Source organism: Melopsittacus undulatus, chromosome 12 (genome assembly GCF_012275295.1).
Source record: "Melopsittacus undulatus isolate bMelUnd1 chromosome 12, bMelUnd1.mat.Z, whole genome shotgun sequence".
NCBI classification, from domain to species: Eukaryota; Metazoa; Chordata; class Aves; order Psittaciformes; family Psittaculidae; genus Melopsittacus; species Melopsittacus undulatus.
The window spans coordinates 16,879,634-17,021,671 of record NC_047538.1 but is presented as its reverse complement, the minus strand read 5'-3'; the positions used below and the strand labels follow the sequence as shown (position 1 = coordinate 17,021,671).

The window sequence follows — 142,038 nt, the reverse complement described above, 5'->3', positions numbered from 1 at the left end:
CTCCTCCCACCCAGCCATAACCCCATTAAATGCAGGCGCTCGGCTGTATCCCTGTTCACAGAAACCTGGGTTCTTGCAGAAAGTTCACAGAACACTTACATGCAAAAAACATCACTTTCCCAAGGCCTTATAAATGGTGGCATTAACTACAGAAAAGGGAGCAAAACAAAGGCTAAGAGGGGTTCGTTTACCATTATGGCCTGATCCGTGCTGGCAGCGGGGAGCCACTGACAGCAGTGCTGCCATGCCACCTCCCCAGCAATGCTCCATTGGTTGCAGAAACTGCCCAAAAGAGATGAAAATAATATTATTTTTAAAATCCATATTAAAAAAAAACCCAAAAAATAAAAAAGGGTGAACCTGAGGCTTTAACCAGGAAAAAAAAAAAGCCAGAAAATAATACATAACACAAAGTGCTGCTGTGAGTAATTGCTGACAGGCATTGAGGTTCAATGGCCTGGGCATCTGCCTGGGACATAGGGGGCATGTTGTGCTGCCCACAGTGTGACCTCCAGCCCCTGCCTCCTCCTCCCTGTTTCCCCTTTGCCATTTCTCTTGCTGACATGGAGAGATCAATCTGGGGGAAGGACGGGCTCTGCCTGTCTGTGTGTAGCCTCTGTGCACCCCTGCAGGACAGCAGCCTCAAAAGCAAAGATGCTATTGCTCACAGAGGGCTATTATTTGTACTATTGCTAGAAGAATGTTAATTTTAGTGCTGCTAGATTAAGCAATGACATAAATATGTGATGGGCAATCTATGTGAAAGCTTGAATTTGCATTAACTTTGGGATTTAGATGTTGATTTCTGTGTTTATTCTACCAAGAGCAAGATTAACTCACTTTAATAGCTTGATAGCTGAAATTGGCCTAATCATGCTTTCAAAGTTACATCCCTTTGAGGAAGAGGCTGTGTCCTACCTCTGTGGCTGCTGCTGTGGTTTTGCTTGGGGACAGCTGTCTGCTGAAGTGGGTTAATTGCACAACAGTGGCAGATCTGCTTGTGCTGAGATGTCTGTGTCCTTGCTATGGAAGAAAATGAAGGATCATGTTTACACTGGTGGCTGTAGGATGTAGAAAAAAAGGAAACTAAACCACCAAACCCAAACGAAACAAAGATAGTTTCTTATCACAGCTAGTCAGGTCTCAGCATCTACCTTGCTTAAAGCTGTTTGAAAGCTCTCTGTGCTACCTTTGCATTCCCAGGCTAGATGTACCCCAAAACATCTTTAAAAGGCAGCCTGGAGCTACAGAAAGCTGCAGGTGTCTGGAAGAATCAAATTGTTTTGTTCCCTGTGTTGAAGAGAGAATAACACTTATTTACTGATATTTTTATAGCTCTCTTGTGCTCATTGCTATTTGAGCACAGCAGCATCCTTCATTTCCCAAGCAAACCAGGAAGAATTGGCAGGTTGGTCAGGAGGAACAAGGATTCACCTTGCTCTTTATGAAAAAGAAACTCATCGCCTGCATTTCTGAAGCTTGTTACATACTTGAGGCAAAACCCTAAGCAGTGTGGCCAGCAGAACCTGATGCCTTGCCTTAGTCCCTTCAGGAACATACATGTTCTGTTGTCTTCTACCTTTCTGGCAGGTTTTGTTTGCCTTTCTCCATAACAGTGTCGGTTGTAGCATCACTGCTCTGAGTGCTTGAGCCCCAGGGTGCTGCAGGGATGGCCATGTGTGGCTCCCTGTCCTGTGGGAAGGCATTTGGCTCTTTCTGGGGTATTGCCCAGCTTTGTGAGCGTTGGTAATCGATGTGTCAGCAAACTGTGGGCTTTTTCTGTACTCCAACCAGTACCTGTAGAGTCCACAGCTGCAGGATGATGCCAGTTACCTTTCTGCACAAGGTTCAGCAGGAGATTAAATTGTTCTTGTACTATTTAGAGCAGGAGACAGCAGGCCTGGAAGGCTGGCTTCCATGTTGTTAACAAATGGTACTTGATATATATCTATCTCTCTATCTATCCATATATATATGGCCAAAGAGAATGGCCACCCACTCAGCATGCCAGGGCATGTCTCTGCCTCTGATGAAGAGCCGTCCTGGTGCCGCAAAGAGAGCAGTTCTGCTCGTGATGTGATTCAGATGGTCACTTTGACATTTTCAATCAAATGTGTTGACAGAGCTTGTGCCGTGAAGCTGAAGAAGTCAAAATATATGAGTCCTGAGGAAAAAAAAAGGCAAAACAAACCTGGTGTGAGTAAGTGTATCCAATTTACCAGATGGATTTCAGCTCTGCTATGCAGGATGGGTTGTTCCAAGAGTTTCTCTGCATTTCATATTCTGCTTATGTAGGAGTGTTAGACCTTTCCATTTAATGAGTTTGATCGGTACCAAAACCTGGTCTGCGTTGTTCCTGCTAGAATAGGTCTCGGGAAGGAGCCAGGGGATGAATTTCTGCATAAATTCAGTGTCTGCTCATAATGGAGCCATCTGCCTCATCCTGCCGTCCCACCAACACCCCCAGACCTCACAGACATACTTTTAGCTCAGATTCAACGAGATTAAAAAGTCTTCCTTTACTGCTTATGCCATAGGGGTTACTGTGCAAGGCAAAACAAGCCAGGGAAGTGTGGCTGAGGGCTGAGACCAGCAGTAGCTGGGGTGGCTGGATGGGATCCTTCTACCTGGGTCTCAGCATGGGGTATGTGACTGGGAAGCTGAAACACTTTAATCTCAGTATTTGTCTGTGCTGCAAATAGATCTAATAGGTATATAAAGTCTGGCTGTTCACACATAGAAAGGTGAAGAATGTCTCCAGCTGTGTGGGGCTGTATCAACACCACAGAGAGGCCACAGAAGATTGGGGATATTTTCCCATTAAAGCCTTTTCAAAGATGTAGGTTTTATGATCCTTTTATCTCATCATTTGCCACCCAGTGGGGGAGAGATGATCTTTGTGCATAACTGTGCCTGTTGCCAGCCATGCTTGGAAGGCGATGTGCAGAGATACAGGCTGGAGGGTGATGGGGAGAGTGGGCTCCTTTATCACAAACCTGGAGTGGCTTTTGATGTGTAAAATCACAGGCACTGGCTTTAATTTGCACATCCCACATTGCTGCGATCAGGACCTGCTGCTGTAATTAAGATCAGGGTTGGATCTGAGGTGCTGCACACAGCAGTGGTCGTGCAGGTGGTCATGGTATTGAGAAGAGGCTTATTCCTGCCTAATGGCTTCAGGGTGCTGCTGCCCCCCACCCATCCAGACCCACATGAACAGGAGTTTGAGGTCTTTAGGCTGGTGAGAAGATGGCAGCAGAGGGACCCTGTGGCCATGGGCACCTGGCATTGAGCCACCCAGCAGAAAGTTGGTGTTGGGGTGACTGGTAGGTGCCCCGGGGATGCTGGTGCTGCTGGGTACCAGCCTCTGGGAGGGGTTATTTGCAGCAGTGTAGGGGTACATCAGGACAGTCCATTCTTCAGCACATGGCTGCCTGGTCCCCTTTCCTTTCAAAAAGACATGAGTCACAGCAACACTTTGTACCCATGCTCTTCAAGGGAACATTAAAAGCCACCCAAATACTATTTATTGTCTGCAGCCTGTACATAAAGCATCTCCTCTGACTGAATGGCTGCTGCAGCTGGTGCCATCAGTCACAGCAGGCACCTTCTTGCTGCTCCTGGTCCAGAGCTGGGAACAAGGACTCCTGATTAGGTATTTACTTGTCCATGAGTGACACTGAACCAAGCCTGGCTCCCCCTCCCAGGCCTTGGTTTTGGGTGACACTGTTAGAATGAGGAGCCCCTTTCCCTGGTTCTTCCCTGAAGCTGCCTGGCTTCAACCCTGTTTACGGGAGCCTGGAAATGATCTTGAGCACCTGAAATGCCTGCGCTTAATGCATCATAGCAGGGTTAGGGTTGCAGCTCCCTTGCTGCAGCCTGCCAGATCCTGTGCTGGCTGCACACAGCTTCCCTCTCCCTCAGGTACACAGTCCTGAGCTGCCCTAAGCACAGCAGTGTCTGGAAAACTGGGAGATATGGGCAAAATGGAAGATTCTCAAAATGGACAAGTTGTTGGTAGTACTTCATCCAGGGACACCCAGGCTCGGTTTGGTTTGGATGTGACTGGCCAAGCCAGTGAAATACTCCAAAGCCAATGGGACCTTCTGAGGATGTTTCCATCACATTATGAGGAGTGGTGGGCAGATGGAAGTTCTCATTGCTGCAAGTGGGATGTGGGGTTTGGATCTTGTTTTCCTCCAGCAGCAGCATGTGGGCTCGAAGGGAGCACTGAGTAGCTCCCCTGTGGAGCTGCAGTCCTGGCAGGGGAGGGAAGAGCTGTGTTACAAACAGCAGCCTCTCTCCTAGCAAGGAAGCAGAAAACCTCTGCTCCTCCAATATCCCATCAGTGTGTGCTTACCCGGGATGAATCTGTGTGCCTGGAAGCAGCTGGCAGGGGGTGAGCAAGGGCGAACAACACTGGTAGCACATGCACAAACCGCAGCCTGTACCCACGTTTCTGTCGGATGAAGCATTGCAAAAACTCTGCTCTCAGCCTGTTCTTCCATGTGGCAGAGCCGTGGGTGCCAGCAGTGGACCCAGTGTTCCTGGGGAGGAGCAGTGGGTGGTTTGCAGGGGGGATGTCAGCTGTGCACAGCTGGAGGGATGCATGGATCCTTGGCAGGAGGAGGGCTTGGGACATGCATCCTTGGCTCTCGCTCTTGTGTGGGAGCTAGTTATTGCTGTTTGCTCAGTTGTGGTGGTTTGATACATACACAAGTGATACTGCATTAATTCTGTACAGCTTGGCATGCCTGAGGAGATCACAGTGTGTATAGCTGTGCAGACTTCGTATTATTTAAACAAGCATTGGGGCAGGGGGAGTGCTGGTAAAAACCAGTTCTGTGCTCACCTCCTTTGCCAAACTCAGGTACTATATAATTTGGATCCCGCTGGGGAGGAGCACAATCTGTGGTTTCATTTGGTTTCTGCTTTGTCCTGGTTGTTTTCTGCAGAGCCGCTTTGGTCCCAGGTCGGGATTGACACCAGCTCTCAGTGAAAGCAGAGTCATCCTGGTAGCCACAGGAAAAAGCCCTGGACTAGTCAGAGCAGGTTAAATTATTCATTCCAGTTAGCTTGTTTGAATAATTCAAGGGGTTTTGTCATGCTTTGCCAATTGCCCAACACTTTGTGGTGATGCAGGCTTCTTTTTATTGTAATCTGCTGCTGTTCAGTGGGTAACTCCTTGCGGTTTGTACAGCCTGTGGGGTGCTCCTGAAGTACTTCTGCAGAGTTCCCAGTGTTTGCACCTGAGGGCTGGTCCCCTGACAATTGCGATATTATTGCTTCCCTTGGTTTAATAGCCTGGCTTGTGAACAGAAGCCTTCTTTTTTCGCTGTTTGACAGTTGCCCGCAGCATCAATAATTGTTCAAGACACTTGTACAGCTAATAGAAAGCGCCTGTCAACAAGAAAAGCTCATTGTAATACTGCTGTTTTGAAGAGACTGGGGGAAGCAGCAAAGCCAAACAGGTTGCAAATATGTTGTTCCTGCAGTCACATAGATCCAGGGACAGGAGACAATAAGTGGGGCTTAATTTTCTCCCAAATGGATGCTCTATTTCACACCCCAGGACAGCTTCTGATATATGGGCTTCTTAACATCACAGTACTTTAATTGCTAAAAACTAAATGGGAAGATGCAGCTAAGACCTACTCTAAAAGCTGCTGAGGTAAAGACGGGGACTGTGGGGGTTGTTTGCAGCCCTTGGACCAGTCCCAGCAGAGAGCATGGTGATAACAGCATTTGAATTCCCAGTTCACAGAGGACTGAAGAATTTCTGCAGTCTCTTGAAAGGGATGTTGGGCCACACTGTGAGCATATTGAAACAGGCAGACTGTGTCCTGATGTTATCCTGAAAACCAGCCCTACCTAGCTGGAGGGAAGCGTGGTGCTACAAGGGGGTGGAAGGAAGCCACTGATCTCTGAGCTAATGAGTGGAGGGGAGATGTGCAGCTGAGCTGATTTATTAAGGTAAAATGTTGTTGGCTGCTGTAAACAGGCAAACAGTTAAGCCATGTTGAAGCTTCAACTCTGCAGCCAGGGGTGGAGGCTGAGAGTTGTGAGTGAGGACATGGACTGGCCAAGGCAAACTGTGGTGTTAGGGGTTGTGCTGCAGGTCTGGAGTCCATCCTAGAGAAGACACTGTCCTAATAAAAGATCCAATATTAGGAGTTAGCAAGAGATTTGTTTTGATGTATAGCAGTCTGTTCAGTTATCTATCAGATGTGGTTTGTTTAATGACTGAAACCAAAAGAGTAGGAGCTCATCTCCATGAGTCTGGGAGAGAATATAGATTAACACTATTGTGTTCTCAACGTGTCATTGACTTCCACTATGTACATGAGCAAACGTGCTGTTTGGGTCCAATGAGATGGACAGGCTCATTAAGCAAAACCAGCACCTCTAAAGTCACCACCTAGGAGAGCCTTGCTGCGTAATCTCACTTCGGTAAAGAGCAATTTGTACTTCTTTTGAGAGAAGTCATCATTTTCTTGCTCATCTTGGTCCCGATCCAGCTGGAAGATGGGAGTGTTTGGAAGTTCTCTGCATCGTCTGCTTGGGTGATGTCAACAGCCCCACATTGGGTACTTCAGAGCCTCAAGGAAATGTCCAAACATCTGTGTGCTGGATGAACCAAATCCCTGGAGATCCCATCTCACAGAGCCTCCCCTCTGCATGTGGAGCAGGAGACTCAGATCCCATGGTGGAGAGGTGTTGTGGAGCCTCCTGATGTGGGATTCCCCTTCTGCAAGGGGCACAGCAGCTGCCCTCCCTGCCTGCGCTCCTGCTGTATGGATGAGGAGAGGTGGAGCAGTGCTGGGAGAGGAGGGTCAAGGCACAGTCTGTTCCCTCCATCCATCTCCAGCAGATGTTTCCTGAGGAGCACTGTCCAGCTGGCTCTGCTCGTGGCAGCCCCCTTCAGTGTTGGACTCCAATGAATCCTTGTGTGAAACTATCCAAGAATTCATTGACATTCCCATGTCCTGTGCCCAGAAATCCCTGAATTCACACAGTTTTAACTTTGATTTTTCCTCATAGAGAGGATGTGATTTCAGGGATGAGGCAACCTCTCGCTGTGATTTATTGCACTGTGTTGAGCAGGAAAATCTCTTTGGCTACGTGTGGACAGCAGCCGGGTACACAGGGAGGAGATCTCTGGGCTCACAAATGCTGTCAGTACTGTATCTGGTAACATTTAATTTAACCCTGTCACCTGATCTGGCATTAGATTTGGTCCAGTTGTACCTGCGGGCATGCTCGGAGTGATGCTACTGGGGAAGGTGGGTGCCAGTGGGATTTGCTACCTGGCTCTGGGTGCTTCTGGAGCTGGTGTGTAGGAGAAATGCCTGTGCTGGGGCTTTGTGTGAGCTGTGAAAGCTGAAGATCATCATTTGCAGCTGCTTCAGGAGTGGTGGATGGCAGGTCTCATGGATGCCAAGTGCTCCATCTCTCATGCTGGAGCTGGGCTTTTTCTTCTACCTGCTTAGCCACTGTCTGTCCTACCTGGACTCGTCTGTCAAGGCCATATCCTGGTTCATCCTGTGTAAACAGAACTGGAGTGAGCCTTTGAATTAATCCAACAGCCACCACCCTCCATGAAGCAGATGAAGATGGGCATAGCCTGGGTACCAGCAGCACAGATGGTCTAAAGTAGATTTTAAAGCACATCCAAACTCAGCTGCTGGTATTTATGTGCCGTATGTTGCAATGGTAATTACTTACTGTGCTTCTCAATGGGATAGAGTATTGGGGTGGTTTAGAACCCCCATGGGGATGTTACCTTACTGTGCTTCTCAATGGGATAGAGTATTGGGGTGGCTTAGAATCCCCATGGGGATGTTACCTTACTGTGCTTCTCAATGGGATAGAGTATTGGGGTGGTTTAGAATCCCCATGGTGATGTTACCAGCCTCTGGGCCGACCAGAGGACAAGAACTCATCATATCTTTATTTTTAGTGCAAGCAATGGCACTTTTCTTTGTAGTAGGCAGGGGTGGGGATATGCAGGGAGAGCCAAAGACCCAAGGTGCTGTTGTGCACAGGGTCTGACTGGTGGCATCCATCACCAGGATGCAGTGCTGCCAGGTGGGAGCCTCTATACAAAGGAGCAGGTTGATTTTCATAAACCATGCCAAGCAATGGGTTACAATGGGTTAGAGCTATTTTTACAGCAAGATAAAAGAATGCTAATTTGATCATTTACCTAACTTCCCATTACAGTTCAACAGACTATTATACACCAGGACTTTCTTCTTTTTCCTTCCTAAATAAGTCAGTGATGACAAAGGATACTTCACTACAACAGGCAGCATTATGCAAAACTAGGGCTGATTTGAAAAGAAAACCTATTCCCATTGAAACTCCTTTTTGATGGTCATGTGGAGTTTCAATTACACACAATTTTGTTTGCATCATTCATCTCCTTTGAGTGGAAATTTTTAGGATGTGCTGAGAAACATCCAGTGATTGAAGGCCTCCCTAAAGCCCTCTTCTATTAAATCTCCACCAAGAAAAACACACATTTATGTTGAAAATGCAGGATAAACTGTACCTTGTTTATGTGTTTTGTCACTTTTTCTTACCCTGGAAAGAAACCTAAACCAGCTATAACAAACATTGTTCTGCGCTGCACTGTTCTGCCTGCCTTCTATGGGTGGGAATTCTTTGATCTTCAGTTCAAAGAGGTTGAAAAGGCTGTTTCTGTGGTCTGCAGAGAATTCCTTTCTGATTCTACAACATCTCTTGATTAACTCTGTGTTTCTGGGGAAGCTCTTGGTACCCTTCCAACCGAGAGATGCTTAGACCTTGTGTAACATCTACCACAGAGGGCTTGAAGTTTGCTTCCAAATCACCTTGCCTGGTGGAGGACATCATCCCCCAGCACCCAGGAGAGTGGTAATGTGAGCAGAGCACTACAAACAAGCGTTCCAGGCTAGAGGAAAGACCTGGTCATGCCTGACAAGACCTGCAGGCAGCCAAATTGACATTCAGTTGCTGGCTGGAAAGAGAGCTGTGCTGGAGCAGAGGTGCTCTCTCCACTGGATCCTTAATGATCCAGATGTCCCAGGTCCAATGTCACCAAATGGTTTGATCTGTCCCTTGCCAAGGGACCTGTTGTCTTCAGGACTTGTAGGTTGTGGCCTTTTGTAACGCCGCCGTTGTTAACCTAATTGAACATCTAAAGCAAGGAGGAGGGAGAGCAAATCATTAGCAGCTGCATTAACTTCTACCCTGGATTCTGTGCACAGCATTCACTGGAATTAAATAGCTGTTTGGATTCAAGCGACTCCTCCGGCGCGGGCTAATGAAACCAGTCCTGCAGTTCAGCGGTGGCATCCACCAAAACCCTGGTTGTAATCCAGACTGCAGTTTGTTCTGCTAATGAATTAATCAGCTGATTCCGTGCGAGCAATAGCTCATTAGAGAGGTGCGTGGCAACCTTCGGAAGGGAATTATTGGCTTTGTGTGGCCTGGAGGCCTTTACAATGCCCTCGGAGCATCGCAGCGCCATATGTGTTGCTGTAATTAACGGACGTTGTTCCTGAGGTCGTTTGATCTCGGGGAAAATGAGTGTAAAAATGTTAATACCGTAAACCTTTGAAAACTTAGGAGTAAAAGTCGAAGAGCCAAAAGCAATTTCTCCTTCATGGAGGTGCTGGTGGTGGTGCCTTCTCTTATTTATTTTGTAGGCTTCCAGCCTGTTTTTAGTGGTATCTGCAGAGATAAAGTGAAGTGTAATTTGGAAATTAGTTCTGCATGTTTGAGTTGTGGCTTTATTTTAGCAATCTGGGTCATTAATTTTGTTGAATAGTTTGCTTGGATTTTCTTCCCCAGTGTGTGCAAAGCACGACTGCACCCAGGGTGTAAAGGGACTTCCAGCAGGAAAAGGAGTTTGCAAAGGTCTTTCCCTGGCGGGTGACCTTACAAAAACAAAGTCTGCTCCTCTGTGGTTATCTGGGATGGACGGCAGGGTGCTGGGATGGTTTGTGCTCCTGCTGCAGCCAGGAACATTAGGCACAGTGGGGAGAGACCTCACTGGAGCTGCTCTGTTGGAAAGCCAAGGGCCACATTCAGGTCAGGGTTTGAGTTTAGCTTCTCAGCTGTGACAAGACTCCTTTCATATGAATAAAAGCAACTTGCAGCTTGATTAATGAGCAAAGGTGCAGTTTGATGAAGCTTTTCAAGGGATGTTAATGAAATTGATATTTGAGTAAAAAAATGCTTCTGCTCAAGTTTTGAACTGCCTTGAAAATGTGGGAATTTACATATTACCAGCATCATCTCCATGCACACCCAAAGAGTCTCTGGAGGACTGTTGCAGGACACTGCAAGTGCAGCTCCTTGCTGCAAAGAGGTGTCTGGAGCAGCACCAGTAGCTGTGGCATGGAGCAGGGAGAGGTGCCCATGGGTGTCACCCCCAGCAGTCCTTAGGCAGGGTGTTGTGGGTGCTGCTTGCACCCCTGTCAGCAGGAACAGGAATTCAAATACAGCATCAGTGAGATGGGAAAGGAGCCAGTCTGGGATGCTGGTGCAGAGCTTGGGGGGCCAGAACAGGGATCTGCAGAGGAGCCAGCAACTGGGAGTAAGGCTCTGCTTTTCTCTCTGCTTGGCAATGTACTGGGTAAACTGGGAATAGCAATCTACACCCCTGACCAAAGGGAGTGCTACAAACTGCAGGATTAAGGCTGTATTTTCCCTCTGTATGTTTATGCAACATTGAGGGTTAAAAAAAAGAAGAAGACTGTTTTTAGTGGCTAAACTTTAAAAGCATGGTCATTATAATGCTACAAGAGCAGGCAGAAGCATGGAACTGGCTTGGGTCAAGTTTTTCTGCTTATCCTGATTTCTGTTTTGCCGTTTATCCTGTTTATCCTCCCCTTGTTATCCTGAACTAGTTTGTCTTCCTGTAAACACCAGCCTATGGCTCTTAAAAAGAAATCCTCAGGAAGAAAACTTGCTGACTGAGCCTGTTTCTCGCCTGTGGCAGTTGAATAAGCCCATCAGCTTATATAATATTAATATTTGTAAAAGCAAACCTGCAGAGCTCATAAATCTCTCCCTAAAAGAGGGACAATACCTAGATCTATTTTAAAGTGAAGCAGATAAGTAGGTTCTAGGACAAAAGGGTATTGATACAAAGGAAGCGGATTGATGAAAGAAATAAAATTGCCATTTTAATCTGAAAATTGGCTCTGCATAAGTGATACCAGAGGCTTCACTGCTGCTGCAGCCAGCGTTTTACTCTGGGCCATCACTTTGCTCTGGAAAGCCCCAGTCCCTGGCTGCTGCCACAGCAGTGTTGCTCCCTGGTATTCCATACAAGTGGGTTAAGGAGTTTAAGTAAGTCCAGCACTGAAGCAGGGTTTGTTCGCAGATGAGAGGACTCCATTGCTATTTTTCCTCACTTTGTGCCTTCTCCCAAAGAGAAAAAAGTGAAAGAAATTCTGCAGTTTGGATTCTGGGAACCATTTTTTAAGGCAAGAAGTAGGCTTTTCCCCGTTACACTGTGCCACAACATTATAGGAACCCAGACAAGAAAAAAACCAATACAGCTCATTTTTTGTCAACCAAGTGAGCAATCTGTCTCCAGGCACAGGCATTGAGTGGCTCTGTGGAGGAGCGATGCTGCTGCATCACTGTTAACATAGTTCCTTATCAAAGGAGAACTGCTTGGAAGCAGTTGCTTTAAGACCTCCTTTATTGGGTACCACCCGCGGTGGGATGGGAGCACTCAGCAGTGTGAGGGCTCTTGCTGGCAGCTGTGTTTATGTGATGCAGAGGAGGGGAGGTGCAGATGGATGGGTGTCTTTGCATGCTTTTGCCAGGCAGTGCAGTTCTTCCTTCTTTCTTCCTTGTTTTTGTCCTGACCCTGAGCACAGTGGGAACCTTTCATTCTGTGTTGCTCAGTAGCGGACCTGGATCAGAGGATTCCTCATGGGCTTTGCTCAGTCCCTGAAACTTTCCCCAGGTCCATCTTTCCTAACTCCCAGCACTAGAGAAGTCCATGGTGTGGGTCCACTTTTGGTGATGGCAGTGAAGCACATTGGCTGGGTCCAGCCTAGGAGGCCCCCACAGTCGGGGTTAAGCAAAGCAGGAGGTAGGCTGCTCTAAAGAGTTCACAGTGAGCAGGACAGGTAGATGGGAGACCAGGAAATACCACTACAAGTATTTTATAGATGAGAAATCGGTGGCCAGAGGCACAATGAGGTGATTCCCACAAAAACTGGGCTGTGATCCCCTGAGCCCCAGACCGAGGTACATACCCTGGCCCATAGCATGAGTCATGTAATGCAGCCTTGCTCTTTCCCAGCTCATCTTGGAGCTGGAAGATGGTCAGGTCATTGGCTCAATCTGAATTTTGTGATGAAGCATTTTTTTTCCTTTTAAAATAGGGAGCTGCTGAAGCTGAATCTCCTCCTGGGATTAGGTCAATTCATTTAGCACAGCATATTTTTAGGGAAAACTTTTTATCGTGCCAACTCAGGCAAGAAATATGTTCAAAGAATTTTAGCATTCGGCTCCAATCACTATTTCATTTAAACATTTTAAGCTAATGAGAGTTGGCAAAAAAAAAGCTTTTTTTTCATTAAAAAAAGAAGCGGCAATAAGAAGGGAATGAGTTGAAGTTATCTCAGTGGAAAATGTTTTCCTATTTTCCATTTCTGGAAGTTTATAGGTTTAGCTTTTGTCCTAATTAAGGGCAAGAATATATCTGAAGAGCTTTCACAGGGCACACAGGTTAGTAGCCAGACAGTTCCTGCTGCTTTTCCTCATCTCCAAATCCAGCTGCATTTTCCCTAATGAAATTTTCTGCCACAGCAAAGGTGGAATGTGAAAGTTCAATATTATGGATCAGCTTTGCTTACAAGAAGAGAGGAAACTGTCCAGAACCTGTATATGGGAAAAGAGATGAATGAGACTGATACCACAGAGGTCTATAAAACTATGGAGAACCTGGGCAAGGCATGACAATGATGGTCCAGATGAAAAATCACCTGCAGGAAAATCAGGGCTTGCAAGGGAGATCAGGTGAAGGATTTGTGCTGTCTGGCTTTTTGTCCCATCTAGCTCTGGGGTGCCCACTTGTGTCTGTCCTTTTTCTGCCCCTTTGGGTTAAGAATGAGAGATGAGGAGCAGGACTTTGCTGGACCTCAGCCTTTTGCTGTCACCTCCTTCTCCAGGAGAGCCTGGGCAAAGCTCAGTTGTGTTTGTCTCCAGCGCAACAGCATCTCTGTTGTTGTTAGAGGATAAATGACACTGTGTCCGTGTCTCCATGGCCAGGGAAGAAACCAAATTGAACTCCACCATCCCCAGCAGCCGATGGGCCAGCTGCTGAGCTCCGTGCCACAGCTGGTTTCTCACAGACAATCAGGGGTGAATTGTACCTCTAAATCCTGCCACAAATGTTTTTGCTATGAAAAGGGACAAATAGGAGCACGGAGAAGGGGAAAGAGTGCTTGGCCTGTCCTTCAGCCTTATGTTAAGGGAAGGTTGCAACAATACTAACATGCTCCTAGCAAGTTGGTGGTTGATGTTGTTGTGTTAAGCAATGAGAAACGGCCTCAATGATAAAACTGCTTTTTCTGGCTGTAGTAGCACACCATCCCACTAAAATAAGGCAACTATGAAGGAGGGTGAGGAGCAAAGTGAATTGCTGGTGAGAAACCTGGCACAGGAGAACAGGCTCCCCAATGGGGAACCACACCAAGCGTGGGGAGATCTGCCATAAAGCTCTGTCAGTGTGAAATTATTCCATTTGGCTTTCCAGACTGGGGCTGGGGATGCTGTGGCACTCAGGGGACTCCAAGCTGTGAGACATTCAACCTCTAGCGATAAGCAGGCACTGACTTGTGGCACTAATCTGACTACAACATATCTGTGGTGTATTGACCATGGTGCAAGTCCAGATCATTATCACTCCTCAAGAGGCTCAGGAGATCAATGCTTCCTTGATGCAGATAAACAAACCAGAGGGCAGGTGTTTGTGGCTTTCCCTGCATGAGGTATTACTATTCTTTGCTGATCCTTCCACTGAGGTAGGGGAGGGGAGTGAGGAGGAAGGTGAGAAAGGATTTAGAAAGATGATTTGCCAGACATTGTAAAAGTGGGTGTAAGAAGGAGAGTTTTGGAGCATTTTCTTCATCAGTTTTAAGCTGAGGGCCATCCATCACCAGGAATGACTTTCGGCATTGGCCAGATCTGAGGGGAAGGTTGTTGCAGGGTTTTCTCATGCTCCCTGTCCCCATATTCCTTTCCTGCTGTGGTGGAAGGGGGATGGCACCCCTGGGAAACCATTGGCTCTTGTTGGGGCTGTGTTTAGGTTCCTGGAAGCTGAGACTTTGCAGCTGCAATGCTTGTTGCCAGGGAACTGGTGGGAAGGGACCAAGCCGATGTCCCACTGCACATGGTGGCCTCCAAGGAAGCAGCTTGGTGTGTTGTGTCTCCATGGTGTTTTTCTCCAGAGGGCTGGGCTCAATTTTGTGTCAATGCTGAGGTCATCTGCCTCTGGTTTTGGATGGCTGCGTGCCTCAGATAGGGGTCGGAGACTCAGTGATTGGGTTTGTTCCCAATCAAAGCCCCAGTGTTGTGAAGGTCAAGGTAGAACAAGCCACCCTCACAGAATCGTTTTAGGTTGGAAAAGACCTGTAACATCATCAAGTCCAGCTGCCAACCTCAAGCCATCAGGGGGCATGGAGGGGTCTTGGAGTGCAGGGATGTCCCTAACCCTGTGTCCCAGCTTGTCTCCACTGAGTGAAGGGAGCCTTTGCTGCCAAGCTCTTTGCATCCTTCATGCACTGCATCCCCAGAGCTCATCCACCCCAGCCATGTGTGGATTAGAAAGCAGCCGGAGGTCACAGCAGTTCAATTAATGCCACAGCAGGATGAAAGCATTGCTGCACATTGGCTGAAGGGACCTGTAGAGCAGGCACAGCCCTCATGCCAGCATGGGAACATGAGGGGATTTGCAGAGGGTCATGGAGGTGTTCCCTGTGCTGAGAGGGTTCCCTCCTCTCAGCCATTATGGGACCTTACTGTGGTGCCTGTGGGGCACAGCAGTTTTCCTGCTCTCACTGCAATCGGTCTCCAGTCAGATCTGCCCATGTGCAGAGAAGGATCAAAGGCTCCTGTGTGACCCGAGGGTTGGGGCTGCGCTGCCATCAGAGGTGGTCTGCAGCTGTGTGGGGAAACTGGATGCCACCCTTGGAACGCACACGTGAGGGTCACCAGATCCCAGGATTGATGTGAACAGATCTGCCCACTCGTTAGCATGGACCACGCAATTCCATGTGGAAGCTGGGTATAAACATATAAACGGGAAAAGTACTTCCAATCAGAACAGACAGGAGCATCTTTCCCTGTGTCTGTATCCCCTTCCCTTCCTTTTCTCACACCCATTCTCTTTGTTTCACAGGACTGGCTGACAAAATTTGGGTATCTGCCCCCTCCGGATCCAGTCACAGGACGGCTGCAGACGCAGGAGGAGCTCACCAAGGCCATCACTGCCATGCAGAGGTTCGGGGGGCTCGAGGCGACAGGGATCCTAGGTCAGTGGCTCATGGTCCTTCCTCTCTTTGATGCAGAGGGATGCAGGGACAGCTCCTTGCAAGTCTGGACAAGGAGACTTGGCACTGAGTTGTGGAGTAGCATCATCTCCAGGAGAAGCTCGCACGGGTGTAACATACAGCCCGGTTTGCAACTGTAAGAGTAATTACATGGCTCAGGTGCTTTGTTGCCTTGTGCTTTCAGGAACCTGAGGCAAGCAATTATTTCACCAGACCCATACACCCTGGGGATCCTGTTGTGCTTTAAATAGCTCTTGGTGTGTTGAAAGATAACAAAGGCAGAGAAACTAAGGCTGATAGGGTGTCCTGTTCAAAGCCTTCGCTGCAGCATCAAATTAAATTCAACAGAAATCCCGATTAAGCCTCCCAATTTGTATATATAGATATTCTGGTTTCTTTGCTGCTGAGGCACAGCGCAGGGGAGGGAGGAAGGTGCTGTTGCATCACCCCAGCACTGCTCACTCCTGCCCATGATATGCAGAGCCATGAAGTGCCTGCGGAGCTGGCAGAGGTCTCCTTGGTTCCCTGGGCACCCCCCATCTCCTATGGCCAGATAAGAGCCCATCCCCAGCTCCACCAGCCAGCAGGGACAAGGCAAGGAGTGCTTCTGCCTGATGTGATGGCTGGGAGGGAGCAGTCCAAGGCCAGGATCAAGCAACACAAGTTCCCCAGCTGGCTGAGGTCACTCCTGTCAATGTCCTCATTGATGGGAGGAGAAAGCCAGCATTATCCCGGCTGTCAGAAGGGTGCCTGTTTGCTCTCCTCGCTTCCCTGACACATGGCTGTGACCCCTTGCTGGGGGCCAGCTTGCTTCCGCTGCTTGGAACAGGATTAAGGGGAAGTTCCTATTAGAGAGGCTGCTGTCCATCTATCCATCCATCCCATCACCCCACCAGCCCTCCACTGGTCCCCTGGAGCAGCTGCCACTTCAGATAGTGTCTGCATCCCATCAATGGGGCTTTCCCTCTGCTCTTAACTGAGCATGTGAAGTTATTTCTCTTCCACCTTATCACAAGCTGCAGCAGGCCCAGGAGCAAGGATGGCTTTACAGATGCATTTACATTTTCAGTTTTGGAAGGGGTGTTTGGAAGAGGCCTGAGGGGCTACCCTGGGCAGGTCATGGATATGGTTTGTGTCTGAAAACAGTGTTAAAGGGGTAAAGCCAGTGCAGAGTATGGGTGAATGCAACAACTCGTCTGTTTCAGCAGTTGGGAATAGGGGCTTTAAGCTTTCATTCAGTTATAAAAATAAGCAAGAAGGCATATGAGCTCCTAGATGAATAGAGACAGGTTATCTACATGTGGATGTGTCTCTGCTTTGCCAGAGGACTAATGGGAAATTCAGCAAGAGAAGACAAACCAGAGTAATTTAAGAAGTATTTTCTTAACTATAATCCAATCTGGCCATGGGTGGTTTCCACAGCAGTTTCTGAGATCTATCAAACAAGAGAGAACTTGCTGTGTTTTCTCCTGGGATCACTAGCTGTCCATTGACACCAATGGCAGGGCTAGTGCTGAACCCCCAGCCATGGGTGTCACCTCCTGGCAGCCCCAGTTGGTGGGTGTATGAAGGAATGGGCTTTCAGCAGGAATTGCTGCTGGTGGTGGGTGCACAGTGGCACGGAGGGGGCTCAGTGCCCCATGGTGTCACCACAAGTGGTGCTGGTGCCAGTGCTGTGCCCCAGCAGGCTCTTGGGCACTGCCTTTTGCTCTGCTGCTGAATCCTTAGCACTTCACTTCCCATCTCCCTATAGGACATAATAACACACGATTCCTCTGAGTTTATGGGTTTTTCCTCACCCCAGACGAAGCCACGCTGGAGCTGATGAAGACCCCTCGCTGCTCTCTGCCCGACCTCGCCACCACTGAGACCAGGAGGAAGCGATTTGTGCAGGCTGTCACCAAGTGGAGCAAAAGGAACTTGTCTTGGAGGTAGGAATTCAGCTTCCCCCACTGAAATCTTGCAGCAAAGGGCTGATTCCTCACAGACCTGGGCTAAAGGTGGCTTTGTGATGAGTTTCAAGGTGATGTGTTAAAACATGTGCTCCCAGGACCCCATGGACTATTTAGCTGACTCTTTTCCTGCTGATCCCAGCCTTGGGATGACTCAGATCCACTTGACTGCTGGCTGGGAATGGTGCAGCTTTGGCTCGTGGGTTAGCTAGAAGGTTTTTGCTGCACTGCAATGGTTTGAGCATCGTTTCTCTTGAGCTCATTGGGACTTTGCAGTTTCTCAAGCAGCTGCCACAGACTTGGCTCAGCACAGATGGAGGAGCATTTGCTGGGTAATAGAGTCACTTTCTTCTAGTCCTTGCCATGCCTGAGTATATTTGCCTTGACATCAGGGAGCAGTGCATATGGGTCGCTCTGAACTTGTGCTGTGCAGAAGTTCTGGTCCAGCTTCCAGCTTCACATTACAGGTCAGGGCTGTCAAACAAGCTGACCCCTGTCCCATCCAGACCTGTGCTTTTTGGGACTCATTTCTCTTCCCTCTAAGCCCATGTGCTGCAGGGATTGGATTGTTCCTCCAAGAAAGATTGTCCCAGCATAAGGTGCTCGTACTATCCTGGAAACACATGTGGATGCTATAGAGATATCTCCTTAGTAATAACAAGCTTCTCTGATCCTGACGTAGTCCCTAGAGCGAGTCTACCTCCCACTGCAGTAACAAATCTCATCTTGGCTGTGGCTGTCGACACATGTTGAACCGTGGCCTTACGAGGGATTTGGTCCATGTTCCAGCACTTCCCTCTGAGACCTTATTTTCCTAAAATGCAAGCATAATTCAGCTTCAGTAAGAAACAACTTTGGCTTCAGCTTCTTGTACTGCTGTTCCCCTCTTGAGCAGCCCCATCTTGATGGGTAAGAGGAATAAACTTTGTATTCCAGAGGAGAAAATCCCTTTGGGTGAGACAAATCCTGGCAGTGTCCTCAATCCTAGGCTGGAGCAAAGCATGGAAGGGAAACGGGGACAGACTGTCCTGATGGACAACAACTTCGCTGCAGCAGAGATGGCCATAAAAAGGGGGTTAGGTCTGAGACAGTTTTATATGTGACATAAAAAAATCCATCTCCTGACAAACTCATTTCTGCTTTTTATTCTTTGATCCTTTCCAAGATCTTGGCTTTTGTTCAGCAAAGGGCTGTATTTTATAACTGGAGGTTGTATAAGCCAACAGAAAGCTATAGCATTACAGAGACTCCAACATAGTATTTATTTACACCCAACACTTGAGATTAAAATAGCCTTTTTGTAAGCGCTGTGAAAATCCACCAATAGAGACATTGTTTTACCTTTTACACATTGGTGAAACATTTTAAGAAAAGCAAACCAAACCATGCATTTAGAAATTAAAGAGAAACCTGAACAATTGCAAAGGCTGGAATAAACATGCAAGCAAAGCTGAGCTGTACCGAAGGATGGTCTCAGGATAGGCATCCACACTGATGGAGAAGGCAGTGTTTAGCAATATAGGCATAGAGGTTGCTCAGGTTTCTTCTTCCCCTTGAGTACAGCCAACCTGTGGGGCTGGATCCTCAGGGAGCAAACCAGTACAGGCTGCATCCTGCACAGCCTGCAGTACAGCATCCTGGTACAGCATCAGACACACATGGCCTCCTGTGCCTCATCTCCACGGGAACTTTCCAGGATATTACAGCATATAAATCTTCTTTTCACGGGATTTTATTATTGTGTTTTCAGCGTTGTATGTAGGTACTCAAGCCCTTGGTAGGCTGACGAGGGAGCAGTGGGATGGAGTTGGGATGCGGGAGGAGTGTGCTGCGGATGCCCTCTGCTGGCATCAGCGCCCGGAGCTGCCCGCAGTGAGTTCCTCCTCACGTTTGCAGCCTGGTTTTCCTTCCGCTCATTTTCCTTTACTGCCTCTGGTTGTGCCCCACGGGAGGGGAGATCACAGCCCGCATCTCCTCCCAGGTGCTCACCATCTCCTTGCAGCCATGGGGAATGCAGCGTCAGGGCCGTGCCCCCTCTGCATGGTTCAGACTCCCTGGGGCAGGGGGAAACGCTGAAGCTTTCTACATTCCCCATTTCCTTTCTTGCTGAAATCTCAGCCTGGTGCCCAACAGAGCTGGCTTTCATCCACCTTTAGTTAAGGACAAGTCCTGGTGCTACTTCATCAAAGCTGCTGTCTTTGGAAGTGCAATGCTCAGAGCACGGGGTGCCAGAGCTGGAGCAAACACAGGCAGCAGGGGGGCAGTGGTGTCTGTCAGTCACTGCCCACCATGGCTGTGAGCATCCTGAGCCCACCCGCACTGGAGGTGTGCCACTGCCTGAGCCAACATGTGGATTTGCTGAGGTGTGGAGGGGTGGCAGGTACCACTGGGTAAAGGTGTGCAGCCAGGATAACCCCTGTACCATGCTTCAGCAGCACCCCTGGAGCAGTCACTCCTCTCACAAACTGAGAAGCTGGCTGCAAAGTCTGATTTCACCCACCTCTTCTGTGCAGGATGGATTACTCCTGTATTGGTGCCCATACCTGGGATGCAGGGAGCTGCCTGGCACTACGTACATGTAAAGGACAGGACAAGGATTGTCTCCCCACAATATTCAGTATTGTGCAAAGTGCTGGGACAGGGGTGATGGAGGGTGCAAACATCCCCTCTGCTTTCCTTTTGTGGCACTGGGGTAGCACCAGGGCAGGACTGCTGTGCCATGGATGGCTCTGGGCAGCTGGGAAAGCAACTTTGGCAAGGCAACGAGCATCCACGTTTTCAACTGTCCCCTCTTCTCTCCCCAGCCCAGATCAATCTGGGTTTATCAGGGAATCCTGCTGTGTTTGGTAGTTATTACCATTTATTTTATATGTCTGTGGTTTCAGGGCTGCAGAAGATGAAGGAGTGCCTTCATTAACCACAATCGATTTCTCATACATCTAACCTCATACTAACACTCTTCCACTTCTCGCTTTGGGAGGACAAAACCTAAAAAGGAACCCAGAAATCAAAATAAGCATTGCTGTGGGTGCCCCTCAGTAGTGAACAGGGACAGGTCAGCCCTCTCTGGCCTCTGCTTATTAACCAGCTTGGACCCAAATGCTCTTTGGGATGGGACAAGCAAAGGATGGGACTCAGGGGGGATGTGAAGGGCTGGCAGCTTTCATTGTCTGCCTGGCAGTGCTGCTGCCTGGGTGAGCTCTAAAAGCAGAGCAGAGATGCTCTCCTTGCATCTATTTGTGTCACTTACATCCGTGTACTGCTCAGCTGTGTCAAGCAGCGTGGCTGATGTTGCTTCACGCAGCTCCATCTGTGATGGGGACAGATGTTCCTCAGGGTGTCCCAGCGTGTGGCTTTGCAGAGGAATGTGGCTGATCCCACAGTGCAGAGCAGTGTTGGTGGATGGAGGGAGCTGAGCAGCCCAGTCCTCATCAGCTTCCCGGTGGCTTCACAGGGACCATCTGGAGGAGAGAGCTTTCCCTTCAATTACTCGCATCAGGCTTTTGCCTAGGATTGGAGCTCTGTAAGAGTCTCAGGAGGGATTGACATCCAAGAAGGAGTGCTGCTCTCTGTTGGGTACCTAAGCGCAATTTACTACAAATAATAATAATAATCAAGGTAGGAAGAAGCTTATTTAGTCCCATCTGCATCTGCATGACGTTAGAAACATGCCTCCTTCAGTGGAACTGGGTAAGGCAACGGTGACAAACATCCTATCAGCATAATAGTCGTCTCCTAATCTCATTGAAAACAATTAGCAGAGTTCCAGCAATCAAATCAGATGCTGAACTGAAAAACCCTGATGGGATTTTCTTGACAAATAACAGTGGTAATGAATAAAGGATGGGGGGTTTTCACTTACACCTGCAGCATGTTAACAGAATGTGGGACAGCTCAGAGGTGCAGGACCTTTTGAAAGAAGCAAAATAAGTATTGATGCTGTTTCTGCCTTCATCTAACATTTCTAGAGTCGGGGCTTGGGAAGAATGTTAATAATGTTTGTCTCCGTAGACAGGGCTTTTCATCCACCATCCTTTCATAAGGGGGATCAGATTTCTTATCCTCATTCTACAGCTGGAAAGAGAGGTAAAAGAAAGGAAAAGAAAGGAGAGGAAAAAGGAACTGCTAATGTTTCTGAATCTGAGTCTGTGCCCTAGGCACCAAGATCTTTGAGACAGATCAGCCCCTGGACTAAATATGCTGTGTTTTATATGTATAATGTTTGTTCAGTAGAAATTAAAGCAGTGAAGGGTTTACATAATCCAGATGAGTGCTGTGGAAGATGAAGATGCACAGTTCAAGAATATTTGGAAACCAGGTGGATGGGGGTTTTTTTGTACTGTAGAGGTTTACACCAGCAACAGGCTCTTCTAGATAGTAAAAATTACCTGAAAAATGTCTTTTCTGATCGCGTGCTCATACTGTTTGTATCTGTTTGTGCTGTCTTCATTAGAAACATGTTTTGTTTGAAGCCCTACAGTTATCTACTGAACTAATTTAGTTTAGTAATAAGGTCTTTATTTGCCCAGAATAGTTTAGGAGTAGCAAAGCCATAGATGAGTGATTTCTGTTCACCTGGCTGTGTGTGTTTGCCTGGTTCTCCTTTCTTATTCTCAGTCTCTAGGATGGGGTTCCCAAGCTCCTTGGAGGAACTGTTAGTGAGGTGTTTGCTTGTTCTCATGAATCCCTGTTTGCTGTGTCCTGGATTTAACCCTCACTACTTTTGCCCAGGTCAGGAGGTGGTACCACTTTGGGCTGTGTGTCTCTGAGGGAATGGGGTATATGCAAATCTCTGTGAAAGGAAGAGCATCCGACCTCAGTCAGTGAGTGGTTTCTACTCTGATCCATGTTCCCAAATCACTGCTCACAGGAAGAGCTTGAGTGACGTGATATCCCTTTCTGACACCTGTAATTACCTCTAGTCAGGTCATTACTTCACATTGGTGCTGGGGAGTGGCGTAATACTGAGCGATGCTCTCCCAGCTGCATTATGCAGGAGGGCAAGCGAGGTGATCATAATTGTTGCTTCAGCCTTTAAAAATCAGTCAAGCCATGAATATTTCATGATCTCTTTGGTTGGCGTGCTGGTACACAAGAAATAAAATATCTGTTATTACTGGGGCAGGGCTGGTCAGGAATTTTCCAGCAGAATTGGTTTTTGTCAATAATTACTCAGTCAACAGTGCATTTTCCTGGATTGTGTTTATTTTAGTCAAAATTGTCACTGAAAGACTATCTAAGCATATTCTTTCAGAAGCCAAGGTGCCTTGTTTGCATCTTTGTCTTTTCATCTCTGTTAAACCAACAATATTAGGAATTCTTTCTCAAGGCTTGGTTGTATGGGAAATGCTGACATTCTTTCACTCCAGCTCAGACCAAAAGGGAGGTTTGAATCCTTCAGCTGCAGGGCAAGCACCAGCACACAGCTCATCCTACTTGGCTTCTCTGCCAGGGCAAGGCAGAGCTGGGGACCAGGGGATGCAGTCCTGCTGCAGGGGGACTATGAAAGCCCTGTGATGTGTGCAGCAATGTTGTAAGCCCATCAAATGCTTTTTATACCAAGAAGCAAAGAGCTTCTCAACTGCAGTGCTCCATCAGATAGGCTGTTTCCTGCAGGCAATAGGCTGGAGGCATTTGGAATGAGATTGCCACCAAATGAATCCTTTTCTCTTCCTCTTTGTTATGGATTGCAGGCTCGGGCATTGCTGGCGTTTACTGTCTTCAAGGTATATTTTATACCTCCAGCAGACATGCTGAGAAATATACAGAGGCAGCAAATCCTTACTGGATTTCTGTGTGCATGTAATAAGAACGGGCAATGACCTGCTGCTTGTTGCAGGAAAACTCACGGTCTGTGTGTGTTGCAAAGGCTTCAGAAGTCAGCAATCTTTGCATATTTGGGTTGCACTTGGAATGAGTAAGTGGTGAGCAAACAATTGTAAATAGGTCTGAAAGGGAGCTTGGGAAAAAAGTGGGCAAGTTCTGGAAAGGGATTAATGGTGTTGGCATTTCCCAGGCTGGGCAAGGGTTGTATTCCTGGGTGTTAACAGCAGTTAAGTGTGGCTCTGAGGCTGACTGAGAGCTGGTACAGCAGGGTCGGGAGGTACTGAGATTCAAGCCCTGGTTGTGTTTCACATGTGGGGAACAAGACTGGCTCGGTACTTCCAGAGGACCCAAACTCAGCCTCTGAAATCCTCATAGCTCTGGAACCAGTGTGATTCAGAGACTTAAAGATGCATCTGTAAAGGGTGTGAGGGCACTTTGGAGGAGTGCTAAGAGCTCTGGAAGCCTCACTGATGCTCTGTGAAGCACCAGCTGCCTGCAGAGCCCTTCCAGGTGCTCCTCAGAGATGTTTCATGTTTCTGACCCATCCTCTTTTTTACCCTCCCTATTTCAGAGTTCGCACCTTCCCAAAAGAGTCCCAGCTGGGCCATGACACTGTCCGAGCCCTGATGTACTATGCCCTGAAGGTCTGGAGTGACATTACCCCGCTCAACTTCCATGAAGTGGCCGGTAACAACGCTGACATCCAGATAGACTTCTCCAAGGCAGATCACAATGATGGCTATCCCTTTGACGGGCCTGGCGGGACAGTGGCACACGCTTTCTTCCCCGGAGACCATCACACAGCAGGAGACACCCATTTTGATGATGATGAGTATTGGACCTTCCGATCATCAGGTAGGGCAGGGTGGGATTGCTGCAGACAAACACAAGGGCTCCCAGTTTCCTCCTTCTGCTCCGGTGCTTAGAGTGGTGTGGCCTCTGCTGTGCCTACACCCTCAGCTTGGGGATTCCAGCACCTTCTCCCGGTTTCTCCTCAGTGAAATGAGAGGGAAACCAGCCCTGCTAGTGAAATAACAACAGTTACCATGGAGGGAGCACCTTCTGTGTTCCTGAAAGCCTCAATTATATCTCCGTGTTTCTCCCTATCACACAGTCAGTTGCAGAACTCCTCAGTCCCCATTTCTTATGGGACCTGGACAATTAAAGGTTGGACAGTTAAGGGCTGTTGGAGTTCTTGGAAGGAGACTGCGTTCTCTGATTTTAGTGTCTTTTGGGTGGCTTTACTGCCACGTATCCTGGTTTCCTATTTTCAAAGCATATTTGTAAGCTGACCTGCCTGGAAAGGGCTCTGTGGTCTGCAGGGAAAAAGCTCCCTGTGATCACTAGTTTTTTGTGCCATCTCATGTCCATGACCTGACATCAGGGTGGTTACAAGCTAGTTTTATTCCTTTTTCTCCTTTTATTCCATCTCATACGGCTGGAGCAAAGCTTTAATAAGCAGAGTGAGTTCAGAAGCAAGAGCTCCTCAGCTGTGTGAGCCATCTGTGGGGATCAGGTCCCCAACCTTTGTGTCAGGCGCGTTTTGACACAATAGATCCTCTGCAGTCACCAGCTGCTAATTTTCTTGTCATGCCACCTCCTCCGCCAGCCTCCCCATGGGCTGCTGCTGCCTCAGCTCAATGATTTCATTTAGACCTAATTGTTGTATTTCCTGAAGGCAGAGAACACCTTCCTCCCTGCTCCTCTCAGCCCTGCTGAGTGCTCGTGGGCAGGAGCGTCAGCCAGATGTGCTGGAGGAGATCTGAGGTTAAGGCTAAAGGTCTGGGCAGGCTGATGCTTGGCTCACGCCACTGCGTCTGTTTATGGGGAAGGCAAAAAGCAGCAGCTCTGCTCTGCAGGCACCCAGGGGGAGGCAGGGGCTGAGGTCTGGGAGCTCACAGGGGTGGATGCGTTATGTGATGAAGTAAGGAGCAGTGCTCCTGCTGTAGCAGAGGATCTCATGGAGGAGCCAGCTTAGGGCCAGAGGAGCCCCCCAAGCACCACAGGGGGATGAGGCTGACAGCAAGAAAGTTGCCCTCTATTTTGAAGGTCTTGGAGCTACCCAAGCTTCATCTTTTATTTATTTTGTTCTCCCTAGTGATTCCGAAATAACAACTTGTAGGTGATATAAAAATATCCCCGAGGTTGTCACTTTGGCATTAAAATGTCAGAAAGCATATGTCTTGTTCTCCCCTAGTGCCGGGGAAACCAGCACAGGTTATAAAATCCTGGCTGTTTACGGACATGTAAATAATAGTCATTAAGGAAAAAGCAGAATTCAGCAAAAATAACCCCCTTCAACACCCCAAACCCAATGGGGAGTGGTAAGGACAGTGCAGGATCAGCCATGCCTGCTCCTGTGTGATGTCTCCTTTGGTCCTGACCATGGCTCAGGGAACATGAGGCTCCCCTGAGCTCTGCAGAGACCTTTCCAACCTCCCTGCCTGTTTATTACAATACTTGCAACCACAGTCTTTGTAAGAGCTGTACTTAAAATCACTGCTGCCCTCTGGTATTGCTCTGCAGGGCATTGCTGTGCAGTAAGGAGCAGCAATTGGATGGATGCTGGCTCAGCTGGGTGGTGGGAATGCACTGAGCAGGATGAATCCCATACAGCTCCTGGAAGCAGTTCTTCCTGTGCTTTAACAGCATTGGTGTAGGTTTGGAAGTGGACATTAACCCCTGATCTGAGTGTCTGAGAGTACAGGATGGGTCTGCGCGTGCAGTGTGAGGCACTAGGGACTGGATTGCAAATAAGAAAATTTGGTGGAAAAGAACAAAAAGCCCAGACTGAGAGGGAAAAAGTCATCATGGGAGGTATCAATGTCCAGTAAATTCCCCTGATGCCCAGTGTGGTGTGTGAGCATCAAAGCGTTTGCCTAAGGGAGCAGACCCTGGAGCTGCAGCCTCAGCAGCACATGGTGTGGAAGGGGAGAAGGGGCAAGTCCTCCAAAACCAAGCTGGTTGTGGTCACCTTCCCCTCCTGCCATGTCCTGTCGGGACAGCAGAGGTGAGCAGGGTTGGTATGTGCCGAACAGCTCTGTGTGTGCAGCAGGAAGGTGTTTGCTGTGGATTTGGCTGGCATTGTGAGGCAGGGAAAGCCCGGCAGAGCACCCTGGGCACTGCTGGGCACTCACTGCTTACTTGGCACATTATCACGGGCTTTGAAGAGCTTCTGGCTACCGGCTGCAGCAATGTAGCTTTGTGGGGATCACGAAGACTGTGCTGGCAGTGCTGCAGGGTGAGATACAGGAGGAGGCTGCTGGCCCAGCCCCGGCAGTGCAGGTTGATGGGGATGATGGATGGTTGTGTTGAGATCCCTGTCTCAGATGTTGGTCCAGCTTTTTCTCAGGTGCCATCAGTGACCTGGGAATAGGAGGGGTGATCCCCTTATGTGTGTGGGGCTGAGGACACACTGTGGGCTGATGTCTGCCTTGCTTTCTGTTTTCATATGATACTCTTCAGTCCCCTTTTTCCAACTGGAGAAATATGCCTTTTCCAAACTTCACCTATCTAAAGCTTTTCTTTCCAGTTTATCCAACATCTACTTACACTTTCTCTTACAGCCCACCCAAAAACCCCAAATACAACCAGCATGTGGTGACTTTTATATCAATTTTGTCTTTATTTCCAGATGATCATGGGATGGATCTGTTTGCTGTAGCTGTCCACGAGTTTGGCCATGCCATTGGTTTGACTCACATCTCTGCCATAGAGTCTATCATGAGACCCTACTACCAAGGCCCAGTGGGGGATCCTCTCAAGTATGACCTACCTTATGAGGACAAAGTCCGAATCTGGCAACTTTATGGTAAATTTGTGTCCCTCACCTGGCAATGGCCCATTTCTGCCATGGGGCACAGTGCAAGAGCTGTTTTCTGGGGTGAGTGGAGCTGGTGTGAGGACGGTGTTCCCCACTACTTCTTCTTTGTCTTTACGCATAGGAGTCAGGGAATCTGTGTCCCCCACAGCCAAGCCTGATGTAAGCAAAACTGATGACCACCCTGTCCTGCCAGAGCTGCCAGAGAACCGCTCCACTGTCCCGTAAGTCAAGTTTGTCTCTTTCCCGCAGAGGACGTGTAGCAGTGAAGCTCCATTTAGTGAAGCCTGCTCACTATGGCTCCACTATTTCCCTCTGGACCTCTTGCCGCCTGGAAAATACATGCACAGAGTGCCCCTTCTTATCCCCTCCATACACTATTGCTTTTTCCAAGCAGTATGTGGCCAGGCAGCCCACAGCTGGAGGGTTAACAGCGAGAACAAGTGACAGTTGCTGTTTATCTCTTAAGTAATTCTTATCATTCAAGGCATGTCCAGAAATTCTGTAGCATCTTGCAGTGCTCTGCATTTCCCTGAGACTCAACGTTTTACTCGTGTTAATGGAAATCTGCCCTCATCACCCTCAGGTAAACTCCTCCTTGCTGAAACTTTAATCAATTCCTCTGCAGTACTCCGGATTGTGCAAGCATAACTTACTAAATCTCTCCACGGTGAGCAACTCCCGAAGGTACCTGTCGGGGTGAATATTGGAACAAGTGGACCGATAGCCTGCCTCCAACGCAGGTTTGCCCTGAGCGCCATCAAGCAACCAGCGTGCCCTCATTAAGGGATGTTCTAGATCTACTTCATTAATAAACGCTGGAGTTACCATATTGTTTTACTATCAGGGCAGCAGGACAGTAAAGAGAAGAAGGGTCACTGAGCAAAAAGGCAGGAGTTCATGGCCACACATATGTCTGCCAGGTACCAGGAGTGGCCCAAGTGAGAGCAGCAGAGGTAGAGCAGGTCACCTTGACCTCCTGGTCTGCCCCATCTGGGCTGAGACCTTCAGGAAGTCATTTAATCTCTCTGTGTCTCAATGACCCATCTGCAAAGAGGGGATCACAGCACTGAAGCATGAACACCCAGATTAGCCCTAAAGTAATTGAACCAAGAACAATTCAATCTTGAAAAAGTATCCCTGTGCTGCAGTTGCTTTTCTCACCTCAGCACCTTTTTCATCCCATTTTGCCCAGCTTGGTGTGATGCCCACAGTACAGAGGTGCTGAGAACCTGCTCGTGGTGGCGGTGTCCCAGCTGCCAAGGGTTCAAGAAAGGCTATGAGGGCCCTACAGGACCCTTTTCCTTGAACATGCTGAATGCTGTTAGCTGTCTTTCTTCCTGGGTAGCTTCTAATGGAGCTTGTCCACAAGGCTCTGTGTGGCCTTGTTTTGACCTAGAAACATGAGAGCATTTCTCCCTGCTGCTGTAGGAGACTGTCATCTCACATCACTAACAGGAGGAGCAGGAAACTTGTTTGTGCCAACAGCTTCTTCCTGCCCAGTGTGTGACTGGGAGGGTGGATGGAGTTCACCTCCGTGTCTGTTGCTTTGTGGCTGAAAAGGGCTGTGAAGCTGGTGCTGGCAGCCCAGCACAACTCTGCTATCAGCAAATTAGATTTATGACCCCCTGTCACTCACAGCAGCTTTTCCGTGCGTGTTCCCAGCATCCTCTCCTTGTCCTCCATCAATCATCGTTTCTTACACAGGCTTTGTGGCTTCATCAGACCTTCATACTCTGTGCCTTCCACACCCACCTTGTTAAAACCAGCTCAGTACCTTGCAACTTGCCAGGTAGCATTCACTGGGTATCCCATGGCACCATCACTCCTCTGTGTCCCTCTGTTTTGCCTCAGCTGCTTTCTGCTTTGTAGCTCTGTCACCCCTCATTGGCATTTCAGACACTGGAGCAGCAATGTCCCCAGCCACTAGAGCAAGATGCTGCTTGGCTCTTATCCACTGTGTGTCCTGCTGCCCAGTGCAGCCAGCCAAGCCATGCTGTGCCACCAGGGAGCAGGAAGCCAGCTCAGCCCTCACCAGTCCCTCTAGCTGGTAGATGTAGAATGTGTCCATGCTTGACTCCCACTGATGGTCTCTGGAGGCTCAAGAAGTGTCTGCCACAAAGCTGTCTTCAGGCTGAGGGTTGCCCAAGCTTGCCTTGGCAACCCCTGTGCACATGACTGGGTTTGGCCATGAGCAATGACAGATGGATGCAGCCTGTAGTCTGCTGCCTGGGAGATGCCCATGGGATGGGGGGCATCAGGGAGGAGGCAGACTTTCACCACCCATCTGGACCATGCTCACCTGGGCATCTCTCCACAGGATCAGGAGGGATGTGCCCAACAGATGCAACACTCACTTCGATGCGGTGGCACAGATCCGGGGAGAGGCTTTCTTCTTCAAAGGTAAGCACACGCTGTGGTCTTTGCCCATGTCACCCTGCGGTGGCATTGCTGTGGTGGCACACACTGCAGAGACAGCATCAGGCAGGCTGGGGTGGGTGATAAGGATGAGCTGGCTCAGGGTATGCAGTCTGTGGGGTCAGCAGCCCCAGGGAAGTGTCTCACATACCACCGATTGCTTCTGGCTCAAATCAAAGGGCTTAGACCTTTAATCTGCCCACTGAGGCTGAGGACAGGTGATAAGGAAATGTTAATGTAAATGCAAATCAATGCAAATCCTGCCTCTGGTGCAGGAGGAAACCACTCGGCTCATGCCCTGTCCGTCACAGCACAGCAGAGGCTTATGGCTAGGGACATGCAATGGTGTTGCTGGGGGACCATCAGAGATCACAGCTAAATGGGCACTGTGAGGAGGAGAAGGGATGTGGTAGAGGTATCCAAAAGACTGAGCAGTAAATGGAGCATTTCTTCTATCCAAAAAGGAGAAGGGTAGGGAAACTTAAACACAATTTATTTTAAAGTTATATAAATGGATGCTCTTTACCCCAGACCATAATTAACCTGTGGGATCTGTGGCCAAGAGCAATTCAGTGGCACAAGCAGGTAGGGCTCTGGCAGGTGGTTAGGAAGAAGGGACTATTGGGAACACTGGCCTGGCCAAGTCACTGCAGTGTGGTGCCCACAAGGGATGTATGTCCTGACACCAGGGCAGGTGTGTGTCCATGTATCATGTCCTGGGGTTTAATGCTTCCCTCTGAACTGGCTGCTAACAGCCCAGCATGTGCCATGCCACACTCTGATCCGTCATACTGCACTGCACAAGTGAAGAACTATAATCTGATGTATGCACTTTCAAAGTCAAAATCTGGATAGAACCAAGGATGAGCAGAGCAGCAACAGCCCTTCACTGCTTTTTTCCATGGATACCTTCAGCCTTCCTTCCTCCCACACTTCACCTTCACTAGTGCTGCTTGCTGAGCATCACCCAAAGACAACATGCATGTGACTGCAGAGCCTTCTGGTTCCGTGTCAGCAAACACTTGTGTGTCCCTGGGGTGCCCGGCTGTTGACAAGGATCCCATCGGTGTCCATGGAGGCTGGCGCTTATTTTGCCATCTTTCCAAAATGGAAAAATGCCCACTAGGCACTTCTTTCCATCCCTGGGCACTGTTTGACAACCCCAAAGCCATCCAGCAGGGAAGCAGAAGCATCTTCTCCAAGGATCAAGAGCAGTGTCCAGGCACATATGACCCATCTGGGTATCACACTGCGAGTCTCATGCTGCAGGCAAGAACAGCAAAAGGGCTCTGGAGAACTCCGTGTCTGTTCCCTTGGGGGAGCATAATAGGGAGGCTGTTTCCCTGTGGCATTTGCTTAGATGCCAGCTCCAAAAAGCCACAGTGAAGAAGGGAAAATAAGAGACAAGAACTGGTGTTTGGGATAAATGGCTGTCTCTGTTTCAGAGGGGGAAAAAACAGATGAGAAGTAGAGAGAAATCCATCTCAGTGTCTATTTTTGGATATATTTATTATGGGCCAAAATGCAAATGCAAAGAGCACAGTGTCAGTGGGTGCCAGCTGCACGACTGCATCCGGAGTCCAGCATCCTCCCTCAGAGCCCCCATCGCTGCCACCAGACCAGCCAGGGCACCAAGGAGCAGGAATGTTGCCTTTGGGGCAGGATTTTAATGCCCCCCTCCAGTGAAGAACTCCCTCCACCAATGGACATCTTGTTTTGAGCTGGTCTGGATGGTTCTCTAGCTGGAGAGCAGCATCTCCCATCACACAAGCACTGGGACCAGAGCTCCCCAGGGCTCGCAGGCTTGTATTGAAGGAACAGTGGGTTGGAAATGCTGCTTGTTTTGATTTAGGTGCCGTGCTACAGGCTCCTGAAGATTTTAATACAACTTTGTCCTCTGCGTGTGTCTGCACAGTGTGTGCAGCAGTCTTGCCAGAGGCAGCCAAAGTCTAGAGAGCATCATATGCAGCTGGGATCAAAATGACCTGGTATTAAAGCAAGCAATTGCTTCATCCCTTCATCCGTATAAAATGAGACGCTTGGGACTGCAGGACTTCACAACTGGCTTTCATCCTGCTCCGTTTTCCAGCTCAGACAGTGGCTTTAAATCAAGTTTTTGAAACAAGCATGGGGTGGGGATTATTTTTTTGTGTGTTATTATTATACTTCTGCATGCTAATGGCAGCAGTTCCCCATGGCTCTGGCTTTGGCTGATCGTCCAGCACTCTGGCAAGCAGCTTGGCTGTGACACAGGCAGACTGGGGCTGTTGCATTCTGAATTCCGTGCTAGTTGCTTTATTTCTTTGCTGATAGCTTGTCAGAAAACCCAACCAGACCAACCGCCAGCCCAAACTGTGCCTGACTTTGAGGGTAGATTTAAAGCTTGCTTGCTGCAGCTGCATACCCGCTGAGCCCACTGCTTGCAAATGGTTGTAATGTCAAGAGCACTGAGGCTCCTAAGTTCAGTGGTTGCTAAAGGAGGAATTATGTTGAGCTGTATTTCTTGTTAAAAAGTGAAGATCTGTCTTTGGTGCCTCGCTACTTAGAGATGCAGAGATCATTTTTATTTAAGTACATGTGTTTCCATCAATATACAATGACCACCACATTTGAATCCTTTTTTCTTTTACGTTCTTCAAAAGAATCTGTAATTACAGCAATTCCTACCACATGTGAATGTATTATTCATTGGTGTGCTTTGGTCAGAGCAAATACGCACACTGGAGCAGAAGAACAAGACTATGATCTAAATCCCTATAATTAGAATAAAAGCTGCCTCTCTGCAGATGTTGAAGTGTTAAAGTTTTTCGCCTCCTGCATTATTAGGCTAAAATCCAATTTCCATCATATTTTAAAAGATGGTGTCACAAACTGCCGGCTCTGGAGGAAGGGCTGAGTGTCACGAATACAAATCTGAAGAGGCATCTTGGGTTTCTGTTGCTTATCCCCCCATGGGAATCCATGTAAATAACATGCAGTAATTTCTAACAGGCACTAACGAATGTGAGACAAGGTTGAGGGCTGCCTTTTGGACATCTTGCTCCAGCTCAGATCTCACTGTGGAGCTGTACAGGGAGAATGAAGCACAAGGGGTGCTGCACAAACTGAGGCAGTGAATCCCACAGGCACTGCAGAGAGCTGGGGTTTGGGTTGCCCCTAAAAATCCATAAGACCCCTCAGGAAATCCCACATAAGGCTCCTTCAACAGGAATAAGTTTGGTATCCTTCCCACAGAGACCCAGGCTGTTTCTTTTTCCCTTACCCGGAATATTCCAGAAATACCCCACCCCAAACTGTTTTCAGGCTGGGATAATGGTGCTGCAGGTGCTGGAAGTGTGTCTGCTTACACCACCAGTACATTCAGCCCTGTAGGAGCATCCTACTTACCCTACACCTGTAGATGGTACCAAACTCCTCAACTGTGCCTCCTTCCCCAACTCAACCCCTTCCAGTTTTATTACTGTAGCTTCCTCCTCCTCTATTTTCTTTCTCCCTTTCTCCATTAAAGAAAAACCCTCTGATATTTCCATGTTTTACCATAACCTCATACACCTCTCTAAACGTGTAAGCAGGGAGGGAGGGGATGAAAGGCTCCTCTCACCTTGCTCCGGTTCAACAGTGCAGCTTCACACCACAAGCAGCAGGATAACCGCTCCAGTGCAATGTCCAGAGGATTATTTTGATCCCCCAAAGGGGATTTCTTCTAGTGGTTGCCAGAAATAGAAAGCAGGAGCAGCTGCTGCCGAAAGCAGGATGTGCCTCTAATTCATAGCTCCCATCTCACATGCTTTGCTTTCGGCTGCTGCCACATGCCCAGCGCTCATCCCTGCCGGTGACAGTGGGTTATGGTTTGGTTCAGTAATGTCCAGTCTGTCCCTCCAGGCAAGTACTTCTGGAGACTGACTCGCAATAAGCACTTGGTCTCCCTCCAGCCGGCTCAGATCCACCGTTTCTGGAGGGGCCTGCCTCTCAACCTGGACAGCCTGGACGCGGTCTATGAGAGAACCAGCGACCACAAGATCGTCTTCTTCAAAGGTGAGAACAAACAGAGGTAGCACGTGTGTCTCCTCAGTGTAGAGCCCAGTGCCAAGGCACCTTTTGACTTCTCCTGAAGGCAGGAGACACCAGCAGCAGCCATAGAGCATTTCCCAGGGCAGGTTCGACACCTGTTGTGTATGAGCAAGGCCAGGAGAAGCCAGCTCATAGGGAGGACAGGCAAAAAGTAGCAGTCATGTTCCCTAGAAAATGAGGGAAATGTCATTGAAGACAAAGTTCAGCCACACCTAACTGAACTCTCAGCTTTCCAAGAATGGAATAAAAGCAGGAATCAGCCATGCACACATTCCACGGGCTTTAAGTTCCTTCTTTGGCCTCTTCTCTCTTTAGTATTTGCTGCCAAGAAGAGAAGCGGCAGCGGAGGGGACAAAAAAGAAACCTGAAGAGATTGGGTTTGCTGATTATATTTGTTACTTTTTCTTTCCCTTAAAATAAGTGGCATAATCCTCTCATGTTATCCACAACTAACAAGTTTCTTTCTGAAGAGCCAGAGAAAAGAGATTAGCCTTTGGTTCCTATGCAAATGTCCAAGTCCCCCACAAGCCATCTGCCCATGCTGGTTCAATGTTACCCATGTGCTGAATATCACTCAAGCCCCCAGCTCTTGTTTTGGACAGGTTGTGCATGTGAAGAGCTAAACACATCCCAGTGCTCCATGCTCCCCATCTGGAAACTGCTTTTGTCCCTTACTGTGGTGCTCCAAGCATGATGCAATTATTGGTTGCAGAAATGCTGAACCCAGGGCTTCTAAAAGCAATAATTTGGTTTCGATTCCTGCAGCAACGCTAAAGGAATGGCTAATCCTGTGCGTGGCTCTGTGCTCACAGAAGTGTTTCTAAGCCAAGCCAAAGCCCTTCCATGCACTGAGCATCACAGAGCAGCGCCAAGTGCTGCATCTTCCCAAGGGACAGCATGCAACAGGCTCTGCTGCACGTTTCCAGCTGCCTCGGGCAGCACGCCCTGCTCTGCCTTTCCATTAATCCAGAGGGAATGGGGCCAGCTGGAGCCTGGCAGCCCTTGCGCCTGGCACTAGACCCTCCTAGCCTGGTCTGTGGACCATAGCAGCACTCACTCACTTCCCTTCTCTCCATGCTAGGGACAGACAGACCTCAGCAGCTCGTGTCCAGGGGCTGCTTGTGAGGCCAGATTACAGCTGTGCCACAGCTGGAGGCTTGCAAGGCACAGCGCTGCATGTGTGTGTGACCATGCATAGGTTTATCTGCCTAGCCTTCAAGATTAAACTCAAGCTTTTATTTCGAGCTATAAAATACTGTCTCACCCACTCTCTCCAGTGCTGTTTCATTTGTCTCCAGACACAAACCAAAGCACACAAATTACCCTGGCCTCTAAGGTCCTGCTGCTGATACATGGGCATGTATTTAAGTGCCTCTTCAGATCTCCTAGAAAATCAAGAGAGGAAAAAACCTGATCTTTAAAATAGGCTGTGTAATACCTAAAAGTCTCCTAAAGAGACACTGTACAAACAGAAGGACTGCCCCAGTGGTTAGAGGATTATGTAGGAACTAAGAGATCTGGGTTCACTTTCTTGTTCTGCCACAGAGCAGAGGCCAGTCATGCTGTGCTTCATTTTCATCAGGGGGAAAATAACCCATATTGACAGTTCTCTCCTGCCTAGGGTAGGGCTGATGTGGGGTGTCTGTGTAGGACACCTAAAGAGCAATGAGCTGCTCAGATGGGATTTGTTGGCCCCTGTGTATCTTCCTTACATCCCTTAAAACCCATAGGTTCTTCAGCCTGGCTGGCTCTAAAAAGAGTGGTGATTTCTCTTCCAAAGCAGGACTACACTTTGCTTCTCAGGAGTCAAATAGTAGGCAGAAAGCACCCACTTTGCCTACTAAAGATGCATGTAACTTCCTGTTTCTTGCAGCTGGATATCAGGCAGGGACAGAAAACCAAATGCCACCACCTGCAGCCATTCAGGAGTGAAGGGGGGCTATGCCTGACACAAAAAAGGCAACTATTTCAAAGATCTAGATTCTGCACCATCCGCATCCTTAAACGCCAAGAGCCCAGTCCTGAGGATTGTCACGGCAACAGATAATGAAACATCAGCTTGTCTGTGGGGTTATGATGGTTTCAGCTGCGAAAGTGATTTTGCTCTGTGCTTCTTTCCTTTAACAGGAGACAGATACTGGGTCTTCAAAGACAATAACGTGGAGGAAGGTTACCCACGGCCCATCTCGGACTTTGGCCTGCCCCTGGGAGGAATTGACGCTGCTTTCTCCTGGGCCCACAATGACAAGACTTATTTCTTTAAGGACAATCTTTACTGGCGTTATGATGACCACGAGCGGAGGATGGATCCTGGGTACCCTTCAGAGACCATGCCGTGGAAGGGAATACCAAGCCCTTTAGATGATGCCATGAGGTGGTCAGATGGTGAGTCCATATGCTGGTCCAGAAAACAAGAAATAAACTGTCAGTGCTTCATTTGCGCCTGAGCTATAGCCCCTTCTGACACAAACTGCTAAGCCCCAGATGGGATCCTGGTGTCTGAAAGCTGAAGGGGAGGTAGGCTTCCAGCCAGAGCTCCCGGCATGCTCACTGAAAAGACTTTGTAATTTCAAGCAGACAACAGAAATATCTTGGGGGCCTAATAAATTGATTTCATTAAAAGAACACAGTTGGTGTTGTTTTGCAGCGGTTTTTATCCTAATATGTGCTGATTTTCCCCTCACTGAATTCATTGTCATTGGATTTTTAGCGAGACATATGAGGATGTGAACAGAAAGTATTTTTAAGGGAGATCTTTTCCCCAGAGTTACAACTTATTTTGCAGGGATGAGATTTCTCAGTGGTTTCTCCCCTTAAAAAGACCATAAGTGGTCCCTGATGGCCACTGAGAGATATGTGTGGTGTGTGCAGCTGTGGCTTTACTAGAGCTTTTACCCTGCATACCCTCATACCAGGGAGATGTAAGTGCTCTAGGACCCACCACAGAAGAGGCAACATCTCACCCATTTGTCTGGTGGCTCCTGGCTCATGTGAGAGGTCCTGGCTGAGCACAGCATCATCTTTTTGAGCATCCCACCAGCAGCCACTGTGCTCTGCAGCAAGCGAGGGTATTGGCAACAAACAGTAGTATTGCATATGCCCCTCGTACAGGGCTCAGCTCCAGTGGGAGTGCTCCTCTGGGAAAGTACCCATCACTCTCACCTTGCCTTTTGGTCTCTTTGCAGGTGCAAGTTACTTCTTCAGGGGCAAGGAGTACTGGAAAGTACTGGACAGTGACCTGGAGGCGCAGGCTGGTTACCCGCAGTCCATCGCCAGAGACTGGCTGGTGTGCAGTGACATGCAGTCCGACGCACCCGAAGCTGCTGGGAGCACGAGGACTGGGGCACGCTCCAAGCCGGGGCAGCACGATGAGAGCCGCTCCGAGAACGGCTACGAGGTGTGCTCCTGCACCTCGGCATCCCCATCCCTCCGTGTGTGCCCTGTGCTCAGACTGGCAGCCAGCCTCCTGCTGAGCAGCGTGTGGACAGCAACGCTGCTGCATCCAGCCCTATGACAGCTCATCCTGCACAGACAACACCATGGTGCTCCAGGGAGGGGAGGATGATATGATCCCATGATGATAACTGTTGCAAGCAAAAAAACATTCCTAGGAACTTGCCAATGAAGGGTTTGAATTCTCCATGAGAAATGGACAGTGGCTTTTTGTTTTGTTTTGGGGTTTTTTTCTTCTTAATTTTAGTTTAAAGGTCTAATAACAGATTTTGAGTTCTGCACCTTCTTATTCCCCATCCAGTTGAAGATGAGAGCAGCCTAACATTGAATTTAGAAATGCTGCATAGAGATGTGTTGCAAAGGAGAGAGGGGAGAGCTATTGTGATTGAATGGGAACAGAGGAGATGCTGCTGAGACAGATGGCAACATCCTGGAGGAAAGGCAGCAAGTCCATAGGTGAGAGGTGGTAGTTATGCATCCTATTGGATGTACTAGCTAGAAAGAAACTTTGACTCCACTAAGATTAACTGCAAGGTGATAATTTAATGTCAAACCCTTTGTGGTCACTGATGTCTCGGTAACCTGCATCAGTTTCTATGGGTCAGAAACACCTTTGCCTTTCAGAAGGCTCTGCAGCTTATCTTTGCACCTGAGTCATTTGAATCTAGCAGTTTCTCTAATAAACCTTGGCTGCCTACAGAGATCTCCCAGTCCTCTGCCAGACCAAGCCTGCCACCTGCAGTAAGTGCTGACTACTGAGGCTGCTCCCCAGCCTCGCCTCTGTGCAAGGAGCAACCTTGTGCAGCCCAATGAGATGCAATTACACCCATCACCCCTGCCTAATCCACACACATGAACTCCTGCTCTTGGAGCTCCTGTTTCAGGCTGGTTTATGATTTGGGAGGGATCAAGATGTATTGCATTCATTTGTGACTCTGTCCACCTGGCTGTCCTGTGGAGGATGGGCTGGAGCAGGAAGGGATGCTGAATAGTCAGCATCAAGCTCTTCTTGATGCCTCTGCCAGGAGTTTGGAGCCACAGAAGCAAGGTCAAGCACTGCATTAGGATGTTCCTGGTGGGTTTTTTTTCCTAATCCATTTTCTGCAGTACATTTTGGGCATCTGAGAGTCCTTGAAAACAGTGAGAGAGAACCTGTGCTAGGAACTGCATGTGATTGAGATGTCAGGAAGGCCAGGGTCCTCCAGGCTGGTGTTGTCAAGGAGCTGAAGGAGACAAATGAACAGCACCAGCTGGGACATGCTGTTCCCTGTGCTGCATCTATAAAGCACCCACAGAGATGCCTCTTGCTGCCTCTGCCAGGGCCAGCTCTTTGGAGAGACCCATCAGGAGGCAGGAAGCCACATGCAGTGAGTGTCACTGTGGGACCCAAGGCTGTTCCACTGGCCCTGGTGCCAGCCAGGGCTTTTGCCTTGGGGCCAGAGCCCTCCATGGCACAGCAGGAAAGGCAGAAGTGCCTCCTGATAGAGAACAGGGGTCACCTTGAGTTCTCCTCTCTGCTGTCTGCAGTTTTAAATAGTCTCAGTCATTCACAGGGTGCTGCTGTTTTCAGGTCGATGTGCTACAGGGTGATGTTGTGGGGCATGAGTCAACGGAAACATCCCATTAAACCATTAAATATCCTTTAAAAAGAATACAGACCAGAAACCCTCACACATAGCAGCTCTCTCTGCTGAGTGAAGCTGCTTCTGGTATTTCCACTGAATTGGTCTTGCTCTGCCCAAAGCCCCATTCCACCTCTTGCCATTGTGGGAAATGGGATTTTCCTTCAGTTCACATCACTTGTCTTCCTCTCCCTTCTCAAGTCAAGAGGACACAGCTTTTAGTCCTTGCTGGGGTGACACTGCACAAATGTCAGCATATTACAGATTCCCCTTGGGAATGAAGCCAGGTAGGAGCACAGCATCTCGGGGAAGACAGCCTCTCCCTTTTTTTTTCCCCTCTTTTTTTGGTCTTAGTTGACAAAAGAACTACCCAGAAGTTGCACCCGAAGGATCAGAGGATGCAGGGATGTGGTTAGCACTGCTTCCACATCTTTCCAGCCCAACCAAGGAGCTTGCTGTGACAAGGACCAGTGGCCCTGCAGTTAGGCTGATGTGGTCACAGTGGTGCTGGGTTCTGCACTAATGGGATGTCAAGTTATATTCAGTTTATCTAACAGGGGGGACTGATTTATAAATAAAGCCTGCGGAAAGGCTTTCAATACACTCTTTACTTCAAATTATGCATTTGAATGATCAGAAATAGATCAAGAATCAGGGCTCTGCTGTTGCTGGACAACCTTTAGGGAGAATGGAAGAACACTACAGTCTCCTCATGGCACATGGCTTGTTCATCCATTCCCCCAGCTGCTGGTGAAACCATCCTGCAGTTGCCATCAGCTCTGGATGCAACCACAGGAGGATCGAGCTTCCCCAGGATGGAAATAGGATCTGGAGCATTTCCTGTCAAGGTCACTGCTTCAATGCAGGGCTGAGGGGATTGGCTGGGCTGGGACATCAGGAGCAGATATCTACGGCACAAAGACACCACTATAGCAGGCATACTGGTGCTCTGGGTGCTGCATCATCTCCCATAGGGACACAGCAGTTCCCTGTGGGTAAAGCAGTGTGGATCCACTAACGAAAGGGTTTTGTGCTTTGCAACCCAAAACAGAAGGAACCCTGTGCCCAGAATTTAATGGGACTCTGTGGCACCCAAGGGGAGGATGCAAATGACACCCCTACAGTACCTCTGTAGCCACCTCTCCATGGTGTATTCAGACATTCCCCGGCCAGCTCCTACCCCATTTGCAGATCGCTCATAGGGTGGAGGCAATAGGTGCAAATCACAGCCTGCACCTGCTGCCTGGGGCGCTCTCTCGGTTTCCCCTGAAGCCAGCCCCACCGCCTGTTCCTGTGGGTCTGGGCACGATGGGCACTGTCTCTGGGGTGGCCCAGGTGTGGCTGCACCGCTCCGGGGCTGCAGAGCTCTCTCCGGCGGCTGTTGCAGCGCGGGCATCCCCAGCGCGACCGCAGGAGGACAGCAGAGACAGCGCCGGCACCGCTGCAGGGGCACAGGCGCACTCGTAGCGGCTGAAGATACGGATGCAACACAGATGAGGTCTCTGGTGCTGGTGCTCCGCTGCCGGGCTCCATGGCAGCGTCCCTGTGCCTGGATTCCTCCGGTCCTGCCCACCTCCCCCTCCGAGGTAATGACCTGAGCATCACGTTGCTTATTGCTCAGTCTGGATACTTTCTGATCATTTAAATGCTCAGAGAATTTTGTGAGGTCATTTCAGAGTGGAAATGCTTCTCGTATGTAACAGGAGGGGTGGCCATCTGAGCACAGGGGTATTTAAAGCTGAAAACCTGAGTTTATGGCAGCCATGCTTGCTGGGGCAGGCCCCAGGGTGCCAGTCAAGGTGTTTCCTGGCTCTGACTGTCCCCATCCCCAGGCTCAGCCTGCACCCGAGGCCTTTTCTAGTTTGCTACCATGAGGAAAAGCAGAAGGAAAATAAAAAAGAGCAGTTTTCAAAGGACAAAGCCACAGCAATGTCTGGATTTATTAATATCAATAACAAGTCATCTCAGACAAGACCTGGGATCAACCTGAGAAGCACAATAAGGTTATTGAGAAGAGACCCATCTTCACTCACTGTTTCAAATAATACAACAGCCGTTTGTGCTGTAAAAGGTCCCTGCCTCCTATAGCCCCTTTATAGCTGAGAAGACTTAGCCCTTACTCCAGAAGGCTTTTCTAAAATGGGATTTCCTGCTTTGTAAGGAATGCCCTTTACCTTCTCAACCCCCGTTAATCAGAGAATATCCTTGCACATCTGTGGGCCAGGAAAGCAGCTGGAGGGGATCAGCCCCATAGCTCAGGTGAAGTGGCTCTGGATGGTGCCCTATATCAGCACAAGGGTAGGGGCTCCTAAGCTTTTCTTGCCTTGCTGTAGCTCTTGCAGATGGAGCTGTCTTGCTTCTCAGATGGCAATCTGGGAGAGGACACATACCGGAGCTGCCTCCAGTTCTGCCACAGGGCTTTTTCCATACCCTCTGCCAGGTGGGTGTCATGTTTGAACTAGGGCTAAGCCTGGTGCTGCTGTAAGCAGCAGAAGCAATCCCAAGGAATGTTTTGTCCTGGGGAAGGGGGCTTGTCCTGGCTCTCCATGTCCCAGGAATTCCTGGTAAGCTCAGTGCTGGGGATTGCTTACTTGCTTTTGAAATTTCCAGATGGGGTGAGTTGCCTGGCTCTGTGGGGCTACAACAGGCTGGCGAGGGATGCTGGACAGCCAAAATAATCTGAATAGCTGAGTAATAGTCTATAAGAAGACCAGTTTGGGCTAAGAATAGAAGAGGGTATTAAAATTGGATGGTATGCAAAGGATTTCTGTAGGCATGTGCTAGGCCTGTATGTGGGGAAGCAGAGGGGCTGTCTCTGGATCATGATGCAAGTGATTACTGACCTTGTGGCACTAGTAAGATTGCTGTAAGAGCTGCCTGAGCAGAGCCCTGTCCTTCACTTGGATTTCTGTCCCCTTGTTTAAAAGGAATGAATCCCAGACCTCTGGAACAGTGTGATCCTGCATGCACCAGGTTGCTGCCTTTGGTGGGCTTACCTTCAATGGTATGGAAGGATCTGGGGTTTGTGTTTTGTTTGGGTTTCTTAAGGGCTTTGAGCTTGACTGTACACCCAAAGCAGTGAATAAAGTGAGACCCAGGCCTGGCTTTTGCTTTGAGCATTTGTGGCTTGTCAGGGGAAGAGCTGCACCAACAACAGGGTCACTTTGTTGTGGTGAGGACAAGGCTTCACAAGCTTCCCAAGGAAATGCATCAAGATTTATGGGTTGTGCTGCTTGGGTTCTGGCAACTCATCTTTGGGCTTCATGTGAGGAAATGCACATCCTAGGGAGAGGCCTTCTCACCCCACATCTGACAATGGACCCAGCCAATGTGTTGTGCAGCTGGAAACAGGGAGCAAGAGGATTCTCTTGCTCTAGATCAGACATTTGGCCTGTTCTCCTCTGTCAGGACAAGAAGAGGGTTTTGGGGGAAGCACAGGTGATGACTGTGGAAGCCTGTTTGTATTAAATCCCTTCACTAAATATCAAAGGGTTTATATGCCCTATTTTGCTTCCCAAATCATTGGTACTATAGGTAGAGCCAAATTGAGGGTTGGAACTAAGGTCCTTTCCAACCCTAACTATTCTATGATTCTAAATACTCCCTGTGGAGTAGGGCAGGGAGCTTGATGGTTACAGGGCAACTAAGTGACAGTGTCTCCTTCCTCTTCCCAGCCTGGGAAATTGATGGTTCTTCTGGATCTAATGCTAGGTTTGTCTGGGGAATAGAAAATTATGGTGTCGGGTGGTCTTCATGTACCAATTATCCATCATCATTGTAAAGCACCATGGCCATTTCCCATCCACAACTCCTCTGCTCCTGGGGACTCACCCTGCTACTCCGTATTTACTTGGATGTCAGCTACACACTGCGTGCATCTGCTCCTGGGTGTCAGCAAGGAGGCAGCACTGTGGGATGGGTTTCCTTGTTTCCAAAGTTGCCAGGTAAAGGAGTAACTGTGCCAGTGAGGGCTTGTTGTGATGGAACTCCTGCCTTGAAGCCCTGCCTCTGAACAGAGCTCGCAGGGAGGGGGTTCATACAAGCCATGGTAACTGTTTGCCCCATTTAACTGCATTGGTGTGCTTGAATTTATGTGGAATATCACTGCTAATGCTTAGCTCTGGTTTTTAACTGCTCTAATTTCCTGAGCATGCAGAAGCAAAGGGATCAGTGTTTTACAGCAATCACCTGCTTTCACCCTCCCTTTTTCTGCTGCTGGGTTCATCCTCCTGTTTTCCTCATGAAGTTCTCCTTCCTTATTGCAAGAATGAGCAGGTCTGGCTGATTGATGATCTGGAATTGATGGTCTCTTAGGAAAGAAGATCCTGGAGCTCTGCAGGCGTCAGGGGTTAGGGAACTTCTCATGTCTCTGTATAATGGATGACCACCACTCATTAAAGCATAGCATGACCTCAGCCAAGGGCCAGGAGGATCAGAAATACCACATCATACTCGGTGAATCTCTGATAGCCTGACCTAGGGATATGAAAGTAGGAGAAAGCGGGACTCGAGTGACCTGGGAACGTATGTGGAAGGGAGATTTGCTTGATGGAGTTTAACAACTGTCTGGGGTGCTGCTGCTTTAAAACATCTGTTCAAATGTGTCTGCTGGGCAGCAGCAGAGCTCCCAGGCTGCAATGAATATGTATGTAGAAGGCTACGTAAAGGAGTGGAGCAATTTGGCAGCTTGCAGCAGGTCTTCTCTAGAAACAGGACGTGGATCCTATCCTAGTCTCATAAAAAGCACAATGCTTTGTGTAGGCTGCTGAATCTTCTACTGAAAGAGAGGGAGCTGACTCATCAGGAATGCAATTCCTTCATCTGTTGGCTCTGGAAGGCTTTCATTATCATGTACAAACAAGTGAGATCAGAAACCCCCTAAGTAAAAGCTATGCTCAGGTGAGTAGAGCTTTGCACGGCCAATGCTAATCCTACTGTGCAAAGCGCACACCAAGCACTTGAACCTCTTGCATTTATAGGAATGAAGTCATGTCCCTACTGGCCTCCATCTCCTTCAGGGGTACCAAAGGGCCCTACCTCTCAAAGCTCTCCTCCCTGTGAGCCTGCCAGGGAGCAAGTCTGTGGCTGCCCTAGGGAGCCAGTCTCTAAATAGTTCCATTCTGGCAGCATGAGGTAGTGGAGCCCGATTGTTATTCTTAACCCTTGGGTCAAGTAAGGTAGCAGTGACGCAATGGAAGAACTTCACTCTGCATGCTGTCACAGCAGCTCTAAAGTATCATCAATCAACTGCCCCACTGTGATCTGCACTGGGACTTGTGTCGTTCTGTTTGCTGTGAAGAGGGATGGCCCCAGTGCCCCTCTTGCACTGGCATAAGCTGTTTCCCATTAGCAACATGAAAAGCTTTTCTCTATGCTGTCAAAGGCAATCTGTTTGTTTACTGTTGTCCACCCTGCTGGGAGCCAGTGCAGGCTTCCTTGCCTCCCACGCTGCCATAATGTCAGGGCTTTGTGCTTCACCCTGTTCTACCAGTCCCTTTGGCATGGACAGGATGAGGTGACTACAGCTGCATGAGCCAGCACCTCTACAGGTCCTGGGCAAAGCCATTCAGGGATAATGCCTCTCCTTCCAGGAGCATCTGAAGACTGACACAGGCTGATTCAGCAAGTGCTTGCAGGAGATGTTGATCCCTTAGTAATTCCTGTCTCCTTGGGTCCCAACAGGAGGCTGCCAAGTGATATAGGCTTGACAAATATCTGAAGGGGCTGCTTTACAAGCTCCTAGGAAGTACCCCTCTCTGCTGTGCTTCCATGATGCTGTGCTCTAATGCTATTGTGAGCCTTGCAAATGCATCTTAGGTGTTGAGGTTTAATTCAACTTTGCCTCCTACTTCTGTGTTGCTAAGGGTGAGCAAACAAATACCAACAGACTCCACCAGAAGGCATAGCTGTGGGACTGCCTGCCTGTCCTTGTAATGTACATGTGTTTATGTGCGTGTTATCTCCAGCTCTGTTTGGACACTGCAGGTGTGCCCAGTGGAGCTCCTGGGGCTGCAGATAGCAGAGAGAAAGTGCAGGATTGTTCTCTGCTGGTGTCAGGGCTCTCACCTCACCTGAACCCTGCTTCTGAAGCACATTGGCTTAGACGGGTGTGAAGAGCTCTGAATACTAAGAAACAATTCAAATGTCTATCAGTGGATATCCATCACAGCAGCAATCTTTTGAAGGTCAATATTTTGTGCTACTGTTTCTGGTGCTGCAGAAGAGCAGCTTGTGCTGTTGCTGTGTTGGGCTGAGCCCATGTTCATGGGCAGAGCAGCAAAGACCATTTTGCCATTGGATTCTCCTTCACTTCTTTTCTCTTGAAACCATGAGCTCAGAGCAGTTGTTTACTTTAATAAGCAACAATAGCTTGAATGCAGTGTTCAGCAAACCATGATGAATTAGGGCAGGGTGAACAGAAGGAGAAATATTAGGAGTCAATTGTAATCTTGCCTTTCATATTGACTCCAGGTTATGTCACTAGGGACTTGTATTCTCCACTGGAGACAAGCAACCCCTATTGAGTGCTAGTGAAGTCCAGCAGCAGGAGGGAGAGTGGAGCAGCATCCAGCTGGGAAGACAGTGCCGTTGCTGGTGCTCCTTGTCCCCTGTGTGAGTGCAGGTTGCTGGTCACTGACCTGTGTGGTGGGTGTTTGACTCAGTGGCTGTCTTCTGAACCCTTTGCTCAGTGCTCTCAAGCTTCCCTCCTTGGGCTGGCAGCCAGGGAATCAGGGTTATCAACAGACAGGTTGTTTGTTTTTCCATAGGCTGTTTAACTTGCACCAGTGCTATCAGTGAAACCAGGTCTGTTCATGGCCTCTTGGTCTGCAGGTGGAGGCCTCTGATCTCCTGCTCCTGTGTTTTTTGAAGATGGGGAAACATCTTGCATGAGTTTCCAGCACCAACACAAGGCAACCACACTGAACTACTTGTAAAGACAAACTAGCCCTACAGCAGTGGTGCTGTGTACTGGGACTCATAGCAGATGTAAACAGGAGAGCAGGATGGACAACAGCTCTGTGGTTATGCAGCTGGGACCACTGAGCTTTCCCCTGGTCCTGCCCTTGCTTGGAAAGAAGGACAGGAAAATAATACTGATTTTAAGGGTGGTATTTGTTTGGTTAATTCTTTGCTCTGGTGGGATGAGACCAGGCTGGAGCAGCCTTGAGGAAGGTCTAGGTTTGGACCACATGGACTTGTGCTCAGATCTGGAGTCTTTTGGTGGCTGATTCAGTTTTCCCTATGCCCCCACAGACAGAGGTTTTACCCAGTGGAGTTTCTGCCTTGTGCTGCTCTTCATGATCAACAACCATCCTTGATCTATACCCTGACAGGGCTCCAGGAACCAACTTGTCCTGTCTTGATAAAACTACCTGTGCTGCTGCTCCAGCACTATGAATGTGGGCACAGTCCTGGGAACAGCATCTGCCTCTGCTGTATGCTGGCTCTGGCGCATACCCAGCTCTTTCTCTATTGCTTCTCCCATCCTAGCAAAAACAAATGCAATCTGCTCATGTGTATGGTGCAAGAGCCCTGCCAGGAACAAAAAGAAGTTCAAATATTTGTGTTGGGTTGTTAATCTTTCCATTCAGGCGATAAATGACAGGCTTCAGCAGAGCCTTTTGGTGCAGAGTCTGAGATTTCCACGGTACTGGCACCAGCTTCACATCTGCACCAAGGTGAAACACCTATGATTAACATTTAGGTTTTAACTTGGGGAGTAATGGCTGAAGGCAATTGAAATATGGCCTTAAAAAACAGGCTTTTCCTGTGTCTACTGAGAAGTGTCTGTTTTTTGATGCATCTTCACACAGAACAGCATTTCCACTATGTACTCTGGAGTAGTGCTGCTGATTTCTGTCCTAGTGCCCAGGATGCAAGCTGTCAGACTGCATGCAAACGTTTCAGAGCTGCTTTTCTTTGGAAGATCCCAAGCTCAAAGCCATGTTGAGGCCTGAATTTCTCCTGGATTGGAGCTCTTACTTCCATTTGGCTCAGCTGATCAATGAGCCAAAGATGCTTGCTAATAAAATCATGAATTTCAAATCTCTACTTTTCAGTATCTGGGAAGCTGCTGTGCTTCAGCCCTCAGTAAACCCAGAATGGTGGGACAGCCTCAGGTACAAGCTAGCTCAGCCCACAAGCTGGTTTGGTGCCACTTTTAGGTGTCACAAAATTTGGGGGATAAAGACAGGAAAGACGTAATCCATCCTTGTGGAATTTCACATGGCAACATGTCAGATCAGCAGCAAAGCATTGCAGGGAGTGCAACCATCCAACTACAGCTACACAGAAATGTAGCTTAAACTCTGCTTTAACACAGAAGGACAATGGAAGCAGCTGTTAGGGTAGTGCCTGAATTTCTCTGTCATACTGAAATAGATGTTGCACAAGGTACTCATGAGTTGAATGTCTGCAGTTCAAAACAATCCCAAGGAAGCCCTTGCTGTTCTCTACTGTGGGGTTTGCCTGGCTCTGTGCAGCTCTATTCAGGAGTAGGTATTGTGGATGCTTCTGCCCTGAGCACCTCACCTCGCTCAGTTTGGAGGGATAGGTATGATGTACTGGTGGCATTTTGGCTGCAAAATGAACTGGGAATGTCTTTGGGGTGTTTCTGGTAGGATACACAAGCAGGTTTTTGCCAGTTCTTGTAAAAGATGCTGTAATCTGTGGCAAGGCTTGATCTCTAACCAGATGGTGTTTCTTTTCCTTTTTTTCTCCCCACCCCCTTTGGTGTCTTTTGCTGTATTACTTTGGATGTCCCACCATTCCCAGACAGCCACAGGGCTGCCAGCCTTCCCTAGCATCAGTCTGGGCTAGATAGCTACCTGTGCTTGACACATTCTGATTGCCTTCTCGAATTAATTTGGTATTTTCCACTAATCCCACCACGAGTTTCCTGGCTCAGGAATTTCTTATCAGGAATTCATTAGCCCTGAAACTTCAAGGACTGACACTGTAGGCTTAAATACTGTCTATAATTACCTTCTCTTTGTGCTGTACTGTGGAAGATGTCTCCAGCACTTCACTTTACACAGTAAGCAATGAAGTTATTTCTAGTTCAGGTAACTGAAAAGATATCTAATATCCCAAGAGCTTCAGCAAAATAATAATGGCAGAGATGAGGCTTTTTCTGGCTTCCTTTTTTTGACCTATATATTATATACAACAGAGACAAGAAGCACTGTTTGAGTTTGCTTCAGTTGCTGTCCACGTTTCCAAAAAGAATCCATTCTGGCTGTCTCTTTAAGCTCCCTCCTTCTTACTTAGGTAATTTCTGAGATCATGTAAGAGCTGAGGTTTTCTGAGTAGCTTGCTTTTCTAAGTGCTCTATCCTAATTTGTTTCTAGACCCAGCCTGACACTTAACAGATGTGCCTATTAGGGCTGTAATAAAAGCATGTATTAAAATGTAGGTATCTCAGGCAGAGAGTAGAAGGTGGGGAGACTACTGCATAGGACAGATTAAAAATGCTTAAATCAATTTATTAGCATAGCCTGACCTTAATGTCCACTGACTGACACCTTTAAGGAGTGGATAGCAAAGGGCTAACTCCTTTATTGCCCTTTGTTCTTTAGCACTGGCAGTGGATAAAAGCCAAAGACACAAGGAGATAAATGTATTTCCTTTTTCAGGATAAATATAGGTTTAAAACAAACCCTTTGCAGCAGCTATGTATGCATCATTGTCTACTTAAAAACAATTGATAACAGTTCTTGCAATCAGCACATGGAGTACTGCTGGAAACTTTCTGGAAAACATACACACAGCAAACCTGTTAGTGAGGTGCCTGGTAAGAGGCATTGCACTTCAATGAAGATAATGGGTAAACAGTGAAGAGGCTTTGGTTTCTTGGATAACAGAAGGAGGAAAAAAAGCAGGTATTATGTAAGTCAGCAGCATATAAGCCAGTCATTTTGTGTAGTTACAGAATAGATTTAATGCTGGCTTTAATCATAGTACGTTATGAACATGGAACATCTTAATTACCTATGTTCTCCTGAAATTTTTCATCTGTTCTCTCCTGCTAGAAGTAATCAGGCAGGTATTCTGGCAGCCTTGTAGTCTATCAGCCCAGTGGTTCTTCATTCCCTCTTGCAACCTCTCCTGCTCCACTGGGGAGCCATTTGTATTGAAATAGCCAAACATTGGCAAGTCTAATCTTAAAAGCTAAAGAGTTGGCAGGAGCTTAGCTAAAGAAAAGCACTGAATGGCCAGCCTAAATCCAGAATGTGGTATGCATTTCAGGACCTGCCAGCAGAGATCTTAGATAACTCTCTGCTGCTGCAATGCATAGTGATGCCTTTACATGGCTGATGCCGTGCTGATAGCCAGGGATGGGCAGGATGTTTCCTATGGGATGCAGACAGCGTGTGCCTCCTCTGCATCATAAGGAAACTGGCTAAACAATTATAAGGATGACACTGGATTCATTGTGTTACAACAGTTCCTCTATGATTCAGATAAGAGCACACTTATGTTAAAATGGTATAATTTGCTCCAGGGCCTGTCTGTGCATGGTCTTTCTAACTGAAGCCAACCATGAAGAATTTCTCTGATCAAATTAAGCAGGTCAGTTTGATATGGGTGGGTCTGTGGGTGGCAGCTGCCATCCTCAGTGACAGTGCTGACTTGAAGTGCCTGGTAATGTTTGTGGTTTGATTTGTTTCTGTATATTTTCTTTTTAGTCTTGTTTCTGGTACATTTCTCTTTGTACGTATTTCTTTAAATGCTGTTGGGGCATCCTGCTTAGATATGGGGACCCTGCTTCTGAAGCTCACTGTAAGAAACACTAAATCTTCCATCTACGAAGACCTAATCCTCCCAGTTCTCAATCTCATGCAATGTTCAGAATGAATATGCACACATGAGAGAAAATGAGTGTGCATCTTGCTATGGCTATTCTTCCTACTCATGTACAAGGGCTCTTTCTGTGTCAGAGTCACAGGGATGGCTCTTCTGTGCCTTACATGACAGTTTGTACCTATACAGGTATTGGCAGATTTCTTTTTATCATGGCCTTACTTCAGTGTCGCATGACCCATTAAACTGATGCCACAGTGATTACACATGTCTTTAGAGCTGATTCTCTTCCTAAGCATGGTGGCTGGCATTAGCCAGCTCCTCCATTGGCACAAGTCAGTACAATTGGAATTGTTTCATCTGGCTGAGGCTCTAGGCTTCTATACAAATGCCACATTGAGAATGAGAAACTATGAAGTGCTTGGATTTTTTCATGCAAGATGCTGTGTTAGTTTAGAAGATTAAGACTGTTGACAGAAAAATCTGATTCTTAGTGTAAACCCTGAGATCTGAAAGAAGTCATGCCAAGCAAATCCTCATCTTATAAACTACAGGATAATGCCATTAGAAAATAAACAAGTTCTCTGCCATTTAAACTGTTCTTCTGCCTACTTTTGATCTTTATGATATATAGCTTCTGAAGGAGAAAAGCTCTAATTTATCAGTGTTGTTGGAATGATACAGTATGTTGTTTAAACCAAGCTAACTGTGATGTTTTAAACGCAAAAGCTGTCGTATTGCTTTCTAGACTTAGGCCTGTAATATTGTCTATACATGAGAATTCTAACAGGCCATTAGAACCCCAGACAGGGTAAGGGTCAGGCTGAGACTGAATGCCAAATCAAAAATACCTTCTATCCCTTGTAAGTCTCTCAGTGGCCAAGCTTTCCACTGGCAATCCCTTTGTATTCCTCTGGTACTTATACCTGTTTTACCAGCAGCATCCCAGGCCTATCTATAGATATACTGCAATTGATCACTGGCCCCTGTGATTCCACTCATCCTATTTTACAGAGAGAATAGAGATTAGAGAGGTTTGTCTGCACTACTTAGTTTATCAGCATGACTATCCTGTTGCTGCAGAGGTGCCCAGAGCTTCCCAGGAAATTAATTGCAAAGCAGGGAGCATGAATGCACCCAGGCCTCTGGGGGTGTATGATCAGGCTCCCCTTCTATGCTCTGTCCACGGGGTTAGACTATTCTTGTTAGTGTTAAGTAAGTGCATAGCAGCTTGGCAGAAGGGGAGACAGTTAACCTTGTGTTACTGTATTTTATCTTGTGGTTCATTAATGGCTATAATCTGGTTTCTATGCATTTGAGATTTTGTTTATTCACACTAGAATGGAAGGGAGCTGCATTTAAATATGTTAGTATTAATGGTGTGTTTCATGTGGTCATGCTTTCTGTAATTGATTATATTAATGTTGATATTCAAGCCTTGAAGCTGCAAAAAGTGTCCCATCCTAATTACACAACCTCAGCTGAGGTCCCTTGGTAATAAGTGAGTGGATAAAACTCTTCCTTACGCTTCCCAAGAGTCAGAGGATGTTGGTATCCTGCTTATTATGCCATGTTAATTTTAAAAGGCTTTTATCAAGCAGCAACCCAATAGCTTTTCTTTCCTCTGGGTTTTGTTAGGTTAATCCATGAGTCATGGAATATTTGACTACAATATCATGAGTCATGGGAAAGTTCCGTAGCCCTCATAATTCTGGATGATCTTGCTGCCCAGTACTGCCAGATCAAATGTCTTCTCAATGCATGGACATACATCATGAATGCATCCTGCAGCATTTTAGGGTGTCAATAAGAACAAAATCCTTTAGTGGGAAATGTTAGAGTTAACCTGCCTTATTAGCAGAGCAACTCTCGCAGCGTGTACCTAAGCCCTTGGGAGAGCATTAGCTATTGACAGAGAATTCCTAAATCAGGATTGGTCTTTTTCTTCTTGCTTTCATTCAGATATTAGTTTTTATTAGTTGATTGTACCTTTTGACACATGCAAATGACAAGTGCTGAGAAGTGCATTCCTGATCTTTAACTGGATGCAGCCATTACTGCATTAGTCAACAACAAAATCAGAAATAGTACAGAAATAATTATGAGAAATCAGGTCTACAAAGACCTTGCTATTTACACATGAGGGAGAAGAAGAGACCACAATCTAGGGGACTGAAGTACCTAAATACCACTCAGAAAAGCATCTCTGCTTTGTCAAACAGGAGCCCAACAGCTAGAGACCTTCAGTCCCAGCCAAGTGCTTCACCTGAACTGTATTTCTGGGCAATGCTATGTGAGTTCATTGTCCAGAAATCTCAAATGTGCAAAAAAGAGAGAAATGAAAAAACTCAGCTTAAAAATAACTCTTATTTCATTATTTCCTTGCTGTTGCATCTTCCTCTTTGCAGTGGGGCAATAATTGCTGGGGTACAAATATCAGTGGGTCTTGCACCTTGGCAGATCAGCACTGTATTGTGGTGGTGGTTCTTCCCATGTTTTAGAAAGCACTAAATACCAAAACTGATGCAATGCTGAAAACTTTTTTCCCTTGTCACTCATTGCTTCAGGCTCCTGTGCTGCAGAATCGTCCCTCTGGTTTCCTAGAAATGAACAAGGACAAGGGATCATTGCTTTGGTGTGTTGCAGCGTGGGTACAGATCCCAGCTGCTCCCTGCGGCTCACAGCAGTGACCAGGCTCACTGCAGGGTGCACCTGTGCTGCCAAATCTTACGTTTCTGTGAGGCAGCTTGTCCTTGTCGGCTGGCTGATAACAGGTCCAGAGGAAGAACCTGAGGGTTTTGCCCCCGCAAAGTGATCTTTGTGTTTGTGTGAGTGGGACCAGGATGATAACTTCCAAGGCCTGAGGTAGGAGTAACTGCTCATCCTGGGCTTTTAGGGGGAGGAAATCTCAACCCTTGCCCAAAACTGGAACACTGAAAACACACCATGGAAAGAGGGATGACATAGGTTGCTTGTCCAAGGCCACAGTCTGACCTTGTCTGTCTCATTCCAGATGTTTACCCAACCTGCCCCAGAAAGGCTCCAGCAGTGACAGTGCTCTGCTGCACTTGCAGCCTGCTCCCCTCCTGAACCCATCAATGGGGGACAAATATCTCCTCATTGCTGCTGAAGCTCATTATGTCTTGTCCTATCTCCTGTGGATATCCCTCGCTGTTAGAGCTGTTATTTACACATGGCTGTAAATAAAGCAAACTATCATCTCTGCACTGGCTTTACAAGGGATGAGTAAGGCTCTGACTGGACTAATGCCTACTTGAAATGGTATATGCTACTGGCCTCTTGAAAACACAGACACCTCCAAGCCAGTTAGTCATAAAGAGGAAAGTTTCATTAACAGTCCCTTCACAAAGTGAAGCTGTAAGCTTGCTGGAAGCAGTCAACCATCCCAAGTGAGTTGGTTCCAGGCATGGGGTGCTCCTGGCTGTGCTTCCCCTCCCCAGGGGCAGCAATGTTGATGCACTAAGCCCCAGAAAGAGCTCTGATGCAAAGAAAATGCCTGGGAATCTCATTTTTAAGCTGCTGCAGGTCTTGGACTTCCTAGGTTCCTGACAGAGGAAGAAGTATTTGTTCCTATAAGCCTGCACCCTGCTGTGGCTCTTTGCTGTAATAGAGCAGCGAAAGGGTGTTAAACCTGCTCTCAGACTGGGCAGGTTTTGAAGCAGGAAGAACAAGGAAGCCTCTGATTCATAACAGGATAGATACAGGTTTCTCTGGGAAGTCACTGCTGGTTTCTACTATTTTAGCTTTCATAGGTGATTTTTGTCTTAATGCTGCTTTTGGGAAGGACAAAGACACCTGAGGTGATAAATGTGACTTCACTGTCCACTGGGACTGCTTTGGAATGACTTCTAGAGCTGAGAGGCTCTTTTGGACCAGGATTTTCAGCTGCCTCCTGGAGGAGATGGTCCTTAAACCAGGTTTCCGTTTTATGAGTCATGCCCCCTCTTCACCCCCTGTTGGCCCTACCCTATCTGGAGAGAAGCCCAGGCTGAAGGCTGAGCAACCTTCTTCTGGCCTCCCAAATACATGACTCTATAGATGTGAAAGATAAGTGATGTGACTCCTACTCTTCCTCCTGCTGTGAGGTGAGTGGTTATTTTTAACACAGAGGTCATCAAAGCAAGGGTTAGTGCTGAACCATGTTAGAGCTGCTGCAGTAGATCCTGTTGACTTGATTCTTGGCTTCACCAAGACTGACACGAGTGGCTCCATGGATGGACTGATGTGTGTGTGCAGATGTGGAGGGAGGTTGAGGGTGGCGAGTGTGGGTCTGTTCTCATCCAGGACAGAGATGACAGCTTGTAAGGAGCTGCATGATAATACCTGCTGATTTATGGACAAGCACTGCTCGTTCTGGCAAGAAATAGCTTCCAATTAGCCTGAAAACAGACTGCTATGGGTGGAGATTTGCAGACACTCTTATTTATTGGCAAGCCTCGCTGTAATATAATCAGCTGCTTGATAGGCAGGTTAGGTAATGGTCCTCAATGTGAGCACTTTCAGATTTGAACACTGAGTACAGCCTTTAGTGCCCAGATCCCTCTGCTAGTAGCTGAAATGCATTCGATATTAAAATGCAAGGGGAACCTAGGAAGCCCCCTTCCAGAGCACCTTGCTGAGTATGTTGAAATGCTGCCTTCAATAATTCATAGAATCTGTTCAGTGAGCTGGTGTAAATGTGTGGGGAGGGGAGGATTTAAATATCTCAGACCTGGCCTGCCAGGATAATTCAGTGGCTAGTTAAATCTCTCAACAGCATTAATCAATAAAAGGCCCACAGAGTGTATAAATCAGAATTTAATATGACAGGGCTATGGCAGTGCATGGGAAGCGATTCTGCCTCTCCTGTGTGATGCTAAATGCCATACTGCTCCAGCAACTGGTATTTGAATAACCTCATTGCTCTAGTTGTTCAAACACCCAGTCCTTCCAGCTGTGTCATCCCACATTTAGATGTCACCTAAATGTCTTTGATCCAGCTCCGTATGCAACAAAGAGAACAGTTGGCTGTGAAAGGTTGTAAACTCTGCCATTTAATTGAGTGTCTCTAGTTTCACTGATCAAGAGCTGATGTCGCGAGTGGAGTATCACTCTCTTTCTCAGATAAATGTATTTTAACAGTTGGAATGCTGTTTCTGCAGATCCCTGGTGGGGTATGCACAAATACTCTTGACATAACTTACACTTGTTCAGCTTCTCCAGGAATGCAACACAACATGGCTGTGTTTAAAACTCACTTATCCTGGTATGACTTTAGTGCAATTCTTCTGTAATCTGTGTCTTACCCTTACTGTAACGAGCCAGAGTCTAGCCTACTAACAGACATCTGAAACGGGCACTATTAAAAGATGTAATTTTAATTTTCCATTAAATTCAGCCTTCAGCTTGCTTTCTATTCATTAATGTTAGGCTAATATTTACTTTTACCATTTACAGATATTTGTAGACCTTCCACATATTTCTCCCACTGAACTGATTTTCAGCCAAGCACTGCATATTCAGTTCCTTCACTCCTTCCTCATGAATCTGGCAAAAATTCCAGCATTCAGGTTAGTGTTGGCTCTGCCCAGATACTGGCGATTATGCTCAGCTATTAGGGTGTTTGTGGAAAGCGGATGTGTAACTGCCTTAACACGTCTGAATTTGAATCAGATTTAGAATCCACATGAAAACAGTGTCTGCTTTTCATCCAGGTGTGCTCTGAAACGAAGCCATACCTGATCTTCCCTCCTGTGCTACTCTGGCCATCTTTTTTTGACAATGAAATACCCAGAATAAGTTTCAAGCATCAATTTATGTGAAGAAAATGAATTGCCCAGCAGCAGCACTACTTATGACTCCATACCTATCACTGCACTACAGTTCTTGTTAAAGCTTACCTTCCAGCTTATGCATTCATTTCTTGCAAAGAGAAGATGTGTGGCCAATTATATGGCTCAGCCTATGTGCAGTAACTTGTTCAGTCACATCTTGCTCATGTGCCCAAGTCTCTTAGTTCGGCATTTCCCTTCCTCCAGAAACACTGACTTGTTTTCCTGGCCCTTAGTCTGTGAGGCAAATGCTGTTATATAAAGATTACACAGCAGGGCCCTGGAGATTCCCTCTGCATTAAGCAGAACTTTGATTTCAAAATAGAGATGCATGGCAAGGGAAAGAACATGTTGTGACTTTTATCTGGCCAAGGGCTCCCCCACACCTTGTAGATGTAAGTGGTTCAGCTTCATGGGTGGCCACTCTGAGGCTTTTGATCTCTCATTGGATGGTGTGGGGAGCATTGCGATGGAGTTCTGAACTAGAAACGTGAAAACATTAGCATCTTGGGAAACACAGCAGTCTGGCCCACAGAGGATGCTTGTAATAAATAAATAGAACAGTCTAGAAAGGCATCAAGAAAATGTCACATCTGACTGACATCAGTTCTTTGGGACATGAGAACACAGGTCTTTACTACATAGGAGCAAATGTAAAATGTCACCTGTCACAGAAAACATAGTCATATGGATATTTCTTGCTCTTTGGGTGTATCAGGAGGGGACTAAAGTCTCACATAAGTGTCCTCAGAAGTTCTGATAACTACAGCTATGTATGCACAGCAGCAAGCAGCTGAGTATGCACCAGTCCTCCCCTCTGTAGTACCCACTCAGCTTCCAAGTTAGGCTTTGCAGTCCAAAACTAAGTGTCTGTCGTTCCAAGTTACTGGTAAAAGAGTCAGCTCACTTAAAGCCAGTGTAGTTGTACCTACATGAGCTTTAGTTGTACCCTGAGCTACAGGTTAGGTATGTACACAATTTACTCGATAGGTTGGCCTATGATGAGAAATAAAAGATGGAAAACTTTTTTTTCTGTCTTTATAATCAATCTTTATTCTGACTTTGTTCTTGTATAATTCCCTCATGCTTCTGTAGCTTTATTCCACAGCACAGAGGTGGTGTCAAAGATCATTATATCATACCTCTGCAGCCCAGAGGTAAGGATGGCACTCTTAGAATCCTGTAGGTAGAAACAGCCATGCTTATGACTACTGATTAAAACATGGTATTGGAAAAGAGTATCATCTGAGCCATCAGGATATCAGTTGTCTGTTGCTTTCCTTCCTGTGTGAATTAGAAAAATGAATAAAGTTGCATTAAGTTAAAAGAAGAATTTCAAGAAAGTATTCAAGGGTTTCCCACAGTTGGGCGTACGATTACATCTTTCTCCACCCATCATAAATCACAGCAGTAGAACTTCCCCCACTCCTGTTTTGCATTAGTGAATTGAACTGTATACTCTGTCCCCTCAAAGATTAATGCCTCCATCTGAGGAAGTAGTTGGATACGTGCTGGTGGTAGTACTTTCCTCATTAGTGAATGGGAGGCTGTGGGAGGAGAACAGAATTTGCATGTGTTGGATGTTGGCCTAAATGTACTCACTGAATTCTGGACATCAGGGAAGAATTGATAGAGCATAAGCATTTAATTAGCAAACCACAGAAGAAAATTGAGGAATTCTACTTTTAATTAAAAAGCTTTTCAACCCTCTTTTGTTCCCAAACAAATGTTTTGCTAATACCATGTGTCTGCAGAGCACACTCCAAATGCCTCAAAACTGCATCTGCTGTCAAGGGGAATTACATTTTATTAGTGGTCCTAGGGTAAGTTTTTATATCTCTGTAGAAGTTTTAAATCTTCTCACTAGTTCTACAAACTTAGTTCAAAGCCTCATGTGAGAGCATGGCATACAGTGAAACTTGGTCCTGATTCTTGTAGAGTCCTGAGTACCTTCACCATTCTTATGCTATTTTGAAGTTCCACATACTCACTAGAAAGCTACCCAGTGAGTCTGCTTAAAAACAAACCCTGCTTGCTTAGAATAAAAATAACACGTCAAGAGAACGAAGGGGAGGCTGACTTTGCCACCTGTCTCTGTATAATCTAGCTGCATGCAGAAAGCTACCTTAGAACCCACATTCAATCAAAACCAATTTGAGATAAATGCTTTTTTCCCACAACCAACAGCACATGAAGGAACAAATAAGCACATGGAGTACAGAACAAAGAACATTAATCACTGTGATATTGTGGTATCTAAGTGAACGGCAGTTGTAACTTCCTCCTTTGCCCAGAACTAAGGCTTGTGTTTTGCTGTGCTAGGAAAGTAAAGGCAGAAACACCTGTGGTCACTAGAGGTTTTACTGCAGCCCTTACAAGAGTACACTTGCTAACCATGGTTCTCTGGCTGTTTTCCAGTGAGTACAGGGGATGTTGCCTGCCTAGAAATCATCTAAAAACCTTCAGAACATTTTCTTCACTTCCTGCCTTTAACTTTTGCAATTGCTGTTACCTGCATCAGAGACAGCAGCTTTTAACTACTGGCAAATAAATTCCTGTGTCTGTCATTTGGCAGGTAGCTTGATATTTTGGGTTTTGGCAAGTTTGATGTTTGCCATTTTTACCAGTTTCTGTGTTAATTTTTAATTAACCCTTTGTGATCATTGATGCAAGCCTGAAACTGTTGACCTCTTGGATGGCAGAGGCCTAGAAATGAGGAAGACAACAAGTACTTAAGTATATTGTATTTAAGAAAAAGTAACTTTTAATTTCATTTCTGCTGAAATCACAAAGGTACTTTAGCCTTGCTTTGGTTTAAAGGCTACTTCAGCAGATGCTGATATCAAGTTCCCATTGAAGAATAGCCTTATTGCTTTCACAGTTCCCACCAAGTATTTAATAACTGCTAGAATCTGAGATGCAAATTACTACCAGTCAGGCTCTGCTACTTTAATATTGGTGCCTGGTATATGCTGTCATCTTTCCACCAGCATCTTAAGTGCAGGATGATATCTGAACATGAGTTATCTAGCAACCAAGGGCAACAGACCACAAGTCAGGTGCTGCATCAGTCAGCCACTGCTTTTGTTTATGAAACAAGGCTGTGAGATGCTGCTTGGTCCTAGTTTTTGGTGAGAGCAGGGGTTCGTGCAGACACTCAGCATCATGATACTGAGAACCCTCTGTGCTGGGTGTCTGTAGCCACCAGCACTGTTAAGAGCAGCATGTGCTTGGTATACACATCAATATGTAGGTGTTGATATGGTGTGACTGTAAAAAGCAAACTTGAGTGTGAGCAAAGGCGATGTGTGCTGGGTTATGATGTTCTGCTCTGGAGACTTTGATAAGGGTGCAGATGATCTGGGCTGAGTGTACATGTGGCCAAGATACCACCATGGCTGGCAGGAGTGGGTTTGGGTAGCATGAAGCAGGTGTGAGGTTCCTGCAGTGGAGTGGATGCCCTGCAGGCCTATACCCCCAGGGCAGAGCTGCGGGTTACTGCCCAGCAACAGGCTGAGGATGGCCGAAACTCACTGCCAGGCTGGGAAAGGTTTCTCATCACAACACAGCTTTCACATTGAGCTCCAGCACTGGGTGTCTATACCGGTTTCTCAGAGGAGAGCTCAATGGAGGTACCCAATCGCCTCTTATGCATGCTGGAGGCCGGGTTTGTTCCATCACAGGAGCCATGGTCCCTGGCACTGCAGGGTGTGGAGAAGGGCCATATGGGGAGGCAAAGTGATGCTGCGGGTGGTGGGCCCCATCACTGCTCCTGTGGTGAACATTCACCCAAACGGACCCATTCCTTTAGCTGTTGGGAGCAATCCCAAAGGCGCAGGTGGCAGAACTCTCCCCTCCTCACACCCCATTCCCATCGGCTGGCACCGCGATGGGCACGCGGGGCCGTGCGCCCGCTGACTCAGGGCCGGCGGCGCCTTTAAATGTGCCGGGCTCGGCTCCCCCCCACCTCCAGCGGCGGCCGCCACCTCCCCCCTCACCGCGCCTGCGCCGCGGCCGCCGCTCGCTCTGCGCTGTCCTGCGCTCCGCTCCGCGCTCACGGAGCTCTGTCCGGGCCGCACCGGGGGCTGAAGCCCGGGCGTGCGGTGGGACCCCCGCGGTACCCCCCGGCCTCGTTGTGTACGGGGGTCGCGAAGCGGCCCTTAAGGTGGACTCGGGTTTAAGGTGGACCGCTCCCGTAAGGTGGACTAGGAGTTAAGGTGGATCGCGCTTAAGGTGGACTCTCGTCGAAGCCGCGCCTGCCAGGCGGGGAGGGCCGGGGCTCGGCATGGGGAGCCCCGCCTGAAGCGGCTGCCGGAGGAGCAGCGCCGGGCTGTGCTGAGGAGGAGATGGGGAAGGCCCGCTGCTGAGCAGCCAACTTCTGCCCGGCCTCTGACAATGACCAGCTCCAGGCCGTTCTGCGGGAAGAGGCAGCCGATGGACGAGGGCGAGGTGGGGAAGAGGAGCCCGGCCGGCATTGAGCGCTAGGGGGGCTGATAGGATAGAGGCTCCCCCCATCAGCCGGCCTCCGGCCCTGGCTGCGCTTTGTGGGGGGGCGGTGGGGAGGGTGCCCCGTTGTGTTTGGACTGGGAGAGGTTTAGTTTGCTTTAAAGGCAGCTCCTTCACCGCCGCCATCCTCCTCCTCCTCGTCCCTTTGCAGCTCTGAAGCCGTCCTGGCCGCAGCCTCCCCGCCGGCTCCGGGGACCCCCGGCGCAGCGCCATGGAGACGGTGGGAAAGTTTGAGTTCAGCAGGAAGGACCTGATCGGGCACGGAGCCTTCGCCGTCGTTTTCAAAGGCAGGCACAAAGAGGTGAACAATCCCTTCTTGTTCTTTTTACCTTTCCTTTTCATTAGGAGGTTTGGGCCGAGCTGGACACCACGTCCCGGTCACCCCGTCCCCGCTGGGCTGCGGTGGCTATTCTTAGCCTGGGTATCAGCCCCGAGCTCTGGGGCAGCGCTGGCGATGGGAGACATGTTTATTGTCGTTTATTGTTGTTATCTCTGGAGCTTCTTTGGGCGGCAGGCGTGTGTCCCACCGGGACCCGGGCAGGTGCCTTCACCTTGCGGTGGGAAGGTATCCACAGAGACCTCCTCCTCCCCAAAAGCGGCCCTTACATTGAAACCAGGCTAAAAAGACCTCCCCCCCCCACCACCCGCTGTCTATAAAGCGTTCAGAGGGCTCTTGCTTTGTTGCTTTGTGTGTATGTGGGAAGTTTTGTCCTTCTTCACTTAATTTTTCCAAGACGAGGGGAAACGGCTTACTGGTAAATAAACTAAAGCCAATCCGGCAGTGGATTTTCCATCATTAGGGCTTGGGATAAGCCATGGCTCCCACAGTGCATTTATTTCTAGTGATTAAATAAGAGGATAATCGTTGTATAAAGCAGTATCAAAACCCCCAAACCTTGGGCTTTTCTCCTTGGGCTGACAAGCATAATTCAGGAAAGGGCAAGTCTGAACAAGTGAGGGATAGGCATTGGGATATAAAGTGAGAGGCCTTTACCAGTGCTGTGAGACACTTCTTTCAGTAATATTTGTAACCTTTTAAGAGGCGGCTTATCCTAATGTAAATTTCACCATTAATTTACATTTATCTTTGAATTACATATGAACTCTTTCAGAAACCTGAGCTGGAAGTAGCTGTGAAATGCATTAACAAGAAGAACCTTGCAAAATCTCAAACTCTGCTGGGCAAGGAGATAAAAATACTAAAGGTAAAGGGAGACTGTCTTGTTTTCTTCAGTCTTTGTTCTGTATGCCCTTTGTTGCTCCTGGCTTATGGTCTTTGTTTTACTTCTAGGAACTGAAACATGAAAACATCGTTGCCTTGTACGACTTCCAGGTAAATACATTCAATTATGTCAAAGCATTCTGAACTGGGGAGGGGCTGAATGGAGTTTGTGGAATTTCAGTTTTTAGGAGATGTTTTTCAATCAAACGTGTATTCTGGGGAAAAAAGCCTTCTTACAAGTTAAGGAAAGATACAAATACTGCCGAGCAGATCACATATTAATTGTTGCCTGGACCACAGAACTCTTACTGTGGGGAGTTGCAGTTGGGAGTTGAGGTGGGAGCTCCTGCTCCCAGGATGTTGAAATGCAGTGTGGGGTGAACATGACTGTGTTGGAAGCTCATAAGTTCTATGTTAGAAATAGAAGTTACAGTAGTTATTCTTGGCATGCCTACCTTTTATTTTGTTTCTCTGGTCTGGATACACTCCCTAAGAAAATTTCTTAGGTAATATGAAATAGTGTGAGCATGACTTTGTAGCATATGATTGTCTTCAGTTCCAGAGGATTTTAATTTGCATTTTTCTGTTGTCCTTGTGGCAATCAGTAAGTGTTAAAAATTGCATCAGACATTTTTAGATTATTGTGGTTTCCCACAGTTGCTTTTTCCTTCAAAGTCAGCTCTCAAGATCTAATCTAAGGGGCTCAAACTGATCCGCTCTGAAACCCAAGTTATCCAAAGGCTTTACTTTTTCTCCTTGAATTTTTAGTTAGAAAATCCTGCTGGGTCATGGGGCAACTTTTGTTTGATATTTGGGATGCTTTTTAAAAAGCACTGCAGGATCACAAAGCCTGAAATGGTTTCTTCCTGGCCCTGGATGGAGGGGTTGGCATGCGGGATGCGGTACAGCCTGTGCCACCCTAAGATCTGATGTCAGTGAGTGAGGGCTGCGTGACTGCTGGTCCGCCTGTATCTGGGGTGGCTTATCTAGCGCTGCTTGCCCTGTCCCGGGTATCACGTGTCCTGCAGGCTGCCGTGTTTGTTGACATTCCTTCTTCTCCCATGGATTGGCTCCGGTGGCTTCCGCGTCAGCCCAGACACGAGTCTCCCAGCCGGTTGGTACGGCCTGTTTGCAATGCCTTCTGGGTGCTGTAGTCTGCCTGTCACCCCGTGCTGCGGCCCCCCAGGGCTGTGTCACCCACCGTGCCCCCTTCTGCCAGAGCAGGGGGTTATGGCAAGGTGCTGCAGGGAGCCAGCCCTTGGGAAGGGTTTAGTGCCTGCCATGGTTTTGGTGAGAGGTGGATGCCGGTGATTTCAGGCTGCTCGGTGAGGGAGGAAAGGCTGCTGGGAATGGGATTGGCTCTTGGAAATATCCTTTGAATAAGAGGTCAGCTGTGCATTGTGTCTGAAACACCCTTTAGAGCTGGTCTTGCAGAGCAGGGACTGCCTTTGGCCTCAAGTGCAGCTCAGAGCTGGGGAAGTGCCCTTAAGGCACAGGCCACTTGGGGCATTAGATCTCATGGGGTGTCTTTATTGTCCTCTATACCTTCTAAATTTACTTAATAACTTTGCAGTTGAGGGAGTAAGTGGCTGCTCCTGTGCTTCCTCTATAGTTTGCATTTGTATGAAGCATTATGCTGCTGGATTTGTTTATTGCACATCTTTCAAAACCTTTGTTCGTGTTCTGTTCCTCTCCCTGCTTCAAGTAAGGACTGGGTAGGAAGCAGCTTAAAGACATTTCCTGCAAAAGCAGTGATTTCATCACTGCAGCGATGCATTTTTCTCTTTATGTGATGGCAAATGAGCTTTAGTTGAATTAGCTGTATTAGCAGTGTAGCCTGGTGCGATACGAGCAAGAAGCTACCATGAGACAGGAACTTGAGAATGGTCCTGGGCTGAGGCCTGCCCAGGTATATATTTGGTTACCAGCTTTGTCAGAGTTCTTATATGACCTGGGTAATTTGATTTATTGGACAAAATGAGATGACTTAGGTAGGGTTGGATGTTATGTAGTGCTGCCTGGGTGTGGAGTCTCCTGTGGTGTGAGGTGATCGGTCATCAGACACAGCCTGATGCAGCCTACCCACATAGGCTCTGTGTGTATGTGTCCGAGTGCTTGGCATTGCTCTGAGTCTGCCTAGGAGTTGTATGACTGAGTTATCTGCGGAGGTACAAGTGCAGTGCTGTGGAAGGTTGGCTTCTGCCCATCTTTCCTTACTTTGTGGAAAAGACTACTTGTTACTCATCTTGTTCCTCTGATACAAGATCAGTTGCTTCATTCAAAACTGCATATATATTTACCCTCAAAAATGTGATGGCTGCAGCTAACTGAGCCCTTGCTTTCTAGAACTCAAGAGTTTATTCTTGTAATACAACATCAAAGAGCAAAAAGGAAAAAACATTTCCTGTGAATCTTAATGTTGCCCTGTAGCTTTGTCTGTTGCGTTTTGTGTTGTCCCTTCCTCTGCACTGCCTGTCAACAGCGACTTTAACTTTTACTCACATGTTCCCTACACACAAGGAAATGGTTGCCAAAACCACAGGCTGTAAGCAAGTGATTACACCCAATGATGCTTTCGTTTGCATTTTCCTGGTTAAAAGCTAATGCTAACCAGGCCTCAAACAACTCAAGATTTTTAGATGTAATGATGGATTTGCCCCAGACAGACACTTGCAATGCTGAAACCTAATACTGACAGCAGCTCGCACCCTGTCACACTTATTTTATCCCTCAAATCCAGGAAGATTCCTGTGTTCCTTCTCATTTTATAGATCTTTCTGATACTTGTTCATAAATAATGACAAAATAAGCTTCCTAGGAATAAATGATACTGGTGAATGTTTAATGAATAAAAGTGCAGTGTCTGGACTTTTATAGATCCCCTTACTGGAGTCCTAAGAGCAGCATCATTACATGAGAATGGCTCACAAAATGAAATATGCATATTCCCATTATTATATGCTCAAGTATTAATGAGAGGTACTGTGAATAGTCTAGGAGCCCCTGCTCAAAAAGAGGATAAATCATATTGTATTGCATTTTTAGAAGTACTGTCTGTTTAGTGTCTGTATGGAGTTGTGGTATGGGCATTTCCTAGTCACAGGGGATATTTGGCATAAGGTAAAAATTGTATTCCACCATACAGAGAGTACATTAATTGTTACTGAGCAATCCCTGACTCCTCAGCTGGTTTGGGGTCTCCAGAATGCAGCAGTCTAGAGGGACATCTGCATACCAGAAGTCTTTACTTTGGAGACAGATAAATAATTCATGTTCCTTAAGGTGGAAATTAATGACAACAAGGGTACAAGTGATGGCTTCTGCTGGATAAGCACTTGGTCTGGAAATGAAGTTTCTTGGAAAACTGATTTCTGAAACCCTGAGGATCAGCTCAGCTCTTCACACTTGTTGACACCAAAAGCTTAGCAGCGTGTGGGCTGCTGTGTGGGACTTGCTTTGGTTTCTTTTGTAACTTGGGCTATTGAATCTGTGATCAGAGGCCACTTGATTAGCTAAGGGGATTCAGTGGTAGTAGGAAGGGAGCTCTTAAACTTGTCAGATCCTGGGAGCACTGTGCACTACACAGTTTCTGCCAGCATTAGAAGTGGGTTTGTAAATTAATGTAGCTAAGATCTTTGGAACAATCCCAGAATCCCAAGGGTTGGAAGGGACCTCGAAAGATCATCTAGTCCAACCCCCCTGCAAGAGCAGAGTAACCCAGAGTACATCACACAGGAACTTGTCCAGGCGGGCCTTGAATATCTCCAACCTAGGAGACTCCACAACCTCCCCTGGGCAACCTGTTTCAGTGCTCTGTCACTCTTACAGTAAAGGAGTTCTTCCTGATGTTAACGTGGAACCTCCTATGCTCCAGTTTACACCCATTGCCCCTTGTCCTACCACTGGATATCACTGAAAAAAGCCTAGCTCCATCATCCTGACACCCACCCTTTACATATTTATAAAACAATGGGAGGTTCTGGGTATGTTTTCTTCCCTGTGCCAGTTGCCTCAGGAAGGTTGGTTGAATATGTGACAACCACAGCTCTCACATGCGGCTGTGTTGGTGCTAGAGCAGAAAATCTGCTATTCCTGGACATAAATAACACTTTGAGTATTAGAAAGCAGTTTCCTGCATGAAGTGGGAAGAAGGATTATTTCACTGGCATGTTTTCTCCTCTTGTGTGCTGTGATCTGAGCTTGCTTCTTAAAGCAGTCTAGCTGTAAGCGTGGTTGTGTGGGCATCAGGTGTTTTGGGGTTTGTTTGGTTTGTTGAGGCTTTTTTCCCCCCAGTTTCTGCACAGGTAGGATGGACTGATTGTGGAAGCACACAGGGCACTGTGCTGCTAAGTTTCTGGCTCATCCTGCCTTACCTGAGGGTCTGCTTTCCATTATTTTTTGTCAGGCAGGCTGATTGTACTCATCAGCTCAGGCTGAGCTGCCAGTAATGCTTAACTCGTGCAGTACAGACTCATCAGCAATACTTCTGCTGGGGTGACTGTATTGCCTGGAGCTCCTGGAGACAGAGAACAGGGAGTCCTCGCAGTGCAGATTTTCTTGTGCACATGGATTAAGGCATGGGTGGCAGAATAAATACTTCTCAGTTTAATGATCAGTCACCCTGGGCTGGTCTTGACAGCCAGGTAACAGCAGCCTTGTTCTGTTGTTGCTGTATAGAAAGTCCTTGTGAGCAATAGGACCATGGTTGTTGGGCTGTGATGTTCTGTTGTGCTCTCTGCACCATCACCCTTTTCCGACACAGAGCCTTTAGCTGCTAATCCACATGTTGTGTACGTGCCTTCTGCTGTCCCCCGGGACCTCTGGAGCTCCATCTACAGCAGTGTCCTCTGGTGTGCCCTCCAGCACTGCTCGCTTCTGCTGCAGCACTTTGCTGATGAGCGTGATGTCGGATGAATCAGTGCTGCAGTGTCACCTCCCAGCCTCGCTACCTCTCATGCCACCTAATGCAGGATCTTCTGCTCCTCGGGCACTGCTGTTCAGGTGCCCTGTCTTGGGAGCACTACTGACACTTGGAATGACTAAGGAGGCACTCTGTGTCTGGGAGTTCACACTCCTGAGGTCAGGCTGCCTGCCTGGTTAAATCCTGTTTTAATTCCATCCCCGAGCGAAGCTGGCGAGCTGCCTGGTGAGTGGGTGTAAAGTGCAGGCTTCTCTCAACTGCCAAGCAATCCTCTTTCTGTTTGCACTGTGGACAAGAATGGGGTGTCTGCTATGCTGCTCCGTCAGCATCCTCGCATCTGTTGAAGGGAATCACTGTTACTGAAGATTTGATCTGGTTTAATTTAGAAGTAAAAGGGGAAAAGGACAAAAAACCCCAATCAGCCTCTGCCTGTAGTTTTGTAGAACAAGGCTTGAATGTTCAGTGGACCAAAATGGCTATGTTAATGCAGAAGAGAGAATGTTATAGTCTTGAACTTGTGTTTAATGTTGGCTTCACTAGCAGAGTACCCCACTGTGCAGGTCACAGAAACATCTAGCAAATGCTGACCACTAAATATAGACGTCAGAGGAGTCATGGGCTTTTTTTAGAGGGAGTTGTCTTGTTGCATTTCTGAAATTATGATCACGGTTCTACTCATCCTGTGTGTAAAGCACATACCTGTGTTCCTCTCACATGATTAAGGTGTCATGGAAGAGCTGGCGGCGTGGAAGTTAATAGCCTCTGAAGCGCCTGAGGAAGGTAGCATTACTCAGACTGTAATGACAGAGTAAGGAATGTTTCCCAGGAGTAATCAGAAACTGGTAGGCTGTTGTGCTTGCAGTTTGACAGCGACGTTCTGGTAACGGCTGAGGTGCTATTTGTGCTGCTCTTCTTGAAGCTCCATCACTGTTTCCATGAGTGAAATTTCCACAGTCTAAATCCTTGTGATGATTTGAATGCTTTTGGTTGGAGTGTGCAGAGCAAGGAGGTGGAGATGTGCAAAATGGATGGAAGAGGTGTTTCCTCATTGGTGGCTGGGTGGGATTGAATTCAGATTGAGAATCAGTGTTTGGATCTTTCAGGTATTTATAGGTCCAAACCAAAGCCCAAATGAAAGATTTTATTTTGTGGCTGGACTGGACTTGCCCCTAAACTGTGGAATTGCAGTAAAATCGTGCTTCAAAAGCTCATCTTAATGCTCAATCATGTGTGGAGAATTGAGGATACAGTTCACTTTGTGTCTGTCTTTATTCCATTCCCTTTCCTCCCTTCCCACTTGTTGATACCAACTGAAAAGCTTTTGCACAACAGGCAGACTAGCAAACAGCAGACTTGAGGTGGTGGTGGTAGGGATCTGGACTGGATGGCTCTGGTTTGCTTTGGGCAAACTCCTAAAGAAGCTCTGGTCCTCTGAAGCTTGTCCTCCATGAGGTAAACTGCATTTATCAGATGTCAGGCAAGGAGATACAGTGGGAAATGAGATGCTAAGCACAGGGGTGGTCAGCAGAGATGGTCTTCAGTCTGCAAAGTCAGGGAGAGGGTTTTGGTTTGCTTTGTTTCAAAATAAATCCATTCTTGTTTTGCTTGTTGGTTGGATGGGGTGGGTTTTTTCTGTTTGTGTTTTTTTTTCCTGTTACTCATGTTCATGTAGCAGCAGTAAATGGCAAGCTTGATGGAAAGTGAATGAGTGATGTGGTCTTCCAAGGGAACGTTTCTTAGGTACAGACATAAACATACTTTGCTTAAGAGAAGCCATCTTAATTGTCTTCAGATGTTAAGGTTCTTCTCTCAGAAATGTAATAAATGTCCACAGCAGGATCCAGGGAAAAGCTCCACCAACAAATAGCTATAGAACCTCTTTTGTGCTCAGTGTGTAGCAGAGGGGTGCTTTAGCTGTGTGTTGTTTCCTGCTTTATGATGTGCAAGCCTTAACATAAAGAGATGCCCTCAAAATGCAAAGTGAGACTCTCAAAGCTGCATTTGTTTATTGAGCAAGGTTATTTCAAGGGGGACTGATAGAAATGAATCAAATTCTGCATCACTGGTTGCTTAGGGCAGTCATGTTCTGTCTGGCTGCAGGAGCACCTGGCTTGTCTCCTAGCATCAGAATAACAGGAGGAATTAGGTCAGCTGAGCTGGCACACTAGAAATCAACCAGACAGCATGGTTCCCGTGGGGGGAATGAAAGATGCTGGATTCTGAGTCACTGGAGAACCTATTTAGCAAAGGGTCTTACATCCCTGGGAAGGGAAAGCCTCCCAGCTGGCCTGGTACGTACTGGTAACCCAGACTGTGAGAGCTGCTGCGATGGGAAACCCCATGGACCGCAGCAGAGGGTGAGGTGGTGTCAGCAGGGCTGAGACACAGCTCCCTGGGGCTGCTGAGTGGGTTTGGAGCACATGGGCTGTGTCTGCTGCTCAGTGCCACCGTGCGCATGGCACTTGGGCTGCTCTCTCGCTGGAGGCTTCTTCATTTGCAGTGTTTTGGTGTTTAGTTGGCATTTGTAGCCAGTGTGCTAAAGATGTTTAAAACATCCTCTGTTAAACCCGAGAGGGTTATAACTGCTGCAGATTCAAGCCCAGGTTCTGGCTTTCCATTCTTAAATTAAGACAATTTTTGTTTGAAAGAAAACCCATCCCATGCTTTTTTTTTCTTTAAACTCCGTGTGATAACACCCTTGTGGGGTGTGTGTGTTTTCATAAATGTGGTACATGAAGTATGAAATAAATGGATGTAAGAGAAGACTTGCAGAAGCCAGTCAGTCATGGAGCTGCCATAGAAAACCCTGAGGAGGCTGTGCTTCTGATGTCAAAGAGTTGATTAAAAACACTTACTGAAGGGTATCAGATTGTGTTTGGGATACACTGTTTAAAAACCCAGGCTGTTCCCAACTTTACTGGTAGCACTGCATTAATCTAACTTCCAGACTGAGTCAGTTTGCTTGTATTTGCACCTGTCTCAGTGAGTGTGTGATGAAAACTGAAGCATTCACTCTTGTAGCCTGCCTTACTGTCCACATCACCCCACAGCACTCCCCCTGCTCTTTGGGCAGGCTTGTAAAATGCAATGTTATGGCATGCAAGGATTTAATTCCAGTACATGTGAATGAGCTTAAGGTAATGGGGAATTCAAGCTGAAATGTTAACTTTATGATATGGCTCTGATGCAGAAAGGAAACGAGGAATAAATACAGAAAAACTAATTGGATTCTGAATATTTTATAGCTGTTTTTAGGATTCTGAAGTTTCCCCCTGGATGGGATTAACACAGTGCATTGCCATTTGCAAAAAAGAGCTTGCTGTTGTTTAAAGAAGCTGCTAGCTCTTACTCTGCCTGTTGGCAAAGGGTTTACTGCTTCTTTCCACTCCATGTCAGAAAGTCCAGCCTTTTCAGGGTTGTGCTGCTTTTCTCCTCCGTAGTCTTACCCTGGCTGGGCTGCTGCACACAAGTGACCCATGCTGTGTGCTGTCCAGTAGTGCCTCTCCATGAGCTGGCAGCTGGGGCACACACTGGTGTAGGTGGTGCAGCACTACCCCCAGATGAGCATGGCTGCTGTAAGTGATTGCTTTCCAGCGTCCCAGCAGCGTAAGTCTTCAGTTTGCTCTGATGTGTGTTTTTGGTGTTGCCTTGCAGCTCTGTGACCTGTGAAACCTGCCAGTTTGTCTCATTATGACATTAATCCTATACTTTGGTTTCTGTGGTTAGGCTGGGGTGCAGCTCTCGGCTTTGACTTGCTGTGTGTGTTACTGTGCAGAGGCACAGTCTGGCTCTGATGGAGAGTCATGTTTTCCTGTCTGAGCTCTCTGCAGGTGCTGTAGCCATCAGCCATCCAGCAAGAGCACTGAACCTCAGGGCTTTGATCGAGGCCTGCAGTGAACTTGGGTGAAGCCAGCAGAAGAATGCCCTGTCAACAGGGCTGTAGGTAGGGGAGGAGAGAGCCACAGAACTGCAGCTGGTCTGAAGGAACCTGCAGAAGTCTCACGTCCAGTGGAAGGGATTGTGATGCTCCTTCAGGTCACTTGAAGATTGAGCTGCCTTACCAGCTGTCCTGCCATTTTCCTGTGGTGGTTGTTAGCTACCTGGCAAGCATTAGCTCCATGGACATGACATTGTCTTGTTTGTTTTTTCATGTCAGACAGTCAGACTTTAGGACAGTTGCCAGGGGGACAGGAAATACTTTCCCTCCCTTCCTGAAGCCTGTATAGAACCAGAGGATAGCTTTCCTGCTGTTTTTAATCTCTGAAGTACAACCTGTCCTAAACCAGCTCATCTGTTTTGTAAGCAGAGAATACCGTAGTGCATGGAATGAGGTATCAGTGGTCCTTGGAATCGTTGTTACTCTGGTCCTACAGAAGTCTGCCTGCTGTGAGGCTGGCCATAAACCATTTCTATGCTACAGGACCTCCCTTCTGCTTGCCCTATGCTTCTGCACTGCTGCTCTGCATCCTGGAGCAAGCTGACAGGTCTGTAAGAAGCAGGGTGCAGTCAAGAGCCAATGCCTAAACCTGTGGGTCTGTGGGTCTTGCTTCTTATGCTTATTCCCTGGGATCTACATGAGGAAATTCTTCTGGGAAGTCAAATATCTTTTGACTGTGGTAATAATGCTTTCCAGTCAGTAGCAGTAGGTTTTGTTGCTGGACCTGGATTATCCAGAATAGACAAAGATATAGAGTAGATATTAGGAAGAAGTTCTGAATTAGATAAGGGGGTTGGAACTAGATGATCTTTAAGGCCTCTTCCAACCTGAACAATTCTATGATTCAGTTATGGGCTTTGTTGCTTGCATATCGTCCCCTGGACCATACTTACGTGTGACTGCTACCTTAGACTGAGATTTGTCACTTCAGTGTAGCCTGTACACAAGAGGAAAGGTACTGCTGGTTCCTTATAATGTGCTAACTTTCTTGGTGTAGGACCTCACTGGCTGCATGTCTCGAATCCCAGAAATCTATCCTAAAATGTACTTTTGTCTGGCTGTGAAGCTGTGTCTGGGTTTGAGAAACATTTGTGGTATTGTATGTCTGTGCAGAGGAGATTATACTCAGTGGATGAGTAGTTTCCCTTTTCTCCTTCCTTCATCTGAGTTAATTTTTGTCTCTTGAATTGGAAACTTGCTTGAAATATTCGCAAGTTCTTTATTGGTAAAATGCAGAGAAGTGAAGAGAACAACCAGGACCAGAGAACAGAGAAACACAGTCTGCTCCAAGACATGTTTTTCTTTTTGTGTGATGTCAAAAGGCATGTGAATATCTTTTAGCTCTTTTCTTCAGATCCGTTTTCCAAAGGGTGAGCATTGGTAGGAGCTCCTGCAATTCAGATTGATGTTACTATTGTCTTTTATCTTGCTTCCCTTCAAGTAGTTGCGTCAAGAGCCAATCCTTGACGGTTTTCCTTTCACTCTTCAGAGGTTAGCCAGCTCAAGCCAAGCTGTGAGCCACAATGAAATAATACCAAGAGGTTCTACTGTTTGGAAAGTTTCTTCCTCCTCTTGAGAAGGGTAGGTTCTGTTTCTCAGGCCTTAGATAGAGGCTTTCCAGGTGCCATTGGCCTAGGGATTGGTTTCTATAAAGCAAAACTGTGGTTGTTACAGCCCTGTTCATGATTCCAGTGTGCCTGTCAGAAGAGTGATGATTAGAGACCACAGGCCAAAAGGGCTCTGACTCCATGAGATCCTACTGGCAAAACAGGCGGATGTGATGTGCTGCTGCAGCAAGTAGGGGAAGTAGCATTAAAAAAAGCCAAACCAAAACAGAGTGGAAAAGCTTAGCTTTCAGTTGGTGTCAAGGTTATCTTCCACTGTCAGACCCTCAGCTTTGCTTCTGTTGTGTTGTACAATTAATGAGTTCGAGCCCTGTTCAGAGATCTGTGTGTGGCAATTATCTGCGCTTGGCAGCTGCTCCGGGTGCTGTTTGAAAGCCGGTGTTGAGCAACACGTGGTAGATATCTTCTGAGAGGCACAAAACAGGGACCTTTGCCATCAGAGGGAGGCTAACAAATGGGCAGTGGTACTCTGTTCTTCAGGAGAGTAACAAAACCAGTTTTGGTCACTTGAATCCATACAGATCCTCTCCCGAAGGCAGTAGGACCCTTGTCAGCCAGATGGTGCTCAGCACATGGGCATAGCAGTGGAGCTGCGTTTGTCTTCAAAGTGTTCCTCCTTCATCCATCCAGTCTTCCTAGAAAAGAGGACTTGTATGAGGTGGAAGTCATCCTTTGCTGGTTTTACCCCAGTGTCTATTACAGCACTCATCCCACACAGATTGGTGAGCGCACAGCACTGCTCAGACAGTTTTGGAGTGCTGTGTAATTAAACTTCAACTTCTTTTCCTTCCTGAGCACCTTTCTAAACTTGGTGTCAGGCTATGGGCTGGGATCAAGAGCAGAGGAGGGTTTCTCAAAGGAAGTTTCCTCTCTCAGACTCTTCAGGCTGTGGTAGGACGATGACTAACTGTGGGTACACCCAGACATTTCCCTTTGGACACACCTAAGCACACACTTTCCAAGAAGAGGATCATGCCACCTTCCAGTAGGGGTGGAGAGACAATTTAAAGGGCGACAGGACTGCTGGATATTGATATCCATAATGCCATCCCTCCTAGTGTCCTAGTGGGGAATTTTAGCGTAGTGCTGTCCTGGGGTGATTTATGCTGTACTGCTATATGGATTCCCTTCATTTCTTTGTCCTCCATCAGCAGATGTGTGTTATTTGTAGACAGTAGAGGCCGTCGCCTATTTTTACACTCAATTAAATTGTAACTTCATCGCTGGGGCCTCTGCTGCAAGAACTACAAGTCAGGCAGTGAGCCAGACTGATTAATTATCAGCTTAATCTCTTTGGCTGCGGCCTTTTGCTGCTGTTGTGGAGCATGGTCAGGGTACTGCTGCACTTTGTGATGAGAGCAGAACTCAGGGGGTTGCCTCTGTGCTGTCCGAGCTTGTTTAGTGACAGGATTAGCTTTGGCTGCATGGAATGGCACATGTGAATAAGAGGTCCAAGGTAAATTATCTGTAGCACTTATTGGACCTGAGCCTCTACAGAAATACAGCAAACTGTAACATTATTCTTGTTGCTGATGTGGAAATAAGAGGGTTTGACATTTTGGTTCTGTTCACAAAAAGTGGTAGTCTGCAGAATTTAGCTTGCAGTATTTTTCCCTTGTTTTGTTAATGAACAAATCGTAAATACTGTGAAAGGATAAAAAAGGGAAAGAAGTGGTTTCTGCTGCTGAATCAGCTTGGGAGAAGTCCATTTGAGAAACCAGAAATCTCTTTAGACAGTTGTATCTGTTGAAACCGCAGTAAGCTACTGGCTTTTTCCAAACAAGAGCTTGTTTCCAGGGCCCTTCCTGAAATAAATGTTTAGTTTCATTGGCAAAATTCCCGTAAATCCTTCTGGTAAGTGGGTCTTGAAATGCTGAAGTTGCAAATGTGGAAGTTGTCACCCGTGCTATGGGTGTCTGCAAGCTGACGATACACTTGCTTCGTGTTCCTGTGCTGCAGCGGGTGTGTGTGCAGCAGGATGGAGTGCTTCCTAGTGAGGCTGGAGTGTTCAGAGTGGGCTGTTGCCAGTGCATGGTTGGTGGAACCACCTGCTTCTGCCCTAGAAGCCTTTCAGCCATTGCCCTCTTATCTCTTCGACCTGTGTTGGTGGGATAAACCCACCAACCACCAAGGTCACTTTGTTGCTGGGGAAATGGAGCAGAGCATCTCCCTTGCCTATGCAGGTCCTTATTTAACCCCAGTCACTGTACACACTGGCTGCCAGAAATCAATTGCTTGCTTGATGCTTGTTTGCAGAGTGTTTAAATAACATACAGTGGAAAAACAACCTGCCTGTACACTGTACATTAGCTATTGGCTAATAACTATTACAAATATCTTCTGGACTTGCCTTGTGTAAGCTAAACTTCCCCTTCATTTTCTATATAGGTAATGATACATCAAGCTTCTGCAAACCCTGCTGGCACAATGCGTATTAAATGTGTAGAGTTACTGAGCTACAATTATCACAGCATGTTTAGGCAAGAAAAATGTTGCTGTGGCAGTCATGAACTCTGTGAGGGCTGCAAAGCCACTTCAGACACTTCCTCCATGCCCAGCAGTTGCCCTGTAGTGAGCTCCGTGGCCTGCAGCCCCACAGTCATTCCCTGAGCCCAGCACATCTGATGTGTCCTTGTGTCTTTGGGTACATCTGCGCCTGGACTTCCTGGAGAAGTGAAAAGGTCTGGGTGTCTTCCATAGACCTTGGCTTACTGCTGTTCTTGCAGAGGACAGCAGGAGCTGGTGGGCTTTGAACTCTGCTCACAGTGTTCCCCCAGTGCTTCAACATGTGCAAAGCTTGTGAGGGTGCCTGGGGTTTTCTTGTGCTGCTTCCCTACCGCAGTCTGGCTTCCTACTTGATCTGAAGTGTGTGTGAAAGCAGATGACTTATCCATGTGCTGCTTTTGAATGCAGAGGTCGGTAAACAAACGCCTTCTTCAAGTAACACAGAAAAACGGCTGTTTATGGCAAGCAAGGGGGCTTCCAAAAAGATCAGCTGGGCTTGGTGAGAAAAGCAGTAAGAGCTGGGGATGGCCAGCCCTGGGGTCTGATGGACGGCTGAACCAGGGAGGCTGCTGGATAGCCAGTGCCTTGGCCGAGGGGAAGGTGGCCTATGTTGCATGCAGCTGTAGGATGAAGGTAGTCAGCATCTTCCCCTCTCCCTCCTTCCTCCAAGTCTTCTATGAAGCATCTGGGAACTCTGATTTCACCTTGTGAGGTTAAAAGAGGACTGCAAAAGAAATGATGGGAGGTGCAGAGGACTTGAGGCATTGACAAAGGCAGTCAGTTTGGTACAGGCTTGACAGGAGGTAAAGTCCTGTGGGCAGGCCAAGATGAAAGAGGATGGGAGCAGACAGTGGAGACTGCTTGGAAACTAAAAGGCTGGTAGGGTGGATGCTGGGGCTTTTTGAAGTTATAGTTGGGCTCTGAAGAGGAATTGGGCTGGCAGGTGTCTAAGCAGCATGTAAGTAAAGGCATGCTGCCCTGGAGCTAAGGAAATGGAGGGGAGTCTCTTTGCTGCTTTAAGAGCTTCTCCTGCACTCACACAGGCAGTTGCTGCCTGTGCTTCTACAGAACTGGGCCTTGAGTTTAGGACTGACTTCTAGCATCCAGGCTTTTACATAGTAGGTCTGATTCTGCCTGACTTCTGTTTCAACGGGAGGATTTAGAGTCATTCACCCAGGGCTGAAACATCTGGTTGTTTTCATGTTTGTTCTCTGCTGGTGGTTTGGCAGCTGCTTGTGTCAGTGTGTGTACTGCACAGTTTCTGATGTGGCTCCATGATGCTGTATGTTTGATGCACTTCTCTGCAGTATCCTGTGCTTGTGCCATGGATACACTGCCTTGTATGTGCTTCCTCAGGCCAGGGAGCCAGTGGAGAACATCAGCTAAGGCTGGAGGTGAACTCTTGAGTTATTAAGAAGCATTGCAGTGCAGCAAACTTAGAAGAGCACACATTTGGCCTTGGCTTGGCTGGTGTTGACCCCGTGATAATCCAGAAAGCTTTAGCCACCTGATAATAACACTCTGTTAATGCAGCTGTAGAAAGCGGTTGGCCCAAATTGCGGTTTTGAAGTGCAGGACCCAAAGTTGTGTTGCTCTTATCTCTCCATTCAGGCTAGGGCTGCTCATGTGGGCAGAGATGCTATAAAGGGCCAAGTTAAATGTGGAAATGATTAAGGCTCAGAGATAGTAGCGTGCCAGCATCTTTGTTGCATGCCACTGTTAATCCCAAGGGCCTGAAATGAACATAAAGACCCAAGCCACAACAGGAGATCTGCTTGGTTAAACAGATGCGCACTCAGAAAGAAATAACATGTTTAAATACCTGGCACTTTCAAAGTAAGCAATCTTCCAGGAATTAATGATGTTTTTTACCCTCTCTTCGCTTTGAATCCTAACAGAGCACTGTTTGCTTGTTTAAAAGGAAGTGCAGCAGTTGTAAAGCATGTGAAATATTTGAATGCATAAGTCTTACGAAGTCTTTTTTCTCCTTTTCTGTTTCCTCAGGAGCTGGCAAACTCTGTCTACTTGGTTATGGAGGTGAGTGTGTGTGTTTGTCCTTTTATTTCTGTAAGCTTGTAAGCAGACCAGCTGCTCACACCAGTAGTGCTTTCTGAATGCAGTCTCACCTGTGATGCTTTTGCTTATCTGATCTGCAGCAGAACTGGAGCGGTGTGGTGAAGGTAGCAGCCAGGGACACTTCATATTGCTGCTGTCAAGCAGCCATGCTTGGCACAGGTTTAATCAGTCAGAAGACTCAGGGGTCAGATGGGTGTTACTGGGTAGTATGTGCTTCAAAGACAGATGGAAAGACAATTTTCTCCATGCAGCCTGCCTGCAAAGTAGATGTTTTCCCTCTGGAGTCTTCACTCCAAGGTCTTGTTGACTTTCCTCAATGATGTGGAACACAATGTGGGGAATTTCAGTTTTCATCCATGGGTGCTCCCAGGCTTTCCTCACCCAGCTTTCCGGTGGTATCTGCAGTGGTGACCCTTCGGCTTTGTTCTGCTTTTATCCTTCTCAGATGTGCATGTGCCCATCCATGTACACTAAAGCTAATTAATGCTGGTGTATCATAACGCAGTACAATGTCTGGGGAAATGGGACAGAAGAGGGACCTACAGGAATGGGGTTTTCTCTGCCAACTTTTGAATACATATTTTGGCATGTGTGGTTATTTATGTTTCAACACTATGACAAACACCATCCTAGTGAAGTTTACTGCTTTTCTTTTTTATCTTTGGTTTGCCTTGCATTAACTGAGCTTTCTGTTCTGTTTGCAGTACTGTAATGGTGGTGACCTGGCAGACTATCTTCACAGTAAGTACAGCAATATGGAGAATATCCTCTGTATTCAAAAGAAAACACTGACAGTTTAAACACATTAAAATTGCTGGGGGTTGTGCAAGATCTAAATAAGCAGATTGTGTATTTTTTTCTTTTATTCCTGCAAAATAAACAGGGTATCACTGCTCCTCTTTTAAGAGGTTCATCTGTGATAACCAGTTGAAAACTGAGAATCCATGACAATAAAAGCTAATCTTGTGGTCTTTCCTATGTAGGTCAGTAGTGGCTGTTGTCAGTAGTGGCTGTTGTCAGTAGTGGCTGTTGTCAGTAGTGGCTGTTGTCAGTAGTGGCTGTTGTCAGTAGTGGCTGTTGTCAGTAGTTATGTATTTTAGTTTCAATGGTCTTATAGATTAAACATTTTATCACTGCTGGGGACATGGTTTGTCTTTTGCTTGGTCACTGGAAAAAAGGTATTTATGCTGAAATAGCAGTTCTATAGAACTGGATTAAAATAAGATCCCAAGAGTATATTTCGCTTTAAGTTTACCCCTAAAGGTATCAGTCCCCACATCTAGGACAGAACACATTTCTTTCTTCAGTGTACTGAGGGTGACTGTAGTGTAGGCAATAGTGTTGTGAGGGTGATGAAAACTACGAACTTCAGGGTCTTTTGGAGAATATAGCAACAGGTATCTGTCACTGTGGTGCCTTGAACTTTTTGGTGAAACTGAAGCGTGTCTTAGCCATCAAACTGGATGAAACATGCTTTGCATGTTGTCCTGCTGTGTTGTGGCTCTGTGGCTTCAGTCTCCCAGGCTGTTTTTCAATACACAGGTATCCTGGCCTGTGTGAAAATCACACTGCACCTGAATACTTAAGCAGCAGGACAATATGCTACTTAGCTGCAGTCAGACAGAGCCTTTATTTTCTCTTGGCCTGGCTGTATTTTTCTTCTTCAAAGTAACTTTCTTGTTGTTTTGCATGTCAAAGTTTATTCACATTGTTCAAATTAAAAGCTAGTCAGTTGGAAAATACTTCAGGCTCCTCATTTGAGGTACATGATGCCTGGAAATGGCCAAAATAAAGGATTAAAAGCTAAATTTACATTTGCCTAAAGCTAGTGTTGGCATCCCTAGAATAATTATTTGGGGCTTGATGCTAGTATGTTGCACTATTCATATGGGGTAATGAATTACATTTGTGGGCATTATTTTCAGAAGGGATTTAGTACTTGAAGGAATATGCTGCCTTGTATCTGTTTTGCTTGCTTAAAATGTGAGATAAGAAGTGTCAGGAATTTGTTTCTTAAATCCACATTTATTGTGCTTTGTCTTACCTGAGTCATGGTGTTTTGCATCTGAGTATTGTGGTTTAAAAGAAGCATCTTTGGTGGTGGTGGAACATGAATCTCTTGTGAAAATGGTTTTGTATTTCATACCTTCTTTTTTAATTTTAACAATGAAATGCTCTTTTAAGAGAAGTCAAACATCAGATACCCATTCACAGCAAAGTGAATGCATGGGCTTTGAAAGCTCAGGTTTTCAGCTTTCACGCACATGAAATGAACCTTAATATTAAAGCACTGGGCTGCACACTCCTGTAGGCAAAGCTGTGTGTGTAAACAAGAACACAGCTTCTGGCTGAGTGATTTATAGAAACATGGACTTATAGAAAATCTTCCTGTGCATCTTACTGCTTCTATGTGAGCATTGTCACATTCTCCCTTCCACTGCCCCTCACTACCCCATAAGTGAAGCATATGTGCAGTTTGCTAGGCTATTAATACAGCTCACTTCCTTGTTTATCAAATGAGGCTGCTTCAGGCAATTGGTGGGTAGTTTGACAAAGTGTTGATGAATTGTATTTTCCAAATAAAATTCAGGTTTTCCCCAGTTTGGTTGGTTCGAGTGTTGCCTGCGGTAAGGTTTGGTCCTGCTTTGCCTGACCTCATTTGAGAAAGTTACCTTTAGCTCTGCTTTTACCAATAAAATACTTCACCATGACAACTGTAAAGGGCAGCTGTTGTGATTGGGACATTGGTGCTTCCTTTTATTTTAACTCTTAATACCTGTGTGCCAGTAAAGAAAACTCAGCAGGCACAGATTGCCAAAGGAAGTAGTGAGTCAGGGACTACAGCAAGGAAGTGAGTTCCTCATATCACTGCAGTACTGATCTTCCCTATCCCAGAGCCTGGATATGTGTCAGCTTTTGTCATCAGATTGCATTCTCCATTCCACCACATGGTCCTTTGGGGCATCTCTCCTCCCAGCTCCTTGGGGTGCTCTTGGCAATAATGATTATTTTTAACTTGGAGAGTTCAGATTTCCTGCAGGTTATTTCACTGGTACACAGGAGGCTGATCCCTATGGAGCAGTTATTGTACTGCTTCGGTTATTTTAATAACTGTGGTGGTATTTAATGACAACATCTACTTTCCCACTGACTCCTCAGACGTTTTTGCTGGTAGTTCCTGTAACACTTAAGCAAGCTGAGCATGCAAATCTCCTGCTTCTCATTGAATGAGATGCTTGTAAGCTTCCCAATCCATTCTGCCCTCTAATTACAAGCATTAGGCAACATGGTAATTCTGTGTTGAATCCAGAGGCACTCTAATTCTCCTTGTCTTCATAACTGGAGGACGTGCATATGTGCACGTTTCGATGCAATATGTGTTTTGGCTGGGTAATGCTGTTGGTCAGCCTCGATCTCTTTGATACAACCCAAGGTTGTGTGTGTTCTGCTAAGCACAACTCTTCTATCTTGTTGTTGTTCAATGGTACAATGTGATTTCCCTTCTGGTGGATCTCTGTGGAAGTTGCTTTCATTTAAAGCCCACCATAGGGTATGTTTTGAGCTGAGAAGGGCAGATTGCTGCTGTGCTTACTAGAGCTGTGGGAAGCATCACAGAAGTGACTGTCCTCCATATGGGAATAACTGGGATTCTGCAGCCTCAGGTTGTCAGGAGGTCAGAGAAGGCTGATCTAAAATACCTTCTTAAAATTCTGTGTGTTGGCATTGACACAGGCTGTTAATAGATAGCTCATAACTGTGTTCATGACCTTTCCTAAAGCTGCTTCTTGGAGGGCACATCTCTGCAGGAACCTTCGTAACAGAATAGGGCATTTCTTGGTTTGTCCACAGCAGGGGCAAAGAGCTGTTATCTTTCTATTCATTCCAAGTGGTGTGGGGACCATTTTGCAAACAAGAGGTGTGAGGCACTGGTGTGTAACTTTTCACCCTCTGCACCTAGCTAGTTAAGACTAGACCTATCTGCAATAAGTCTTCTAACTTGTACAGCTGACTTCACAGGAATCTCACTGGCCACGCTCTGCATGGATGGAGCTGGGGTAGTTACAAGATGGGCCCCAAATAAACCAGCTTGGTCTCTCAGACTTCAGCGTGAGTGGGATTGGGCCCGTGTTAGAGATGCTTGTGGGTAGGAGGAGAAGTTCTTTTTCCTAAATAGCTTTTCCAAAACAGTGTTGTCATGTAACATCGGTGGCTGTACTCCAATGCATCTACCCTTGCATCGGCTGGCAAGGGCTGGTACTAGTCTAGCTGGCAGTTTCTTAGTAGGTTGAACATCCTTGCACAGGCTGACTTTTTAGGTGGTTTTGTCCTTTTCCTATGCTTCAAGAGCTACGAGGCACGCGGGCCCTGCACTGACCCACAGTAAATATTTGCTCTGATCTACTGCCCTGTGTTGCTGCTGTTCCCCAGGCAGTAAGCTGAGTGCCTCCTTACTGAAGTGGAGCCCAGGAAAATAAACAGGGATATTATCGCTCTCAGTAATAGCAGAGTAAGGCTTGTGAAACAGCGTTCTCTGCAAGAATGTATTGCTCACCACAGACATCCTCAGGGATGCCCAGGCCTCAGTGTGGGTTAGTGTTTTGCCAGTTTTCTGGTGAAGATGAGAACATCCCCTTTTTACAGAGCTAGAAGAACAAATTCCCTATTTGGGATGTATCAAGGGAAGAGAGTTGTTTTATTCTCCACACATGTTTAAGTTATTCTTTTTATTTGATGGCACCTAAATTGAATGGGTCTTGTATTATCTTCTCCCTCCCTCTGCTGATGGTAGCTGCTCTAGAAGATCTTTTGCAGAGCAATATCCTGAAGTCACTAAAAATGTCAGTTATATTTATGCCTCTGTCCTTCAGCTGGAGATAGCTGCTGGCATGGGTAGACTGATGGGCTGAGTATGAGAGATAAGGACTTTTGTTTTTCTATTACAGCCTGTTTGTTAATGGAGGGAGGTAAAAGTTATGCCCCTGCGCTCTCCAAGCAGCCAACTGTCCCTTCTCTGTTACTGAAGGCAGCATCTCAATTTCACAGTCCTGCCTGCCTGCGCTGCTTGCATTTGTGAGATTTAATGCTGCCAGAGGGCTCAACAGACCTCCTGTCTGATTGTGCTGTGCTTCAACACGGGCTTTCCACTATGCCACAGGAGTTGTACTGGGGGGAATCTGTCCTCAGGCTCAATACACCAGCTTAAATTCTGCTCCTGTAAAGAAGACAGTACTTTTGCAGGGCTGAGAGCTTTGTATAGACTTCCGAGAAGTGGAAAAGCTTAAATTTTGTAGAAATCAGTAGCTTAGAGGCCCTCTTTTCTTTGGGTAAATGGATTTATCTGATCCTAGTAGGAATGTTGTTGTTTTGAGTATGAAGAGGTACAATCACATTAGGGAGGCACAGCTGGCTTGCTGAGGGGTGGTGGCTAGTGCTGTGTTAGCCTTATAGCCATCAAATTATGTAAAGGAGAGGGTAACGCCTTAAGGATGTGGCACGCTGTTGGGACTGCAGGTCAGAACAAGGCTCTCAAAAGCATGGCTTCTCTGCTAGAGGCAGAGTGTATTTAGCCAGGGGTTTGTAATTGCCAGCCAGCTTAGTAATGTGAAGATCTGCCAGGTTTCAAGTCTTGCTTCATATTTAGGGGATAAGACAGCCTGGCCTTTCCTGGGCCTCAGCTGCATTGGCAAAAAAACTTTGAATTCTTGCTGTTCTGCTTAAAGATGGTGTTTTAACCATTTCTGAATAGATTTCCCCGAATAAGAATAGCAGAAATGCTGTGTGGACCTTTTGTTGAGGAGAAGATTGAGCACAGCTAAGATGCTGGACCTTTAATAGGCAGAAAATGGTACAGGTCTGAGTACACTGATACATCTCAGCAGGCGGTCAGGGAAAGCCTTGTTAAAGATAAGGCAGTGCTTTTCTTCGGAAGGTGAAAGTGGGGTTGGAAGACTTGCATCTGAGCTGCCTCTTAATGTTCCCAAAATCCCTTCACAGAATCTCCCCTTCTTGCAGAGGAGTCTCTTGAATTCCAGCTGAGTGCCAGTTCATGAGGAGGAAGGCGCAGTAAGGGGAGAGAAACACTATATGCATGTGCACTGGACTCACGTGTATGGGTCCAGGACCAACTGATAGCTGTGGTGACATTTTAGCTCTCTGCTTATGCTTCCTTCTAGAACAGTGAGGTTTGGGAGTTTATTTGCTGTTCCAAGTGCTGTTGAACTTACCTGTGTCCCTTGCTGTTTCTCATGCACCTATTTTCAAAGTTAAGAGTTTTAATTTCCTGTGTTGTGTTAAAGCTGCGTGCAGCCTCATCTGTGTTTTCATAAGGATTCCTCTCTCCTAGCTGACTAGGTAGAACAGCATTTTGAAGCTTCTGCCAGCTTCTTTTAATGTCTTACTAGAGAACAGCTGGAAAAACACTAATGAAGTACCAACTAATTTACAGGGACCTTTTACAGAAGAAATCATTTTATTCAAGAGGAATGGTGCTTGCATTGAGCCTGACTTGCTCAGTGACTGAGAAGGAGCCTGGCTGGTAGTGCTGTTGACCCTGGAGTTGGTTCAGCAGGCAGCTCCCAGCTTTGGCAAGAGTTCCATACCTATAGCTCTTAAAGTAACGAGAGCTCATGTTGCATTGCTCTGATTAGAAGAGCCAGTTAAACGTTATTTTAATCCCTTCAGTGTTTGTTTTCACACCACAATTCTTGGGGAGGCCGTATCTCAGGAGAGGGCAGTTCAGAGCTTCCATATTCACTGATGTTTTAAATTCTACATTTCAATTTGCTTTTGAAAGCATTCTGAGATGTTCTTGCTGCATCTATGGATGCAAGATGGAATGTGTCAGGTGCCAGTTTGCAGGGGCCATTTGGTTGGGGTATGTTGCTAGGTATTGGACTGGTTCACGCTAAGACTGGGTTTGAGATTAGGGGTATGGTTTGGTCTAGCAGGTGATGATGGTCAAGGGTTAGGCCTAGATTTCAACTCATACCCTACAGTTACAGATCCTACTGGCTGTATGTCCTGACTGATTGGCTGCATTTAACCTACCATCCCTTTCCAGGCCCACCATGAGCCTTAATGATTCTTGCAGACATAAACCTTAATCCTAACTCCCTCTCATTTCCTCTTAGCTCCACCTTTAGATGTAGTCTTTGTGATAAAGCTCTGACGTTAGGTATCCAGCTGCTATTGACCATAGCTCAAAGGTAGTGATCCTTCAACAACTTGGGCCACAGGAGTGCATGCCTTGATCTGGCTGGCAGCTCTTGTGGAGGGAAGCCTAACCCTCACCAAATGCCTCTTTTGGATGCTGTTGATAACCCAAATTCAGCATCTTTTGCTGGCCTGAGTTCACCATGAGGGACTCAGGGCTGAAGCAGCCCTGACCGCAGACTAAGCTGGGAATGCAAAGGCTCTCCCTTGTTGCCTGCAGGAATTCAGAAACTGTGTGGAGAAAAAAAAACACCGTACGTGGAAATAAAAATGACAAATTATGGGTAATTGCTGTGGAGAAACTGCCCTCTGGGCTCTGTGGAGAGCTGGCATTGTAATGTCCTCATCTGTGGTTATTTTTTAACTCCTTCCTAGCTATGCGGACACTTAGCGAAGACACCATCAGGCTCTTCCTCCAGCAGATAGCAGGTGCCATGAAAATGCTGCACAGCAAAGGCATCATCCATCGGGACCTGAAACCTCAGAATATCCTCCTTTCCTACGCTGGAGGCAGGAAATCAAATCCCAACAACATTCGCATAAAGATCGGTAAGACCCTATTATAAACATCACCCTAAGTGCTCCCAGGAGGGTTTGGTGATGGGTAAGTGGCAAGCCTCTGTCTTCCTTTGGGGAATTGCCTAGGAGAAGGGAAGAATTGCTGCGCTTCTTAAAACGCCCTAATGTTTTTCATCTTCCTTGCTTAGTTTCTCTGCTAGATGCTTTAGTTTGTTCCAAGCAGTAAGAGCAAGGGCTTTCTGCTCTGCCAGGACACAGGCTAGCACAAAAGAACTGGGCAGGCCTTGCTCCACTTTAGCTGAATGGTGCCTCCCTTAGTAAAAACAAATACCAGCCTGCCCTAATTGGCTTGTAATCTCCAGGCTTACCAATAAATGAGGAGGTATTGTGACTTTTGTCTTCAGCTTTCAATAGTATTGAGGTAAATGTTGGTGTCTTAAGGCCTGAAACTAGCAGCTCTCCTGCTGCTAGCCTTGGAGAGCTCAATGGGAGTCAGGCACACCTAAAAGCAGGCATTGCCATGGTCCCAGTTAGAGGCAGGCTTCTTGGCTGCATCTTGAAGAAATTCACTTTTAGTGCATTAGGCAAGTGGCATAGATGGACCAGTAGTTGGGACAAATGCTCCAGAAATCCAGGGCACACGTCCTTCAGAAATGAGTGCTGAATGATGCCACTCTCAACATGTGCCCTTTTGGATATGTTACAGTTCACAAGCTGAAGCTGACACCAGTTAGATAAAACTGTTCCTCACCTGAACCTTGTGCTGTGGAGAAAGAGTAGCTGCTTTCATTCAGCCGAGGTCCAGTGGAAAAGATTGGCATGTTGCTGCCTGTTTGGCTGAAGCACTGTTTGGGTTGATGCTTTCTCTTTTGTTAGTTTGGTTTGGGGTTTTTTGTTTGTTTGCGGTCCTCCCTATTTTGCTCATGCAGTGTTATCTGAAACATGGAAGCAACTGGGAGATGCAGATGCAGGCAGGAGGGCTGTGGGCATGGCTGCTCTTGGGTGTGATGTACCCTGCAATTCCTGCCTCCTGCTTCCCTGAGAAGAACATGGTCCAGAGAGTAGCTATCTGTACCAATTCACCAGTGACACATGACAGCATAAACAGCTGTGTCAGTCTCCTAGCTTGAAATATCTGGTAACCTTGAGAGAACCTTTAAGTATCATATGATCAGATGCTGAGTAACCTGCAGAGGTAATTCATCTTGGTATTCCTTGCCCCTGGCTCTTCTAGCTGCCAGGTGAACTATGGCTCAGCTTTCTGTCCTTGTACTGGGGTTAGCACTGTTGAAACAGTTTCTAAAGGAAAACAGTTCAGTGCTAAAGGAACAGAGAAGACTTTTAAGTTGAGCTGGTCTAGAAATGTGGGTGGTGGTGAGTAGTGGTTTCTCTTGGGTGTCTGTTATATTGCAGCCTTTTCAATGGAGGGGAACTTTCAGTTCCCCAAATTAAAAGTTGAGATAGCAGCAGATAAGGTAGTTAATATGAACTAACACTCTCTCACTTGAAGCCAAGAGAGCTTTTCCAGCTTCCAGCAGCTTCTATTTTGGAGTGCAGGCAAATGGGTACAGGATGAAATGACTGTTGAGATCTCCAAAATGGCTGGGAGTTTATTCTTCTTAATACTTATTTTGTGGCTTGGTCTGACCTTTATGAATGTCTGTGCATTAATAATTAGCACAAGGATGTGACTACTCAAGAAGGGAGCTTTCAAATTTCTCTTAATCTTTGCCCTCGCTGTGAAGATTCATGGGAAGCAAAAGGGAAGAGGGGGGAATCAACTGGAGGAGGTGCAAGCTCCATAGACCTGGTGTCTGATCCTAACCTACCTGTGTTTCTCTTTATAGCTGACTTTGGGTTTGCCCGATACCTGCAGAATAATATGATGGCAGCAACATTGTGTGGTTCACCAATGTACATGGTAAGTGTGTTTTGCCTACAGGCTTTTCTATATTGCTCTTGCTTTGTCCCCCAGAAGCAAGGCTTTGTTTTTCCCTTGTCATTTCCCCAAAGGTGAAATTTTATTTACTTGTCTGAAACCAGCTATTACACAGGGAGACTTCATAAAGTTCTAGGTGCCTCTGTTGTCATGTAATTCTCAGGTGAGCTGTGGATAAATGGAACTGAACAAAACAGTGTATTGATTGCTGTCTGCTCTCAGAAACAGCATCTTCCAAAGGGAACCAGGGCCTCTCCACTGAAGGCACTGGGAAATGAAATTTATTTCCTCTGCTATGAGCAAAGCAACAACAGAAGAGATTGAGGGCTGGGGTGATAATTTCACACATCTGGCTATATTTGAGGTGTTGCTTCCTTGGTGAGGAATCTCAGTAAATCACTGCTTCAGTAAGCTCTCTGTAGACAGAGTGATTCCACAAACCTCCTGTTACCTTGGGCTTTATAGTCATTTTTTGCTAAGGTCACAGCATCAGGAGAAGGGCCCCTTTCTGACAGCAGCTTTGTAAAATCTCCAACTGTTTTTAGTTCTTTGATCTTGCAAAGTCCCTTCCGATCTATGGACCTTTTGGAGGCAGAGATTTTCCCATTCTGGCTCCCCTATTCCTAAGTGTGCTTCTATTCGCAGTTTATGTTTTTGTGCATTTCCACTTCTTAACACACCCCACCCACTCCCACTAATTCTTTCACCAGACCAGCTGCTTCCAAGATGACTTCCTAGCTCATGAAACAGATGGGTTTAAAACCCCTAAACTGATTCCTGTTCCCCACTTTGTACTTTCCACTCTGGGCCAGGGTGTGAGGAGGTCATCTCTTGTTTGTGTTCATGGCAGCAGTCAGGATCTTGAGGTCTCATCAAGTCAGTGAAATTAAAAAATGACAAAACCAGACCAGAAATAGAAATGTCAAAGCTATGTAATAGTTCCGTGGGATGTGGGTGTCTGAGCTCAAAGGAAAATGAGATCTTTTAGATCATTTTAGGTTGAAAGTTTTACAAGTGCCCTGGGGCAGGAGGCAGCTGATTTTGACCATGGTCTCATCCACTCGTAAGGGGCTTTTTGTCTGTGCTCTTTGGGCAGAGCTAGGCTTGGACTCTGCTGCAGTGCACAGGGATAGGGTGTTCAGTAGTCTGCTCCACAGCATGAACTCAAGCAACACAGACTTCCTCTCTCTCCCTTTTTTGGAAGCCCAATGTTTATTTGAACTCTGCTATATGTGAAGATGAGGTAACTTTTTTCTTCTGTGAGCGTTTCCTGAATCATCTATTTTTAGGGACACTTTTTCTTTCAGAGTCTTGTGAAAGTCAATGAAAACACCCAGCTTATTTTTTGAAAGGGTGGAGGAAGCTGGTGATGGCCTTTTTCTATTTTATGTTTGTATTCATTTTAAACAACTCTGGACATTACAGAGAATCTCAGTGTTTCCTATTGTTTTGTGTTTACTGATGGATTTGAAAGAAAATGGGAAGGGAGGGTTCAGTTGGGATTTAGGGGGTGTTTGAAGTCTGTCTTTAGTGAGCATCTGCTGGCAAGGCAGGCCTTTATTCCCTGCTTTAGCTTACAGCCCATTGCTGCTCTTTTCATTCTGCTCTTTTAAAGAAGAAATGTGTTTTATCTGCACCAGAATGAATTTTCTGTCTGAACCCTGATATGTAAGACTTGAAACCTCCTTGTGTAGTTCTTCTCCTGCTTCCTTGGCTTTGTTTGGTGTCATGCCTGCTTCCCTTAGGGACAGACCAAGCTCCTGTCCACAACTTGTTTGCTGCCATTTTTTCCCATTGCATGTGTCCTTCACTTCTAACAGAGCTAGAAAATTGATCCTGTTCCATGCTGGCAGCACTGCAACGAAATCTGTTGTTACAAACATGTGGGATTAGCAAGTCTGTCCTTCTCTCCCTCTACTGCTGTTCATAAGGCACACTGCATCCTTAGCCACAGTGGACTTGCACTGTCTCCAGCTTCTGGAACAGGCCTGAGGGGGAGCAAGCAAGGGCATGATGTGAGATGAGAGCCTGGAGTCTGGGGCACAGCAGGGCTCAAGCTGTGTGAAGATCTGTCTCTGAACCCAAACTGTGACTGTGACAGGAAGCTCTGAATCATAATTAATATGCTGCCATTTTGGGCTAAATCAGGAAAGTACACAAGGGATGCAGATCAGGATGGAGGCTGAAGCCTACCTGTTCAGTGTGAGCCTTTCCTGCTCTTCATCTAAACCTGCTGCTGGCTTTGGTTTAGAAGATCTGTCTGTGCAGTTTCAGTGAGGCTCCTCCTGAGCACAGGTGACTTCAGCAGAAAGTGATACACTGAGAAGAAGGAAAGAACTGACTTTGCCCAAATGAGCTGAACAGCACAGGGTAATTTTTGTCTACATGAATGAAAGTCTCCGCTTCTCCTACCTAGATAGGGGATTGGCCCTTTTAAGGTAGTGTTAGTCTTTTCAGGAGCAAATCTTTCATGGTTACTGTAGAATCTAGCTCAACAGTTTCAAAGCATAACAGTGACTTCTGTTTCTTTCTTGCTAATAAAATAAGAGAAAGGGAAAAAGCTGCATCTTTTATAAAACCCATTTCTGTTTTCTCCCCCAAAAGGCACCAGAAGTCATTATGTCACAACACTATGATGCCAAAGCTGATCTCTGGAGTATAGGAACCATCATTTATCAATGTCTAACAGGAAAGGCTCCTTTTCAGGTGAGTTGCTTAAATCTAATGTTTCTGATTCTTTTTTTTTCTTTTCTCTTTTAATCTGTTTATTTCTAAGGCTTCTGTCACCTGTAACATTAATTCCCATAGATCCAGCCTCGGGGAGGTCTGCGTGTCCAACACCTGGACAATGTGGTGCTTTATGTGTTGTAATGCTGGATGTGTTACTAGAATATGACTCTCCTTCTCTGGATTGTATCTCAGTGAAATGTATTTCCTGGTTATAAATCCTTAGGAAGGGTCATCTGTTAGAAAAATTATTATGAATCAGTTAAAGCAGTTTTGGTTTTCTTTCCAGGCCCACACTTAAAGACAGTTTCTGTTTACAATTATACAGTGTATACTTTATAATTTTATTGGGCATGGAAGGACTATAAGGAAGATTGTAACTGCAGGTTCATGTTCAGGTTGGTTTGGTGGTAACTGATGTATTGTAGCTAAATTGACTTATAGAGCAGTTAAGTAGGATCTTGCCAGAAGGATCTTATCTGCCATCTCGCAGCAAACCATTCCAGCCTGAAATGTTTATGTTCACCAAGTCCAAACCCCTCCAAATATAACACAGTCCAGTAAAACTCCACCCTGTAATTTATGCCATAACTTCTGGATGAGCTAGGGCATATCTGTTGTGAAAAACCTTCTCTGATTTTATGTTTTCAAATGATGGAGAATTCATCTCAGCCTTATAATAGCAAGTTGCTTCAGGATTATTTCCTGCTTTTAATGATGCATAGCTGGAGTTCCTCTAGACACAGTGCGTTTTTCTTGTTCCCAATCATTAGTATGCCACACTGTGTATTGCTTTTCTTCTTCCATGCTGAATAGGGTCTGCAACTCCATTGCAACCACTATTTTGAAGTACTGTACTAGTCAGCGTTGCTTTTCCTTGCTGTCTTAGAGCATAGAGAAAGATGCTTGAATTGCTGATACTTTTTTGCTTGTGTGAGCTTTGTCTCTAATCCATGGGAAAAGACTAAACCTCATATTTACATGCTGATGTATCAGCTGATGCCAACTCTTCAGCGTCTTAGATGGGTTAGGGGCAAATGTGAAGTGTGGCCCTATTTCCTTATGTACTGGTGTTTCTTTATCCCAGCTCTCTAACAAAAAAACCCATCAAACCAAAATCTCCAAACAAACAAAAAGTGTGTGTGTGTGCAGTGTGAATCTATGCTCCTGTAATAAGGCACATTTTAGGAAGTGCAGGACTTTCTGAGCTGTATTTCCACAGCCCTTTAGAATTTCACACAAGACTTTGAGTGTTTATGCAGTAGCATCACCAGGATAAAGTGAATTCTAAATCCATTGCAGGAAAGAGTGGGCAAATACTGAAGTAAATTAATGGTATGTTTTGGTTTTGTCTGAGCCAAGAACACTTTTCTCCTTCAGAGTCATTTTTTCCCTGGTGCTGTAAGAATCTTCCATTCCGGTGCTTTATGTTCTGTCCATCAGCTTGCTCTGCATTTAGAGCAAGACTTCATTTCCTTTGAATGTTCCTGTTTTTGTAAACACCCCTACAAAGCACACTGCAGCTCCTGAATGGCTCATTCTTACTGGCTGCATCCACGTCTTGTCAGAGCTGGTATCTTTGAGAGGAGAAAATGACGGTTAGGATGAAAGGAAATAAATATTTGTGCATTAAGACAAAAATGTGGGGGTGGAGAAAGCAAGCTTTGACTCTGCATGCATAGGAGAGCCCTGCACTCATTCTGGCTTGTTACTTGGTGCCTTTTAGTCTCTAAAGGCACCTTGATACTGTACTCGAATTATTTAGTTATCGTTTAACGTGGTGGCTGTGTTGTAGGTGTTCTTTGCTTAGTAGCTCACACACAACCGTGGGGCATCTGGTTTCTTTGAAAACATTAGGTGGCTTTTATCATTGCTCATTGAAGCATGTCACAGAAACGTTCTGAAAACACTTGCTCTTACACAGGAGACTCTTCCCAGGCAATAACATGGAATAGTAGTCAGCTTCATTCAGCTCTCCAAGGTTTTGAAAGGGCGGGTGGTCAGAAAACCATCACCTCTGCCTATATGTATGTCCTTGGGCTCACGCAGAGGTGACAGCACTCCTGTATGCCTGTCACCCTCTGGTTGTATCATGACAATACCCTGCCTTGTGGTGGGCAATGAAGGGGCATTTCAGTCCCTACCCAGCAGGTCCTGATCATTGCTTTGTGCTTGCTTGACTGGATGACTTCTCTCTTCCCCGTATACATCCAACATCTGCTGGGCCAAGCATGGGGTCATTTGTTTCTCTATTTTAGTGTTTCCCTCTGCCCTTTCCTCTTCTGGGTTTGTATTTTGAAGCCAAATGCCAGGCCCCATTTGTTACTGCAGCAGCAGCTGTGGATTTGTTTGATTAGGGAGAAAGAAGAGCTCAGCCCAGATGGTTCTCTGTGCACGTCTATTTGTTTTGAATATGCGTGTCACAAATTGCCTTCTCATAGCTACAGAAGCCTGTCTAGGGCAGATGTTGGAAAGCTAGTTAAAGATTAACCTGCTTTATTTCTTTGTTGGCATGACTATGTTGTAAGAATTTGCTGATGGTCACTGAGCAGGCGAGAAGCTATTGTTTACAGAGCTTTGAGGAGGAGAGAGGGGTAGTGGATGGAGATGATAGGGAGACCATGAATAGGAATGAGTGCTCTTGGGAAGAGCATCTAAGAATGGATGAAGAGGTAGCATGCTGATTCCACATAGTGCCACCAGCAGACCCAGTTGTACAAGGCAGCCAGGAACTGGATTTCTGACATTAACCTCTTGAGGCTAAATATCTCACTGTGCCTTCCCTCCCAGGCTGGCAAGGACAGCCCCTCACCTCTGTTTAGCTGAGATTCCCATGGGAATCTGGAGCACAGTGGGGTGAAACTCCATTTGGCTGTTTACTACATGAGCCAGTTGGGCACCTTCACAAGGATGCAAACCAAAGGGACTCCAGTGATATCTGCAGTGAGAAGGAATGAGCTGTCTAAAAATAAAGCAGGGCTTTGGGGGGACTGGGCTAGATGAGGGAAGATCCAATGTGTGGGAAGGCTGAGGCAGCTGTCAATCCAGAAAGTGCCTGTTAAATCAAGGCAGAGATGTGTGCAAATGGGATTTCTATCTGTCTCAAACTTAAAATTAACTGCAGGTGGGTCACCCAAGGCAACTTCCCAGAGCCCTTCCTGTCCCTTCCTTGCCTCATTACGTGCAGATGAGAAAGAAGCTGCTGATGCTTAGATGAGAACAGTTGGTGAGATGGCTGATGAAGCTGTCTTAAGGAGCTTTTTGTATTAAACATGGCCATAAACAAAACAGTGAGACTGCCATAGGGATGAGATTAATGGGATTCATAATCCCTATAAACAGATTTGCTGAGCGCTATATTAATGTGGAATTGTTAGGCTTGCCTAATAAGTGGTCTGCAATTGCATTTCTCACGGCTTGAAATTGCATTTCAAGTCACTGAGGACTTGAACAGTGCATTTCCTAGTCTTGCTGACCACTTGCTGCACTGAGAAGTACTTGAGAATGTGGTGGATTTCTCTTGTCCTTACCTGAGCTGGAAAAATTAGGACCCAGTGCCCACGAGAATGCTGTGTAGACAAGTGACAACCAGAAGCAAAACTGGAGGCAGAGGATCCAAAACATCTTTCAAACCCAATCTAGTCCCTGTCAGATGGTATTTTAAATATGATTAGAGGTAAATGACTCCAGTGTCTTTTATCTTGTTGGGGTTTTTTGCTGGTGGAAGTGTGTGAGGAATCATGCTGGTGTCCTTGGTGTCTTCTGTTGTGTGACCCCTTTAAAAACTGGACATCTCTTGGTAAGCAGAGGCACCACCAAGCACATGCACTTTGTGTCAGCTGTCTGTGGCAGTGACATGGGTCTGCTTGGACATCAGATCCTGCTAAGGACCATGAAACCTGGTTGTCTGCTGTCTGAACCTTTGTATGAATCTTCTTTGGGGCTGCTTTATGGCCATAGTGTGCTTTGTGTGCAGGAGAGTGAGCCAGGGAGCAGGGAAGTGACAGGAGAGGTAATGCAGGTTTTGCTGCCTTGTCTGGCAGCTCTGAAAGAGTTAATGTGCCTGGGTATGTTCTCATCCCAGCTGGCTGCTAGGTGAAAAATTAATTTCTAAGCCTGATGTACCCAGTGCACTGCTTTATTTCTGTGTTAATTCTGCCTGCATAAGTACTAGGATTATGTATCGCTTATAACAAGTGCTGTGTTGTGAAATGGGCCTGGAGGAAGACTGGAGAAGGGAGGATTTTATACCCACAATTTGAACTCCTGATGTATTTGTTAGGCAGGCCACTCTTCTGTCCTCAGAGCTGTTCCTTTGGACTGTCCTGTGTCAATGAGGACAGGTACTCCTGGCAGTGGTTATTATATAGCTGAGACTGGGTGCAGTGATTGACTTGTGTAGTCAGTGAGCCATTGGCTTTTAGATCGGTGTTTTTGGGTCTGATCCTGCTCTGTTGGGAGTAAAGAGAAAAACATTCATGGACAGCTAAAGAAGGTTTAGGGTTTTTGTTTGTTTCTTTGTGCTTTCAGGTTTCCCCCCAATGTCAGCCACTTAGTTGCAGTCATCTTAAAGATTGACTGTTAAGACTGCACAAACAGAAGGTGTTTGCAGCAGGTTTTCAAGCTATTCCCTAGACCTGCTGAACCAGAAACATCATTACTTACTTCTTTGTTCTGAATCCTCTCTGCACCTCTGAATCCCCAGGAATCCCAAAGGGAAGGATTGAAAGAACAGAGCATGTGCCATAGACCTGCTATGAAGTGTTGACTAGGCAGTGCTGTTCACTGGGGGTGTGAATGCCTCTGGCCTTCCTCTGACTGAATGCTGGGTTTTTATATCCAGTCTTCACTCAAGTGCAACAAATCCAGTGCTGAGTGCTTTTGGAAACACCACCCTGTGTGCTTTTTGTGTGCAGTTCACTTGCAGGCAGCCAGCACCAAGTGGGATTTGGCAGGGTTTATGCTGAATGCCTTTGTTGGCACAACATATTTCCACTGCTGCTCAGGACAAAGTAACAGAGTGGCAGGATTGAATTTGTCCAATTGTCTTTATATATAGAAAGGACAGACAAAACCAGAACCAGTTATACTAATGCAGCTGCTCCACAGTAACACGAGAGGGGGAACAAGGGTGTGAATTAGCCTGCTGATGTGTCTCCTGTTTTGAGGGAAAACTGAGCATCTCTGTTTCTGACAGATGGATGGTGTCCTGCAGGTAGCAGCTGGCTCTGTGTACCTTGGATGGTCTAGTTGTTAGGTACCAAAGATGTGCTTTTCTGGTGTTTTTCTTGGTAGGGTGTATCTGCCTGGAAGGTAGATTTCAAAGTGAGTCCTTAGCTTGCTAGAAGAAGGAATTCAAATTACATTTGTAGTGTGTTGCAGACTTTTCTGCATTGCTGGTTTAAGGGTTATTTTCCCTCTTAAGATTGTCGGAGAAGCACAATTTATTGGAAGAAGAGGTGGGCAAAGTGGCTGAAGGTACCAGTGCTTTATGAAATGGATGCTAACAACAGGAAAGCAGTGGTCATGTTAGTGCGAGCCTGAGAGCCTGCTGCAAGGAGCAGAACTGTGTGACTCAGTTGATTAATAATGAAGTTATGTGAAGATGCAGTTGTTCTTTCTAACTGAATGGTGATCCACAGTTGTCTGTGCTGAGTGCTCACTGAACTGACTCTATTCCCTAGCAGCCAGCCATCTAAATCAGAGACCAACCTGGAACTGTGGGCTCCTGGGAACAGCCCTAGTGAGGAAGCATGGTCTGGGTGGGTCAGAGCCTGACACTCTGTTCTTTGCAGAACAAGTGGGAATTGTCCTGAGGCAGCAGGATGTGGAGAAACAACATCCCTACAGGGATATCTCTTTATTTTGTACTAAGAGGAGGGGATAACTTTTACAAAGGATTTCATTTCTATCCAAACTAGTGCTTAGAAACCCTCTGTAATGAGCTGGACTTTGCACGTGTGCTGCTTTTAATATTCTCTTGTCTTTATTACCAGGAAAGTTTCTGACAAAACAGTGTTTGAAATAGATCAGAGCTTCATTGTATTTGTGAAACAATTGAGTTGTTGCAACAGGAAATGAACAGAGCAAACAGCCAAGGCCTCTATCTCTGATGTGAGCAAGCACTTGGCTTCCCTGCAGTGGAGTTCTGTTCCTTGTGCGTTTTGTCTGTCAGGCATATTTTTCATCACACAGAGCATTGTGGCCAGGCCATTTGGTTACACTTGCTTCATTCAGGTTTGCCAAATAACAAGAATCTCATTACAGGGTGAGATCTGCAATGGGAAAGGTGTAAAATGGTGGTTTACTGAACCAAATCAGATTGAGTGGCAGTGATTGGAAATCTCAGTGCAGTTTGGTGTCTATGTAAGAAGGTGCTTTGCTAAGTAACATTCATTTTAATGGCTTGCAAAGAACCATGTTTTTGCACTTCCTGTTGGATATGTTATTACAGAAAGGAGAACCAGGAAATCTTTCTTATTTCCTTCTTTTAGGAATCCAGTAGCTCTTACTGATACAAATTGATAGGAGAGCTGTGAAGTCTGGGTTGCTAAGACTATGCAGGGGATATGTCCTGATCAGTACTACACGTGTCTACTACTATCAGCAGCGTTTGGGACTCTCCCTTTGGTTTAAGTTTTATACTGAACTCTGTTATCCCGAATTTTCATCTTCAGCCAGAGGGAGTAGGTGATGTTGAAACAGCATCTTATGTGGCTGCTTTTCCAGCCGTGCTGTTAGTGGTATTTTGATGGCCATCTGCAGATCAGCTTGTCTGATTTGCCATTTTAAGCATCTTAATTGACCTTAAATGCTTCTAATTTAGAAATGGAAGTAGGTGGAAAGCTCGAGGGTTTTTGAAGCCTGCCCTGAACATCAGAAGAAGCTGCCTGTTGCCTCCTTGTTCACACTTTCCTACACACTCTGCAGCACCAACACTGATTGCAGATTAATCTCTCTGATCTTCCTTCCCTGTTTGTATGTGCCCTCATGCCTGTGTCACTCCAGCCTGCTCTGCCTTTCATAAAGAGACTTTGCCTAAGCAGAAAAGCTTGAGACACGAGGGTTAATTTACTGGCCTGTGTTATTCATTGCATAAAAACAAATGGAGAAATTACATTAGGAGAGTTTTATGTGTCTGTGCTTCTATACTGGTGATTTTATTTTTAACCACAGCCATAAGCCTCTTTTTGTGCCTAGCTTTTTCTTTTAAATAATCCCATCTCTCAGAGTTTGGAATCCCGTTGTCAACATCCCCAGCAGTTGTGTATATTAGCGCACAAATAGGAGCTGTGGCTTGAGATCTTCTAGCTTCCTGGAATTAAAATAGAAAATCCTAATTTAGTTGCTGTTTTCCCTATGCTCCTGGTCTCTTCACGGATCTCTTGCCCATCAGTAGGCTCCCTGCCCCTTTTCTAAATGCCCTGCAGCATTAATCCATGTTCTCAGCGGGATCTGCCATTCATCATTTGGGACTCCTCACGTCTACAATTGTTTAGCCTCCTGGGTGAGGCTGTTAGGCCAGCTCAGACCTGAGCCTCAGAGCTTGCTGCAATGAAGCTCTCAGCCTTTGGAAGGGAAGAGCAGACAGAACCAGGTCAGGAACATAAAGGCAGCAGTCTGAAATGGTGTATTTTCACTCTGGTACAGTGCTGGCTTTTCCGTATAAAGCGAGCTGCAGGTTCTCATTATCTGTGCTGGTTCAGCAATTGAAAAGTGACTCTGCTCTTCAGAGTAACTGTGAAACAGAAATGCTAATCCATTCCCTTCACTGTCAACTGCTTCATGCACTGGTTTTCTTCCTCCTCTACAGGCCAGCAGCCCACAGGATCTTCGCCTCTTCTATGAGAAAAACAAGATGCTGATGCCCAAGTAAGCATTTTCCAGTGTCACCATTTGTATGCACTTGTTTACTCTGTGTTTACACCTGTCCTTGCATGCTCCTGGCTTGTCACGCAGGGGGGTGACTGTAAGATATTTGGCCACATGCCTTCCTCCATTCCTTAAACCAGCAGTGGTGTGGCCCAGAGAAAGGCAGCATTGGTGTTCACTCTTAACACAGCCCCTACTTGTCTCCTACACTGCAGAAGTTGATAGTGATTTCAAGAGCCAGCCAGTGGTCCTGTCCCACACATGGCTTCTCTGAGGCTGGGAGCCTTAGGAAAAGAACCCATGGCAATTCTTGAATCACGCGTGCAGCCCAACTGTAACCTGCCATACCTGGCTGCAGATCACATTCCCATTTCTCACGTGTCAGGACACCAACTGCTTGTGCCCATCCTGCTAATAGGAGGAAATACTATAACCTCGATGGAAATGGACACTGCTGCAGTTTCCAAGGGGAGGATAGCTGCTTTCGTCCCACCACGGTGTATGTTACCTAGCTGCTTAGTGCTGTGATTTGTCAGTGTATTTTGGTTTTGTTGCTGTGGTCTCTCCTTTTGATCTCTGAGCTCCTAAAGCAGAACCTCATGCCTGCTCTGAAAACCTCAGCCTGGTACAGAGACAGGACTGAAGTTCCAGATCATACATCCAAAAATTAGAAGGCCTTTTTTAATGAGAAAGTTAGCTTCTGTTTGGTAGAGCTGTTAATGCAGCCACATATGCAGGAAATTCAGTGAGTTTCTGTGTATGGATTTTATCTTCTTTTTGTTTCTCAGTTTTAGACAGCTCCAAGAGGTAGCAGAAAGAACTGTCAAGAAGCTAGAGCTCTTAGCAGTGATGAGAACTATTCATTTAACTTCCCTTTAAGTACTTAAAGGGAAAGAGGAGAAGGGACAGATTTCTACCAGGATTAAATCTGAGCCATCTATCTCCCTTCTGGGATTCAACCAGAAGGTGTCCTGGAGTAAAACAACCAAACAGAACAATTCAAAGCCAGAAAAGTACCACATAGTTGGAGGTAGCTAGTGTGTGTGAGCAGAGAGTAGAGCTTTCTGTTTCCCCTGCTATCTTTGAGGTAGTCCTTTTTGCTAAGAGGGAAATTAATTCCTACAATTAATAGGGTTCCTTGTGTTGATCATGCTTTGGCTCATGATGGATTCAGTAGGAGGCAGGAGAGGGGTGAAATGAAGCTCAGCTGTAAGAGAGAGCGTGTCTCTTCTTGTAGGGATTAGTCCTTCTCCTTTGTTGTTAGTCCTTTATGCACTCTGCATTTGCCATCTTCACTTATCTCCACTTTTTAACTACCAAATTCCTCCACAATTTAGATCCAAGCCCATTGTTTTTCCACCATAAATGTCAGATCCAAAGTGGCCTTTGTGTAAATGCCGATTCTCTGCTTTCCAAACTCAATTTGTCTTTCTAACGTGAGCTGCAATCTGTGCTATTTCCTGAGTAAACATGAATAAACTGCCTTGCCAGGCCTGCCAACACAGGATGAAACACAACACCACTCGAGACCTCCTTCTCAGACTGCAGCAGTGCCAGGATTTGGTTTCATTCTCCTTGGGGCTAGGCAGGCTGGCACCCACCTCCATGGTATTGCCATGGAAAATGCTGTGTTTTGGCTTGGGAACCAGGTGGGGAAGAAAAGCTCATTGGATGCTCAGTCTCTGCCTGCTGGGCTGGTGCTGTTGCTATTGCTGACAGGTGAAATGCCATTCTGAGGTGGGGCACTCATGTCAGTAGGAGAAAGCCCAAAGGCCTCATGATTTTAATAGCACTGATCTAAATAGCTAACATTTATTGTGCTGATTTGCATGGCAAAGTTTGTTATAGATCATGGAGGGGAAAAGGAGGCACTTTTGTTGCTTATGTTTAAAAAGATGGTGTTGTAAAATAATACTGCAAAGCTTTATGCTTTAGATGTGGGAGATAGGAGGCAAACAGGCTGTTAATCTGCACTGTCTTCAGTCTGTGTTGCGACGTGTAAGGTCTACTACTTGACCTGCCTGATTCTTGGCTTTAGAACCATACAAAAGCTAAAGTCATTGCTGGGAAATGGACTCATTTTGGATGAAAGCTTTATGTGTTGTGGATAAGTAATGACGATAACGCTGGAGGACTGCAGGTCTCCAGCACTAATGTGTTTTTCAGGAGACGCTGCTAGCTGTGGTACCTTGGGTTATTCCATGACACAGTGTGATTCTAAGGCACACCTTTTTTGACAAGAGAGTGTTTTTTCTTGGCTCAGAATCTCAGTTTAACTGCACCCCTTCCAGAGCCTGGTGGCCTCCCCCTTTGGGAAAGCACATGGAAGCATTCTAGTGTCAGGGATGGAAAAGCAGCTCCTGCAATACAAACTGGGATGAGGAATGCTTGCCATCTTTCTCTGTTCTAGGAATTGCCAGGCTCAAATTCCTTACACCAGCAAGGCCTAGGGCTTCACAGAAAAAATAACTGGGTAGTACTGAAACCTATAAATACCTTGCCTCACATCTCTAGTTTCACCACCCTGATGGTGCTAGCTAGCACCTTTTCCTCCCCCTTTCCTACTATTTTTGTCCCAGCTTCTTTTCTTACCTGGCCTGGGGCAGCATCAGTCAGGCTTGGCTTCAGGGCAGTGAGCAATGCCAGCCCAGCAAAGCCTAGCCCTGCCTCAGTGCTGAGCTCCTGAGCGGGCTTGGGCTCCACGCAGTTGAAATTGCTCTGCTGAGCACACATGCTACCTGACCTGACCTTCACATGGGGAGAGCCTGGCAGACCATGGGAGCCATGCAGGGCATGGCTGTGATGAACAGTGCTAATGCTGAAAGGATTTGGAGCCACCTTCTCTTAATATGGAGAGCTCTGCTCTGGCTGCAGGCAGGGCTGGGCTGCTACAGCCCTGAACAGTGCTGCTGGTTATGGAGGAAAGTCAGCAGAGCTGAATCCACTTATGCAAGAGCTGAACTTTGCTTTCCCTGCCTTAATCTGTTCATTTATTTCTGTTTCTTACAATCTACTGGGGTTGTAAAGAGCTGCCCTGGCCTCTCCCCTGTCTGCTTGTAGGGTGAGAGAGAGCACAGTGATTTACTAGCTCTTCCTGTGCTGCAGTCGTCATTGAAGTGAGTGTTTTATTCCTAGCTGTACTGGAAAGTGGGTAATAGCTGCACTGATTTTAGCTTGATCGAGTGGCAGTTGCTCACATCTCAGTTGATTAATAAATGCTGTATATAAGCTGCATTGAAATACAAGTGCTTTAAGAAATGGTAGTATTTGGTGATACATTTCACCACCATTGTCTTAACTGGAAGCTTCCACTTGGTAACTGCTTCATTTTAGTGACCTCCTCATCCCTTTTACAGTGAGTAGAAGAGACCTTATTTATCATGTGCAAAATAACTGCATGCTGCATGGATGACATTGGCACCACTGAAAGGGAATGATCTGCAGGTGCTCATAGGAGAGGCCACTAAAGCTAGATTACCTGTAACCTGAACAATGACAATGGGGAGTAAAAGTCAAATAGATGCAAATGGAGATGTTTCTGTTCAGCCTTTCTCCAATGAGCTCCTCTTACGCTCCTAGCCCAGCAGGCACGAAGTGTGTTTCATTTGCAGGTTGCCTTCCTGAATATGTAAAACCAGTTTAAGTAGACTGCAGGTCTCTCTGATTTTGCTTTTGTTTTCAATCCTAGCATCCCCAGGGAGACATCCAGCCACCTGAGGCAGCTGTTGCTTGGCCTTTTGCAGCGTAATCATAAGGACCGCATGGACTTTGGTAAGACCTTCTTCCAGTTCCAGCTCTGCTGCGTGTCTGTATCTTCTGCACCATGATGCTGCACGTAGCTGTGTGCATTTGGCTGGTGCTAGCAGAGGCATCCAAACACCTGGGTTTTACCTGGAAGGTTTTAGTGTATGTGCTAGAAAGGTCAGTGCTGATTCCAGCACAGTTTGTAGACCTGGAGGATTGTCATACCTTCAGCAAACGTTTCTTACATGCACTCTTTTCCAGGCTTCTGCTTTTATAATCTCTCTGAACTTCTAGTGTGTTAAGTATGCTACCAGGTGAAATGTGTGTCTTTCTCTTTCGTAGTTCGCTCCCAAAGCTACAAGCTGCACCCATTTAATGAACAATTCAGTCTATACCCTCTGTTGCTCAAGGTCTGACTGATAATCTGAGTTAGGAGATTGTAGCTGCTTGCAGATCTTTAACTCCCTGCCCAGGTTTTTGTGGAAGGATGCCTCGGTTCTCGTTAGGTTCAAGTTGGCAGTCTCATGGCTCTCCCTTTAGATCTCTGTCTGTCTCCAGACTTGGTGGGCATAAAGACTTCTTTTTTTCTATTTTATTGTCTTAACTCCTTCTAAAATAAGAACATCCATTATATGCCTGGGGTTCTGGCTTTGACAGCCTCTTCCAGATGCGTCTAGCTAAGCCCAAAGGTGTGAAGAACATCTAGTGAAGCCATGTCCTACAGGAAAGCAGGCAGAGGTAGAATCTTTCCTGGATCCCTTTTAGTCATCTAAAGGCAACTGTGTGGGGGTTTTTATTCTTTCCCCCCACCTCTCCCTTCCGTTGGACAAACATAGTCTAGACTTTTCTCCAGTACAAACCAGGACCTGAATACTGTCTCTCACCAAGCAAGCTGGCCCTGATGATGTGTTTCCTCAGAACACCAGGGAGTAGCTTTGCTTCCATGGGCCAATGCTGCTGGTGGAAAGGGTAAGTTTGCCCCTCAGCCCCTGTGCTTGAGTAAGGTTTGATGCTGGGGAGTTCAGGTGGTTGTCTTGGAACTAGGCTGGAGGCCAAAGCTCATAGATATGTGTTAAGTGTCCACAGTAAGAGCTTTCTGCTTTTTGCAGACAGTACCTCTGTTTCCTGAAAGTAAAGTGTGCTGCTGTGTGTTTTCAGGGTACTGCTTTTTAGTCGTGCTTGGGGTAAGAGGGTTTGATATTTCTGTCTTTTGGGGGTTGGTTTTCTGTTGTTGTTGCTTATTTGCTCAGGTGGATTGTTTCCTGCTGGGCAGCATGTGCTAGTCTATGAAGAGAAATTGTTTTGCTGCCTGTATTATTCTTTTGGATTAGAGATAGCAGGGAAGCCTTTCTGAGGACAGTGTCACCTGGAGGAGGCAAGCATGTGGATTAAGTGAGGCTGATTGTAATTATCCAGTGCTGAATGCAGAGGGCCAGTTACGAAGGTGCAGAAGTGAGAAAACAAGCCTTTTGAAAATGGTGCCATTGAAGCTGCTGGCAGACTGATTTGGATATAAGCACTTGTCAGTATTACTCCCTGCAGATCTATCTGGGATGTAGATCTTTGCCTCTTCTATTATGCTGCTGTGCATTTCAGAAGAAAATATCCTTGAGGTTTCTATTTCCCTGCTGTTAGAAATTGAGTCTGGCTAACGTTTTTACCCCCCCATAAGCTGTTTTTGTACCTCTGGGAGCAGACTGCATGAGTCAGAGTCTAACGCTTGGAAATTCAAGATAGTAAGACTTTGATTTCACTCAGGATAACTGTTAACAGCGCATCTTGCTGCACTGAGATTGTCTGCCCGTAATCACAGGCAGGATCCTTTCCTCTCTAAATCGGCACGTTCTTGTAAGATGCAGGTGATTCTCAGGTAGGGTTTGTGAATACACTCTGTACAGAAGCCTATATTTGGGATATTCCTTGTGCTTTATAGATGGAAGATCTCAGTGGGTGTGTGGCATCCCATACTGTGTTCTAATCTCCTGTCAGTTGAGAGGAAAGCAAGTACCAAAGCCTTTATAAATATATCATGTTTATATATTATGTGTTTATAATATTATATATTAAGTAAATTATCTATATTTATAATATTAGATAATATAGATAAAATAAATGCTTTATTTACACCAGTACACTTCCTCAGCATCCAGTTGTATTTTTGGTCTCATCCACCTCTGCCTCCTCTGAAGCATCTGAGCTTCCTTCCTGCTTGTAACTCAACTGTTTTCTCCGCTGTCTTCTGGTGCTCGGTCTTCAGCTCCTCTATGTAGCTTGGAGACTCTCTGACCTACCTACTGAAGGGACCCTTCTTCCTTTCCTTCAAGTATCAGCTCAGGAGGCCTCCAGATGATGCTCTTTGCCAAAACAGTAGCAATACTTAAGTGAGAGCACTTCTCTATTCCCAACTATTGTCATGTTTCCAGCTGTGGCTGGCTGTGCACAAACTGTTGATGTCCCAGAGCTCTGGATCCTGTCAGAAGCAGATCTTCCCCTTCCCTCAGATGGCTCCCAGTAGGCAGGTGCTTTGCCCTCCTACTGGCAAACTAACATAGGTTGCTGTCTTCACTTACACTGCTTTGGCTGATGGCCAGGGCCTGTGTTCACTGTTCTTTACCCTCCTGCACTATGTAAGGTGAAGATTTGTATGTACTGCTGGGTTAGGGATAGTTTGTAAGCCACTGTCACCAGTGGAGCAGGGTGTCCTGCTGCTCCTTGCTCCCTGAGTCACCCTGTAGTCTCCAGGACATGTGTGTGCTTCCCTTGACACAGGTCCTCCAGAGTTTAGTTGATTCATGCAACAGCAACACCTGAGCTTGAATCTTCCTTTACTTGTGTTCCAGCTGCTCTTCTGCCAGGAACCGATGGTCTTTGCAGTCTCGAGGTTATCTAGAGGAAAGCCAGGAGTGTTTTGAGTTTCCTGCTGATGATTACAAGCAGAGCTGTTTAAATGTTGCTTTACAAGCACAAGTAACAAGCAGTTTGGAGGGGGAAAAGTGAAAGAAGTCATCATTTCTACCTCCTCAATTGAATAGCTCTGCTGAGAGATGGTACCCTCTAGAGGAGCAGACTGAAGCAGCAGCAGGAGGTGCCAACAGCTGAGCAGTTCCTAGTGGGTAGGGATGTTCTCCATCCACAACAGATCTAATCTGAGAGACTCCAGTTTTTCCTGCCAGAGATTTCCATCACTTTGTTGTGCACTCTGGTTTCCAGACCAGTGCACTCTGGCTGCAGGACCCTGGCAGTGGCAAGGTAGGGCTTGGGAGAAGAGGGGTTGTTTAAGCTTAAAAAGCAGACAAACAAAGCAAGCAGTTGCTACATTATGGGAAGGTCAGTGGCCAAAGAGTTGCTGCTTACAGAAAGCTGTACAAAAACTAGAAGTCTGTAAACACTGGGTGTTGCAACAGGAAATCCATGCTGGGAAAGAACTTGAACTGCCTGCAGTTAACCATATAATCAGCACTGATCCATGTCTAATGGTTGAGTAGCTGGTTGTGATAGGAGAGGACTCTGGTATAGAGCAGCTGCAGTGGATCAGACACAAAAGAGTTGGGAGTGGTGGTTACTTGTAAGGGCAGGCAAACTTGTGGAGGGTCTCCAGCAAGCCAGGACAGAAGCTTTTCTTGGCCTGGAGCTGTAGAATGTTCTCCCATAATGAGTGAAGACTTCAGGACTCATGTCTGATGTGAAATGTGTTCTAGGCTGTTCTGTGCTGACCCTCTAGAAAATGTATTTCTGCCTTTGAATGCCATTTCATCCAGGGATTTTGTCTTTTAGTGCTACGTGGTACCCTGGGATTTCTCTCTTCTTGCTGATAGGAGCTTTTGATGCACGTGTGTGTGGCCATGCCAGGTCTTGGCACAGTCACACTGTCTGACCTTCAGTGATTGCTTCCCATTCCTAGAAGCGTAAGAGCTATTGCAAGACAGAAGAATATTAACAATGAATGCAGTGCATTCTCCCCAGCAGCCTGGAGTTTTAGCTTGCAGCAAAACCTTACTAAGGTCTTTAATGCCCTGTGGGGAAGTAAAACCCATTAGTACTGATGCTGAATCCTGAGGTACAAACCCTCATGTTATTTGGCCATGCTTCTGGCAAAGACTGGGTTTTTTCCTTCCCTTTCTTCATTCATGTAGCTGCCCCAAATGATTTCCCTTCTCTGTCCCTTACCCCCCTGATTTTGCAGGGAGGACTGGGAGCAGAGGAGCACTTGTTTTATTCATACTTAAATAGCAATCTCTGGATCCAAATAATCTCCCATAGTAGGTCCTTCATCCAGTGTGCAGTCTGCATTCTTGACCACGACTACACTAGAGTCAGCTTCCATGGTTGATCTAATTGCATGGAAAAATCACTGTAAAACACTGTAACTTGCTGTGCTTTAACTGCTTTGTAACTTCTTACAGTAATTTCTTTTCACTGAGTCACTGTTGTATTTTGGTTTTTTTCAGATGAGTTTTTCCATCACCCATTCTTGGATGCAAGTGCCTCAATGAAAAAATGTAAGTGTTGCATTTTTGATTACAGTCTTTGTGAACCATGACATGACTTCCTTTGCTGCTAGTTCAAAAGAAAAAGACTTCTTTATGTTTTCTTAGTTATTTAGGCAGGGATTCAGCTTTTGTTACTGTCTCATGTCCAGATTTTGCCATCAAAACATATTTCATTTTGCTGAGTTATCTTCAAAGGGATGATTATGGGAGCTGTTTAGAAACTTAAAAGTAGAAGTAAATGTAGTTTTGCAGCACATTCAGCTGCTTTGTATGAAGTGCTCGTCCAATGAAGCTGCTTGTAGATAAATGGGATTATGAGCATGATCTTGCTCATCTTCTGCATCTGCAGGACAGTTTGGGATAGTGAATGGTGGAATCTGGTGCTCTTGTTCATGCTTGCCAGGAGGTACCTTAAGCAGGCTCTGGTTATCAGCCCTTGTTTCAACATTTACCTCCAAATTCTTGATCAATCTTATTTCAGAAGGATTTAATTTGAATGCTCAGTGAGAAGTGTCCAAAACAAGGACAGGTTTCCATTGAAAGTTCTTCCTTTGCTCTCTTGATTCTGAAAATTTCCAACCACGTATTCAGAATGATTCAGATGTTATTCATGATTCAGAAGTTGGCTTTCAGTGGGAAACAATTCAGAATTGCTCCTAGTGTACGGGATATAACAGTCCTCTGGCCAAGAGGTTTGGTTGAGTGGAAATGTGTATGGTTGCCTCCTTCTGGAAGGATCCTCCTGTCTCTTTAATCTTCTGAATAAATGATAAGCCAAGAGTTTTCATCAGTGACTGATTTGGGTTGCTGGAAGTTTTGGAGGAAGCATGTCCAATGCTTTCTGAACACAGAGCACCTCTTGAACGTATGCCCATCCTTTGTCTGATGTCCACATCACTCTTGACAGTCTCCATCTTCCCTGCTTGCAGAGCAGGACTTCTCAGTTGTTCCTGATACAGATTTTAACTGTGTGCTTAGGTGACCGTCCTGTGGGCAAGAAAAGACGCTTCTGGTTTAGGGGAGCTTGCAAGCCAGCCAAGCCCCTGTCTCCATCTGCACCAGCAAGATGTGGGGCAAGTCCTGTAAAACAGGACTGCTCTGCAGGCAGAAAAGGACTCTGCCTGTGTAAGACTGCTCCTAAGCCAGCTCAGCTCTCAGCGCCTGTTGTACCACTGCCATGTGGGAAAAGCCCTTCAAAGTCCAGTTCCCCTGTGGGCCCAGAACTGCCTGCTCAGGACGTTCCTGCATGCCCAACAACTCATCTTTTGCTTCACTGGCCAGGGAAACAGAAAACACCCTGCAAACGCGAGAGGGTTCTCCAGACTTGGCCTCACTTTCCAGCTTCTGCGCGTTTCATGTGCAGAAACCAGAGGCATCATTGTGAGCAAGGGACTGTAGCTCAGCCTGTGCCCCCAGATGCGCCAAAGTTAATACTGTGGCGTCAAGGCCCAATAAAAAGAGCACCTTTACAGGCAGGTATGGACTATATGAACTACAGACCTCTCTGCTGCGCTGCTGGTCTTCATGTCCAGGCATATGTCCACAGGCTGGAGTCCTCTCCATGTAGGAGAGACCACTACTGGTTCTGAAAAGACAAGGGGAGAAATCTCTTTCCATTGCTGGAGGTCGTCTTGTGCACAGAGATCTGCTCATGGAGAAGATGGTTCTTGTAGTCTGCTGGAGGTCTCTGCTGCTGCTGGATGGTAGTGGTGGATGAAGGTCTCTGGGGTATGCAGTGAAGAGCCTGGATGAGAAAGGCTGCATATGGGAATGGTGGTCCTTTTGGTTTCTAGATAGGTGAGAGAAGAACCAGAGTGTCAGCAAAGGTCTGAAAAACTCACCTGGGATGTATGGAATGCTCCTTAGCATGGTAGAGTGCTTAACATTTGCAGTTTTAGCTGAAGTAGGTGACTTAGGAAGGTGAAATTGAGCAGCAGTTAGCTCCCCTGGCTTTGAGTGCAGAACTAAGATGGGTCCAAAAGCTTATTGTGCTACTTCATCTCAACATGTGGCTCAGCATGATGAGTGTAGGAAGTATCAGAGAAGAAATCGAGCTGCATCTAAATGATAATGCTCAGACTGAATTAGTCCTCAGGCCTACGTGCTGTACTGAAGAGAGGAGCAGTGTGCCCTTGTGCTTTTGTTCTCCTTGGGAGCTGATAGTTAGGCTGCCATTGACTTTAGTGGAAGCAGAACTACAGCATTCACATTTGAGTGTGCTTTTAGGAGAGTTTTTGAGTAGTGTTGAGTTGCGGTTTTGAGTAGTAGCGATTTCATGATGAATATACTCAGACCTCAGCTAAGCTGAGGGACCTGCTGTGCAGCCTTTACCTAAAGGACCTTCCAGTTCAGAGGTGCCTGCACTGCAGAAACAGGCAATGATGTTTAGGTCCCAAACCAGTTTTTAGGTCCAAGCCCACTTTCTTTCCATACGAGAGCATTTTGCAGTCTGAGCAAGGGGGTGATGATCTCCTACCCCTGCAGAAAAATCTGCCCTCAAGGTGGCAAGGATGGAACAGGAGAGCTGCCACCAGCGTGCCAAGCTGAGCACATCACCCCTGCTCCTGAACCCTGCTGAGGCTGGTCCAGAGCTGGTCACAGTGATCAAAATGAAGTGAGAGCCATTGTCTGTGCCTTCTGTGTGGATGTATGATAGTGCACTATCGTGGAATTGTAAAGGGTGTTCTTAATACAATGTAATTTTGGAATTCTGGAAGACTGGGGAGTCCTCAAATGTGGATAATTCTCCAAGTGGCTAACTTTGAAGTTGCTACGGTGAGGGGACGCCCTCCTATAAATAAATTTGCTCTTCAAAACACTCCAAAATCAACATTTCTGTCAGAAATCTTTAAATCCGACATTTCTGCCAAGCTCATCCTCTTCTCCACTGTGGTTTCGAGGGATGACTGCTTTCATGTTCCTCCTCTCATCTCACTTCTTTAGTGAAGCAAGGACTTAAGCGTGCTGCCATCCAGGGTGTACCACAAAGCTCTTTGCCACAGGCTTTAGCCTGGAGAGTGAGTTCAGGGCCTTGGGCTTTGTTAACCAAAACATGTACTTGATTTTTTTGTGTATTTATATTTCATTTTCTATTGTGGTTTTGTACCCGTGACTAAGCATGTACTTTAGATGTGTAAAAAATACATTAATAAAGTCTTTAAAATACCATGTCTAGTCAGAATGTTGTCTGTCTCTAGCCAGGTCTGATCAGCATATGGTATGGGGCAGTGCATTACAGTAATAATACATGAGGAGGCATAATTAGATGCTTGTGCAAGTCTTCTCTTAGTAAACACACTGTAATTGGTACCCGTGCACAGTATTTTGGAGGCTTTTTTGCTCCTACCTTTAATGAATGCTGAGCTTGTATCTCCTTGACTCTGAGTTAAGAGAGCATGAAATGTGAGCAGTTGTGGTTCAGAACAGTGTGGGGTGGTTCAGTGTCTGGAATATCTGTTAGGCTTAACTTTTATCATCTTCAGAATCTTACTGTACATAAAACCTGGCAAAGAAAAGCGTCATGACTTCTACATATAAAAGATTTTAATGGTGCAAAGTTCTAAACTCTTTAAAGCAGCTGGTTTTGGGCAAGTCCTTTCAGGTTTTGAATGCGAAAGTATTGCCTGGTCAGAGATGGCAATTAAATGTTTGATGACTGGCTTTAATTGAGTCCAGATAATCACTGAAATGCATCTCTCCAGTGTGTGTAGAACTTGGATTATAAGTAAAGCTTTATATAGAGCTTGAGACTTGAATATTTTAGGACAGCCTGGCCCCTGTTGGGATGGTTTGTCACAAATGACTTCTGCAAGTGTAGCATCCAGTCTGGAGATCCACACAGCTGGAGCACAGGCTTGCCTTTATGTCTCCCAGCTCTCCCATTTTGAAACCAGTTGGCACTGGTTATGCAACACACAGGGTGACTGTTTTGTTGCTGGAGCGAGTTGGAGAGGACAATTATTAAACCAGACTTATTTACATTACAATTACAATCCAGCAATTTCTGGATTTGGGTGGGGGCCTACAACCTGTGTTAGCATTGCCCACATTCAACCTTGAGCCGAAAGCATGATGAGCCAAGTGTTTGCACCCCTTTTAATTTTAAACTGGGAGTGCCTGGGTGTGTGGAGGAGATGGAAGCGAGCATCTTGCTTTCAAGCTGTCCTATGAGGCTGACGCTCCAAATGCACCAACAGGGATGTGGTGGTCAGAGAGGTTTTGTCAAAGCCAAGCCTTGTGGTTCTATGTGCATGAAAGTCCCTTTTTGGTGTCAGGATCTTTGGGGCTGGGCCTCACAGTGTGAGTTTGGGGAGTTTACAGGGTTTAAAATAAGAACAATGATTTATAGAGGCTGTATGTAAAGGTTTGCTTCATGCAGACAGAGCTGTAACTTGAGTTTCAGATGATAGTGGCAAAGTCTGCCTGCTTGTCTTCCTTCCCAGATTAATGGAAAGCTGTCCAAAGCAAATAGACAGAAATAGAAAAGTCTCACTTCCAGCCAGGTTTAAATCAATAATGGACAAAGAACCAAAATAGAGTGGAGGGGACCTTGAGGGAGAACTGAAATGACTCTAACAACAATAACTAATTCTAGGGAAAATGCACAGTGATGCAAGTCTTGCAGCAGACATGTGGATACAGTTCAAAAATCATTTACCTTCTCTTAAAAGCATCTTTACATAATAGGAAAGTCTGTCTGTACAAGGGTGAATTGTTCTGTAAGAGCTGGCAGGGTAAAAATGGGGAGGCTTTTTTCCCCCCTCTCAGACTTCTGGTATTAAGTATGTAGGGAAGGTACCAGGGATTGCTCTGCAGGCACTGTGGGAAGGTTGTGGTATAGGCAGGACAGAGCTCCCCATGTTGCAGTCAAGTTCTCAGACCTCTCTGTGTGTTCCCTGAGCGTGGGGAGTGGGAAGCAGCTGTGGTGGAGGAGTGTGTGGGGTGTGGATGGAGGAGGTCTCCATGCCAAGCCCCTGACCGACTTCCCAGAATATCCATTACCAGGGTACCACAGTCCCAGTTCCTTTACTGGAGCCAGGGCAGTGCATTTCAACAGCACAGTCCATAAAGGGCACAGACATCAAGTGTAAAATAGATGCAGAGGATGAAAAGTAGCCTCTTGCAAAGCTTTGGAAAGGTTTATTTCATTATAGACCTAACCCTCAAAATGCTGGCAGAGTAAGGCTGCCAGTAAGGTCCAGTACAAGAGGGAAAGGCATCTGTGTGTGTTGCTGCACACAGATCCCACGCAGCCATCCCACTATGGCTTCGTATTGCACAAGCCCTGTAACTCTGCTGAATCAATCTTTATTTGCAATATAACTTGACCTTTTAAAAAAACATTTGGGTTTTGTTAACATTAGCAAAGGGTGGAAGAGATCACTGTGACCCTGGTTAAACTATTGCAGTGGTTGATTGCTTACGTTCAAACGTGCGTTTTAAGTTGATGCTTCTTTGGCTTCGTTTTCCTGTTGTTGGATCTTGTTACATCTCTGTCAGACTGAGGAACTGAGCGTCAAAGTGATTGCTCTTTTTATGCTAGGAGACGCTGGTCCAGTCATCCTTTAACCTTCTTTGATAGGCTACATGGAGAGACTTCTTAAAGCCTTTTATTAAAGGGCATATTTGCCCATTCTTTTATCATTAGAACACTGCTTCAACAGTTAATTGCAGAGAAATGTACTCTCATTTTTCTAGCAGGCGAATAAAGTACTTTGTAATATCTAATGGGATTAATGACAGAGGTAGTTTTACTTCAAACAGAAACATTTTTCTTCTAGGTGTTATTAATCTTCCAGTTATTAAGTATGGAGTCATTAGCACAGATCTTGTGAAGGCAGAAGTCTGATACAAGGTGCTAACTCTCTGCCAGCACAATGGAAGAGCAGCAAAATGCTCCTCTCCTCACTTAAGCATTTCCTCTCATCTCTATCTTAATAGATACAAATGGTTGCAGAGTAAAATCTGCCTTGAAGTGGGATGTTGGGACTCTTCTGCACTGTTCTTGTGCAGGTGGACTGGGGAATTTGAACCACTAAATACTTCAAAGTCCTTTAAAAAGCTAGTGTTACCTTTGCCTTGTCTCCCTCCTTGGCTGAGCTGAGCTCTTCTAAGTTATTAACTGTACCTCACTTGCATAAGTCATTGGAGTTAAATATTCTTTTCTCCTATGATGCCTTAATCATTGTTTCTGCCTGAAGGTCAATGCTAACTAGTTCTTTCAGTGTGAGCTTTATGCCTCTGTGAGAGTTATAAAAGCCAGTTCAACAATGCAGTGAATAAAATGGGCAGTTCTGATACTGAACAATAAAACATAAAAGGAAGGGATGCAAGAATAGCTTGTGCTGTGGAACAATTTCTGTACAAAGAGATTAAATAAGCAAAACTTCTTTAACTTGCAGAAGTGACTCAGGGAGAACATGTTGAGGTATAGGAAGCAATGAACTATTTCCCTGTGGAATGGTTAATTATGTGGGTGTTTTTTGGTGTATATGGCCTGGGATGCCTGAGTGACTGTTGGGGCAGCAAGAACATATACCTTGAGTAGGCATGTGTTTAACTTAGCATAGACATTTGATGTATGTGTGCTAAGCAGCAAGGTCTGATGAAGAAGGAACTGTAAGAGCATGGTCTAGCTTCTACCCCTGACATGAGTAACTCGGTCCACTCCTCTCTTTGTCTTTCCCTTCACTTGCAAAGATGCTTTGAAGGCTTTTTAGGGCAGAAACCATCTTGCTGTCTGTGTAAGAGAGGTGTTGAGTTGATGTCTGACCTTGGTCAGATGTTCTCAGTCTTTCCACCCAAGAGCTGTAGCTGATACAGTGCACAGTGTAGTGGATGTCAATCATATAACCAAACAGAATACTGCTTTTGTTCTCCTTTAATTGGTCACATCTGATACATGAAATACATGTTGCTACATGAGATAAACTATGATGGGTAAAGATGAAAAAGAACTTTTGTTATTGATTAAACTTAGTTTGACAACTTCTCTTGGTTTTGTCTTTTCCTGGTTTTAGCTGCTTCCGTGCCAATGCCTTCTTACCCCAGTTCAGGCTCCGGTAGTTCCTCCAGCAGCTCTTCTACTTCCCACTTGGCATCACCTCCTGTAAGTACAGCTCAGAGGATGCACTGTTAATGGGTCTCTCTGCTTGCTTTACTGAAACAAGGTCTCTGCTTTTGCTTTCATCTGGTGCAAGTGACTGAACACTTTAGTTCTGCCTGGATTTGGTTCAGTGGCTTCTCCGGTCTGTATAGAGTTTAGAAGTTGCCTTTTTTTACCCACAAGAAATCCTTCAGCTTGGCCATTGCCTATTATGTAAAAAGCCTTTATGAAGGAAGTTGGTATTAATGACATTAGCTTGTCTTGGCAGAGATGAAAAGTTCCTTGGAACCCAAAACCAGTCACTAATTCAGTGTAGAGCACTGCTTTCCTGGCTGGAAGTTCTCTGTTTTCAAGCAAAGTCTCCACAGCTCGACAGTGTATCCACCCTTCTTTGTAAAGTGACCCTCCTCCTTTCTGACCAGCATTCCCAGGAGCCACAGAGGGACATTCAGCTCAGGCCAGACCTGCCACAGTCTGGTGGTCTTGTGAGAGATGATCTGAACTGATGGGTTTTCCTCTTGGGTTACCTGAAATGATGAAAATCCTTCTGGAGGGCAGGATATGAACTGACCAGTGAAGTGACATTCCTGCAGCTCGCTGAACTGAAAGCTTGGTTTTGGAGGCCCTTGGTGAAAGCTGCCTTTGACTGAGAACTCAGGAATGCTGGTGGTGTGATGGGCAGGGGAAGGGAGAAGGGCTGAATTTTTTCCTCCCTGGCATTACTGCTTCTTTACTTTGTTCTCTGAGCTCCCCTGGGCCAAGGTGTCTCAGCCTGATGTGGGAAAGGCTAAGAGGCACTATGAGAAATATACATAGGTGCTCATGATGTGAGCTGGATGAAGAGAAGTCTGCTGTCCTCTGAATGTCCCATAACCCTCACATTCCTGAGTGCTGCTTCTCCCCTGCAGCTGCAAGTAGAGGGTGGTTGGCTGAGGCCCTGCTGACCATAAGACACCCAGAATGGGTAGCTGATGTGAAAAGCAGACTCTTTCCCCTGACTTTTCCTGGTCTGGGAAGCTCAGGGATGGTGCAGGCTCACTGCCAGACCAGGAGGGGGTACCATGTTAGAAGTGTGACTGCACCAATCCTGCTCTGCATTTTGAAGTGTTGTTGATGGAGGTGTGCTGGCTCAGCAGATTGGGTGGAAAAGAGACAACTTTGACAGCTGGAAAACTCCTTCTGCTTGTATGTACTGCATGTACAGAGAGTCCCCACTAGTACAGCAGGAGAGTCTTCAGAGGGTGAACAGGGTCTTAACAGGGCCCAAGTGAAAGCTGATTTCAAGTTTGTCTCAGCCTAAAAATGCATTAGGATAAAGATTGTGATCTATGCTGTGGGTAGTTCAGCTGTCTTAAAGCTGTCTTAAACCATCCAGCCTCCTCCATCTGTCTGCAGAGCATGAGAATTGTTTGGCTGAAGGGAGCAGAAAAATGGGACTTAAAGTTTGTGCTGCCTCTGATGACTGTGAAGCATTCATCTGTGGAGTGCTTAGCCTCCTTCAGGCTTTTCTTTAACTCCTTATCAGCACTGCAGCAAAACTAGGTTGTTCTGAAAGTGCAGGGACACTTACGTACATGTTCCCAAGTGCTGCTTACTGCAAAAGTGCTAGGAGAGACCAGATGTTTAATGTTTAAGAACAAAACAAGAAAAACATGACCAAAAAGAACAACCAAATCTATGTCTCCAAGCTCGTACCAGTTTCACAGCCATACTAAATTGAGTTGGTACAAAACACATCATTGATCCAGAAAGCTTTAGCAGAGGGATGCAATACCTCAGGTCATGTTTTCCTTACCTGTGGAGCATCAGACGTGCTGGTAGTATGTTTTGTGTAACAAAAGGTGCTGTTTTCTGACATGGACATGAAAGGGGCCATGTTAGAAAACTAAACAGTTGCTTCTGGCAAATTATTAGCCCTGGTTTATCAGCAAAATGTTGTTTGTAGCCTTGCACAGCTGAGTTTAAAGGATCGAGCAGGATGATAAAGTAGCTGAAGTCAGTGTTTTCTTCTTGCATTAGCAGTCCCTTGGAGAGATGCAGCAGCAGCTGCAGGAGAAGGCGCTGGCATCTCCTACGCAGGATTCCCCCGGCTTTCTGCATGGATCAAAGGACTCTGCTGGGAGCAGCAGTAAGAATTCATCCTGTGACACAGATGACTTCGTTATGGTCCCAGCACAGTTCTCAAGTAAGTTTCTGAGAATGCAGATGTTCTAAGCAGAGAGGGATGTGATGAGATAGTTACTAGAAAGTTGAAAGAGAGATTGAACCTGTCTGTGCTGACCGAGTGATGGGAATGGTTTTGTTATCAAGCTGGAAGAGAACATCTGTCTCACAGGCTGGTTTCATAGGATATTTTGTAATTACCTTCAAAGATAGGATTTGAGAGGAAAGATTACTCAGGGACCTCAAGAAGGGATTGAACCTGGAAAGCCAACTGGAAAAGAAGATAAGTAGGCTCAAAGGGAAGTGTCTTTCTCTCCCAGAAGCCATTCCCATGTCATCCTGTCTGCACCTAGTGTCACAGTCCAAGACAGGATTTCAGCTAATAAGATGGATTCCACACTGGAGAAAATCCCTGAGGGAGAACTAAAATATGTTGGATTTTTCTTCAAACATTAATTTAATTTTAGCACCTTTATGTGTTTATATTTTGATAGGAATTGTTTGAAAATACAGGTGTACATGGGGGCCAGGGCCACAGTTCAGCCACATGCCTAAGTATGTCCATGCACAAGTCCTTACTTAACCAGCAGAAGGATATTGTTTAACCTTGCCCATGTGCATGATGCTTTGCTGAGTTGGAACTTGATGGTAAATGCTGTGATTCCTCCTTTTCCAGTTGCACTACCTATATTCAAACAGGAATTTGGAGGGGTAAAACTGCAATATCTCTGCTGTGCAATCCTATGACAAGGAATAGCTTAGTGTTGCTTGTGTATTTCGTGGGAACAGCGATGGGACCAGTACACACTTGTCTTGTGCTAGTCATGTTTCCACTGTTCAGATGCTTTGGCAAAGGCACAAACTCTCCCATGTTGTGTATCCAGCTGCCAGCTCATTTGGCTGTCCTGGATATTTGCCACTTGAGACATGGATGTTTCAAAGCCCTGTGTGCAACATATACCACTGTCTTCTTTCACAGCCGCCAGTTGCTTGCACCAAGCAGGCATATACCTGTTGTCCCAAATGATTTGGTTGGGTTTTGGCCCCATTCCTTTCAGCCTAAATTTTCCAAAACTTCAGGGTGTAAGGATCACACAGCAGTTCCATCCCACGTGTGTTTTGCAAAGCGCTGGTTCAGAAGCAGCTCAACGGGTCTTGGAGGAGCAGGAAATTCAACCCAAATCTCAGTTGCTCTGAATATATAAAGATTTTAAATACAGTTATCTTGTATTAATCTGCTTGTGCACTTCCTTATTCCTCAGGTGATTTAACTGCTGAGGCTGCAGGAGGGAAACCAATCCAAGACAGCCTGATGTACAGTGGGTAAGTCCACCAATGCAGCTGAAATCACTTAGCTACTGGAGCATAGTGTGCATTAGGGGCTTTTGGGTTCTGGTGGATGGGAGGGAAGATGTGGCTGGGTTAACTTTTGTTCCAGGGATAACTCACCTGCCTGGTGGTGACCATTTTCAGTTTGATCATCAGCATGTGGCACCTGAATACTAGAGAGCACGTGGGCAGCATGACAGTCCCCAAGGCTCCTTGACTCAGCAGGGCTGGTGGCAGGAACCCAGGGAAGGGAGAAGGGCTGGTTTCCATACTCTTGACAGCTGGGTTCTTTCTGTCATTCCTCAGGAGCTCTCTGGTGACTTCAGCAGGCTTGGAAAGCCAAGGAAGGACTCCATCTCCTTCACCCCCATACAGCAGTTCTCCTAGCCCGTCCAGGTAAGACTGTTTGGTGTGACTATGCAACATTGATTAATTGAACACCCATTACTTCCAGAAGGGGATTTTACAGATGTTGGTGTGCTGGGCAAGATCCACATCTCTCCTTTAATTAAAGGGTAACAAGAAACACCTAGGAGGAACTCCCCAGCCTTGAGCATTGATCAGTCCCAAATACAGAGCCTGTCTCTCCCTCTTCTGGCCCTAAGGAGGGGCTATGAGAGAACGCAGTAGAGCAGGAACTAACTTTGTTCCCTGTGGGGCCAGGGATTATTCTCAAGCAGAAAAGTGCATATACTCCACTGGCATGTATGTACTGCTGAACCCTCTGTGCTCACCTTGCAGAGGTGGTGAGTATTCCAGCTAAAGACGCCTGTTTCTAAATTCATGCAGTGGATTAGAGCACAACCCTTTAGCTAAGGTTGAAATTGCAATGGACTTGAATTACTGGGCAGATGTGGAGGAGTGTTGCTCATCTGCCCTTGCCATGAAGGACACATCTCGGCATACTTAGTTTTTTGTAGTTTGCCTGAAGATCTGAAAAGCTCCTTGCATTACGTCTGTATAAAGTAATGCCGCTACATGGGCCTTGTTTGCTGACAGAGGATACAGTAGTAGGAGTAACAAGTGGAAACAGTCATTGTCATTGTTTTAATTTCAACTAAACCAGTTGCTATAAACACAGCTTTGGCCTTTAAAAATGTTATAGGTGACAGCTTGCCATAAACCTACCTTTGGCCTTTAGAAATGTCATAGGTAACGTGTGCCCACACACACCATCAGCTGCCCAGCACCACCAGTAGGTCCAGATGTATTTGTGTTCAGAAAATGTTAATGGCCTGTGGAAGGGGGATCCCACTGACTCTAGAGCTTGAAGCTTTAGGCTATGTGCTTAGTTTGCAGGGAACTGAGGGTGTTACTTTCCATCTCATTCTTGCCTGCTGGGGAAGCAGAACAGCTTTCATCTTCTGTTCTGTCAATATGGCACCTATTGAGGGAGGACAGTTGAAGGAGATCTCACACTGGGAGATGGATAACCCTAAAATCTTTCTTAAGAAGATGATGTACTCCCAGGCTATGTGCTGACACACTCATCACATAAATGGAGACCAGAAAATGACAAAATATAGCCTCAAAGCATATAAATTTAAAGGAGAAGAATATAGCTCAAAGCCTTGCTGACGTGATCAGATTAATTGGCAAGCACGTACCACAGTGTGGAGTTTAATTGCATGAGGCTTCTTATGCCATCACCTGCTAAGCTTTTTAACAGCTTACTCCTTAACTGATTCCTTTGCATTCTGAGGATCAGTCTTCACTAAAGAAAGGATTTGGCCCTGTTTCTGGACAGCAATGAGTGGAAATTCAAGAAAGTTGACTAAAAATGCTGCCTACTTTACACTGTTCATCTCTCTCTGCACCAAACTGGCCTCATCGTATCCTATTGGATCATAAGGTGGCAAGTCAGTGTCAGCAGCTGGTTTGAATGTGTTTCTGCTCTGTCTTTTCTACTCATTCCCAGCAGCTTCTGTAAAGCAGATGTCAGCCCCTGTAGTGCTGATTCCCACTTACACCTGGTTTGAAGAAACACTGAAAAGTTACTTCCTACCCTGTCCAGGATGCAAATAAGACATAAATAATGAAAGACTGGAGCAGTCACTCCAAATCCAGAGCATAAAGTGTGATGTTTGATCTGACCCCTGAAAGCGCTTTGAAGTGGTGCCACTCAGCTATGCCCTTACTCCTAACATGGGTTTCAGTGCCTTTCACTGTCGATGCCGTGAGGCCCATTGATTCAGCACTTGGCTTCGCCGGCTCAGAGGACTCCTGATTTTCTGTTTGTCTTCGCTCACTCGGTAGCAGCCGTTCTCCCTTTCATGTGTGGCTGTAGGCTAGAAGCAGTGCTGGATGCATTCCAACTAGGACAGAAAGCAAAGGCTATTTTAGAGTGGCCAGCAGTGAGTTTTCCTCAGAATGTCACAGTGTGCTCTAGAGAAGCTCTCCCTGTCCTTCACTAAGAGGGTAAGGATTAGGCAGAATTAAAACATGCTGATAGTTGGGGTGTTTGGAATTTTATGGTTTTTAACACTTCCTTGTTGAAGATGTTTAGGAAGTCTAATGAAGGGAATTTCCTTGGGTGTATCCCACAGCAATGGATTTGATACCATTTTCAAAGAGCTTTTAATTACTGCCAAGTTATCTCTTGATCTTTGCAAATTTATGGTCACCTGTAGTCTCTAAGGCTTAAGGCCAGTTAGCAGGTTTAGTGTATGTCACCTCATTTGGATACTTTCTTTTGCAACTTGCACCCTGTGGAGAAACCTGCCTTCTATGAGGACCTGCTATAACTTTTGGGAAGGATCCTTTCACCTGAAAACTGCTTTTCCTCCAAAAGATTTTGACCAGATGGAAAAAATAGCATCTGAAATGTGTGCTGAAAATCAGGATATGCACAAAGCTTGACGTGAACCCTCCGATTTCTTACTTAAAGCTCTGTTCACTTTGTGTCTGTCTTGACACCATGTCTTACATTGATGGAAGGTAGAGACACCAAACCCTCACCTTTCTGCTAGGCAGTCAGTCACTTTGAGTGCCTTTGTTTTATTGTATGTCAATGAAGAATCAAGGCTTCCATGCTGCCTTTTAGAGGCAAATGTCAGATTAAGAGTCTGTTCTCTTGGTAGAAGAAATAAGAGCAGACAAAGAAGAATATATTGAACTTAAAAACTTTGTACATCTCTTGAGAGAGGAATGAAGAAATTGGAATCACTTTCTGATCTGTCAGCCTTGAAAGATCTCTTCCAGTTATTTGGCTCTCTCGTGTTGGAGAAGTGTTTTCATGTGCATAATGTGGAGAGCTGCAGACACTTTCCTGCAGGTCAGCTTTGTTTAACACTGTCACTGTAAACCAGAGGGCTACTGACCCTTCCCAGAATAAGAAATTCTGGTGATGGGATGCTCTGAACTGCAAAATAAGTCCCAATCTCTTCTCTTTTCCCTGTACATGCATGTATGTTCTTGCTGAATTAACTGTCTTCTTTCATCTTATATAAAACACCTGTACTCCAAGTAATAGACTGAAAGAAGTGGTGCTTCCTGCTTCTCGAGCAAACCTGAGATTTGTCTTTGATTGACAACAGGGAAGAAGCCTTCATTACCAATAAGATCTTAACGTAACTGTGCAATGTCCCTGCAATTGGTGTTGGCAGTTGTAAATAGCATCACCATGGTAATTAATCCTAGAATTCTAGAGCCTTTAGGAGAAGACTTTAGGTTGCTACTTAGTTGAATGTGGTGTTTGCATGGGTTTTGTATAGCACAGGTTTGTGTATAGCATGGTACAGGCTAAGAGTAACAGGGGAAACTGTTCCTCACCTGGGGGAACAGATATCAGATGTGAGCTGATTAACTTGCTTGGATGGAACTAGAAAGTCAGAAGTTTGCATAATGGGCCATCCTATTTTGTGTGTGTGATATTCTCGTTGACATTGATGGGGACATAGATACCTCCTGCTCACCAAATCTATTCTCTCCCAAGTTGTCTTCTCTACACAGTAGTTAACTTGCAAATACTCTGTGTTCCCTTTGTGGCACGCTGAGACTTTCATGGAGATGCCATTGCTGCAGCAGTGCCTCTGCATGAGTCGGAAGTAGCTCTTGGCAGCAAAATCTTTGCTGGTGTCCTTTGTGAGCCATGAATGTTTAGACTCTGTTCAATGATGTGCTCCTTGGCTGTGGATCTGAGCTGTTGGGAACTAGGCCAGTTGTGGCCTGAAATAACAGGGCTCCAGTTTTCCTGGAGGGAGTGGTGCACTTGGGTGTATGTTTTAACTTCGCTCTGTGGGTGGGAATTGTGCTGGAAGAAAGGTGTGTGTTTTCAGGAGATGTGTGGAGCCACTTCCCTTTGATATGACTTTGAACCATCTCCTATCATAAACCCACAACCTGAGCGCAGCCGACGGGATGCTCCCTGTGTACAGCTGCTCTACGAAGATAAAACCTCCAATTACCTGGTTGAAGGCCCAGCCCTTACAGAGGCTTTCTTTGTCTCCTTTCAACAGCCGGCCAGGTCAGTTTTCCAGCAGCAAGTACGGACACTCTGTGCCCATTCCAGTCCCAACACAGATTCACAACTACCGGCGGATCGAGCAGAACCTGCAGTCTCCCAATCAATACGCCTCTCCACGGTAAGTGCTGGGGCTGGGAGGAGGGGGTAGCATCAGTGCAGGGGCTCTGGTGTTACAGCATGGGGGCTGTAAAACAAACTGCTTTACTGTGTGTTCTGTGTCCCTCTAAATGGGTTCAGGAGGAGCCACTTGCTGCAGGGAGCCAATGTGTGTGTGTTATGTGGTAACCTAGTTTTGGGGTTTTTGTATAGTGGTGTTGAGATTCATTTGTTACCATGTACTGTAAATTTTGTCTGTGTGCGGGTGTGTGAGACAGCTGCTGTCAGCTTTCAGTGCAGGCTGAGCCCCTTTGAGACTGACAGCTTTTCCCATGCCAGCTATGAGCTGAGTGTCCAAGCAGAGAATACCACCCATCTGGCAAATGTCTTTATTAAAGGAAAAAGTTGAGATAAACAACTAAAATGGATGAGGCTACAAAACTTACCTGACTTCATCTCAATTAGTTCCTGTAGCCAGTCACACCACAGATGATGTGTCTTACACGAGTTGCATATTAATGTGGTTATGCAGCCAGGAGTGATTAAACCATGAGCAATGTATGTCTGTGAGGCAGAGCATGTTTGCTGAAGGCCATCAGGAAGACTCAGATGCCAGCCTTCAGCTGTAGAGCTGTCCTGGGTTCAGTGGTAATGCCTTGTACATCCAAGACATAAAGGGCTTCTCTCTCTTCTCACATATAATTCCTGGTTCTTAGAGGTTTGAAATCTAAGTTGACAGCTGATTGGAAGGAAACTCATACAGGATCTTAAAGAGTCTGTACAGCAGGAGTATTCAGACAGAGGTGTCTATGAGGTGTCATGTCTTTTTTTGGATGAGTTGCTTTGGTATCTGGATTAGTTAAAGTTCAGGTTTCAGATGTAAGGTAATACCTGTCAGTAGAAGTCTGGGCCTCAGCCAGCCTAAGTCAGGATAAGGCATATTCAGAGTAGACCCAGAAGTAGAGACGCGATGTGCTGGTATTAATCAGGGATCAGCAGAGATTGTTTTGTGCCAGTGTTACTTTAATACTATGTTACGCTCACTTCTTGAGTATGTGGCAGGTTTTGTGGTGAGCTCCTTCCCGTTTCCTATGTGCCTTGTGTTTTTTACAGCACAACCAGTGGACCCTGTTAGTGTTGGAACTCACCAAAGAGTCCTGGTTATCCATGTGATGTATAAAGCGAGAGGTCTGGAAAAGGTGCAGAGGATGCACCAAGGCACGACATGCCTACCTCAGACCTGGTGACAGGCTGTTCAGTTCAGGTTCACAGCCTGCACCTACCAGTCAGGGATCAAACTGTCATGTTTTGCAGGTTTTAGTCACCACTGTGTAACGTTGAGATTAGCATCGTCCCTGCAGAGGAACTCGAGGAATGGACACAATCAGGATGATTCACAGCCTGCTTGTAGCATCTCCTCAACATCTCTGGTGGCATGGGTTTTTCTGCCCCAGGAAGCCATAGTTCTCTCTCACCATCACTTCCTCTAATCAGCAAATTCAGTAGACACGCTTTAGGAATGGAAGGAGAAAACTTCAGACATTTAGTATGTGATTCCACTTTTCCATCAGGTGTATCAGACAGGCCATTACAGCCAAGTGCCTCGTCATGTTTGCCAAGTCACTTGACATACACTCTTGGTTCTGAATTCAGCCACTGTCATCTGACTGGCTGGTGTATGCCTGTGTAACTTAGCCTGGTGGTGGATAGATACGTTGCTTGTCGAGGTGGTAATTATGTGTGGTTACTTTTGGCCACATCACCTGTCCTGCTCGTTTGCTTGCTTCCTTATCCCATCCTAGGGTGACATTTGACATTCCACATCTTTCAGCAGCATCAGTCACCTGGTGTTTTTACCTGCAAGATCCTGATAGGTGATATACAGCCTTCTGAATGGCTCATATTTTAGAGGCTTAATGGGGCAGCAATTCCTTATGCCATTGAACATCCAAGTATCATTCTTTTCACCTTGCCAGGTGCCCATTTCCTTACTGTGTATTCATTTTGCTTCAGGGCCAGGCACTTCAGAGAGCAACCTGAAGAGAAGTGATTTTTTAGGTTAAAATTTTAAAGGATTTCCTTTTTTTCCAAGCATGTGAATAGAGCCTGGATTCACTTGGCTGCAAAATATGGTAACATATGGAAGGGGCAGGGTCAAATCTCAGCTACTGAAATACATTTATTATTATCTATTTATTTTCTGAAATGCAGCATAAAGTAAAACCCACACCTTGTAGTGGTGTTGAGTTAGATGTACTGATGCTTTACCAGGATGACCTTGGCACTCCTGGGTAATGTAGCTAGCCCTGCGTGCAGTGCCAAAACCTATGTCTTTGTTCCTCCTGTTCAGATGCATATGGACAGCTTAATGCCATGTCACTGGGAGGGGAGGCAGGATACCTTGGTGAGAGCATCTTTCAGTGGTTTGAGCACAGAGGGAGATTTTTCATGATATTTGTTGATTCCTGTCCAGAAAACCACCTACTGGCTGAGACTGGTGTTCTTTTAACAGGAGAAAAAATGCTTCTAAATTGAGAGTAGAATAAAGGATTTGATGGAAAGACTGTTTTCTCATAGAGAGGAGTGTAATGGAAATCTAGAAGGAGTCTGAAGAGGCAGAATGACATTTCAGTAAATAGAGTTTAGGTTGTGTGTTCTAATGAGAGGTGATAACATTAAATCACTGAGAAATAACTGATGTACAATAATCCAGTCTCTCTCCAGAGTGATGGTGTGTATGTACTCACTTTCCTGTTGGTCTAGGTTTCCCTTTTGTCTCATTTTAGCAGCAGAGTAACACTTGAAGTACCTGCATGTGTGGGCTGTACGAATCAGTTGTAACTGCCTAAGGTGAGGCTTCACAAGGAGTTAAAGGAGTTTGGAGTCCAGGCGGTTCTGACTATCCAGCCCCAAAAGAAATTCCTCTGGGTAGCAGTGAGCTGTTTCAGATCTGACAGTCACACATGGCTCTATTTTGCTCTGTAACTTCTGATTTGAATCAAAGCTGTGTTGCAGAGAGTGTCTGTGGCACAGCTTACCTCCATATCCTACAGCCTGCACTCACAGAGCTTTCTACCTAACAGGCTGCTCTGACAAAAGGGCAAGTGGCTCAGCACAGGAGGGAGACTTGAATAAAGCCTTCTCAGGGTATTCTGAAGAGATTGCCTAAAATAAACATCTGGATGTGGCAAGATAGGAAACCGTGTCGTGTTCAGAATTGAAGTAGAAACTTCAAAGCATCTAAAAGTGACTCTGAAAAATTACAGGCTTTCCTGTACAGCTAAATTAATCTCATTCTTTCTTCTCATTCAGTCCATCTTGTTTAGATTGAAACTCTCAAGAGCAAGGATTATAATCTTGATTTGTATTGGTGTAGCTCTGGGACAGTGGGATTTTCATCCAGGATAAACACGAAGCTCTTCCTTCTGTGGAAGTAGCTCTTTGTGTGTGTCTGTGGTACTATTCTTACTCAGTGGCATCTGAAGTAACCTGTGTTCTGCTGTTGCTTCCTATAAGGTCTGGTACGGTCCGGAGGTCCAGCAGTACAAGTCCTCTTGGTTTTCCTAAAACTGGTGCTTCCCCTCCTTATCCTGGAGAGCATGGATCCGTGCCCAGTGCTAGAAAGCTCTCCTTTGGCGGTGCCAAGCCATTTATGCCATCACCGCAAGGTAAGATGTTAACTGACATGCTGCTGCTCTAATAAAATCATGTGCCCCTTTCCTGTAGCTGCCAGGTAATAGGGAATTCAGATTGTTGTGTTCTCCCATGGCTCTTCTCAACAGATTATTTGACAAGTGCTTTGGCCTCAGTAAACTGGAGAGGAAGATCCCTCTTAGCCCCAGGAGAGGCAAGCTTTGTTTTGGTGTCTGCATCAAACATTTTGCTGCCCTCTGAGGAGGGCTTCTCTAAGTGCAAAGTATCGTTTTACTGGTTCAAGATGGGGTGAGGAAAATAATATAAGGCAGTTGTTGTCAGAGCAAACTCCTGAGCAGCTTTGGAAGTGCTATTCAGACTGAAGAGTAGTGTTTGAATACCCAGGAGCCTGATGCAGATGCAAACAGGCAATTCATGTGGAAAGGGTAAGAAAAACCCCGGTGTGAAACCAATGCAATTTGCTGGTTTTAATAAAGGCACAGACTCTGATGTAGTGAGTTGTTCTATATCCCTGCTGTTTCCAAGCCTATATTTATTAGTCTCTGATGGTGGAGAAATGCAGAATATTCATATTCTAGTCCTCTGAATTAATACCACTGCAACGTCAGACTAAAATATACTGAACTAATACCAGACAGAGGGTTTTTTCCTCCTTTTACAGGAGTTATTGATCTTTACACTACGCAGCTAGGGCTGAGAAGATGGAAAAGATTACTAGCATCTTTCTGTAGAACAGGTGGTGCACAGTGCTGTCATTGCCTATGGAAACCTAATACTGAATAAACTTCTTTTTCTCATTGTGTTCTCTCAAAGTTGGAACAATCCCAGAGCAGCCCAGCCAGACTGTTACCCCGTCTTCTCTTGGAGCAGATGTGAGAAGCCGGATTCCTGTTGCTGGTGCGTTCATTAGTCCTTACCTTCCTTCATTATGCCTATAGATAAGGCCAGAACCATAGTCTCAGGGCACTCAGGATTGCATATGTTCCTTTGGCAGCTTCTCTTGATGCTTGGCCAGCCAGGATTTCTGTGTGCTGGTCGGTGTTGGGGTTGATCCATTCGCATCCCATCACAGAATCATAGAATAGTTAGAGTTGGAAAGGACCTTAACATCATCTAGTTCCAACCCCCCCTGCCATGCCAGTGTCTTCCAGTGTTCACAGACCCTGAGTCCCAAAAACTTGAATTCAGGACTTTAAAGTCAGTGGATTGAATGAAGGAAAAGCATCTCAAAACCCCCAACAGCTCCTCTGCCAAGTGACCTGCTTGATGTGCAGTTTCCTTGCTGCTGAGCAAGGACAGTGAGGGTCCCTTTCTCTCTAAGGGCTCCAGTGAAGGAGAGAAGCTATACCTTTATTTCCCTGCTCATGTCTCTTCCTCCTTTAGAGTCAAAAGCTGATCAGGCCTAGCAGTTTTGTGACACTGATCAGAGTGCTATCCTTAGCCACCCTTGATGCAGGTGTTTGAGATGTTTGAGCGTGATCTTGGGATCAGGTGTTTCATGTTAGAACCAGAAGATGATGTGTTTTGTTACTTTGTGTCCTCTAGGTTCCTCAGCACCTGAACACTCTTCTCGAGGGATGGGCTCCAGGCTCCACAGTGCTCCCAACCTGTCGGATTTGCATTCCTGCAGGCAGAAGATAACTAAGCAGCACTCTGATCCTCTTGTTGCTCACTTCGGTCATACCCCAGTCAGCCAGCCTCTGCAGATTCATGGCTTGCAGCACTGCCGACAGCTCAGATCCTCACCAAAGCTGTCTGAGTTCATGCAGAGAAGCCCGTTGCCAACTATAGTGGGCTCCCCTACAAAGGTACATCAAGGAGGCTGCTTTTGGGTTTCTCACAGCTTGATCTTCTTGGGCTATTTGGGGATGAACTGCTGCTGGGATGACTGACCTGGATTTATTACCGCTTGTTCGCTTTCCTTCAAGGGCTGTTTAGTGATCTGTGTGAAATGGGGTAGTGTCCTGGTTCTGAGTGGACAGATCTCCCTTGGCAGCAGTGTTCACTCTGAGCAGAGGCCAGGGGTTCAAACAGGCAGTGAAAAGGAGCTGCCCACATTAGGCAGAAGCATATTAGTGAGCTGCAGTGCCTGGGCTGGTTTGCACACAGCGACTCAGCTGATGATGCAAATGTGTGTGCAGGAGGAATCCCCAGCAGAGACAGGTGAGCAGGTGACAACCTGGTGTCCAGTGCAAAGCTGGGACAGCATTTTCACTGCTTATGTTAGGCTGCTGCAAGTTTTCAGCAGTTTGTTGTCCTTTCACTTTGGTCTTTCTGGGAGTAGGAACAAGTAACAGCATGGGGTGGGATTTCCACCTCCTTAGGTTGTTAAGCCTGTGGTTTAATTCTGATGAATAACAGGGATGAGGGGAACCTTCCTCCGTTGTTTTAAAGATGGGTCACTGTTTTTCCTGTTCTTCTCAGGCCGTGTCCCCGTTTGAGTTTCCCAAAACCCCCAGTTCCCAGAATCTCCTCACCCTCTTGGCCCACCAGGGGGTCATGGTGACTCCGACACGGAATAAAACCTTGCCAGATCTGAAGGAGATGGGTCATTTCCACTGCCAGCAGACTGGTTTGGGATTGAGGCCTGTGGAAGAGATCAAGGGCAGGTGAGCTATAGTCTGCTTTATTCAGCATTGCTTCTTTCCCTGATACAAGACAGATGGGGAGGATTTCAAACCCCATCTAACACTAAGTTTGCAGGGTTTCATCAAGTGGGGTGCAGGATTTTGTTACTAGACCAGACTCCCTGCAATTATGCAGGTGTGTGTCTTGCTCTGCCATGGGTGAGAGGGTGTTATGGGTGTTTCTTGTCCGTCAAACAGTGAGCACAGGGCTTCAGACCAGAGATGTGTTTGAAAGCCATGTGCAGAATGTCACCAGTATTGCAGGACACGAAGTCACTCAGGTGTTAGTGTTACTGCAGCTTTCTCCAGTAACCTGGAGGAGTCCCCTGATGCTAATTTCTGTATCTTCCATCAAAGGAAACTTGTGTTGTAATAATGCTGTAGTCAGTACTTGCATTACTGCACTTAGTCACAGTAGTTGCTTGCTTTCTACAAGTAGCAGGAGGTGCTTCAGGTGCTCTGTTGAAAGAGGAAGAGTGGTTATTTCAGCTCCAGATTATTCACTGTGTAGTGTTAAGTCATTGTGGGCCAGGAATGGCACAAACTGGAGAGGAAGGCAGCCGAAACATTGCACCTCTTGACTTTCTGCATCACGTTGTATGTCTTCTTTTTAGATCTCTGAGCACAGGCAGGCTCACTGACCTGCTTCTGAAGGCAGCCTTTGGGGCACAGATCTCAGAAGCTGGCAGCAATGACAGCCTGAACAATGAGAAGCCAATGGAAATTGCAGGTAGGTGGGGAGGCCAAGCAGATCTGGCTGGATATCCTGGGTTGGGGTGAACAGTTTGCCTACATGCTTCCTACAAATGGGAGGCTCCTTTTCTGATGGCTTTTGGCAAAGGAAGTGGCTGCAGTGTGTGAGGAGTGTAATGATGTTTGCTTTCTACTTCGGAGCGCTCGAAGGTCTGTGGGCTACGTGTGCTGTGTAATTGTTGGCTAGTGGTGTGATTTTTGTAGGCAGGGCTTCCTGTTTGGCCCCTTCTGAATGCGATAACATGTGGAAGTGGGAACTTTCAGCCAGGCAGCTCGAGTATGAATGGTGGCTCTGCAAGGGTGGGTCTTCCTGGGCTTGCAGGTTGGGAAGTGAGGAGTGAAGAACAGCTGCAGCAATGCCGTGATGCTGCCAGGCTCGTGTCCTGTAGTCCATGCCAGCCTGTCCTGTTGTGTTTGTGGCGGATGATGCCTCCAAAGGGAGTGCTGGCCTCTGCTGGTAACCACTGTGTCCCAAGAGAGTCTGCAGGAGCACAGAACCGCTGGGTGAGGCACACCATGCTCTGAGTAACTTTCCTGTAATGCCAGTCTGCACCTTTCAACTGTCTCCCCAGCTCCCTCAGGTGCTTACGGAGGGACCCTGCACTCTGGTGCCCGGGCTGGGGGCTCTGCCAGCCCATCCCCAGTGATTTTTACTGTTGGATCCCCTCCCAGTGGAACAACCCCCCCACAGACCACGAGGACCAGGATGTTTTCAGGTAAAGGGCTGATACCTACCTGCCTGTTCCAGTGGGAATGCCGGGGGCAGAGCAATGTGTTGAATTCCTTGGTGCTGAACAGTGGTGGTGGCAGAGGGCTGCGCAGAGCAGTCCGTGGAGCTCAGCTGGTCTAAATGCCTTTGAGGTTCTTGTGCTGGCTCTTGCCATCCACAGTTACTGGTGTGACTGTTTGCACTGGCAAAAGGGCTAATGCCAGATAGTGGTTTTCCAGTACTGGAAGAGACAGACAAACTCTTGTATTACTTCATTGCTCTCTGCTTCAGGAACGATGCTGCAGCTGTTCATAGATCCAGTGTTGCTGATAGGTCAATAGATGTAAAGTTTGTGTTGTGTTCTCATCATTTTGGATGAGCTATGAATAAAAAGTGTGACTATCTGTGCCGAGCAGTTTCTGTGCACAAGTACTGTTAGGAAAGGGCCAGTATGGCTCTGTATGTACAGTTACCAGTGGTTTTAACTTATGCTCTGAGCTGCCTGAGTAGGAGACTGGGAAATGCACTCCTGCTTGACAGATACTTCTTTTAAGACACCAGGTTCTCTGGCCTCATCAGCCAGCAGCTGAGGCTGTGGCAATTGGCCTTTTTGGGATAGTGTGTCTGGCAGCTGGAGTCTGTGTTCAGTGTAAGAAAATATTTGGACACTTTTATTTGCATTTTTGGCTTCTTTGGGTTCTCGTCTTGGCTGTTCCTCATCTGAATGTTGTTGACTCTGTTGTTAATTACTGCAGGGAAGGTTTGGATGTAACCACAATAAGCTGCTTGACTGGGATGGGGATACACATGGGCTCAGCTCCTGGGTATAGCTTGCATTTCCATCGTAACTAAAGCCACTCACATCCTTGATTGTCTGGAAAGTTGGGACCATAATCCTTTCTTTGTCTCGTCTATTTAGAGGGTAAGCTCTGTAGGGCAGACACTCTTCCAAAGCGTCTGATGGGCCTGTAGCACAATGGAGGCACTATCCTGGCTGCAGCTTCTGCAGTGTTATGAATGAAGAATTCAGACTTCCTGTATTGCTTTTGTGGGGTTAATAGCAATTTGGAAGCAGATCCAAGCACCAGTTTTTAGCAGGTTGATACTTAGGTGCTTAAGGGTCTGCCAAACAGTCAAGATCTCAGATTGGATGCCTGAAAGAGGTGGCTGTTGAATAGTGAACCTACAATACATACACAGCATTAGATCAAGGCAGTCAAAGCAATGCTGCTTGATACTTCATTTATTAGGTCTGTGCAGTAACTTCTTAAGTTATAGTTAATGGACAAAGTTAATGGTGAAAAGAAGAGCTTTGCAAGCTGAAACTCTGCACCCCGAGTGCTTGGACAAGCCATGAGTAAGATCTCTTGATGGATACAAAGGCAGAGCCTTTTCATGAGTCATCAGAGCAACTTCTGCAAACAGCCTCTCGGAATTACAGGGTATCCAGAATGTGATGCTGTTGGTCCTTCCCTCTCTCTGAAAGATCTGGCAATGCTCTGCCAGTCTTTGATGATCCACTTAGCTTTGAAGCACAGCTGCCAACAGGGAGGAGAGGAGACTGAGCCTCTCCGCAGATCAGTTGTGCATTATTATATTGCTGAACCTTCTGAAGGCAGGGTAGGGCAGCAAATTAAATTCATGGGTAGAAGAGAAACATCTCCCTCCAAAGGGTTGGTGACAGTGGAGAATATTGTCCTGGTAGAATTAGCAGAGTATTGTAGCTGATATTGGCATCCCCCTGTGAGACAGAACATGACTCTCTGTGTCACTGGATATAAAACCCTCTGGAGTGGTGAATGTATTATGAATACCCTGAGACAAACTCCTTTTGAAGTGTCCGTCTTTTATATGCATGTGCTCCTAGGGTGGACTCAGTGGTCAAGAAGGAGAAAAGATGATGATGATGAGGGGATTGTCTGATGGACACCATACATACTGGTTGTCCTGAATCCTGAGGTTAGGGTCCTGACTCAGCTGAAGTCACTTCTTCTCTGCCCAGCCTCCTATTTGTAAAGAGGGGGAAGCAGAAATGCAGGGCATGTAATGGAAAGTTCTCCTGGTTTATATCTAAGGGGCTGATGTTTTAAAACCATAATAAAACCGTCACTTATCAGAGGTGCTTGTTCAGTGATGGGGAGCTGGGGTTCAAACCATGCTGATCCTTGGCTGGGAACTTGGCTGTGGTAGTGTATCATAAAAATCAGCTCAGGAAATCACTGCAGGATTCAGAAAGGGTTTGGGTGACAAAAGAAAGAATTGTCCCCATAACCAACACCCATTGTGGAAGGTGTGTTAAATCTGCTTGAGCTCCTAAGCTGGTCTACCCGAGTCACTAAGGAGTTTAGGTTGGGGAGTGGTTACTCTGCATCAAGAGTTGTTGTGACCTCCTCCAAAGTACCTGTTGCTGGCTCCTATAGGATCCAGGATCCTACAGGACTGTCCCCTCTGCTGACCTACTGTTAATGCTTTCAGTAATCCCTTTGTCTGTTTTTCTTCCCAGTGGGATCTTCCAGCTCCCTCAGTTCTGGAGGCTCATTCACCGGCAGGCACTTGGCAGTGGGAGCTGGTGGGGATGCTGCAGAAGGCCCCTCAAGTCTCCGGTACGCTTTTGCTGATCCCATCACCGCCAACCTGGAAGGGGCTGTTACATTTGAGGCACCAGAGTTGCCCGAAGAGACACTCATGGAGGTGGGTACATCCTGGGCAAAGGATGGGGGAGTAAAATTAAAGCACATCCAGAGGTCAGATGACTCCATGTTTACAGCCAAGGGTTTGCTTCTCAAGGTGGAGCTGAGTGGTTTCAAAGACAGCAAGGCCAGTGAAGTGCTCAGAAAAGCCAGGGCATGCATGGCATAGTGACTTTTGAGTCTGCTGCCAAACTGTTTAATCCATGACCAGCGTTAAAAGTCACCATTTCCAAAGCTGAACTGGCAGGTTGGAAACATCTGGTGCGTCCTGTATGAACAGCTTCTGAAGAAAACCTGGCTAATTTGGGCTTTCTCCCTTATAAAAGGCGTGACATAGCAGACTTAGAGCGTGAGTAGCTCAGTGTATATCGTGTGCTGCCTCCCGCATGCACTTGGGGAGTCAGGCAGTGATACAGCCTCAACTGAAAGAGTCTGAACTAGAGTAAACCTGACACTTGTGTTACTGATGGGGTTGGGGGGACACCGTGTTCTGCACTAGAACAGCTGAACCAGATTGTGGAGCTGAAAGGCTGCCACGCTTCCCTTCTGTGCGGGCTGAAGCAGAGCAAATGCTTTTGTAGCTGAGATATATTTGAAATGTAGGTCAGGCTGCCCATTTGCAGCAGAGGTGGGAGGAAGATTCAGGCACATTTTTAGCTCTACTTGTGATGCCTCCTTGGGCTGTCTGCGACTGGGGAAGGCTCTTTGTATCTGCATTTTGCTGGTGTTGCTAAAACCCCCTAGATAGCCTCAGAGAAACACATACATTGTTATAAGGATGTGGGTTTGCTCTTATACTTCAGGTTTTATTTAGTTTTTGTTGTTGTTGTTAATTATGCATTGAATTGCATCGTTTGCTCAATTACCTGCGGAGCCAAAGGGCTAGGATTTTCAGCATTGGTGTGATCACAATAGTAGTGAGTTTAAGTGAGCATCCTACCTGTGTGAGGTCCCAGAAGTATGGGCCCCTGCTGGCTGCCACCACTGTGGACACTGGACTGAAGTGTCATAAGGAAGTATGAACTTGATATTGTTAACAGCACTCAAGTTCTGTCTGCAATGAGTCATTTGGGTTCAGTCATCGTTATTGCTGAGCACAGGGATCCATCTGCATGTCACAAAACCTTTACAGTGTATTTCAAGACCCCTTTGTGCCCTGTGGAGTTGACCACAATGCAAACCTGGCAGGCTTTCTCATTTCTGCTGATGCTTCCAGGGCATTGAAATCTCACTGCCTGAGCACTATCCTTGTTTATCTTGGGCAAAGCTGTTGTATTCAGATGGGTGGTTCTTCCATCTTCTGTAAGTTTCTTTAGGTGCAGACAAGGCAAATTAGACGGTTTAGTTTCTTTTGCAGTGTTTTATAAACACAATACAGATGGCTACAGAAGGAAAGACTCCTGTGATGCCAAGTGAGGCCACAAATGCTGGGATAAGTAACAGAAGCTGACTGTATATAAACAGAGAAGAAGGACTGTGCATTGGTTAGAGATACCAGGCTGAGACCTGCAAGATCTCAGCAGTTTCCTGCTCTGCCACAAACTTGTTGTATGACTCGGTGATTACTTAATCTCCAGGTTCCTTCTTTGCTTTTAAAGAAAACAGAGGAAGATGGAGATAACACTTCCTTACCATACTGGAGTGTCCAGGTAGCACGAGAGTGGGAGGAGAGATTCATGATTCAGATAGTCAAAGCTGCCTTAGCAGCCAAGTGCCTGAGCCAGTGAATGCAAACCAAAAGATTGCAGAACTTGAGGACTAGGAAGGTTTTGATAAATTCGTGCAGGAAACATCCTTACCCAGCCCCCTTTGAGCGAACTGAGCCACTGAGTATGTAAAGATCAAGCAGGTTAGAGAGTACAAAGAGTGGTGTTTCATCTGATCCAGGCAGCAGTTCTTTTTGTAGACCCACAAGCACAGTTTTTCCACAAACACTTCCCAAAAATGCTTGCAGTGACTTCAGCAGTGCAGCTTCCCAGCAATGGGGTAATTCCCTTTGATCTGTAATAGCAGAAGAAAAACTCCTTTGAAATGAACATAGCACTTAGTGTGAGAGGCTCTCTGCCCTCACTAGCTGGACAGGAGCTGCAGATAAAAGGTTGTCCTTGCTGTTTCTTCAGAGGACCTCACCCAGGACTCACTGCACTGAACTGGGAGAATATAAAGACCAAGAGCTTAGTGAGGGCTGTAGGGGGGACACGCTTTGTGTGCAGTTTTCTGCAGCACAGGAGATTGTCACTCTCATGAAATCCACACTCACATTCAGTTTGTACCAGCATTACTGTGGTGGGGGCCGGAGCTGGGCCCATAGTGCAGATGAGGTCTCCCCCTTCCTGGCTGACTTCTGAAAGAGTCCCACAGAGCTGGGATTCTGCTTGGGAAGGGGACATGTAATTCTGGAGCACATCTCACCAGCTTCTTCAGGGAGCTGCCTGGAAGTTTCTGGCCTGGGGCTGTGGCTTGCTGCTGTTACTGTGGAGGAGGAACTGGTGCCATGCAGCGGCTGAGTTTGGCTGTCCTTGCCCAAAGCAGAGGTGTTAGGGGGGTTTGGGGTGCAGGTGCTGTTTCTGTTAGCTGGGATGAGCTGCTGGCACAGCTCTAGGTGAGCAGCTCTCCCTGGCGTACCAGTGTTCCCTCTGTAACCCCCCGTTGGCATCCCTTCAACAGCAAGAGCACACTGACATCCTGCGCAGCCTCCGCTTCACCCTGGCCTTTGTCCACTACGTGATGGAAATTGCTGCCCTTAAAGGCAGCTCCAGTGAGATGAGCAGCTCCGTGACAGCCGAGTACCAGCTCCAGGAGAGCGTGGTGGCCGACCAGATCAGCCTCCTCAGCCGGGAGTGGAGGTAAGGACCAGGGAGAGATGCCCAGATTCCAAGTCTCTGTCACTTCATCCCATAGCAGAAGTCCTTCAGGTCACTCACTACTGTCCCTTCACCTATTGTGCTTTCTTTACAGCTATGCAGAGCAGCTGGTGCTGTACCTGAAAGTAGCAGAGCTTCTGTCCTCAGGGCTGCAGATGGCCATAGAGCAGATCAAAGCTGGCAAGCTGTGCCTCTCCTCCACTGTCAAGCAAGGTAAGGGGCTGCTGAGCACAGAGGATTCCTCTGGAATGGAAGTATTAAAAGTATGGCAACGGGGTGAGTGTGAACCCCCACTCATATGTCCAGGGATTGTTTCTTATTGTCCCCTTGTACAGTCAGGTCTGGTTTTATTAACTCTGAGAGATTATTCCTCTCTTCACATTGACTTCATGTCCCAGAGGTCTTGCTCATGCCCTGGTGAGAATCTTCAGCACTAATTAGTGAGAGGGGATGTACCTTTTCTGATTCCTTGTTCATCTCTATCGCAGGTGCTTATTTGTACTTGAGTAAGCCCAACTTAATTACACAGTGCATGTCCTAGGAAGTGCTTAGCTGGCAAATGGAGACCTGTCCTGGCAGTGATGATTTTTCAAGTGAAACAGAAACACAGGAAGTACAGTACTGGTAATGCCAGCGTCACTTCTTTGTTAGTGTTATGGCCTTAATGTTTGCATCTGACTGGCTGGCTTGTGATGCAAGCTGGCTGTGATTCAGTGATTAGAAAAAACAGCTTTAAAACTATCACTGTAATATTACTGAGGGAACCTTCTGAAGCAATTGGAGTACTTGACCCACCAGCCACCTTCCCCAAGAGCTCAGTCTTTGAAAGTACTTGTGTTGCCTTGGGATGGGGTGTAAAATAATAGCAGTTAAAGCAGTGAGCACACAGACCTTGTAGCAGGCACTGTGGAGCAAGATACACAGGTTTAGCTGCACATCTTCCATGAGTTCAGGCTAACAGGAATGTTGGCATGACCCAAATCACTCCTTTCAGGGCAGATTGCAGCATCTAGATTTGTAGTGTATTTTGTCCTTCTGTGTGGGGAAATTGGGCAAGGCTGTCCTGTCTTGTTTCTCTCACCACAAAATCTGTTTCCTTTAGGTTTTTTGGGGCACAGTGAGGACAAGAGGGTTTTCAAGATACTTGTGTCCCATGTATGTGGAAAAATCAGGGAAGCATGACCAGGACACTGCCCTGGAATGTCCCTGGGTGGTGTGTGCCAGGCAGGGTCTGTACCCACAGCAGTCTCTTCTCTGCCTCTCTGCTGTCTTACCTCTGCCTGGCAAGGCTAGATTGGGATGCAGGGCCTGGCTCATGTGAGGCTGCACCTCTGCATCATAGCTGAGAGGCAGGTTCATGGTGTGTGTTGATTTGCCTCCCCCAGGAGTGAATGACTCAATGTGGGGTTTTTCAGTGTGCAAGTAGCAGTTAATACTCATCAGATGCTGGTGGGAGTTTGTATCCATAACTTTGTGTAGGCCGTGCCATGCAGCTAAGGAAACTCAAACCTGGGGCATCACTTGCTGAGCTAGATTGGTATTTAATCAGAATCACCCTTGATTCCTGATTCTTTATCCTGTAACCTTCCCATACGAGCTGCTGTGTTCAGGAAAGGAGGTGGCCTTTCACAGGCATCAGTGTCCTTTCTTCCTGCGACAGCAGAGTCCCAAGAGAGATTCCCTTGCTTAGTCAGTGCTGCTCATCCACATGCAGCTCCAGCAGCTACCACACACTGGTCACGTACTTCTTCACGGCACGTCAGCACCCATCAGGTAGCAGAAGCTTTGTATCTGGCACATCTGTTGCTTCTGGTAGTGCATGAGACATCTTGCACGGTGCAAACTGCTCTGCCTTGTGGCAGCTGAAGGAAACAGACCTGGCCTCAGGTGAACTGGGCATATGTGTAAGTGTTGCCACATGCAGGCTTATAACTGGGGAAGGTGACAGAGGAAAGGAGACAGAGCCTGTTGGTACAGCAGGTACTTCCCTACCAGTCTTCTGTTTTGAACATAACTCTGTTGTCTTGAAATTACTTATTTGAGGTCCTGTACATGGAGATTAGGAGGCACAGGGAGGATTTAGGAGTATTGCCTAAAGCATTTCCTTCCTTTACTCTAGTTGTGAAGAAGCTGAATGAGCTTTACAAATCCAGTGTCTCATCCTGCCACTGCCTCAACATGAGACTCCAGAGGTTCTTCTTGGACAAACAGAAGCTCATGGATCGGATCAACAGCATCACTGCAGAGAAGCTCATCTTCAGCTATGCTGTGCAAATGGTAATAACCACACAGTGCCTGGAAACAGGGTTAGCACAGAGCAAGTGTTGGGCAGTAATGGTTCCTGCTCATGATGCTGTGTGCAGCCTCTGGGTGAAGGAGGTGCTCAGGCAGTGGAGGGGCCATTGGGTCTGGTCTGGGGGTAACCTCTTGGAATCGGGGTGTTGTTTCAGGTACAGTCTGCAGCCCTGGATGAGATGTTCCATCACAGAGAGGACTGTGCACAGAGGTACCACAAGGCTCTGCTGCTCATGGAGGGGCTCCTGAACATCATCACTGAACAGGGCGACATAGAAAACATCAATAAATGTGAGTGTTCAGTGACTTCTCTTTTAATCCCACTACAAAATGTGGGGGTTTAGCTGCATGGATGAGAAATTTCTTTAGCTGCATCTTGGAGGACAGAGCAGAGATCTCTTGGCTTGTTACAGCTGCTTCAGCCTGGCCTCCTGCTTTCCCAGTGGGAAAACTGTTAGAAATGCAGATCCCAGATCTGAGCCATACTTTGAGTTTCCCATGCAGAGCAATTGCCAGGGCTTTGCTGAAGCTTTTGATGTGTGAAGAAACTCGCTGAAGGAAGTGGTTTGGCAACAGCAAGGACCTGGGTTTGGTTTCCAGCAGGAACCATCCCTCTGACTGCACAGAGCATTTGAACATGAAACTGCAGCGGCTGTGGGGCAGTGACGGCTGATCACAGCAAGGGCTCCTCCTAAAACAGGGCTGCTCCCCAGCCTGGTTCCCAGCCCCTGGCCTAGCTGAGAAGGCAGCAGACAAATACTTCCCTCATCAAGTGCTTGCTGTAGCAGTGAAAGCTGAACTCTTCCCTACTTGCTGTTGTTTGGCTTCCTCTCCCAGGGACAGATGGACCCCTCTGTCTGCTGCTCTGGGCTGTCACCTCCCTCGTGCTCTCCCTTCGTCAGGAAGGGTGTTACTGTGCTGCTGCAGGCTCTGCACTGTGTGGAGTGGAAAGCACTGACCTCACTTGCTCAGAGAGCACTTTCCCTGCCCTTACGGCTGGGGTTAATCATTGCTGTTGTCCCTCTCTGTGGGAGGGGATGGGTAATAGTTATTGTCTGTTGGAGCAGCTTGACTTGGCCACAGCCAAACCAGCCCATCTGCAGCCATCCCAACGGCATCGGTATGGCTGAAGGGAACGGCTGCAGCTGGGAAACCATTGCCTCTCCCCATTGCTGGCTTCCCACTGCCTTCTATGGGCCAGCATCCAGAGTGCTGCCAGGCTGCTCCAGCCATCCGTGCAGGCAGAGCTCACGGATGGGTAATGAGAGGAGAGGTTTCTGTCTCACAAGCAATCAGTCAGTTAATTATCACCAGCTCTCAGAGCTGACCTGAGGCTCACTGAAGGAGAGCAAAGGGAGATTGGCAGGTCATGTGCGGTACCTGAGGGCTCAGTGAATAGGGAGTACTAAGTAGTGTCTGTTGTACTGTTTCTTACCGAACCTAAATCACATCTTTTGTCCAGAGATACAGCTAATGTATCTAATAGAATTGTTTTCCCAAGTGATATCCTGGTATTCCCTGTTTTACCCTCTGTTCCAGCTTCCCAATTGAGCTGTTCTCTGGTAGGCTGTAGTGGGCATACATTTGATTTTAGATCTCAGGTATATGATAACTTCATTCTGAAAAGTAAAACAATGAACCTAAAAATAACAGCAAGTCTTCCTGTGAGAGGAATTGATTCCACCAAACACTGAGCTTTTGAGAGAGTCTTGGGCTCAGACAATGAAGATCTGGCACTGACAGACCTGGGCTGTGTCAGTCTCCCAGTTGTAAGTCATGACAAATGGCATTGCAGACCTTGAATCATCCTGCCTGCTGGCAAAAGCCACTCCAATAAATAGAAGTGATTAAATTGTTCCCAGCAGCTGGTGGTTCTTTATAATATCTTGATACCTCTGTCAGAACAGGCTTTCATTGCTGCATCTCTGATTATTCACCCCTTTGACCTGTCCCTTCCCAGCGTGGTGGCTGTGGTCAGGCCCTCACCTAGCCTAAAGCCGTGCCTGGTAATGATTCTCAAAGGGCTGCTTTGATTTGATGGAGTTCTGCCTTTTCCTCCCAGTTTCCAGCATGTTTTGGTTGTCATTATATTGCCAGGGAGATGAGAGGCTGATTTCTTGCGGTGTTGTTTTGTGTCCCAGGTAAGCTGTGCATCGAGCGCAGGCTGTCAGCGCTGCTGTCGGGGTTCTGTGCCTGATGTCCACGGTTGCTGTTCCTCACGCCCCAGCCGATGGCTTTGTCTCCAGTGTCCTGCTGCTGCGGTGGGAAGCAGTTCTGGCAGCAGGAGCCCTGGAGGATGAACTGCTCAGTGTTTCGTATGACGACACTTTGGGAAGTTGTTCCACGGACTCGGATCCCTTTGTGGGGATGTGTGACTGCAGCAAGCACAAATACTCCCCTGCCCAAAGGCCTGGGCGAAGGTATAGCCGACGTGGAAAGGTTTCCCTCGTTGCCAGAGGGGTTGAAGGATAGAAATCTGCTTCTTCCCAGCACTTTGAAGGATAAGACTGCCTATCCCTCTTGCTTAAGAACAGGGTATTCCAGTGCTGTGTCCATTGCAGGCGATGGATGTGCTGAAACTGCTGGCTTCAGTTAACGCTGGAGGGCGTCATTCAGAAATCAAGGCCAGTTTGTGTACTTCCCCCTACCCAGCTGAGAGCCAGGCATCTTCAAGCTTCCTGGCACCCTGAGGTTCCTCTCCTTTCCCTCCACTGTCCCTTCTCACACGTGTTTATGCCTTGGAGTGCTTACTGAATGGCAGAGAGGAGGGAGGCAGCTCCCTATTGCCTGAGTGCTGCTGAAGTAGCTCCCACCTCGACAGACTTGCTGAGCGAGGCAGAGGATGCGCTGCGCTGGGGCAGGTTGTGTCTCCCTTGTGGGCAAACCATGCAGGGAGAGAGACTGCAGAGAGAGCAGGAGGATGACAAAGTATTAATGCTCCTGTGTTGGTAAGAAGCCAAAATGAATCTGTTCCTCGCTTGCTCCCCAAGCTCAGCGGTTTCAACATGAAGGACTCGTGGCTGCTCAGTAGGTATCTACCAGGAGGAAGCACTAGCGCTGTCCTGCTTTCAGCTCGATAACCCCTTTCCTGGAGCCCTCACCCCACCCCAAACTGAAAACACTAGCTTTGTGAATCAAAGGAGCACTTTACTCACTATGGGAACTTTGAGGAGTTGACTTTGCATCACACAACAACCCAGGAACATCACGACTGTTAGGAATGCTGTTCTTTTTATTCCTTTTCCTTGCTTCCTGGTTGTTTTATTGCACTACGTGTGTGCGTATATTAATATGTATTCCTTTGGGTGAATATATATTGATATAGGTCTGGTTTGTGTGTAACTGTATGTATTTAACTGTACTGTATCTTGTGAGTGTGAGGCAGAAAGCACTGCAGAGTCCGTGCTGTTCCTCCTCCACAGCAGGCAAAGCTGACTTGCAGTACCAAGGTTTGTTTTGTTATTTAAATGTTCTTTTAAGGACAGTCAGTATAAAGCTTTTTAAAGAGCTCAAGAACAGGCGTTCAGATCCCACACACAATTGGAAACCCTTTTTTTTAAGTTTTATTTGCTGCTTTGTGTTTTTTATAAAGAAATCTCGTAGTGTTCAGTTTTATGTTCAGCATTTCTTCTAAGGAGACTCTGTAGCCAAATGAGATTGTGGGTGCGAGTGGCTCTGGTTGAGGCTTTGGATGCTGTGAGCATGTGTGAGAGGAGAGCTGGCTGCCTTTCCGTCTGCGTGTGCATGTGTGTGTCTTAATTTATCAGTCGTGGCAGTATTCTATTAGCGCTGGGCAGAAAAGGATCTTTGAAAGCAACTCAAAACCTCAGGCTTTGTTCTTTTGGGATCTCAACGTATTTTGCACATGGTGGTTAAGTCCTCGTCGCTTTTTTTCCTCTCAATATTGGGCACGTTCAGTGTGATACTTTACAAAGGGTTTCAGGAGCAACTCGATTGACTTTGGAGCTGGCATCATCTTTGGCAACATGGGCTTTGAAACGCCAATAAATGAATTCAAAGATACTCCCAGTTGCCCCAAACAGGGATGTTTAAGTGTAGCTTTCACAAATGCTTCAGTGTTGGGCCGCTGTTACATCCTGCACTCACAGCCTGCTGCTTCTGTGGCCATCGTGCTCGTGCCTGGGACAAAGAAGGATACAACCCCAGCCAGCCGAGGCCCAGCCTGTGGATGGGAGCCCCGAGGAGCCCCAGACTGCTGCCCAAAGGCTGTTGCCAGCGCTGCAAAGGGCTACGCTGCGGGAGGTGGCACGGGAGCACTAAGCCAGGACTGACTCCGCAATAGACACCCCGAGCCCTCCCAGCACGCACCGAGAGCCTCCAGCCCAGGACACGCAGGTAGGATGGTCCCTGCGCATGGCGAGCTCAGCACTAAGCTTCCAGCCCTGCTTCATTACTTGAATGTATCCAAATCGTCCACATTCAATGTACACAAGTATATATTGCTCCAAAAAAGTGTGGTTTACAGACCTACAGCCGATACATATGTATGTGTTTGTGTATATACATACGAGGAGGTGTGTGTGTGCGTGTATGTGTATAGATACACACGCAGACACAGACGTGTATATATAGGTTTTCTCTCAATACTTGAAACTTAGCCACTGTGCTTGAAATAAAAAACAACAAAAACACACAAGAAAACACACAAACCCACCCCAAAAACTGGGGGGGAGGGGGGGAACTAAAAAAATGAGACAGGTGATTTATTTTGCCATCACTTTGGTGACTTTCTTTTTTATCTAATTGCATGGAGCGTGAAACCAACTTTTTTGGTGAATATTTATTGCTTTGTAGACAAGGTATGCAAAAAAAAAAAAAAAAACCAAAAAAAAAGGAGAAAAAAGCAAGAAACCAGCCCAAAAGCAGCCCCTACCTGTGACGTTGCTAGTGTAGTCCACCCGCTGGTGTCATGGCTTCCTTCCTGTTGCAGCGTTTGTGTCTGGCGTCTTCAATAGATTTCAAGAAACCTCAGTCTAATAAACACGTCCCTTCAGGTCTGTGAGAGCGGATGGTGGTGATGTTCTTTATCAGCAATGCTTGAGACTTTGTCAACGTTTTTTATTTGTGTTTTGTGTGACTTTTTTTTTTTTGGCTTTAAATTGTACAACACCAATTTAAGAAAATAAAACTGATTTGAAATTGTTAGCGCTCTGTTGTCAGTGCTTCATGATCCCACTCAGGGCAGTGTCTGAGTGAGGGGTTTCGTGTGGTGCTACCAGCTTTGCATTTCAGGTGGAAAAGTGCTGTTATCCCCTTTCCACAGAGGATGAAGATCAGAAAAGTTCCCTTGCCTAAAGCCACACATGAAGCCTTTGAACCTGGAAACCATTAAGCCAGTTTCTAGATGGGTGCTGTAGTCACTGTTCATCCTTCTTACCTGGACATACTCTCTTGTTATGGTTAGAAACTCTGTCATGAGTTGACAGCAGATCCCATCCAGGCAGATGCTTAAATATCATCCCTGTTTCAGTATTTACAAGTTGGAGCAATGTATTAGTTGGTACTCCAGCATGAAGCACACTGGGGCAGCGGTGTCTGTAGGGACAGTGTAGGTTCATGGTGGTGTTTTAATGCATTATTTTAAGCCCCAGTGTTTTTTAATCAATAGAGCCAGGCAGCTTGTTGCTGTACAGCAGAAAGTACTTCAAGATGAAGTGTGAGCATAGTGGTAAGATTTGGGTGGTTTTAACTAAGTATTTTTCTGCCATGTTTGTACTTGTTGCAGTTTGACATTTGAACACAAGGTGTTGGCTTCCTTGTGCCCATGTCAAAAAGTCACTGGACGTGGCAAAAAGTTCAGTGAGGATCCTGTGAGCATCGGTCCTGACTTCAGGTGCCAGGTAGGTAGTTGTAGTGCCTGCTCTGCATGGAAGGCTGTATGATGGGGAGCTGGGCTCTGCACTGGGACATAAGAACCATCCTGTATAGTCCAGTCCAGTCCTTCCACTTAGAGAAACTTTGGCCATAAAGGTGTAAACTTTCAGGAGCCAAATACCACAATTCCACCGAACGGTTCCCAGAACTCCTCGTGCTGTGCTGTGCATGTTGTTGGCCATGAGCATCCCTGGAGATCCCTGTACAGGGTGACTGCCTGTACAGCCACTTGCCTCTATTGTCTTTTGGCAAGAAGAGACCCGATTTCAAAATCCTGATTTACCAAGAGCTGGAATTGTTTTTTCTTGCTTGCCCTATTTATAACTCTTGTTTCCTGCCCCTGCCTTTCCCACCACAGGGAACTGGACACTGTGTGTTCGCTCCGTGAGAATGATCCTGCCTGGAAGCACCAGGCTCTGGTCACTTGACGTTAGTGTTGACTCATGGGCAGGGATTCCTTTTCCCTACAGCGCTGCTCCATGCCTGGCAGCTCAGCATGCTTGGATCTTTGGGGATTTTGGTGTTATGGGGGCGTGGGGGGGGGGGGGGAATTTAACACGTAAAGCCCCCTTTTGTGTGTAAAACCTTGTGGTTTTGTTCCCTGGGCATGGGGTAAAAAATTAATGTGTGTATACATATATATGTATATAAAGATATGTGTGCATATGTATATATATATATATAAAGGTTCTGATACTGAGGGTAAAGGAGGAAGTTTCTTTTGAAGCTGCCTGTG

General features: G+C 46.4%; 2 protein-coding genes across 5 annotated transcripts in view; both read left to right on the top strand.

Annotated features, from left to right (window-relative positions):
- MMP17 (matrix metallopeptidase 17) overlaps positions 1-37,809 on the top strand; it is a 60,539-nt gene extending 22,730 nt beyond the window's left edge. For both annotated transcript variants that reach the window (XM_031047875.2, XM_034068509.1), the window contains exons 2-10: positions 15,416-15,548; positions 17,371-17,497; positions 23,916-24,199; positions 26,979-27,155; positions 27,289-27,388; positions 29,485-29,567; positions 33,465-33,617; positions 35,781-36,038; positions 36,839-37,809. In XM_031047875.2, coding sequence (XP_030903735.2) covers positions 15,416-15,548; positions 17,371-17,497; positions 23,916-24,199; positions 26,979-27,155; positions 27,289-27,388; positions 29,485-29,567; positions 33,465-33,617; positions 35,781-36,038; positions 36,839-37,167 — 1,644 coding nt within the window. In that variant the 3' untranslated portion in view covers positions 37,168-37,809. The remainder of the gene's footprint in view (positions 1-15,415; positions 15,549-17,370; positions 17,498-23,915; positions 24,200-26,978; positions 27,156-27,288; positions 27,389-29,484; positions 29,568-33,464; positions 33,618-35,780; positions 36,039-36,838) is intronic.
- Positions 37,810-59,371: 21,562 nt separating this feature from the next.
- Positions 59,372-140,573, top strand: ULK1 (unc-51 like autophagy activating kinase 1). Of its 3 annotated transcripts, none has more exons than XM_005147728.4 (29): positions 59,372-59,811; positions 60,020-60,169; positions 60,981-61,073; positions 61,160-61,201; positions 76,083-76,115; positions 76,859-76,895; positions 83,742-83,915; positions 85,733-85,806; positions 88,429-88,530; positions 96,365-96,423; positions 100,112-100,194; positions 104,616-104,666; positions 111,677-111,765; positions 113,785-113,947; positions 115,188-115,248; positions 115,561-115,650; positions 119,712-119,837; positions 123,332-123,483; positions 124,283-124,366; positions 125,015-125,277; positions 125,894-126,078; positions 126,711-126,826; positions 127,422-127,565; positions 130,062-130,249; positions 132,916-133,094; positions 133,207-133,325; positions 135,232-135,389; positions 135,563-135,698; positions 137,549-140,573. In XM_005147728.4, the coding sequence occupies exons 2-29, from the start codon at positions 60,080-60,082 to the stop codon at positions 137,602-137,604; spliced, it is 3,147 nt and encodes a 1,048-aa protein (XP_005147785.2). In that variant the 5' UTR covers positions 59,372-59,811; positions 60,020-60,079; the 3' UTR covers positions 137,605-140,573. The 3 variants fall into 3 exon arrangements, with proteins under 3 accessions (XP_005147785.2, XP_030903787.2, XP_030903788.2); XM_031047927.2 differs by having other exon boundaries at positions 59,373-59,811; positions 113,782-113,947; XM_031047928.2 differs by lacking the exon at positions 127,422-127,565 and having other exon boundaries at positions 59,373-59,811; positions 113,782-113,947.
- The last annotated feature ends 1,465 nt before the right edge of the window (positions 140,574-142,038 follow it).

Coding starts and splice junctions, on each gene's coding strand:
- ULK1 (XM_031047927.2), top strand. CDS start 60,080: ATGGAGACGGTGGGAAAGTTTGAGTTCAGCAGGAAGGACCTGATCGGG. Junction 115,249..115,560: donor GACAGCCTGATGTACAGTGG/GTAAGTCCACCA, acceptor GTCATTCCTCAG/GAGCTCTCTGGTGACTTCAG. Junction 126,827..127,421: donor GAAGCCAATGGAAATTGCAG/GTAGGTGGGGAG, acceptor CTGTCTCCCCAG/CTCCCTCAGGTGCTTACGGA.